Raw genomic sequence first — 132,603 nt, 5'->3', positions numbered from 1 at the left:
CCATGTTCAAGGTAGTATAAAATTTGTGCCTGGTCCTAACAAGTAAAGGAATTAGCATACATAGGGAAACTGAAGTTTCTTGTTTGTCTGCTTGTTTACAAGGAAATAGAGCAACAGAGCTGAAATTATTTTTTCTAACACCCAAATCTCATACTTATTCATCTAAACCAACATGTTTCAACACGCCACTGAAAAAGATAAGAGTTATTGTTAGCTATTTCATCTCTGGGTAAAAATAAAGTGGGAAAAATCGCAGTATCTTTTCTTAAATTGCCAAAAAAGGGAAAAAAGTTAAAAGCAAGCCTAGAAACCGGGCCAGCTGATGCTTTATTTAGTGGTTCTTTTTCCATTAGCTCACCCTGCTTTTGTAAACTTTGGAGAGGAATGCCATGTTACAACAGTAACATTTGCTTTGCTTTTACAGTTACAGATGTGGGTAATGAAAAACAACTGTACTTTGTGAGCTTGAAATATAATTAACCGATGTTCTAAAAGGTAAATGGTTTCTTCTAATTATGTCTAAAAACCAGTTATGAGCCAAGCAAAGTGATTTATATAGAGTAGCTGTAGCAAATGTCTGAGTAAATATATAGAGGCTATCCCACTGTTTCCTTCTGTTATTTTAAAAGTATTAATCAAGAAGATCCTTTGGAATATTTTCAATAAGATTCGTTTTTTGAAAAAATGTAGCATTTCATTGAAGCCAAAGGCTTTGCTCTGGGATCCTGGCTCAAGAGGAGGGAAAGGCAGGTTCAAGTTTTCACTGCATTAGCTTCATATCAAAATCTGTCATCTCACATCATTCCAGGCTAGATCTGTGAACCTAGTTTTCCACATTCCCATGCAGTCCTCCCCAGCCATTTACAAACTGACTGCAGGACAAACGGAAAAAGCATACAAAATTTCCAAATTTGGATATTTTCAATGAAATTCAATTATTAGCTTTTGGTTTTCAATCAAGATATTTTTGCACAGTGAACAAAGCTGATCTTTTCCTTGGCTTTTAAAAAAGATTTTGTCAAGTTATAGATCCAAATGCTTTGATATGAAAGTGCCCTGAGATGCTTCATACCTTCATTGCCTTCTCCAGGCTGGGTTTTCTAGCCAGACTAAATTTCACAAATTACACCAATTACTAAATTTAGTAAATTGTGCCTCAGCAGTTAAGCTGAGCCCTGAATAGAATTAGAATAGAATAGAATAGAATAGAATAGAATAGAATAGAATAGAATAGAATAGAATAGAATAGAATTAGAATAATTTCAGTTGGAAGGGACCTACAACAGGCATCCAGTCCAACTGCCTGACCACTTCAGGGCTGACCAAAAGTTAAAGCATGTTGTTAACAGTGTTGTCCAAATGCCTCATAAACACAGACAGTGTTGGGGCATCGACCACCTCTCTAGGAAGCATGTTCCAGTGTTTGACCATCCTATGGTGGGTCAACCCACCCAACCCAAAGAATCCCCACTTTGAGTTCCTCTGAGCATTCAGAATGGCATGTCCCCATCGAAATGTGCTTTGTTTGAGACACAGCTCACTGGGACAAAAGGGGCAGAGCATTCCACAGACAGAAGACATCCTTCCAGTAAAAATGAAAAGCTGTTCAGTTTTAAATTGAAGTTTTCCATAAACACAGTTTCAGTGGAAAATTTTTGGGCAAGTTCTAAACCACACCCAAAGTTTGCCAGGAAAAAGGGCAGAACAACGTTTTTTGTTGACCATATAAGCTCTTATCTTTGTTGAACTCTATACGGGTTGGGAACATCTACTGTAGACTCAACAAATGCAGAGTCTTAGGGTGGTGTTAGTTCAGCCGCTAGAATTGCATAATGTCATTTGCATAATCGCTCCTGTACCAGTAACTACTTGATACCTCTGCAGTTACGGTGGTAGTTTTGTTGAATGCATAAAAGAGGAATTACAGAATCTGCTTCTCCTCCCTTTTTGGTTCCCTGTCAATAGGGAAAGGGCCCATTATCTGGGGCAGGCACACAGGGATGTGCACTTCAACAAAGGGTTATGGTCTGTGTTCATTATATGCAAATTTGCTAGAGCATTAATCTGCTACGCATTAACATAATATCAATTGGTGCATCGCAGTAATTCTCATCTGATCCAAAACATTCCTCATGTAAGCAAAACAGTTTAGCTGCATCGAGAAATGATGAACTAATTCATTTTGGATCTAACAATATCAAAATCAGCAAATATGAACCAGAGTTGAATATGACCTGATTATATGTGCAAAAAACCACTGCCTTACAGGCAGTTTATTCATTTAAATAATCAAATTAAACAAGATAGTCCTAAATGCATCTTGCTTTACTTGATTACTTAAATAAGCAGCCATCTGGCATGAATGACACAGATGAAGCTCTTCCTTCAATTTTTCTTCTTTTCATTTTTCAACACCAGAACTGTTTTGCACCTTCTTATGTCATGTTACTTCTTTGCTAGAGTATCTTTACATAGATTGGGGGCAGCAGTTAATCAAAATTATAATACAAGTACAAGCTGAACTCACTATCTCTACAACTTGATACTAATCCTGAAGGGAGTACGTTAGCATCCTATTTATACAATTATTTTAGGCACAGGAGAATCCATTTGTTGCTAGAGGAATACAGCTGAAATCTGTCAGGATTAGAAGGCAAGGCAGACTATCAAAAAAAGGCTGAGTAAAAACCCTGGCAAGTTGAAATAATCCAGTTCTCTATTTGAGGTCAGAGTCCTAATTTCTGTAAAAGTATTTCTGTCTTTTTGAAACATTTTTTGCTGTTTTTTAGTAAACAGAAAATGCTTTTGGGGTTACAAAGCATTACTTAAGGTCTGATTCTGAAGGGTGGGGGGCATATGGAAGAGCTGCTTTGCACATAGGGACTGTCCTACTGACTTTGAAGGGATAAAAGGCTTGAGAAAACTTATGTATGCAGGAGAGCGCTTAAGAACTGGGACTGCTGATGGGCTCGTTGGTAAGTACCTGTGCATATCTTTGCTTAGAGCTTTAGATAATTATAGTTACAAGAATTGTACTACAGTAAAATTAGTAAAAGCAAATCATGTTTAATTGGGGTGGAATCTTTTTTACAATGACCTGATGTAGAGTCTCTCACTCAGAAATGCATCCTGTGCTCTGCAGTATCTTGAGAAGACCCTCAATTTTGATACTTATGTAATATATGTAGGAGTAGTATGACCAACAGTTGATTCCTCTCCCTTGAGGATGCAGGCCTGCGGAGCTTGACCTGGTTTTCAGCACACACATCAGTCCTGACAGTTGGGTCTCTAAAACATTCCCAGTGTTCACTTTCACCACATGCCTTCAGATCCTGCCCTTTTTGCTGTGTGACTCTGGAAAGCCCACGTGTGTGGGTGTTGTTGTGGTATTCACACTATGCATGTCCTGGTGTTGTCAGCTGGATAATGTGCTCATCTGCCATCTGTATTTTGCTGTGCACCATCTGACTATTGCCATTCCCCTCCCTGACTGCTCCCATTTTGCAGGTGGAGGACTGCCCACGTAGAAAAGTTGTGGGCAGTATTGGCAGTAATGGCTATATTTGCATTTACGCTACAGGCGTGTGATGAAGGAGGAGAGTTGTTAAAATAATACTTTTTCATTTGTATCAATGTACAACATATGGTGAATTTGTAAAGAAAGGCAGAATTCGTAAGATGCTTAGTGTGGGCAACTGTGTACACTGGCAAGATGACTCAATGAAGAGTTAAGATTCCTGGATTATAGTATTTGCCTCCTTCTACCCTAAGACCTTTAAATGTAATTTCATTTCTTTATGCTGCCGTTTTCCCTCCCACCTGTTACTTTGTCAGGTTAACCAGCAGGCTCCCTGAGGAGTTTCCACTGCGTTTCAATTGATGTTCATACAGTGACGTTCATCATGGGGATATGGCTACTATGGCATAAAAAAGGACTGTACATCAACTGAGCCATAGTCCCTGACTGCACAGCTACTCCTAACCTGTGAGACACATGAGGAAAATCTTTTTAACATAAACTTCAATGAAAAAGGTTCAAGTTAATGTAGCTGATTGGTTTTGGCACACCAAGAGCTTACCACATCACCCCTGGATCACCTCACAGGAGAAGCTGGGCAGGTCAAGATAACTGTGGTGCATCTGAGTCCTCCTGTCCAGCCAGGCTCTCTAGGTGCTGCTGTCATACAAGCAGGTAGAAAAATGTCCTGATCAAGGAGAGCTGAAAGAAAGGAACTAAAGTAGTATTGCTACACAAATGCAGTTTCCTTCTCCTAGGTCAAAGTACACTTAACATCACAGAGTTATGTAGGAGTGGTTAGCTAGAAGAATGTCTCGTTCCTGCTGGTTTATCAGCTTCAGAAGATTTCTGTCATGTTTTGAATATATTTTTCCTTCTGCAGCAAAGATTCCAATGTGGAAGGGAAATAAAATGGCAGGTTTATCTCATTCCAAAGTTATTCTGACTTTGTCAGTTTGACTTCAATGTAAATGTAAGAATGAGGTATCCTTTCCATTATTAAGTTAGAATAACCTTCCCTCCTCCCCACCCTGCACATAACACACACTCCCTAGTGCTGCTAGTTGTAGTAACGAGCTCATGTGCTAATAAGAGTTTCCAAGGAAAACACTGACAGGATTAATTAATGCGTGAATTTCACTTTAATAAATGTATAGGCAATTTTCTAAATGCAGATGGCACTGTCCATCCTGCTAGGGGCTCAGCCTAGAGCTACTTCATACAGTAAGTGTCTGGGGGAAGTGGTTAATTTGTGATATGCTTCATGATACTGTATTGGGTTTGCATGGCCAGGTTTTGATAGCATGGGGGCTACAGGGGTGGCTTCTGTGAGGACCTGCTAGAAGCTTCTCCTATGTCTGACAGCCAATGCCAGCCGGCTCGAAGACAGATGTGCTGCTGGCCAGGGCTGAGCCCATCAGTGATGGTGGTAGCACCTCTGTGATAACATATTTAAGAAAGGGGGAAAAAGACCTGTGCAATGGATACTGCAGCCAGAAGAGAGGAGTGGGAATATGTGAGAGCAACAACCATGCGGACACCAGGGTCAGTGAAGAAGGAGGGGGAGGAGGTGCTCCAGGTGCCGGAGCAGAGATTCCCCTGCAGCCCCTGGTGCAGCCCATGGTGAGGCAGCTGTGCCCCTGCAGCCCACGGAGGTTAATGGTGGGGCAGATCTCCCCCTGCAGCCTGTGGGGGACCCCACACCAGAGCAGATGGATGTGCCTGGAGGAGGCTGTGACCCTGTGGGCAGCCTGTGCTAGAGCAAGCCCCTGGCAGGACCTGTGGACCCATGGAGAGAGGAGCCCACGCTGGAGCAGGTTTGCTGGCAGGACTTGTGACCTTATAGGGGACCCACGCTGGAGCAGCCTGTTCCTGAGGGACTGCACCCTGTGGAAGGGACCCATGCTGGAGCAGTTTGTGAAGAGCTGCAACCTGTGAGAAGGACTCATGTTGGAGAAGTTCATGTAGAACTGTCACCCGTGGGAGGGACCCCACGCTGGAGCAGGGGTAGAGTGTGAGGAGTCCTCCCCCTGAGGGGGAAGGAGCAACAGAGACAGTGTGTGATGAACTGACTGCAACCACCTTTCCCTGTTGCCCTGCACAGCTTGGGGGGAAGGAGGTAGAAAAATCAGGAGTAAAGTGAAGCCTGGGAAGAGGGGTGGGGGGGAAAGGTGTTTTTAAGATTTGTTTTTATTTCTCATTATCCTACTCTGATTTGATTGGTAATAAATTTTCCTGGAGTCGAGTCTGTTTTGCCTGTGATGGTAACTGCTGAGTGATCTCTCCCTGTCCTTATCTCAACCCATGAGTCTTTCATTATATTTTCTCTCCCCTGTCCAGCTGAGGAGGGGAGTGACAGAGCAGCTTTGGTGGGCACCTGGCATCCAGCCAGGGTCAACCCACCACAGATACTGATTAGAAGAGAAATAATGCTTATGTTTGCTTCCCAATGCATTATTCATTTCTCTACAATTTGGAAATGTGATGTCCTTTCATATGTTCACCTTTTCCAGACCTGTCCATTAAATCATGAGAAAGAAATGAATGTGCAGTGTCATTAGAGCAGTCTCACATGTTTTTCCTGTCAGCCTGCGCCTCCATCAGTCACAAGGTTTATTTTGTATCATAAAAGGAAAAGATAGCAGCAGGACCCTCACTTTGGTTATAACACGGGCTAATGAGTGTGACATACATTAAAACATTTGATCGCAAGCACCAATCCTGCCCTTGCAGGTCCAAGGAAACCTGGGCCCTCCTGATGTTTGCTAGTTCTTATGGTCCAAGCTCTTCTGTAAACACGGTATTTATTAACTTAATGTTGTCATACAACATTCCCAAACTTAATATGAGGACAGAAAAACAATGTTCTTGCCTGTCAGATCCCAGATTTCAGGATTTTGCAATTTAGTTTCCTTCTGGCAGAGTAATCAGCAAAGTAAAGGGTGGATTACTTTTTTTATTGTGCCTTTCTTATTTATGCACAGATGCTGTTCTTTGAACAGAGCTGGTGGCATAGAAATGCACCTTCTCATTCTGAACGCTCAAGCCACCTGCCAGTGTCTCAGTGCCAGGTACCAGTTGTATGTGAAGAATCAACTGCAGAGACCCGAGGGTAGAGGACAGTGCTGGACACCTGTGACTGATCCCTAAAGGAAGGGAGGGACACATGAATGGGTCTTGGGAGAGACTGGCCCCTGACAGTGACTAGTGGTGGATGCTTACAGAAGGATGTAAGGCCAGAGTAAGTAGAGAATCTTCCTTGGTGTACCCTTCTGGTTTAGAAATAGCTGCATTTGTGTGCATGCATATACATGTTTATACATATATATCCATTACTGCTTATATACTTGTGGAAACATATATTTCCATTTTCTTGAGCTAGAGGTTGCGTTGCCATCTTTGTTTGTAATGGCACTTGATATTTTTCTTATACTGTTTGTGTCTAATCCCTTTTACAACTGACCTGTGCCTTTATGTATGTCATATCTTGTGACAGCAATTTCCAAAATTTAAGTAAAATAGTACTTTTGTTTCTTTTAAAACTTTATTCTTTGAGAAATAGCAAATAGCCATTCCCTTTTGTTTTCTCAATGTCATTCATAATTTAACATATCACCGTCTTCATTCTTTTTGTAAACTTCAGTGCCCTCATATTTGCAGTCACTTCCCATAAAAGTAATTCCATGCCTTTAGTATTCTTATCTCATTGTTTGTCAGTTCTAGCACATGCTTTTAAGTTAGGGAGACCAGAACTGTATACAGTATTCAAGGTCTGAGTACATCCATACTATGGCATAATGGTGTTTTCTATTTTGCTCTCTGTTCTTTTCCTAATAACTCCTGACATCATATTTACCTTCTTGACCACCACTGAGTAATGAGCTGGTATTTCAGAGAGCTATTCAAAGATCTCTTCCCTGGTGATAATAGCTAATTTAGAGCCAATCACTGAGCATACATAGTCAGGATTGTTTTCCCCCATGCACATTACTTAGCATTTATTAATGTTGGATTTCATCGTCCATTTTATCCTCAAAGTCACTCCACAGCATAAAATCCATCTGCTGCTCTTTGTAGCCAGTTGTCATTGTTACTCCCTGACGATTTTGCAACATCAGCAAACTTTGTCACCTTACTATTCACCCCTTGTCCAAATCACTTATGAAAATGTTGGCCAGCACAGCTCCCCAGTGGTTATCTCCTTCACTGTGAAAAACTGCCTCATCTTTTCCACCTTTTGTTTCACATCTTTTAACCACTTTAGATTAGTTATTAATCCTCATAGGAGGATTTTTCATGACAGCTCCATTTCTGTAAGAGCCTTCATGAGGGACCTGAGTGAGAGCTTTTTGGAAAAAAGAAGGAGGGGGAGGAAGGACCAAAAAAAGAGTAACAGCACAAAGTTTCTTGGGCACAGAGGAAAAAGTACTTACAAAGGTAGGTGAAGCAAAGCTCCTACTGACCTTATCATACCTGGAGGTAAGATGCAAGCAAGTGAGAAATGAAATATGAGTCAACTCTTTGGATGAAAAGATGCTCCATGGAGCCAGGGTGTTCCTCCAGGCAGCCAGGGAATCTCAGGCCTTGCAGCACTTCAGACCCTGACTGGAGAATGCCCTAAGGAACCTAAGGATCAGGTTTTAAATCATGCGTTCCAGTAGTCAGGGCAAAGTCCCAAACCTCCATCCACAACAGTTGCAACTCTGAATATTTTGTTTGCCAAGTTCTCCTGTAACTGTCCTGGCCAATGATAGTGTTGGTCTAACCTTCTGTGATGGTCCCCATGTGCAACCCAAATCATGTCTTTGAGCAGCACCTCTGTATGAAATCATTTCATGTCCCTCCTTTTAGATAACAAATTATCTTTCTCCCAGACAAATCTGATATTAATTGTCACTTATAATTAGAGATAGTTTGCTATTAAAGGGCTGTAAAAAAGGAAATCACTGTTTAATTCAAGCTGCCACTTTGTGATTTACTCATGACTTGCTTGTGTCCTTCAGGCCAACAGCAAAGGTGATGTATGAACTGCTCTGTCTGGAGAGTGCAGTGAGCTCCCCAGGTGGAACTGGGGCTCTGGGGTGCAGTTCATCACCCTGATACACCTGGTAATGGAGAAAGTGATTTATTTCTCAACTGAAAAGGGCACAGCAGTATGAGCAGACAGGCCCACTGAGGAAAGAGTGTCAGCTCTTCTCCGATTCTCTCACTACTCCCTGTGAACCCATCTTGGCAATAATTCCACTGCACTCAGTGCAAGATCCTGAGCCAAACTCGAGCAGCTGTACAGCGTTCACCCCCATCTTACTTCTCCCTGGGGGTCCACCACTTTCCTCCAAACTCAAAGCTTTGCTCAGACTTCAAAGATCTGTGGTCTCAGGGGTTAAAAATATCTATATAAGTATTCCTTATGTTCTTCAAATAACTAAAGTGATAATTTTCAGAATTTCATTTACAGCAGTTGTTTTATTATTTATTTATAATTTATTATTTATATTTTATTTATAATTTATTATTTATTTATTTATTTATTTATTTATTGGAGATAAAGGTCATGGACCACAACATCACAAAACAGTTTATATTCCATGTTTATCTCTTCAGTCTCCATCACACAGGGAAATGTGACAATGTACATTGCATACTTCCTTTGTCTTTATGTCTTACCAATCTTGAAAGAAACACAAACTCCTTTAATAGGTCTTACATCATTAGCAGTTCAACATCTAAGCTTAAAGGGGGATTGAAAAATGTTGTAGTTATTGTTGTGAAGTCTTTTGTGAACACACACACATCCCACTTTTGTCCTGACTTGTACTGCTCAATGGTGTTACCATATGAAGCAGTCTCAGCAGCTGCTGTAAACTGTATTTCTCTTGTTCCAGCCCATGCTATGTCATACCACCCATTGAACTGTGCAGGAACTACATCTGTGCTGTGAATCATGACTGTGAATCATGAATCATCACCATGTCCCTAAGAGCTATGTCAACCCAACTCTTAAACACCTCCAGGGATGGTGACTCCACCACCTCCCTGGGCAGCCCATTCCAACGCCTAACAACCCGTTCTGTAAAGAAATGCTTCCTAATATCTAGTCTAAACCTTCCCTGGTGCAACTTGAGGCCATTACCTCTTGTCCTATCACTTATTACTTGATTAAAGAGACTCATCCCCAGCTCTCTGCAACCTCCTTTCAGGTAGTTGTAGAGGGCGATGAGGTCTCCCCTCAGCCTCCTCTTCTCCAGACTAAACAACCCCAGTTCCCTCAGCCGCTCCTCGTACGACATGTGCTCCAGATCCTTCACCAGCTTTGTTGCCCTTCTCTGGACACGCTCGAGTCATTCAATGGCCTTTTTATAGTGAGGGGCCCAAAACTGAACACAGTAATCGAGGTGCGGCCTCACCAGTGCCGAGTACAGGGGTAAGATCACTTCCCTGTCCCTGCTGGCCACGCTATTTCTGATACAAGCCAGGATGCCATTGGCCTTCTTGGCCACCTGGGCACACTGCTGGCTCATGTTCAGCCGGCTGTCAATCAACACCCCCAGGTCCCTCTCTGACTGGCAGCTCTCCAGCCACCCCTCCCCAAGCTTGTAGCGCTGCTGGGGGATGTTGTGGCCGAATGTTGCACAAATGACTGTGCTGGCACAACTGGTGGGCAGACTAGAAGCAGAAGCAAATGCTGAAGATGGAGTTGGGAGGAAATATGGATTGACTGTCTTGTTAATGGCAATGTAGAAATGTACATAATACAAACATATTTGAAATGTATACAGCCCAAGAGCCAGACTCTATGCCTTCCATGTCTGCCGTGGTCCTACCACATATCCCACATGCAGACACCATGATCCCTCACGCAGCACTGCCTCACTGTCACTCTGATGGTGCCCATGCATGGGCAGGTATTCATGATCTGGTGGTAACACCCTCAGAGGTGGTGCTGACTTTAAAATGGTGGGATAGATGACACTGTCAAACTCCAGCAGTACCAAGAAATATGCCTTGGTACCATAGCAGTTCCACTGAGGTATTGCAGAAGTGTTTCAGGTAGCTGTGGGTGGGGGCAGAGAGCTTGCTTTATCTCCTGACTAACCTAGCACAGCACAAAGCAGAGCCTGTCTCCTGAGGAGAACACAGGTGGCCTGGGTAGGTGTTGCTGAGACTGCCATAGCCCAAGGGCCCAACTGTTTGGTATCATGGATGTTTGCACTCATGATAGTGCTAGGGTGTCTGTGTGCCCTCATCTACCCTGGAGCCCAAGGAAGAGCCCAAACACACCGGCAGCAGAGTCAGTGGCTGCTCCTGACATCTGAGACTCTCCACGTCCATGTACTTGGGTCCTTCATATAGACTCCATGGCTGTTTTGTGTTAAAATGCAGTTAAATACCACAGTGGCACACTGATGTGGTCGTTTTAACACCTTTCCCTCTGGTCTCCAGCTAAAAGCCATTTCCAGGATATGAGACACAAGACAAGTCAGTGTTGCTTAGCAGGTTTCCATGTCATCTCTCCATGTGTTTGCACCTTTCCTCTCCTCACTGTGGGCCAAACTAAGTCAATGTTCCCACCCTCCCCAGGAGCTCAGGGCTCACGTGACAGATAAGGTGTGGAAGTTGACAGCCTGTGACTGCCTCTGTCTTGGTGAGGACTGTCCCCTGTGGGGGGGGGCTCTGCAGGGGTAGGGACCAGCAGGTCCTTCCTGCACCCCTGGGGCAGGCAGTTTGTGTTCCCCTCTGGCATGACAGGAGCTGCTCCTCTCCCCACATGCAGGTAAATCAGAAATCTGGACTGTTAGACAACTTTTGCTCCAGTTCCTTTCCTTAACCTGCTGAAGTAAGTCATACCATCCCCACATCACTCAGCAGTGCCCCAAGACTCTCTTTGACCAAATAATTTCTCAGTTTCAAGTGGTTTGTTCCAAGCTGGCTGTAAATTGTGCAGGTTGAGTGTGTCCTCCCCCAGATATCTCTCAGGCCAAGAACACCCAGATGGACAAAGCATGATCGTTCAGAGAGCATCCCCCAGCCCTGAGGGCAGCAGAACCCCAGTGACATCTAACACGGGTGAAGTGCTGGGACATCCTGGGCATGGCTTGGCCATCAAGGGCACAGAAGCTCTACATCATAACAGGGCACTGGAGGGAGGCTCAGACAGCCCATCACTGCCTGTGCGCACAGGGCTGAAAGGAAAAGACAACCTGCTGTCATCCATCAGGCACAAAATAGCTCCATGGCAAAGCCTTTCCAAAGACACCTACTCACAGGGACAGCAAATGTGGATTGTAGCCTTCTCAGGAGGCTTCTCTGGAGAAGACTGCAGAGAGCAGGAAGCATTGCTGGGGTTAAAAAGGTCCACCAGTGCAGGGACAGTAATTACTGGCAGGCAATCTGTTCACATGAGGGGGGCAACTGTTATTTTTAGTTGCTGTGGAAGGGAAGACACTTTTGTCCATCTTCAGAAGGGAGTGGTGGTGGATTTCTCCTGGGGGAAGCAGAGATGCTTAGAGAGAATTAAGAAGGCTACGGCTCTTCCATTAGTACAACCTGGCACACCCTGTGCTGTGGATCTTTTTCCTGGGAAAGAGGCTGTGTCTCTGCATCCAGCCTGGAGAAAGATGTAATAAGCAGCTATTAGCATTGTGTCTGCAGGTTGCTGAGCGCTGCAGTGAGCTGGTTGTCAGCTCCGCACCAGGTTCCTGCCGTCTGCGCTCTTTGAGTGGAAAAGTCCTTGAAAATCCATCCGTTTCTTAAAATGGAGAGATTTGATTAAATTCATCTGACAATTACTATGTAATAGGATCAATTTGGTGTTGTTTGGTTTGCTAGTACACTAATGTATTGTCTCTGTGCTCACAAACTTCCATTTTCAGTGAGCTGCACATTGATCTCTTTGGATTTTGGTTTACTGCTGCTTAAATTACTGTGCTAGCCCATGCCTCAGAGTGGCTTGTGTCAGGCTTCTTGCAGACTTTTGAGACAGTCTCATTGCCCTGATCTTAGCATGCTTACATCAGGGCTTAACACTCTCTCTGTAAGCAGGGGGAAAGGAAAAATACTCATGGGGGTGGGAGGAGGGGATTTCTTCATCACTACCCAGGCTGTGCTTCTGGGATGTAGAGAAAAAACAAACTCAAACTCTGAAAAGTCCAGAACAAACTAAACGAGTGACCACTGGGTTTTCTGGGTTATTCAAGCCAGGATCTTTTGCAAAGCATCAGCCTGATCTACAGGAAATCTGATCACAATTTTCTGTGCTGTGTATCATGTCAGAGGGACCCACCAGGTGAACTGAGGCAGCAGAGGAAAGCCAGCCATGATGATGTTGCTGCCCTGCCTCTCCTGCTAAAGCATGAAAAAATGGGAAAAAGCTCTGTTCAATCTTTCTTTATACCCTCATCAGCATGCCTGCAGCTTTTCCACCGTCTGTGTGTGTGTGTGTGTGTGTGTCTGTCTCTTTCCTTAACACATGTACACAGATAAAAGCAGTTTTGGCAAGAGACAGGATGAAGGATCTAAAAAGCACATTCCTGTCCTTACTTGGGTGTCTTCTTGCAAAAATAGTGTTAATTTTTATTACTATTACATACAGTAAATGCTAAGCAGCATCCATTGGGGAAACACCAGGAGCCAGGCCGGTGGCAGAGCAGCTGAGGTGCTAGACACGGGGCTGGTCGCCTGGCGAGCGCTGACGTTTTCTGGCTGGCTCTGCTGTTCTGCACCAAGGGCAGGTGCAGTGTCCGTGCCTGCCAAAGCTGGAGCTGTCCTCAAGCTGTTATCAGAGACAAAGGGGAGTGTGGCTATCTGTGGGGTTTCATCTGTTTATAGTGGAACAAGAAGAGGTGTTATTTAGGATGTAACTGGCTCCCATGATAAATCTCCCTTCCTGCCTCCACCACACTCCTGTGCATGCAGAGGACCTCACAAAAAATCCTAGTTTCTCAGAAATTTCCCAGGGTATATTTTATTTACAGAGCCAAAAGTCTGGAAAAATCAGAAAATGTGCTACAGTTGTGCTATTTAAGCATTTTCTCCATCACAATCCTTTCTGGAGTGTATCTTAGGCTCATGCCCAGGTGAGCTCCCCGCTGACCTAGTTCTTCAGCCTGCAGATCCTTCTCATAAATTCGCAGTATTTAAGGGCAGAAGGGAACCTCAAACCACCTGGGCAGACTGCCTGTCTATCACAGGCTATTACATTTCATTTGCTTACCTCTGTCTGGAGACCAATTACTTGTGTGGGAATACAGGCATCTGGCCTTGAGCTGGTGATAGCTATTGCCTTTGGCACTGAGAGTTAATGGTTAAGCACCCTGGCTGGTGGAGGTCTGCACTCCACCTCCAAGCTGAATTTGTGTGGCTGCAGCTTCATTCCTTAGTTCTTGCTATGACTTTCTTCTCTATATCATACAGTCCCTTTGCAACCCCTGTTTTCTTTCTGAACAAGTTCATACAAATTGTTGCAAGGTCAGCTCTCAATATCCTTTATAAGCTCTTCAGGTTTTTCATAGCAGTGTTTTTTCCAAGTCTTGAAATGGGTTTTCTGTGGACACTTCTTAAACATTGAACACCTTCCAAAATCGCAGAGGCCAGAAGTAGATACAGTGCTAGGGTCATCAATGTGCACAGTTAAAATATCCCTTTCAGCCCTGGTTGGATATGCAGGGACCACAAGAGCCCTTTAGTTACCCAAGGGACATGTCTTCCCACTTTTCCCCTGAATTCCTCATCCCTCCTTGGACACAGCTCTGCTGTTCTGTTCTCTTCCCTACAGTTCCACATCTGGCTCAGGGATTCAAAAGCCTCTTCTTTGTAGGGCCTAGCAGACTGAGAAGTCCAGGTTACAGTACCCAACTGTCCTGTGCCTTCCACTGGTCTCTGGGCCACCTGGAAAGGTGCTGCTCTTCTGGCCACCAAGGAGACCGCCAGACCCTGCTGAGTCCTGGCGAAGGCACCCCATCCTGCATGCGCTCGCCGAGTGCTCCAGTGCTGCTGACAGCTGCTTGCTGAGGGGTTAACAGCCGGCTCGTCACTCCTTTCAGGTGTGAAATTTTAAAAATAGTATCTAAGAAATTCCTTTTAGCATCTTTTAGAGATGGAGCGATGCAAGAATCTGGCCAAATAATGGAAAATGAAGGACAAAACACAAGGGCCAAAGACAGAATGAGGCAGAAACCAAAGTGAAGGTCCCAAGGCCTCAGGCATAAATCTGAGTGACCGAGCTCACCGAGTCCCTGCTGTGTGCTATTTGCTGGGCTCCAGCTGCTCCTGGACAAGCTTTTAGGCAGTGGCAAGGTGAGGCAGTGGGCTTTGGCTGGGACAGAGGCCCAGCCCAGCCACAATGTCTCACCTTCCATGAACAGTGGGAGAAGAAGGTCAGAAAATTGCTGCAGCCCAGATGGGATGGTGTAATCTGGCTTGTCACACTCACATGGTTGGGTTATACATCTGTCTTGGGAGCCTTAATAATTGCCTCATCCAGCATTTCATACATCTGACCCCTGCTCTGAGTGACGAAGGAGGTAACTTAGGAGGTTACTGTAAAAACCCATTAAAAAGCATCTTGATGCTAGAGCTCATGGGACCTTTGCTCTTGTTTGTGCATCCCCACGCAGCCTGAGCATCTCCAGCCTTTGGAATCAGCTGTGAGCAGGGTGGACAGTTCAGCCTTCCCTAAATTGATGGATGCATAGTCCATCACAAAGACATTGAGCGAAATTTGCACTGGTGCAAATAAATGCAGCTCCTGTTAAATTCAGTGCAAAAACAAGCATATAAACCAAAGCTGAATTTCAGCTGGAGTCTCTTTATTCTGTAATAAATTCCTAAATGGATTGTCAGATTTGATATTCTCTCATAAATGTCTAATTAAGGAAAAAGCAAACCTCTGCTTCATAAAATCCCTGACTGATAGTACTAATAAAATGTCATAAATGCAATGAATGTTGTGATAATGCTTTTAGAGACTAATTGCCTTTCATTATCATTAGCACAGAACTGATCAGCACCCAGACTAAGATACTAATGTGCCACGGTGGCGTTGCCAGATGCAGGACAGGCACTGGCCAGGAGGAAGAAGAGAAAGGAGGGGTCTTTGTGTCAGCAGCTGGGTTTGGTACCTTCCTCATCTGTCCCTGGGCTGGAGGCCACCTTATGGCCCTGGGAGCAGGGAGCCCTATCCCCGGGCCCTTGGGAGTTCACCATCATGGGTTGTCACCATGCACAGTCTGCCCTCTGCCCTGCGGAGCATTAGCCTTCTGGCAGGGAGCTGAGCATAATGATTGTGGCTTCCACCACGGCAATTTGGGGACCCCCCAGCTCAACCCCTTAGCTGTGTTCCAGGCAAGGAGGAGGCTCCTGGATGGCAGGATGCAGGCAGAGCTTTGCTTTGCTGCTCCCCCGGCATCACAGCAGTGAGCTCTTCCTGCATCCCACACTCGTCCCCACACCGCAGCCGTACAGGGACTTTAAAGTTGGAGATGGCTGCGTGGAAATTATGTGCAAATATGCAAATTATTTCATTATGTCGCTGGCATGAAATGGCACACACAGCGGATAAAAGCTTGGCAGCTACAGAAATGGGGAAAGCAAAAAGGAGTTCAAAGAGGGATGCTAAGCTCCCTTGTCTTCCTCTTGTGTGAGCGAGATGCTGGGGGAAAAAAGCCTCCAGGCTGGCCTGGGAAAGTGTGACATCTCCACCTAGCTTTCTATGGCTACCTCCATCATGCTTGGTTAATGCAGCTGAACATCGACTCTTCGGCTGGAATTTATTCACTTATTGAGCCACATCCGTGCTGCGTTTGCAGTATGTGTGTATTCTTCCCAGCCGTGTCTAGTAAATCATGAGTGGTAGAGAGGAGAGACCAGGAGCTTCTGTTTTCTTTATCCTCCAAAGAAAAAAGTCAAGACTGGCAGTAAGAAAAGGGGGTTTTTTTGCATAATTTGTTGTCTAAAAACAGCAGTGCTGAGGGTCAGGAAGGAATGGGACAGTACATCTGAAACACCTGGAGTTACAATGCCAAGGAAGTTTTGAAAGAATATGCATAAATCTTTTCAGCACACGTATTTTCCCACCCCTGTCTGGTGTCACACTAGCTGTTGGTTAGATGGCTGCACTGATCGGAGGCCAGAGGCTGCCAGCACTGACCCGGCATTGCGCTTGCCCTGAGCACCGCAGCCGTCCCGGGAGCCCGCCTGCTCCAAAATCCTAACCCCGGCTGGCTTCTGTCGGCTTCTGTGTCCAGCCTCACGCTTGGTGCCTCAGCAATTAGATCATTTAATAAACCATCTCATTTCGGGCTGTTTTGTGTAAAGCATTTTACCTGGCTTTATTTCTCGCATTGCTTTGTATTCCTTCAAACTCCAACCCCGCAAATCGATGCGGTGCTGCTATTGTTGCCTCTAAAATGTTTACTCCTAGCTCTCTTTAGGACCTAAAAGGCTGAAAACTGCATCGTAATTGCCCAATTAGTCCTAATGCTGCGTAGTGTTGACTGTTTAGTTACCATATATTGTGTACAGAACTAATTGTGGTGAAAGTAAATGAATGTGAAGGAAACAAACAAGCTACTAGAAAATAATTACTTGGAGTGTTTCTTTTTAGTACCTGTACAGCAGATTTCATTATAGTCAACAGCTTCTAAAGCTGCTTGAAATAGCGGTATTTGTCATTTTCATAGAAACTTGATAATGACATTAATTTATCTTAATGGTCTGTTCTATTGTTATAAATAGTAAAATTAGCTTAAATTGTCTTGCTTTTGCTGGTTTTGGATGGCTCCAAAGGGCCCCACAACAGCAGATGAGTAGATAATTTGGTGTGCTTGACAGATTTCCAATAATTTGTTATGTGGAACATGAGGTAATGCTAGTACCATTAATGTTCATTTTCCTCTAAATTCATTACTGCCCTTTTCCCTTTTATCTTTTTTAATGTCTGGGCCATTTTTCTATATTTCAAGTGGAGCTACAAAGCCTATTCATATTCAGCTATAGTAGCTATTAACATTCTGCACATAGAGAACATCATGTAGAAAAACAACTCTTTATGAAATGATGAGGCTGGTGGCTATTTATGCTGGAAAGTAGGCAAAATGGGTTGTTTGCTGGTATTAGCGATTGGCTGTAATTAAGTCAAATGTAATTTTAAAGAAATTTAAATGTTTTCATTTTTATAGCCAAGGTAAAACACAATTCAGGGAAATTCTAAGAAGGTGTAAATGCATTAATAAAAACTATTTTCCCTGTTTTCTGCCACTCCTGTTTAAACTTCACCAAGGATTTTATGCATGACTAGTTATTTGCACAATATTTTCTGCCCAATTTAAACCTAATTAGTCTTGGGAAAGTATTAACACTAACGGTACTTTTATGTGGGTTTGCTGATATGCTAATGATCTGAACAAACAGGAGAGCTTTCCATCAGGGAAAAATTACTTTGCCACCTTCTCCTTTTCTTTCTTATTACTTTGTATCTAACCAACTTCAGCATCCTCTTCCCTTCCAGGTGCAGAGATGCAGAGCAATGGAAGGGGAGGAAGGGGATGAGGTTTCACTCTCTATATCTTGCCAGCATGTATGCAGCATATATGAAAACCAAAGCAGAAGCAGAAAGACACATGCCATGGGGTGACTATGGAGGGATGCCTGGCACCATGGCCATGTCCCTATCATGTGGCAGGGGAGCAGGGCAGGCCAGGAGGGGAGAAGGGCTTTGCTCTGGGAGAGGATGCCCTGGTGGTGCCTCGCTGGTGAACGGTGGGGGTGATGGTGGGGAGCCCATGTTCAACCAGATGGAAGAGGGATGACCCTGTGGGCACCCTCTTTCTGCTGGAAAGCACTCGGTGAGCTGTAGAACTTGGCAGGTCATCGTGAATGCTTCCACCAAAGCATGTTGTTTTGATGAAACCTCAAAGAGAAAGTGCTCCCGAGTGATGAAAGTATTTTTGAAAATTGACATTTCATAAAATCCCAGAGTCATCTTTCAGGAAAAGCTTCACTGAGAACATTCTTCATTTCTGTATTATTTTTACATTATTTTTAGATTTCACAGAATCACAGGGAAGGGACCTCTGAAGGCCATTTGGACCAACCCCCTGCACAAGCAGGGTCACCTCAAGCCGGTTGGCCAGGACCATGTCTAGACAGCTTTTAGATATCTCCGAGGTGGGAGCTGATATTTCTTCAGTTTAGGTGTATCAGGCAACAAACACCTCTGAGAGACCACAAATTAACATGATAGTTAAAACAATGCATTATTTTAAACTTGTCCTTAAAATCAACCACTGCTTATGCCTGACATAAAAGTCCACATCCCAGCACTGCTGGTGGGTTCTGATGGCACGAGATGGGACCCCCTCACCCAGGTTTAGCCACACAGTGGGGCCCTCAGCTAACCCCCGTGTCAGTCAGGGGACACAAAATCCTCCAAGGCTGGCCCAGCCCTTGCTTTGGCAAACATCTAAGTACGTGGAGGGATCACCTTCCCAGCATCCCTGCTGCTCATGGAGGCATGATTGGAGGAGATGCTCAGCCTCTGGGTGGGTGAAGTCGGCTGAGATGGGCCCTCCCCACAGCTGCCAATGAGCTGGATGGACATTTTTTCCCTCTGCGAGACTGGGAACCCCAAAGGTGTGTGTCCTAATACCAGCTGGCATCGCCGCCCGGCTTCCTGCAGCTGACAGCAGCAGCCAGCAAGGGCACAGGAGCTTGTGGGGGTGGCCCATTCCTGAATTACCAGATGTTACCTCTAAAGAGGTCACACTTCCCTGACAGCCCCCAGACCACAAGTTCTGAGCTGGGTTTTGTCTGAGATACATCATTTTCAACCCAGGACCACCTTACAGGAGGTGGCTTGAGGCAACAGCTTCCCCAGCATGGACCTTCCTGAGTACCCCGCCCCTTAGGAGTCCCTTGAGCGCCCCATTTTTATGTTTTACCATGGGTGCTTAATGTTGTCTGATGCCACCTGCATCCCAGGAAGGGAGCTGAAATCTTCTTAGTTGCCTAAATTTTCTTGACTGGTCTCAAAACCAGCCTCTCTCATGGGCTTTACTTCTGATTTATTTGGAAAACTCCTCCCCCTGTTTACAGTAGGATTCATCTCACCTGCCTTTAGACACTATTGTGTGAAAGTGGGTACCTCAGCTGCTCATCCTCTCTCCCTTTCAAGACAGGGGAAAAAAAAAAAAAGCTATGCCCACAGGGTGAGTCATCTGATTTATTTTAGACAACTACATTACAATGAGATGAACAGCACCTAAAAGTGCCCATTTCTCTCCATTAAGGAGAAAGGGAGCCCAAGCTCCCAGGTATAAACATTAGGTATCAACATGACAGATATCTGTGCCTGGGCAGAGCATCTCTATCCTCACGCCTCACATCCAGCCCATCGGTGGGAGAGACACCTGTCTGGTAAAGTTCTCCTCCATTGTGAAGGTCACGGGTAGCTCAAATGTTACACAGCTACAGCTGTGTTTTACTCCAAGGTATGAAAGCGCAACATAATTACACATTGCCAAGTCTTTCCAGACTTCCAAAGCTTGTGTTTCTTTCCAAGTTTGGGCTGAAGTCTCCCCAAAGGTCTATTTTGCTCTTCCTGTTTTGTAGATATGAGTTTTATATCTTTTTTTTTTTAAAAAAAAAAGATGTGCTTATTTTTAAATTCTGGGGATGTCACTGTGCATGCTGAATTTTAAGAAAATCCTTTTTGTCTGTCACTGCTCCTGTACTGAGAAATATATTGACTTGACTGAGCATTTATAATTAAAATATCTGATATTCAAAGCTTCCAAAGACTCACTGAGTGACAGTCAGACACACCTGGCTGAAGCTGGAAACAGCACGTTTTATTTGTTGTTCGCAAGTGTCTGTCACAACATGCCAGGTTTGCTCCTTGCTCCCTGGTTAGCTTTTTTCTGTTTGACAATGAAAAATCATGCTAAACGAAGGGGAAATTTGCATCGCAAAGAGGCATCTCTGTGTTCAGCCTTCCACCCTCGTGATAGTTGATAGGTTTTTCATTTCAGCATCGCAACCCATATGACTGGTAAAAAATTTGCTCTGAATTGGAGACAGTGGGAGAGCAACGCAGCATCTGAAGGCTACAGCTGATAAAATATTTACCCTAAACCAAGGAAGACGTCCATTGGGCTGTTCATTTGTAAAATAATAACCAAAGAATGAGCCACAACCGTCACATCTTATTCCCTCCGGTTGACTTTACCTGGAGTCCCTGAGAGGAAGCTGTGGCTAGTGTCCAGGAAGACCCTGCCTGCCCATGGCAGCTGATGGTCCCCGTGAGGCCACCGACATCAGGCAGTGGCGTGGTGGTGGGGCCAGCTGTCAGAGTGGCTCTGAGCCGGGGAACGGCAGCGTTGCCATTGAAACCTCCTCTTTCAGGGCTGTCAGACACGTGTAAAATGTTGATTTGCTCTGGGTCTCTGTTTAGAAGTTTGTTTAGAAAGCAAGTTTTTGGTTTAATTGTATTTCAAAGAACAGCTACTTGAATGCTCCAACCATGATTAACAGCAATAGCTGAGGAGCTGTGGCTTCTTGTGCTAACAGAACACAAATTAAGGCAAAGTCAAGCCATTACAGAGACCTCTTGTTGATAATCCATGTGCAGCATAGTCATGTAGCCCATGAGACTGTAACACACACAAAGACCTGGATGTAGCTGATCTATTTGCTAATAGAATTAACCAATTCTAGCAATAAATGAAGGATTTTCTAAAACCAGACAAACGCATTAGAGCTCATTAGACTGGGACAAGTTTTCCTCTGCCTCATGGAAGATGGGTGTGCAGCAGCAGTCATCTGCCAAAAGATGTTTCTGCAGTGCTTCTCGATTGACTTCACTCCTGATAAAAAATCCCTCCCCCTACTTTCCTTGCCAACAAAAATAATAAGACACAGAAATAAAATTATATAAGCGTAGACAGAAGCATAGCTGATGGATGCCGTCAAAGCCTGTCCAGGGGTTCAACTACCCATCCTGGCTGTCACTTGCAGCAGCAGTCCACGGTGGTGGCGTCAGTCCTTTCCAGGTCCTAGTACTTTAGGAAAGTTATACATTATATAAAAGGTCAGGGGAAGGTGAATTAGGACTGAAAGAAGTAAAGGAAAAATGAATGTTTTCTTTTTTAACCTGGCTAAAACTGATTTACAGCTGTGTAAGGAAGCAGAGCTGTGCCTCGAGGAGCTGTGAGTCTGGAAGGAGAACAAACAAGTGAAATTCAGTCTTGCCCACACTGGACCACCCAAAAGGCTGCAAACTTTTAGGTAAGTATCTATAATTTGTTACCTATAACGTATAGGTAGTTACAGTTAGTTATACGGGTAATACAAAATATATAGGTCATAAAAATATATTATCTATAAAATATGCTAGAAAATCACCTACAATTTCCCTGTCCTGAGATTTTGACTGATTACATACCCTCATTCTTGACCATATCCACTCTGGCTGAGAAGAAGGATCCTACCAAAACCCATCCTTGTGCAAGCGCTGCTGTTACAAGTGGCCCACGCCAGGGTTTTCAGAGCATGTTGTTGGAAACTGGTGCCAACCAGCCTCCAAGAGAGTACCCGGAGGAGGCCACGTACATTGCTGTTGCCTGAGGGAATATTTTCCTGTGAGTGTGTGAGTCCCAGGAGACTCGGCTGATGAAAAATATTTTTCTATGGTTGATGTCTCACTAGATTTCTGGCAGATGCTTTTGGAGAGCAAATAAAAGAGCAAGTGTTTCATTCAAGAAGCTCCTTGAGAAATACAGTTTCTTTAGATTGCAGTTCAGATTGCTCTGGACAGCTGAGAGATATGCCCTAAAAACACAACTATTTTTCGATGTCAGGGAAGGTACTAAAACTTCCACAGATGATGCTATCATCCAGGGGAAAGGCAGTAAAACTGGCACTGGCACATGAACAGCCCCTGGCATGAGACAGTGTGTGGGAGCAAGGACCAACCATGCACCCTACAGGGTACAGCGCGAGGACAGGACTTCTCAGGCAGGAGGGGGTGTGCTCAGGGCTCTTCTTACCTTGCTAAATGAAGCAGGACTGGGGAGCTGCTGGTGCCACTCAGCACCCACCCTGCGTTAGCTTCACAGTGCAAAGGTATTCACTGGATGGGAGATAAAAATGTGGACACTGAAATGGTGTCCATGGAGGAATAAGGCACAGGGTCACAGGTTTCCAAAAACACTGTGGTCAGTGCTGGAAAACAGCAGCTGCAGCACAAGCTAATGGGGATGATGCAGTTTGGCATCTGTCTGTGCAAAGGCCAGTGCCAAGAAAATCTTCCTGGTTATGGGAGACAACGTTGACCAAAAAATCTGAGCAGCTACTCACAGCTACTGTGAGAGTGGACTTGCTGACTGGGAGCCAAAGGTGTTGAAACTTTTCTTGGGTGACCTGTGGCACTGAAGGAGTGGGCAGGGCTGGTGGCATGTGCTTCATGGGAAAAATGGTCTGAACCTGCCCTGGCTTTCCAGTATCCCCAGTGTAGAGGAGCAGAAGGACTGGTTTCACCGTAGGAGGCGCAGAGTTGGATTATGGTCCATCCTCAGCCCAGTTGATATGCAAAAGGCACCAGGGAAAGAAAGACCACTCACTTTTCCACTCAGGAGAGTGATGCCCTACATGCACCTCCACGTAGTGGGCAAGGAGCTATGGAAGAAGGCAAGTGCAGCAGAAGACACGTGAGCTATTTCTGCCCCTGACTATGGGGCAGGTTAACTGGGATGTATGAGAGGGACTGGCTGCTCTCTCCCTGAGATCAGTTGCAACCCGCCAGCAGCACTCCAAAATTTGCTGATTATCACAGTCTGAGTTTAACTGAGGCGAGTTGGAGATGGGGTAACTGAAATTCAACAAGTCTTGGAATATTTGCTGTTCTGCCCCTGCATGAACTCACAGAAATCTATTTTTCAAGGTTTATGGTAAAACCCATTCTTGCAGCTCAGGCCAGGCTGTAGCTCTTTTCTGGATCATTAATTCCTTGGCTTGTTTTTCTTTTTCCAAAGTTCTTCCCCAAGTGCAGTGAGGGATGGAAGAGCACACTGAAATCATTATCAATAAACAGTTACATCTCGAAGCTACACGGAGCCATTATTTCACAAAGATGCAAACAAAATGGTTTTGCATCGTGTGAATTATTTTCCTATTTGAAACACAGAATCTCTCTCAAATAGCTTTAAAACCCATATTGTAGTGAATCATCCAGTTTGTTCCATTAACTACTCATGGAGTCAACTGGAGAACCACTGTTATTAATTTCAGTGGAAAGCTAAAATGCAGTTCATTTTCTGTAATTGCAGACCCATCACCTAAAGACCCAGGAAAAGCTTTTAATCCAAGGCATTTTTAGAAGGGTATGATTACATCGCATATCTTCATAAGGTGCATAATTACCAGGGCGTCAATCACAAAGAAACACAAAGAACAAACTTCCCGGGCTGTCAGAGAGTGGTCCCCTCCCACTGCCCTGGGGCTGAGGGTGTGTGGGGTGCTGGGGTGGGTGCTGGAGGTGGGGGACCTCTCCAGGACCTCTCCCGGATGCTTCCCCCATGGTGGGGAGCAGCAAACCCAGCAGCTGTCCCAGTGCCAGGTTGCACCCCCAGCGTCAACAGTGCCAGCAGCGAAGGAAAGCCCAAAATACCCCTGAGGCCTCCCCGTGCGGCAGACTGCACACTACCTGTCAGAGGATGATGCAGAGACACTCTGAGCCTGGAGGAAGCATTAACAGGCTGGAAGATGCCTTGGACAAAGCAGCACTTTAAGGGTCAGGAGAGCAGCTGAGCATCACAGCAACAGGACAGGGACCACACATAAAGATCAGAAAAACCAGCAGAAAACTTGTGAAGAAAGGGTAAATGCTATTTAGTTTAAGGATGAGAAAGACTCTGTGAGATGCAGAATATTCAGCAGAATAACATTTCACTCCAAGGGCACAGAAGAACCCACCACAGCCAGACAGCTGTCCTGGGACCCTTGGATGAGGGTGGCTCCTGGCCTGTGCCGACTGCCCTCATGGACATCACCCCACACTAAGCTGCCAGCCGCATTCACACCATGTGGTTTCAATTTAATGTCTTTGCTACCTTGACTGTATTCAATTTAAACGGCTTGTGTAGCATCTCCAGCCTGCCTGTGGGGAGAGGAAATTCCAGGCGGAGGGAAGAAGAAAGAACCCAAACCTTTGGTTCTGAGTTATTGCTTGGCCATTTCACATGGGGAAGGACAGCATGACTGCCTGCTGCGACTCAAGGCTGCTGCAGCCTGAAGGCATACTGCAGGACTTACAGCCACGGGCAGAGTTTCAGTGCAGGGCCACCATTTCCAAGCCAGGGGGTCCTTTGTACTCGCAAACTTGAATCACAGGGGAAACTGAAATTGGTGAGAACACATAGATGCCAGAAGATAGACCCACTTAAATCAGGCGTTTGACGTGCATTAAGAGCCCCTTTCTTTCAGCTCTTGGCTCCAGTCCTCTCCTGCTTTAAGCACCGATGGATGCTGAGCTGTGGCTGCAATGGCAGAGGTGTGACAGAGCTGAAGCTGTTTCTTTCCAGGGCTGCTTCACCAGTAAAGAAAAGCCACCTCTTGCCGCATCCCACAATGAGGGACCCTTTAATTGATTACAAAAAGAGCTAAGTGTACTTAGCACCTCAGTGGATGAGGACTAAGGTGGGTAATAGTGGTGGCAGAAGCAATTTAGTTAATAAAAAAGGAAGAAACAAAAAGGTCAAGCCTTGCCTCTGCTGTGCTGCATTTAATCTGCACATGTACACAGGACTTCAGGCTCCCAGGTTGTTTTTTTTTTAGCTGGCACATTTCCCCAAACACAATAACATTTTTTAACTTTAGTGGATGACATTCTGTAATATGTTTAAGGATCTGTAATATTTTATGCTAGTAGCTTTTTGCGATTGTTGTTCCAATATGGCACTGATGCCAGTATTAAAGTTTAATATGATTAGAAAGCTCAATTGTATAACCACGGGGTTATACTCTTTATCTATTCTAATCTGATTAAAATGCTTCTCTTCAGTAGCTTTCCGCAATTGCTTTATAGCAAAACCTGGGAGCAAAGCCACCAGCACTTTGGTTTGTCCCAGATCAAAGAAATACCAAATGGGTTCCTTAATTGAGTATTTCATTTGTTACTGTACAAAGATGGGTCCAAACTGCAAACCCAGCTCCATTTGGCTTTAATGGAGCTGCTCACTGAGAAAAGGCTTGTGGAACTGGTCCAATGCCTGAGCTCACCTGGTTAAGGTTCAGTACCTGCCTGCTTTAGGGGCAAAAAAGGCATTTTGGGTCTTGCTGCCTGGTGCTGAGGTTGCTAAGCAATGAAGTCACTACAAGTAACTAATGTCACTGCTACATGTAAAACCCATCATAGCATCAAATTCATCATTGTAATTAAATTCTCTCACTGCCTGTGATACCATCTCCCTTATGTGATGTACCTTGTCCAGCCTAGTAGTAAACTAGTTAATGCAAGAGAACACATCCACCTCTAATTTCCACTGCCAGTTAGTGCTCATACGCCACCGTTTATTATCAATCTGAAGGCACAGTAGAGAAAACATGCTGCAGAGAATGCAATTAGTCCATGAACTAGGCAAAAGTATCAAGAAAGAGCTGTTTCAGTAAAACTTGCCTCCTCTCCTTCAGCTGTTCCTCTAATGATTGCCAACACCGGTATGCCAGAAGAGACCAAACAGAGCTGCCGAAACAGTGGTGGTTTTACACCACCAGGTACTATGCTCTGGGGGTAAAGCAGAGCTGCTCGATGAAGCCCCTACACAGCAGAGGTTATTCTGTGTGTTATGGTTCCATTAGGCAAGCCTAACTCTGAGACCAGAGTTCAAGAGTGCTCCTGATGTGTTTACGTGAATCCTTGCAGCTGCATCTTAAAAGATGGGGATGGTTGTTCTGCAGCCCACCTCCCTGGAAGAAGCCCAAGATGGAGTCACCACTGAGACCATGACCGCTGGCTCCAGTGTAGCCGAAGCTGATACTTGCCACCACAGCAGGCTGCTGCAGGATGCAAAGCAGCCTCGATGTCACTGCCTCTTCTCTCTGAACCTGAGCCATGGTCTCCACAGCTGGTTGCTACAGCTAAGGCAGGGTAGGAAAGGTCCAGGAGGGGAGTTGAGGTGTTTAAGGTAGCTACTACTACTTGTGAAGGAGGGTGAAGAGGGGCAGCCCCTCCTAAATGTGATATTTGCCCCTAAGAGTCACAGAAAAGCCTCTCCCCTTCCATCTCTTGCCCAATTCCTCCCCCTCCTGCGATAGGAGCAGTTGACTCTTATTCCTCCTTTGGCAAAACAAACTTGGCTTTCCCTGCTGAGAAGCATGCTGTTTCTTCTTGGCTGTGCTTGCAACCCACAGATTCCTCCAGCCAGCCTTTACCAGCATAGTTCAACAACAAAAACAACCCCCAAACCCAAACACATTCCTTTTCCTTCTAAAACATCTTCAGGCACAGGGAATGCCGTGGCTGGTGCCGAGCAGGCTACGCACCTTTGACTGGACTCTGAGGCTTCTTTTGATTTCTGAGTTGTCTCAGAAATTGGGTCTGTTGCACTACTAATATTCAGGGGACCCATCCATGTGATATGGCAACAAACAGAAGGACATTTAGCTAGAATTAAGCTTTTTAATCCACATTATTTGAATTGTCCCAGAAGCATAAAGTCTAAGGCTTTCTCCATCCTCTGGGCAACAAGTAATCTAAGAATTGCCCTTCATTAGCTGGACAGATTTATGTCAGGTGTGATGAGGCCATTGCAAATCATTTTCTGTCTCTCCATTCTCGATGTGTCAGGGGAGACCCACTTTTTAGGTAAGTAAGCTTGCCTGAGGCAACAGGGATGAGGATGTTCACTGGCCTTTCTTGGTGTTACATCTTTTTGGGCCACACACGTGGCCTTAACTCCATCACTGCCACCACTGCTGCCCTGCCTGGCATACTCATTCTTTTAACTCATCAGGATCTCTCCTGCCTTAGTTCATTAACAAATTTTTATGATCCATTAAAATCACCTCAGAAGTAAACGGACAAGCTTCTTAATGAAAAGAAACTTGCTTCTGATACTATCTGGGTCACACCATATCTGAGAACCAGTCTTAGATTTTTGTTATACCCACCCCAGATCTATTACAGAATTTGCAAATAAAGTTAATTTTTAATTCTTTTGTGATGTTGAATTTTCCCCTCAGTTGTTCCTGACTCTAAAAAGTAAATTTAGAGTGGCAGATGAAATATCTTCAGATTTCGCTTCATTGGCACGCTGCGAAGTAGGGTTAGGGTTACATTATTCACTGGAGATCCCTAGGGTTGTTTGGGGAAGGTGATCCTCTCACGAAGGTCCAGCACACACAACTAGGTCCACCACCTCACACAACAGCTCTGTGCACCTTCAGCTGCAACAATTAATTTATTAGTCTGTCTGTAAAATCAAAACCCTGATGGTCTGGCTCTTACCTTACAAGCAGTACAAGAGCTAATAACCTACTGGCATACACAGCTGGTTTCTTCTGCATTTCTGTACATAGGCTTGGTTTTGTTTTAAAGGAACTCATCTATTCATAACCCACTAACTACTGCAAGGAATAAGAAACTTTACTGCAAATCATTAAGAAATTGCTTTTAGACGCATTCCAGCTTTGGAGATGTCTAAAGATAGAGCATACTTGCCTGCAGGAGACGGAGATGGGAACTGATTACCAGGAGGCTCAAGTTTCAGCCATAAAACTGGTGTTTCCAACAAGACTGTCTCCTTGCATCAAATCTATGCTGTGGAAACATCCTCCAGCTGATTGGTACCAGCTGGCATTGATGGGAAAAGAGGAAACGCTGCTTGCAGCAAAGTACCATAAGGCACAGATCTTACCTCTGCTTTAGAAACACTTCTCGGTGCTGACATTACTGGTTAAACAGCTGGTACATTACCCTGGCAGGATGAGCGTGCCCTCAGGACTTTTTTGGTACATTCACTAACTGTAATTTACAATAACTTACAGCAGAAAAAAAATGTTTAAACTGAGTCTGCATTGAGCAACCCGTATCTTTTGCAAAGAGTGAGACAATACTTTGAGTTATTACAATGAGTAGAATGAACTTTTATTTTCATTCATCCTTCATTAATACCATACAATTAGATAGCAATATCTGGAAAAAAAAATAATCTTGAAATAATTTAAAACAGAAGGCACAGAAAACCAAACCCAACTATGCACCTACAAGAGAAAGGGGAAAAATGATTCAGGAAGGGAATTAATTCAGAAAGGTTTTATCGCTACACATTCTGATCAAAAGCTACAGCACACAGAAACAAAACCGCACAGTTTAAGCTAACCCATGCTTTTGTTACATATACATATAAAAGAAAAAAAAAAATCTAAAAATCTGATTTTTGCAGGGTTTTGAATGAAGTGTAATTTCTAAAATAAAAAACATGAAATCTAGTACATATGTCAAAATCTTCCCTAAAGTCTACACTAAGATGTACTTTACAAAAAAATCTGTATTAAGAGCAAAGCATACAGTTAAACAGCATCTGGGGATGGGAGGAAACTTGTTCTCAAATCAGAGTATCAAATGAGTTTGGTGTTTGCTTCAGAAACAAAGATTCTCAGTACAGTAATATACTGTAGAGGACATTCTTTTGTATTTTAATACTATCAAATTAAACCAATAGCGTACATTACAGAGAGGAATAAAACCACTTCATTCATATGAGATTTCTACAATTTTTTTGCAAAAGAGTAACTTTATTTCTTTTGAAAACAAAGCTGCTGGAATTAATGACATGCGATAATATGCCCCAATATTATACCAGCTAAGTTTGAAAATAAAGTTCATGCTTCACAATTGAAATATGTTGTGATTCTCAAATACATTCTCTGGTAATTAATAATACAATACAGAGGTCATTCATAAAATCAGTTCATGTCAAGAACCTGGTTTATAAATGAAGCTCTTTTTCAAATATGCAGAACACTGACAACACACAGGGTTAGCTCCAGGTCAGCACATTTCTTTCTGCGTTCCACCCCTCTTTTCTTAAACAAATGGGTGCTTAGCCTGCAAATATCATGGAAAGGCAAAGTCTAGAAGTTACAGGTTGGTTTGTAAAAACACTAAATACAATCCAAGATAAGTAGTATTACTCTTACTGACAACTTAATAGCAGGTGCTCCCTAAAGGAAAAAAAAATAATATCCTGAAATGCAAGAGAGATCGTTTCAGCATTTGTTATCAAGGCATTTGTCAGGAGGTGACAGAGTAAGAGTGAACTTTGCAGCTTACTTTGCAGTTGGACTTGAATTCAAAGAGCCTTCCTTCTAGCCTGCCCACCTGTAAACCATAACATATGGTTTCTTAATAGCTTGCTTGTTTCCTGGAAATAATTTTCTCATTTAGAAAGTACAAGTCAAAGTATTGTTTCCACACATGAATAAAGAGAGCTGACAACTACAATAGAAACGGTAAAAATGATGTTTGTAAAAATGTTCATCAAAATTCTCTGACATAGCAAAACATTCATTTGTAAAGTTGAATACTGCAAGCCATTCACTCAAAGGCGACCTCGGGCACATGTACTCTTGCCAGCGTTGCAACAGTAATTACTTCCACATTTCTTGTCATTATAGGATACAAACTCTGTAATATATTAAAGTTTCCTAACAAAGAGTCCAATTATTGCACTTTATAAAAATTCCAGTAATATCAGGCTTTTGTCCTACTTTTCTATGAACACTGATGCCCTGCAAGAAAAATTTGGGGGACCAAGTAACTTCTGATGAGTAAGATGGATTACTTGAATCAGTCTGAAATATTGAATCGAAAATGGAAAGGCTCACAAAATGAAGAGACGTACCTTTGGAAACGGATTTTGATTCATAGCAGCAGGTAGATGTGCCACTGTGGTACTGACACACGTTCTCTTCGCAGGGAAGAATGGGCACATGGCTATTACATTTATATATCACATATAACTTGAGGACTGTGCAGAGAAACCCAAAGAACCACTAAGTTCTTCTGCTGACTCTACAAGCCTGACAGGGAAAGCTCAATGACAGCCATACCAGAGTAGGAGTTTCTCTGTGAGCTTGTGTATATTTGCATTTGCATCAGCAATGGATATAGCAAACAGAAATGGCTATTTCAGGATGGGAAGATATATAAAGTAAGTCTGAGAGGCCCGTAAAAAGAGAAAATACAGCAGTTTTGGCCCTGCTTATAACCAGCTGTATCAATAAGGAAAAAAAGATAGAGGAGATTTTTTGTGCCAGCTATCTAGAAAAAGATGCTGCTTGAACCGAAGTGATTTACAAATCTATATGAGGCTTCCAGGCCAGCAAATCACGGTTAAAGTTACTTTGTTCCTCTGTTCCTTCAGCATGGGAACGAGTGCAGAATGGCTCATTCCAACCGTGGACAGTCCATTTACAGCAACAATCATATCACCACACCTAAAAAACACAAGAAGAAAAACAAATTATGACTACTGCTCTGCAGTAACTAGTCCACACCAACAAACAGCACTTCATGGGGTGATAGGTTTGCATCAGGTTGGAAGTGTAGTTAAAAAGCCCAGAGGGGTTCGATTTTAAGTCTGTTTTACTACTGAAACTCATCTGGGAAATTCCCAAATCACTGGATTTCAATTCTAATACAAATATAGTTCTGCATTAAGAGCTGACCTGTAAGGAAATGTGAAAAGAGAGTTAGAAAGATCTAATGGAGTCACGAGATGATAATGAGATAGCATGTGCCTGACAGAAGCATTTCTGTTTGTTTGTGTGGATTGTAACACATTTACACCAAACATGCCTTTACCGTAGGAGGTGTAAGTAAAGATACTTATGGTTACCAACCACATTCCAACTGAGAACCTTGTTTTCAATGGCTTACGATTTTGTCAAATTCAACCATTTGGCTTGAAATCCCCCTCAGCAGATGGTTTAACTGAGAAGCTGTAGCATCTCTGTGTTTTTTTATGCAGTGAACAGAAATCTGGGAGGGTGCTGTTTGCCGGCCTTGAGAAAATTGACCTCAAAGGGTTAAGTTTCAATTTTTATGAGATCAAGAGAAACTTCAAAAAAGCATCTAAGTTCTTCCTATGTTGAGCATGCTTCACCTCCAGGCATCTCTTCTCTACGACTTGAGTGTGTTTTGGCACCCCCCAGAGCAGTTAAACATGACTATGGAGAAGGATTTTCCTGAACCTGATCCTCCCAACTATTGGAGGCACCAAAATGAATGGCAACGAGATGCTGTCCTGAACTCTCCCAGTGCCTTCCACCAAGGCAGAGCAGAGGAAGAAGAGGCAGTGTGACCAACACCAGCCAAATGTACATTCAAAAGCACTTCTCTGCCTGAACCAAGGTACCCCATCACCCAAACTACAATGTTACAGTTCACTGAGTGGGGTCTCGCTCACTCAGCCTTCCTGCTGAAGTCATTTCACCTTCTATAAAAATCACACCAGACAGATAACGTAGGCAGAAAACTGTCTTAACTATTGAACTGTGAAGTTACTTTCTTCCTTCCTCTCTAGCCAAACACAACATTTAGATAGTTTAAACAAAACAGAACAGCTTCAAAAAGCCCTGCCCCAGGATAACTCATGGTGCTCTCCCTTGTTGATGGCCCATTTTCAAGTCCATATACTCAGCAAGACAGTACATTTGAACAGAGGGTACTCTATCACAATACCACACATGGGCATCTTTTCTATTCCTTACAAGGGGGTAAGTGTGACTACAACCACTCTTCCCCTCTCCTTAGGAATGATGCTTGAATTTCCATTTGTGTGAAGACTTCTAGTTATTAATTCCCCAATCTGAAATTATTTACTTTGGGTTGAACTGAAATCTTTCATTTAATCCAAACTGTTTCATAGTTGGCCAAAAAAAAAAAAAAAAAAAAAATCTAATTTCATGTTCAGCCAAGCTATTTTTTCATTTATTTATTTAGTCATTGAACTGAAAAATCAATTACTGGCAAGGCTCTAGGCATAAGTACATTTTTACTTAAGCTACTTTGTAAGTAAATTTACACATAAAAATCATGCCATAAAACTTCAAGTTGCATATTCTTTACTGCCACCTTCACAAAAGATCAGTTTATGAACAAGAGAGCCTTTAATAGGAACTGTAAGTCCTAGTTCTGAACTAATTCTACACAAGGCTAAGATACATATACGTATATTAGACCTCAGGGTTGCATCCAAACATACCATGCAAGTAGAATCGTATAATCTTTAAGGTCAGAGGGGTCCTCAGGAGGTCTCTAGTCCCACCTCCTGCTCAAAGCAAGCCTGGCTGTGAGATCTGACCAGGTTGCTCAGGGCTTTATCTAGTTGGGTCTTGGAAACCTCCAAGGATTGAGACTGGGCAACCTATGCCACTGCCTGACCATCCTCATGGGGAAGCAGTTTCTCCTTATAACCAGTCTCCACCTCCTCTGTCAATTTGTGCCCATTGTCTCTCTTCCTTTTGCCCTGCACCGCTGTGAAAAGCCTGGGCTCCGTCTCCTCAACAATCTCTCTGTAGTACTGGAAGGGGCTGTTAGGTGTCCCTGAAGACACCTCTGCTCTAGGCTGAGCAAGCCCAGCTTCCCCAGCCTCTCCTTGTAGGACAAGTGCTCCAGCTCCCCCCATCTCAGGGGCCTCCAATGAACTTGTCTCATTTATTAGTGATTTTCCTGTCAACTAATGACTCTCAGGGCACTGACATAGGGACTTGGTTCCTTAACAATTTTTTCAGAGGTACTGACTTTTTCATCTACTTTATCGCCTTTCCATTAAAGCAGCAGCACCCATCTTCAGTACCAGAGTTTCCAGCAGTGACTTCAGAAGGCTATATGAAAGGATAAAGCAGTTTTCCCCACTTTACAGAAGTAAGGTCTAAGTTTTGAGCTGTTCTCTAGGAAGACAAAAATGTTATGAACTAGCCAGTTCTGCACATACACATTTTGCAATGTCTCTTGGCCTAAAGAAGCATTCAACAGGGAGATGGGAGACAGCAGGTGACATCAGCACTACAGCTGGGGAGGAGGACGGGAGATGACAGAGGTACCAGCAGAAACATCACCTCTGACAGACACCCTTTTCTCAGCAGAAACACCCTGTACTTCCCTGCATCACACTCATCAGGGAGGCAAAGCACTACTGGGCTGCATGATCCCCCCAGCACAAGGTGCTACAGTGTATTTCCTTAAGCAATTAGTTGCACCAGCATGTAAGTATTTAAAGTGTTATTATTATTATTACAACTATTATTTTAACTTACTTTAATCTTCCATCAAAGTACGCAGGAGTTCCAAGAACAATTGTTTTAATGAAGAAAGGCTGGTTCGTGTGGTTCTCCTCGTAGCCACCGACGATACTGAAACCCCAGCTCCCTAAATTACTCCGCCGCAGTACTACGTCATGGCAGCTATGTAGGCAGCTGTCGAATGGAAACACAGGATAGCAAGAGAAAAAGCGATGTATACCACATACAGATATTTTTATAGTAGGCACAACACCTGCTGTCTCATCATTACCACTGTGCTAAGCGTGGAAGAGAAGGGGAGGGATGGTGATTAGACTTCTGTTCCCAGAGTAATTTTGCAGTATTTGAACTGATTACTAAAAAAACCCACAATCTTGAGACAGAAAAGTGTTTCAAAAGAAATAATGCAGTGCTAGAATAATGAAATACAGTTAACTCTGTAAACTGACAGTAATGGAATGGCATTTTAGGGGTTTCACAGGTGGCAAGAACGTGGGTGGAAAATGGATACCTGATGCATTTAGTTTGCCAGTCAAAAATGCAGTGCGTTTTTCTTCCACCCCCAGGCAGTTTAGGCTTATTTTACTTTAAGTAAACATCTAAAAATCCATGCATCATCTTCACTACCTCTGAACTGATGCATCACCAGTAATGAAAATATAAATGACTAACCATTTTATTACACAGAATGTAAATAATTCAGATCATGCTTCACTACTGGTATATGTTATTTCTCCCAGTGAAAATTAATTCTTGCCAATGAAGTTGGCAATGACTGTAATTAAAAAAAACCCAAACAGAGAAATTAACTTTTGGGTAAAAAAGATGCTAAGTTCTTTACTGATGTACAACACTTATTTAATGAACAGCAGCACAATGCATAACATAACTTTAGGAGCCACGCATGAGCGTCTGTGGTATATAAGCAATAAACTGCTGCTGAAGCATGGAAAGGAAGTATATTTACCAAAACTGAGAGCTGTTTATTGAGATTCGGTAACTCATTAGTACTTGAATGGAAGAGAAATTAATTGATAGTAGAACTCTGAAAAAGTGTGAAAACTTTGGAGGGCCAGTGCATGGCTCTGTTATCTTCAACTGCAATTCTGTTACCAATACGCCTGGTATGTTACCAATATGTCTTGTTGTGGTTTTATGCTTAAACTACAGACCTGAGTCCAGTAACTCTTACCAGAGGGAGAGGAATTAACCTGTACACCCTGACTGAAGTTAACAACACTATTTGCTGTAGTGGGAACTGTTCTTGATAGCAAGCAATGCCGGAATAAGCTTATAGCTGTAGCCACAAGACAGTGAAAAACAGAACAGTAAAAATGAAACATGGTGATGTCCAGCAGACTGCAGATTATTCAAGGCGAGGGAGCTCGGTGCAGATCTTTAAGAGTTTTTGTGTTTGGCAGAGATGATAGTGAGTTCTTGAAAAATAAAAAACCCAAAACCAAGGGGGATTTGTAATTACAGCTTATACGTGTGCAAGAGACCTGTGTCAAGAGTCTGTCAGAATAGCAAGTCTGATCCAATATTCTAAAGTTATATATTTGGCATTGTAAACGTAGGTAGCAGGTTAGCAAAGGGTATTTGCTTTGTGTTTTCATTAACAATCTCTCTGGTTTTAGATATTCTACAGAAAGTTACAATATGGTTAAACAATAGAAAAGATGACTTGTGTTCAATGCCAAGAATTCACATGGGTAGTTACTACGGTGAAGGGATAAACCAAATTCATCTTTCAGTTCCCTAAGGAAACGTTGCTCCTGTTCACAGTCTGCTTCATAAGCACACTGCCAACCGAATATAGCCGAGATGGTCAGTCAGTCAGAAATAAGGGCAGATGTGCTGCAACTAATAAGGTCTCTGCTTCTGTATCTCTCTTGGACTTAGCTTAAAACAGATAACTAATTACTTTATCAATTAATTCCGTACCTTGGAAGTCCCAGCCACATGACCCATGACGGTGACCAGCTGGCATCGTATTCATTTTCACTGATGGTACTCAATTGTTCTTCATTAGTCTGGGGCTGTTCTTCTACGATCTGAACTTCCAGGGCTTTCAGGGCAACTACCGAAGAGGCAGCACTAGCTTTCAGCATGGCCACTGCCTCACTGTGACTTAAGTTAGTCAAATCGATGCCGTTGATGTTAAGCAGCACATCACCTGTTCAAAGGCGCAAGTGAGAACACATCAGTCTGTCAGAGTCATTCCTACCAACAGCACCTCCCGCACCAGGGTTTCATTTAATACTGTATTTTTTGGAGCTGAGACAGTCTGAACTAACAGCCTGGGAATGTGAACAGCTCTGAAACCTTATACTGTCAAGTTTGAAACATTAATGTATTGAACTATTAAGCTGGACTAGTATCATTTACTTCCACGTAACACATAAAATGCTGTGACTTCTATGGTATATGGCCCTGAAAATTTGAGACAGAAATTACCTAAGCACCTCATCATCTCAACTGCAACTGCTATAGCAGATGCCACTACATAATTGTTTCCAGTGGTGGATCTTAGGTCCACCCTAACTAAAAGGGAAGGATGAATGATGGAAGGAAACAATACAGGCACCACAAAGTAACCAGCTCTTGTAGATAAGTGAGGCTCCACAGAGTGTTTTAGGTCTTCCGCTTTTTCTAATTTGTTACTTGGGAAACCAAAATGGAATTAAAAAACAACTGGAAAGATTGGTACAAAAACCAGTCCATTAGAAGAAAGAAACAGCATCTCTACAAAGATAATCTAGAAAGAGTCAAAGCCACAAAAAAAAAAAATTGTCACAATTTTTATGTTATTTCAGAATATTTATAAAAAGTCTCAGGATGACAACAAGAATGTTATTTACTGCCCAAGCAGTGACACTGTCCTCTTTCACACAATGTCTCACTTACTGATGAAAGCCAGAAAAACCAAAGCAGAAGTGTGAACACCTGGGCCACATTTGGAACGACTCATTTTTGAAAAGCTTTTTCCTCCCAGGGAAAGCTAAAGTTGAGGTGCAGCTTAACTTGAAATAATTTTTGTTGCTGCTGTGGCTACTTTAAAAATGTCACACAATGAAAGAGCAATTGCAATTCTTCCATCAAGTGTGTTTTTCATAGTAGTACATAAAAAGAAAGCTTACCCGTTGGTATGTGGGTGTAAATCTCCCTCTCTCAGAAGCATATAAGGATGCTCCCACACTGTTCTTTTTAAATTTGCAATCTGTGAAGTTTTTTTCCTCTATTTCTTTCTGAAAACAATCTGTAATTCTGTGAACTCTGAATCGCAGAGATCCCACAGGCAGTCGTTGTTTCACATACAGCACAGTACGTTTTAATCACCAAATGCCTTGGTATCGATCTGCCTTCACCTACAACGAGTCTAACCTCCACCTCCTGGTTTTCTTCCACAAAGCTGAGGAACTCGGACGGGTGCTGTAGCACCCCTGAACACCAGCAAACCAAAGCTCTCCCAGAGGATAAGAAAGCATTCAGGAACCAGGGTCAACACTGACGTAGTTTTGGGGGTAAATTTAGCACAGGAGAGCTGTGGCCTGTCATCAGAGCATTTCTGCTGTTCAGGTATTACACTGAGTAGCAGAGATTCCCCCGACAGAGAAGGGGCACAGCCCACCAAATTAACCACAAAAACAGGATGCGTGCACTACAGTACAAAGAATCACACCAGACCCTCAGCTCAGGGGATTACCACCAGCTTTAAAGAATTTAACCAGACATTTCCTGGTCTTATCCGCTTCCCCTGCTATCATTCTCTAAACATCCCTTTCCCAGAAAAGGTGGAAATGCAATACTAAATACTCTGTTTCCATTATTGAAACATGAAGAAAAGCATCCATCAAGCTTTCCCTACATCTGTGAAAAGACTTTTTGACACCACCTGACTCCAGAGCATGTACTCATCAAACAGCAATCAGAAGCCACCCGTGCCACCAGGAAAGCCAAGCCCCACCTCGTTTAATCCGGCCATCTCTTGCCAAACATCCATGAGGCTGTACACTTGTCACGAAGATGGGCAGTTCGCCACTTTTGCTGCCTCTGCCTCCTGCCACTGTCATTCCCAGAGATTCATGTGGCTCTTTTTTCACAGTAATGTGCTTTTCTTGGCATGTAACGCACTGGGAGAGATCCTGTTTGACAAGAATAAATAATATTGTTAAAACTTAAAAAACCACAACAGAACAAAACACAACTAAATACACCCCAAAGCTATACTTTGGCACTTTAACAGAATGGTTTAAAAGGACTAAGTAGTCCAAATCAGCTTTGGCTGGATGTCCTCCAGGTCAGAAAAAAGAAAAAAAGAGCCACTCATGTAGATACTTATATATAGACAGAAAGTTTATAAAGGCCCATCTTGAAAATCTCACTCCAGTTTTTCTTAGCCTCCTCCACTGGAATAGGCTAAATTTTAGAACTGCACTACAGAACTATATGGTCAAAAAATGGGACACAAAACAGAAAAAAATCTTTTGATGTCTTGGTGAACATAAGCGTTACGTCATTTGTCAGTAGAATATGGCCCAGAACTACAAAGAAGCTCCAAAGAAATGAAAATACATGATGACAGAGAGAGACCACTTAAAGCCCTTAAATGTCATGTTTTCTTTCACAGCTGGTATGTAGAATCCCCTAGAGCACAAAGTAAGTAAGGCAAATTAATGCTATAGGCTGGTAATGGGTGCCTTGTGCAGTCTCCCTAATGATTACAACAAAGACCCTGACTTGAAGCAAGAAGAGATCCTGTATTTCATTCTCTAACAACTGAATTATAAAGTTTAGTCCAAGCAAAAGGATCTAAAGCTGAATCAAAGTATATTTTATTTGCTGAAGCTCTTCTTCTTCAGGATATTTAGTGATACATTCAAACCACAGCACATAACACCCAGAGCAGCATCTTAAATTAACAGAATACTTGCAAGGAATCCAAAACAGCAGAAGAAATAACCTGGGAGATTCTTCCAACTACAAATGCTTATTTATTACCCTGCCTTCTCTTGGAAAATGGCAATACCTCTTTCTTCGACTTCCAATGTCACATGCTCCTTCTGACTGACTCTGCTCCTCATATATACATGTTAATCACGTATGAAGCTATATGTATACATACCATAGCTTATAAAGACAGCTCCTTCTTTAGTCTTCAGGCTTTAGGACTAACCAGCTGATGCCATGAAATTATATAAACATATTTCAAGCCACAAGGCTTCTAACCCAATTGTAGGTTAATGAGAGGCAGGCAAAAATAAATGGTATGAAACATGGGAAATGTCCACTTGTGGTTACATGGGACTTCCCAGTTTGAAAGAGCCCACAGATAGCATTGATACATGAGGGAAATCAGCTCAGCCAACAGATCAGCTTTGGAACTGTGATATGAACACAACCAATGCTGGCAGACAGAAAGTGGGTTCAAGCTCTGATATAGATGAGCTGTAATCATTGTGCTGATGTGGCCTAATGTTGTGGCAAATACTAACAGCCACTAACCGTATTCAGGAACTTCACCTTTGTCCCTCAGGAGAAAAACAAGATTCCTAGGACCTCATTTGTTCTTTTCTGAAATTATGCAGACTTTTAAAAGAAAATACTATCAACACATGCAAATCCTCCCAACAGAAGCATGACATTAAACAATGATGCCAACAGAGTGGACAGGAGGAAAGGTGGCTTGGTTGACATAGTCAACATGACAATTATTTCACAAAATCAACTTCTCTACAGTGAGAAGTCATATTTTTCTAACTACAAGAACATCTCCAGCACAGGCTTTATTTTTGCAGGTCTTCCAGATAATTTGACGCTAGCTTCATGGAATTCTCTCCATACTCGACCCTGCAGAACTCAGCAGTCTTGCAGCCAGCACTGCTGGCTCATGGAGGAGATGACACATCCCTCCAACATGCTCTTTATATGACTGAGGTGTGTACCACACCTCCTGTCCTTGCTGGCTGCAGCCAGCACAGCAGCAACAAAAAAATAACGTTCTTGAATGACAGCTCTTCCATGCAGCAGTAACACATGAGCCACTGTCTTAGACAAGGTCTAACAACTACAGCTGTATGAGCTCAGAGAACTTGCTTCTTTCACTGCAGTCAGCAAATCAAAAAAAAATACTGAAAAGCTGTTGCATATCTTTTGTTTCCACTCCAGACATGATGCAGGACTTGAGTACTTGGAAGTTGTCATCTTTTTTTTTTTTTTTGTAAAGTAGGCAAAAAAGAAGATATAACCCTTTTTTCCAGTCTTGCCTTGCTACACACTTAGACCATCATGCGAGTAAAATGGTTATTTATACCTCTTAGAAGGAGAAACACCAACCTTATGTGAGTTGGGTCTGCTGTGAAACAGCTGCTGGGACTGGTGTTGGTGTGGGTTGCTGTTGTGAGTCCCAGTGTCTCGGATAATACTGACTGTCTGTGACTTCAGGGGTCTAGAGATGATCAAATTCACTCTCTCCCCACTAGCCTGTTGAAAATATAAAGCAAAGTAATGAAGTTGATAGGATATTAATTATTAGCAGAGAGGGAGGAAAACGTATGATGAAATATGAAACAAAACAACAACAGAACTAGTTTTCCAGTTTTCCAGTTCCTGGGGGTACCACAAACTGCTTAGACTGCACAGTCCCTTACTTGCTTCTTGCTGCAATTCCTCCCAAAACAGAGGGGATATTAACACTCCTCCTTTGCCTCTGATGTTACGTTTACATCAGCTGGAAATCTTTTGCCAAAAGGACCATGTCTCACTTTATGTTATGAAGCTTCAAACATGAAAATTCACCCAATTCCGTTTGCAGCCTCCGTGAACTTCTGCAACGTGTAGCAATAAACGAAAGAAATGCCCATGTGATGGCTCCAGGGTCTGCAGATTTTGGTCAACAGCTCTGAACACCTCTGGTACTTCCCAAAGAGACTTCCAAGAAGGATGTTATATATGTGCAGACCATCAAACTGTGGAGTTTGGGGAGTACTGGGAGACTTAGTAACCAGATGTTAAATAGAATATCAACTCTTTCTATTGCTGCAAAACCACACCTCAATAGATACAAGTTACAATGTAAAATTCTGACCACTTCACTGTATCCAAAAACTGGGAAACTGAAATTACAATTCCCAATATCATTGTTATTTTCCTTTAACTGCAGGGGAAGCTCTTGAAACAATTCCTGAAACAAATATTTACTACTTATTTGTATCGGACTTCTCTATGTGGTGCTGGGTTAAGCAGAGATGACTGTGCTAGACTGCAAGAACCTACTACTGGTCTATTCCAACTTTCCTAAAACCAGAACAATTTTCACCAACATCCCATCAGCAGGAAGCAGCAATGTGCTGCAGCTGTTTCCTTACAGACTGGGAGAAAGGCATGGAGTAAAGGTTTTCCTGTGGGAACAGGGAAGGGTCATATGTCACACTGCATCAGGCTTTAGGAATATTTGTGTCCAGAGCAGAGCCAGACATTGGGAATAGCCCTTTTTTTAACACTCAGAAAATGAGTTTTACTGCACAGGACTCAAGGAAGACCTATTTTTGTCCTCCCAGCTGCTACCTGTTGCCTCTACAAAGTCTGACAAACCACTTTCCTGTTTTAACCCCGATTCCACACATAGGCAAATCAATACAGAACAAAGCCCACTTTTACAGAGCTTACTCAGATATTAAAACTACAGTATGTACATAAATACAATATTTTTTTTTTTTTTTCTGCTAAGCAACAGGCTACATGGTACTCTCCTTGCTCACACGAGCACTCTTCTAATCTTCAGGCTATATGCCAAGAAAGACTAATGCACACTTTTCACTTCTGAGAAGGTGAAGTTGCATCTGCTACGTGCCAAAGCAGACCCTGCTTTGCACTATTATTTCCAGAACATAAGTCAGAGCAAATTGCATCACTGCAGGCTTTTAGGCGTTACACAAGCTATTCTGTCCGGGACAGACTCTATCCCAGGTTTTGCCCAAGAAATAAAGCTGAGCTAAGGACTCAGGTAGGGAATGCAAATTACCTGTATAACCTGAGCAGCAAGCTCAGGTGTCCCGTGCTTCAAGTCATGTCCGTTAATTGCAAGTACGCGGTCGTTGCTGCAGAGCCTGCCGTCTTGAGCAGCCAACCCCCCTTCCAAAAGGTCAAGAATAAAAACTCCTGGCTCATCTGTTCTGCGTACAAGTTTAATGCCAAGCTGCTCACTGGAGTCACGTTTATGAAGCGTCACTTGAAAGCTGTCTTCCCGCAAGGAGCTGGTGGTGTCCGCGTGGTTGTGTGTGCGGCTGCCGAACCGCCTCTCTCTCAGCACGGTGAGGTGCAGCACCGAGCAAGGCTGGGAAAGCACAGCTCGAGCGTGGTTGTGAGACACGTTGCTTATGTCGAAGCTATTGACCTGCAAAACAACAACAAAAAACGTGTTCAGAATGGTATTTTCATGTGTTCAATTGTTCCTGGTTATGGAAATAAAGTCCTTTCCAAACTAAATTCAGAGCTCACTGCAAAGCCAACCTTGGAGCAACCTCTGACCCTACCAGACTTCCTCTCTCGTCCTTCCATCCTCTCCTGCAAACCCACTTTGGCAGCTCAATCTACAAATCGATTTTTAGGTTGGAAAAGAACCTTAAGATCATTGAATCCAACTGTTAATCTAACACTGTCGAGTCCACCACTTAACCATGTCCCTAAGCACCACATCTACATGTCTTTTGAATACCTCCAGGACAGCGACTCAATCACTTCCCTGGGCAGCCTTTTCCAATGCTTGACAACCCTTTCAGTGAAGAAATTTTTCCTAATATCCAATCTCTCCTGGTGCAATTTGAGGCCTTTTCTCACAGAGATGACAACATCTCTCTCACAGTGAACACTCTCTGTCATCATAGTCCAGGGTTTTTGTTCTCCTGGTCTCCTACACTTGTCTTCCTTAGACCTTTACATTATTTGTTTTTCAGGACAAGAACTTTACATGTGCTTTCAGTGTCAAGCCCAGCATCACTTAAAACTATAAAACAATATCTATAAAAAGAATACATCCAAATCTCCGAAGAAAGCTTATGTCTAACAATATGCAGTACTTCCATGATGCGAAAAATTAGAAAAACCCTTGAAATCAAGAATAATGACATTTGTTCATTAAGACAGTAGAAAAAGATACTTGGACTAGTTCTCAAGCCTTAGCATGAACTTAATTTTCCACCATCTTCAACTAGGTCAGAGTTTCAGACTTATAACCTGTATCACTCAAAATTCAGTTGTAAATGAAACACAGATTAAACTTGCCCTCCCTATAAACAAGAATTCTGTTTGTTATGTGGCCCACCGATACAAAGATCAGTAATCTTTAGTCATTTCTTGCACTGTAAAGATATTACCAGTGCAATGAGATTTGGCAGAAAACACAAGCACCACAAAAAGCAGCACAAAAGCTGTATTTGCCTTATTCTGTAAGAAGGGGTTCAAAGTTAACACTAAAACTTCATCCTTAGCATATATTGTTATGCCCCGATGGAGGAATCCCTGCCCCATAATTTCAGCAGATAGAAACTAATGCCAAATGAACTACACTGACCTGCCTTACCTAAGCCTTTTAATGGTCCCCACTGCAACCTAAAATACAAACTTGCAGCTTCCCACCATCTAATAGCAATATTAACACTTTTAAAAAAAACAGGAAGAGAAATGACCCAGAAACCTATATGTGACAGCGCCACATTTACATCACACATCTGAGTTGAGGGGCTCCAAGAGTCAGTGTCAAACAATTTGGCCATGATGGTTTTGGCATGACAAAGGGGTAGCTGTACCCACTGGGACCCTACCCCTGTGAGAGAGAGAGGCTGCTGCTCCAGCAGCAAAGCAGGAGGTAGCCCTCCCTGAGCACCTGCATCCTCCAGCCCGATGCCCAGTACAAAACTGTCACTCCCAGCAGCACCACAAGCTCAGACACTGAACCACGGCTGTGTCCTGGTCTGCTACTGCCCTGAGACAGACTGTAACCTTGGGCAGAGGAAAAGGAGGCATAGCTAGGAGAAATAACATTTAGAGCTGCCACCAGCAAAATCCACTAGGGCTCATCCGTCAGAGCCCTTAAATTAAATTGTTTTATTTTTAGCTGTCACTAGCTAAAGTAAATACATAAAATATGGAAGCATTCAAAGGGCACAGAAGAATTTATGCAATAAAATGTAGTTGTTCTTTCTACAAGGCAGTTCACCACTTCAGAATAAAACAGCCTTAGCATTTCTTGGGGAAAGAGATTCTCATTAGGACATGTTTTACATGAATTACAGTCACAGTCCAGCACAAGAAAGGGACAACTTGTAGAGCACTTTGAAAATGTTAGGCACCTATCTATACCTTGCAGACAACATGCACTTTTATATAGCTGTTACTAAATGCTGTTCCCTCAGATCTTGAAAAGGTAATACTTCTTGTTTGACTGGGCAAGAAAATGCTGACTTTCACGTCGCAGCCCTTTCTGGCTTTCTTTTAGTCCTCTACCACTCATAAAAACCTCTGAAGACATTTTCAGGAATGTCCAACTGCAGTGTGCACACTGAGCTGCATCTAACTCAGCACTTAATTACAGCCGGCAGAGACCCAGCCTGGTCATTTTAATGCACCTGCGCAGGTAAATTCAAAGCAATAAAGATACCATATCTTCCAAAAAGTTTGGCTTTTACCTCCTGTACCTATCTCTCGGCATGACAGAAGGACTCTGATGGACACCTCCCTAACATCTGACAGCCCCAGTGCCAGCACATTGATAGGGAAGACTCACTGCAGCTTATAAATCCTATTTATAATTAATTTATTGCCACTTACATCTTTGGAAACTATAATTGACACCTGCCCAAACAGCAAGAATTTCCAGAGCTTCACTGGAGCTCAAGCTCCCTATTCTGGCAACCAAGGAGAGCCCTTGAGTATTGAAATAAATCAGGCAGCATTCAATCAGTGTTTGCAACTGCTTGTTAAAAAGGCAACATTTTGGAAACCTCTTGGGTTGCTTTCTTGGCCCACCACTACGCTAGCACAGAAAAAAGGCACGTTTCTCAAAAGAGACTTTATTTTCTGAAGTGCAAACTAATTTCATTCCAAGGGTAACTACAGTATCTAAGCTACTTCTGTTGGCTTGATTTCAAAAAAGTGAAATAAAAAAGGCTGATACTAATTTTGTACTGATCTTAGGCTATGAGATCAAATGCAAACATTGTTATTGAAGTAATTTTGAAGTTATGGTAATATATTTGTTTCAGGTGGAATGATTAAAAATAGAAAAAAGCAGGAGGACTCTCTGGTTTATGTAGAACTCAGTACCATTCTTAAGAGTCCTATAAAACAACTCCTTCCTCTAATATAAGATTAAAAGTCCAAAATAATAGAATTTGATCTTTTTACACTGTCTGTGGGTAATTACTTAAAACCATAACAAAAATACACACTTGATCATAACCAACTCAAATTTTAACTGTTTGTTTACTTTTTTTGAAAAATATTTAGAGTGCCCTTGCTTCAAACCATGCCAGTGAAGGGTATCAATGACTCTTTTACACATACTGAAAAATGCAGGTCAATTGTCTAGGCTATTGGAAGGTAACAGTGAAGCCAGATTAAAATAACAGTTTAGATGAAGTCAGCCTTACAATCCACAAATTGCTTTTTACACAGGACAAATTATGCCAACTTGTTAGCCAGAAGTAACCTTGGGTTCCTTTAGAAAGCACGCATAAAGCTGAAATAAAGACCAAGTCCCACAACATTTAAAAACAAGAAAAATAAACTCGTATTTTAAACATTGATAAGAGATGCTAAGGAGGAAAAGCAATTCCAGGGTCTGGCCCGACAAACAACATAAAACATCATAGCCAAAAGTGCTAGAACAACAGGCTCTGCTCTGAATATTAATTTGCCTTCCAACTGATAATTGGAAAGGCAACATTTACACAGCGTTGTCTGACAAGGAAAATCTCCCATCTCATTTAACAGGCAGTTCTGCAAGAAGTGAATGGAAAGCAAGCAGACAGAATATGTAATTAGGTTCCATACTTGCAGTATTTGGTCTCCAGCAAGAAGTCTTCCATCTCTGGCAATGATCCCATCTCGATAAACCTCTTGAATGACAATGTTGATCAAAGGCGTTTCATTGCCACCCACTATGCTAATTCCTAATTCAATATAAGGATTGGACCGATGAATTTCAATAGTAGTGATCTCTCCTTCAGGCAAGGTAGGTGGCTGTTGATTTGCTGCCAATTATTTTTAAAAAGAAAGATGATTAATATCCTTTAAACCTCATTCACTTCCAATAAAGCAAATCACCAAAGGACAATATAGACAGGCCACAAGACAGTGGTTTAACAAACTAAATGGATTAGTTCCACTACATCTTGGAACACCTAGCTCATTAGAAACAGCTAACAACTTAGTAGCATCCATGCTTCCTGAAACTGGGTCACTTGGATTGGAAAAGGATATTCTGAACCACTTGGATCTTGTCCTTTGTAATAAATTTCATACACTTCATTTCCAACTGGGTCACTTCACATTTGATGATGATGACAAAAATGTGTTTTAGGGGTTACCCCATGGCATATGACTTGGTCATGCCTCTTTGTCAGCTGGTCTCACAACTGGCACTAGGAGCTGCTACTGAGTTACTGGGTCAAGAGAAGGAGCTCATTTCTGAAGCAAACATGGAGACAACTAAAGAGGAAAAGGGGTATGCTAAAGGATTGCAAATACAGAGAAGGAAGGGGACAGGACCACCTTCCTCTGTGGTAAGGCTCAGTGCTTCCTCTCTAAAATTCCAGATGCTAGAGATGTTACTGCTCATTCGGTGCAGATGGATGCAGGAATTACTCAGCTGCCTTTTCGCTCAAGCAGGACAGCACTCCGTGTGTGGGAAGGCTGCTGATCCGGGCAGGGGGGAAGGGGGAAGAGGGGAAAAGAAATCTCATCTTAGAAAACAACTTTTGCAATTTTACAGAAAACATACTCCCTTCCAAATCGCTGCAAGGCCAGTGCTACCAGTAGATTACTACTGCACCGTCATATGACACATGATGATACAGCACCATGATATCTAGCACACAGCCTGAGATACTTCTTTCCTTCCTGTGACCTTATCCCAGTTGTATACTTGCACATAACTAAAACCCACTAATATTTCTCCAGGAATTGCAAGAGAAAAGAGCAGAAAATTAAGACATGCATTCACGGTTGGCAAGAGATAAGCTCTGACACCACAAATGTTTCCACATCTGATAAAACAGACTTGATAAGTGATGACATACTGTCTGCTACCGTGTTCTCCTCAAAAGGCGGATTGTCAATGCTGGGCTCGTCTGTCCACGTGGGAAGGGCGGGCAAGGTGAAGCTCTGCTCAGCTGGCACTATTCCCTGATCTGTGTCCGAAGATAAACTGCTAGGCTGCTCCATCCCACCAGGGCCACTCTCGCCCTCTGCTTCTGCTTGCAGCTTGCTTGTTTTCCTTCTCTCCAGAGCAACCCTTCGATGAGAAGCCCCAGGACACCTGTGAAGACATCATTTATACCATGCTTCAAGCCTGCATCAATGTTTGTAGCACAAAATGCACAAGTTCTCCATCAAATGAAATCAGTCTTCTTCAAAGCCACAGCTTTATACTAATCATAAAAAATATTAAACACATTTAAGGCCAAAATATGTTTTAGTGGACAGACCCCCCAAACAATACTGCCTTCTTCACAAAACTTCTACTACGTAGTTTTTTGGCAATGAACTGAATGTGCTGTAACACCTTCTGAACATGGACTTACTCTGTTATGTACATTCCAGTTTCTGGAAGATAACCTTGCTGAAAAGATTAAACAGGACTGGCATACAATTCTACAGAAGAGAAGACCTATTCAAAGACACCTTTGAAGACCCACTGAAGCAATTCCCTTTCACCTTAGTAAGCCAAGAGAAGAAAGCATCATATTTTCCTGGAGTCATTTTGGGGAGGAATCTAAGTGCAATCTAAGTGTTAAAATACTGGAAAAAAAATATGCTTGTCTAGGACTTTGCATGAAAAGTTTAGCAAAAGTAACAGCTCTGCTCATCATCTCCTCTTGAATCAGTAGAAGGTGTTTCATCCTCCTGTTTCCCCCTTTTTCTTCCTGACTTCACAGAGGAGCTGCAATTTTTTGCTTTCCGTCATGTAACAATGTTCCATCAGCACCTGGTGCTTTTCACTCTAAACTAATTTTTGTGACTTCCCATTATTCTTAATGCAATAATTTTTTTTGCTTATATTTAAAATCCTACAATAGTTTATTGCAAAGAAGGGCTGCAATGTTGCAAATTCATGGAAAGCCTTCGTTTATCTAATGGTCTGACATTTACATGTAGATAATTGAATGTGGACATCAATCTTACATCTGCCTGTGTGACAGTTTTTCCAGTGTCTGATATGTTACTTCTTACAGTATTTGATGTCCTTCTTAAAGTTCCTGCTTCTGGAACTGCTGACCACCTCAACATGCTCATACTGTAGCAGTGTCAGAAAAAAGGAACCTTGTTCTTGAAAGGACTCCCTGTTCAGGAACTTGACAGATTGTTACAACAAAAGAAGAAATGATTTATTTTTGCAACAGGAGAAGAAATGTGTTAGCAGAGTAAAAGACAGCAGAAGTCTAACGATGTCTTAACTTGTTAAACCAGAATGTTTTGAGAATCACAATTCTGTTCTGACATTCTGTGAAGTGGATCTGATAATTACACGGTTAGACTGTTTTGGCACGAGGAACTTTGAAGAAAAATGTTAAACAAAGTTATTCAGCTCTGAAGAATGTTGTTAAAGACACCTGTATAGCTTTTGTGATCCCCAGCAGTATCATACGTACATAAAGTGATTTTTTTATATATATATATATATAAAATGATCTATAAATGTCATGATGTATATGTTTAGGAGAATAGCATAAGGTAACTCAAATTGGCTGTGAAATATGCATAAATACATAAATTAGAGACAGTTCACATTGTGAAACGACACATTTAAAAAATTATTTCCTGGGGCTTTCCCCAAAGTGACTGCTGGTCATCTTGTTCTTCAAAGTTAAAAAAGTACAAGCACAAAAGATGAAAATTACTTGAACGTTGCTTCGTGAAAAAGTTTCTCTGATTTTATGATGGAACACAACCATACTTCTTGGTTTTGCCCAGGTAATATTTACTACATAAATCATGGGCATAGTGGGACTGATCAGCTAAGAAATCTGGCCAGTCTCTATTCTGGTGGTCAGAGACACACAGTTACAGGTGAAACTCAGCAGGAAGTTTTTATCATCAACCATTTCACAATGCAAACCTCAAAACAAGAACCCCAAAAAGCCAAGAAAATGAGAGATGCGATCCCTTTCTTCAAAATTCCTAAAATACTTTAACTTGATGGGTTAGCCTCACGCTCCTCCAAATTTTAGCACTAGCAACAGGAAAAAAAAGGACCAATCTCCAACATCACTCACTTCTGCAGCAACACGGCAAGGGGTAAACGCTCTTGCAGAGGAAACCTCTTGTCTACTGCGAACTCTGACAGATGTGCTCTCCCACACTGATCTGCAAGAGTTTAGGACAAAGACACCCCAAACTGCATGTTCTTGCTGTCCCTGAACTGCTCTCCCATAGGAGTGGTGATTTTTCAGCAAAGAGGTGAATGAATAGGTCAAAACTAACATTGTCAGAGGACCACGCTTCAATCCCACTGAGTTTGGACAGCAGAGTCCAGACTTACTGGACTACTTCTGTGAACCAGACACTTCCTTAGGTATCTTCTACCAAAACACTGTGCTGTTGACTCTTATTCAGCCAGCTCACAAGGCCTGTGGATCCCAAACGACCTGGTGTAGATGGGAAAGTACACCTTGGCAACTTTTTTTTTTTTTTTAACTGTATCAAACGAGGACAGAACAAAAAAATCACCCCTGGAAGTGTCCTATTTCTGTCAAAGCCTTCCAAACCACAGCCAGGTCCTCCACCACCCTCCTTCACAGAGCACATTCCCCCATCATTACCTAGCAGCTGATGAAACTTGTCACACAAAACATAAATAGATTTGAGGGGGGTTTTTTGCCAATGATATTTAATTATCATTTCAAAGGCTAATATCAAGAAATGTAAACAGCCTCCTGAACACCTACTCCGCTCAGCAGAAGCCCTTTTGTACAGCAATCTACAAGGCACAAAAGGAAGAAAATCCAGATTCTTCCCCAACTTAACCAGTAATTGTAACAGACTACAACTTTCAGCCTGGTATAGTGGAACTGCATTGCCAGGAAAGTAGTTGTGTGGTGGAGACATTAATTCATGGGATGCCAGTTCCTAGGTCTTTAAACACAAGATGCCACCTACCAAGCAGCAAAGCACAGTATTAGTATTCACATTTATAAGGAGATTTTTCATTTCCACTTGCAACATAAGATTTTTATTGGCAGTAGGAATTTATTATTCACAAACAGCAAAACCATACAGCAGTTGTGACAGTTAACAAGCATCAATAAATCTCTAAAGGTGCACACCTTCACTAATATTGTTTTTGCCAAATATCTGGGATAAAGAGCATTTTAGACTAACCTTGTAACAAGTTATGTAGATAGATGGGCATCTCAGGATCAAAATGAGCATTGAAGATTGTTTTTTACAGCTACAGGAATCCATTCTCATACAACAACTTGCATCAAGAAAGGCTGAAATGTGTCTTACAGGAACAACATTTCGTATCTACCTACAAAGCCAGAATATCTTGGCTAGGAGCAAGAAGAAAGGCAGCAATGTTTTTTATCATTTCCAGATATTATTTCTTTCATGAATCAAGATGTTCAAGAGTAGAGATGCTGAAACTACCAGCTAAAGCAACTTGAGCGATGTTATTTATCGAAAAACTCGAAGGGCAGTTGTTCTTGGGATGTAAAACGAGCTTCTCCTTATATTCGACTCCTTCCTCTCCTCCCTTCAGTACCAGCTTTTGCTCAGTTCTGGATGGTGACAAAGCATAGCTTTTGCCTTCAACTTCTCTTAATCCATATCAGACGGAGAATAAAAGGGGTTTTTTTTGTTTTTTTTTATTTATTTTTACAGCAAAGTCTGCTGGGTTTCTTGTTTAAAAGCTGACTTCTTGGAACACTAGCAGCAATCCCTCTCCACAGATAAAAAGAGCTTTCATAGAAAATTAAGATGTAGTTTACAGTGTATGCCGTGGAATAACAGTAGGGGCTGGAAAAACACATTTGCTCACTGACTGCTGAAAAGAAAGATTTCATTGTAACTTACGCCATCAGCTTCTGCCCAGTCTAGTGGTTCGATAAAAGCAAACACACCAAAGAGCCTCAAACTAGTTGCTATAAATCGTTTTCCAAGCAGGAGCTGAATTTAAGCAAAGACTGCAGAGAAGCAACCCAAATGCCTTTACTATTGCTCATAAAACTTTGCCAGCAAAGTGACCTTAAGCAGTAATTCTGGCAAGATTTACAGCTGCAATTCAGAGTAAAACACGGTGCTTGCTGCTGTGGAAAGTTAAGTGTTTGGGTCTTGGTTTTTCTTTTGCTAGGAAAAAAAAAAAAAAACAAAAAGAGAGGCAGTAGGAGTTATCTAGTTTGGGAATCAAAGAAGACTCAGAAAAAGAAAAAGAAGAAAGAGTGTTGCTGTTGCACATTTCTCTCTCACATCCAATGATCTAAGGAGCCTACAAGAAGCCAGGTATCTTCAGAACAGAGAAGAACCACTGAAAGATCCCTCAACCTTTCCAGCAATGGAAAGAGTCTGTAAGGCATGGAGGAACTCTGAATCTGTTGCCTACCTACTTATGCAGGTGTAAGAAACGACCTGCCAAGAGAGGGTTAAATCCTACAGATCCTCTGCATTTCTCCTGGTGCTACAAAGAGCAGGGTAGGGACAGTCCTTGCAGCTAACATGGGACTGGGTGGGAAGAACAGGACTCAGCAGCACTATCATAAACACCAAAATAACCAGGATTGCCAAGATTTTGAATGATAAAATTCTGTATCTATACAACAAATTTTCCCATGGATCTTGTTAATCTAAATCCATATATTAAGTGTGCTGACTGGCACACAGCTCAATAATTTCTTAAATTCCAGAAAATACAATTGTATATAAAGTTCAAACTTAATTTGACATAAAATTGACTTGAATGCTGGTCTCAACACTAAATCATTTGGAAAAATGTCTCCATGCAAAATGATAGATCCTCTACCATAGGAGAATATAGGAGGGGAAAACTGAAGCCCAGCTCAAAGGCAATACATAAACACAATACCTAAACCTCTCATTAAAACGTTGGACAAATTTCAGAGCATGTTTTTGTACAATGGAGTTTCTTCAGGTCTGAATAATCCATAAGAATTAACTGAATTAATATCATACACAGAAAAGCTCAATTTTTTTTTTGTCAGATTTCCTTTTGATAAATTTATATTTGATAGTTAGAAGTGGAATTGGCACCTACTTTACTAAACATTAACAAATTTTCTATACCAAGTGACTGGGAAAAACAGTACAACTCAGCATTACTCATATATTTTTCTCCTTTAAATCAGATTATATGTATTAACTTTGAAAACCACAGTTTCCAACTGGATGTGATGAAACTGAAAGACTGATAAATCAAGAATATTTTCTTTATGAAGTGAGGAATCATGGAGTACAATTAGTGACCATGAAGTAATCGTGCCTCTCATCTCCTCGCTGGAGCAGCCTGCAGTAACCTTACACTCCAAGGTACGTGGTAGATACAACGACATTTTCTTCCAGCTTTTATGCTCAAATGGAGCCGATTAAAACAACACTGGAAAACCTGACTGTGAATGTTTTTAGACAGTGAAAACTAACCAACCATACTGTATTTCTTAGAAATACAAACTAGCTCATGTAAGGGCTTGCTGAGACTGGTTTATATTAAACTATGCTGAAAATTATAATAATACTGAATTTTATACTTCTTTCCTACATTTAATGATCAGTAGTAGAATTTTACTGGATTCACTAATCCATATAAAATCAAATTCAAACTATGCAGTTGCTGTTATCATTTATGTCAGCAATGATAATTTACAGGTGTTCAGATGTTTGCACATAAACTTAATTGAAAACTGTAAATCAAAATACTCAAAATGCATATCAGCATCCCAGGACAACAGACGGAATTGAAAATGAGCAGCCTTCTGCAACTGAAAGCTTTTTTCCAGCCGACAAACAGGAAAAGCTAGTGACTCAGCTCACTTGGATTTCAAAATAAGCTTGTGTATTAAGCAAATTAGTATTTTATAGATACCTAAAGAGAGCATACATAGTGTTCCACATACAAGTAAATTATGTGGCCCTGTTGTAAAACAAGGCCAAGGAAAATGGACTGAAGAGGTGAGGGATACGACAGTGGGAAACCAGAAGATGAATCAAATGTGTAGCAGGAGTCTTGCTAGCATTTTGCTTTTTATTAAAATCAAATTAATTTAATGTTAGGATTATAAATGGAACAAACAGTTAGGCTTCCTCACCACCCCCAAGTCATCATATAGATCAGAAATTACTTGCCTGGAGGAAACAAGCAAGAGCCTAAGCTAACACAGAAACCATCTGGAGAAATAAAAAAAAAGGAAAAAAAATAGAGAGAAAGGCTCCTCATCAGTCCCCATACCTCCCTGACACTGCCACCACACGTGTATATTCATGGTGGGGGTACAACAATAAATAAAACCCAGGCAATTCCAGGCTCACCATGGTCTGTAGTGTTGCTGCACGTCCTGCACGCCCAAGGTCCTCCCAGGCTATGAATCCCCAGAAGCCTTCAGGACGCGGGGAAGAAGAAAGAGGGCATGCTGGAAATATGCACATGAACAAACTGTTTCCAAGGCAGGTAGTGGCTGCTCTCTTCCCCTTCTCTGTGGAGCACTTGCCTGCACACATATCCACACCACACCTGACTCCTAAGCAATCTCCTCCACAATATCACCCTCCACCTAAAGATGATCTCCAAGAGTCTCCAAACCGACAAAGACCAAGACTTGGAAAGAAGTTCATGAGGTAGACTCATGCACCTCTATAATGAACTTTTCCATCCAGGGGGCCACCAGTGTCACTGGATCAGACTGAGGGCTGGTGGAAGAGTCACACAGCTAATACTGCCCCCCTTTTGGGGAGGGTGACAGGAAAAGAAACATCTCCCCATCCCACTGCAATCACTACTGTCCTTCTCTCTGGGCCCAAGGTTTTCGATCCCGACGTGGAGGGCTCTGCCCAAAGAGCTGGCACAGGTAAGACTACCAAACCATGAAACACCCTCATGAAATGGGCAAGGGCTGAAATTTATGCAGGCTGCTTTAAAAAATAAATAAATAGCTTTTAAAAAGAGTATCAAATTGAAAGATAGCAAAGCAGGTAAGAACAAAGCACATGATGAAGTCATGGAAATGAAAAGATCTCATCTCAGTTGATGACTGAGGAGACCAGAAGAGTTAGGACTCGTATCATTCATTTTTGCAGAGTCACCAGACAATATACTTGTTTTTATGAAAGCTGCTGACAAAAGCTCACATACTGAATTGTATTTCCCTAGTGCCTTTTATATACAACGGATATGTGCAATGCTTATTCTTCCGGGTTTATGTTTTTTTGCAGGGACAGTTATGTACTTTTCTGAAACCTCTCTCTGCAAAATCAACATAGGTTTTCAAACAGCGTTGAGTTGTACACAAGGAGTATTTCCTGGTAGTAGACACAATTCACCCAAACTGGATCCTTTGAAGTCAGATGCATTTCCTTTGAATACATAATTTCCTTCTCTACGTAATTCTTCACTGTACCTCTCTTGAAATTTCATAAATCTCGAAATGTTTAAAGTTAGTTGGTATAGATACGCATAATAATTTTTTAGCCCTGATTCATTAATTCCACCATATTTTAGCTTGAACATAAATGGTATATCCAAGTTTTTGTTCATGACTCATGTAATGAAACAGCTAATGATTAAAGAAAATATATCTCTTTATTTACTGAAAATATTCTCCAACCTATAGAGGATACAAAAGAAGTCAAACATACTCCTGAAAACAAGTTTAACATTTTTCCATTAGAAAAATGGCATTCCCTTACAGAGAAGAAACACCTTCACGTAGGCAGGTTACCACACACATGGTATGGAGGCAATTTCTTTGCTGGAAGAACAAAGTACACTAATCTGCACAATATGAAGTATCATTCTATCTGAATTTGATAATCATAGAATGGTAGAATACCAGGTTGGAAGGGACCGCAAGGATCATGTGGTCCGACCTTAGATTAATCTTATTTCCTTATTCTATCATGACCTCCTTTCCATATTTAAATATTTAGGGTAGGATGGCATAAAGCAGAAGAACTATAAAATTATTAACAGTTCAAAATAAGATCCTAAACAGGTAATATTGGAATGTATCTCTCTGACTCAAAATTACTTCTGAAAGCTGCACCAAAACATCCCACTGGTGTGAAGTGATGAGTTTCTACCAAATTAACAGGGTGTTGAAAGTGTTCTATAAGCAGTCAAAACAAACAAACAAACATCCCTAGAAATTACATCATGCTCGCATGACATAGCATCAAACTGTTCAGTAAACTGTTTTTTTTAAAAACAGAGAAAAATAGGTCTTGCAGAAGTCTTGAGAGATACCCTGCCCATGTGCCTAACAAAGTAGAATCAATTCTGCCGTAACTGTTCCTGATAAAGATTGGCTAAACATGGTCACAAACACTTCTGAAAGCAGGGAATACACAACCACCACCCAATCAATCTATGCCAGTGCCAGACAACTATAAACGCTTTTTTCCTAAAATCTGAACTAAATCTCCATTGTTACTATTGTACTATTTCCTTCCTCTTTGCAGACAGAGTTTGCACATCTCTCATTTTTTTCCCCTACCATGAACAACCCCCACTTTCTTTAACTTCTTCTGCTAAATCACGTTTTTGAGACCTCTAATGAATCATGTAATTCCCCCCATGACTCTTTCCAAGTGTTCTTCACTATTTCTGGTGCGATGTCCAAACAGGATCCAGTACTCTAGTTGTGCACAGTTACAGACTGACCATTTCCTACGGTCTTCTACCGTGAATTTAAAAACCACCACCAGCCCTCTCCCTTCTCCTGCCCCCAATTTCTACTGCTACTCAAACTGGCCTACCAAGCATGTAAGGAACATGCAATGCAAACATCTGCACTGCTCACCTGTTCTTGAGATGTGCTGCCAGGTCACATCGCTGCATGACTTCCTGACACACAGAAGAGAAGGGACACAAAACAAATAGCTTGTCTAACAGTTTATGAACAAGAATGCTGGATTTTTTGCAGAGTTTAAAATGGAGTCTTTTTCGGTCCAGCGGGCAGAAATCCTTCTCCTGCAGAAAGTTCCTTAGGCACTTGTAGCAGAAAGTGTGTCCACAGGGAGTGTCCAATGGCTGCAACAAGGGCTGAAGGCAAATGTGGCAGACTAAGTCATCATCCACTTCGTTCTGGTAGTTGTAGAGGTGGTTCTCCCTTGTCCAGTGCTGCTGGCCACACTCAAAGCACAGAGGGTTCAAGGAGGCATTCTGCTCCACCGAAGCCATGTCATCACCTGTAGTCCCCATTGTACAGCTAAGAAGGCTGACAGATCCTACTCCTCCTCCTCATAGAATGGGGTGGCTCATGTAAAGCTCAGAGGGAAGCAACTTCTTCCAGGGTGACTTACACTCTTCAGTCAAGTGTCATTTTCTGCAACAAATGAAGAAAAACTATTCATTTTGCATGAACTATGAAAGTTCTTGTCAGAACTTTTGACTACTTCTGGGTTTACTAAAACAAAACAGCTAGATAGATTAAGAGAATATTCCTGTTTTCTGTAAATTTGTCATAGAAGAGAGCAACAGCAAATAAAAAAATCTTTAAGTACTATTCCTTTTACAACATGAACGTTTTACGGCTTCGTAACAGCTGCTGCACTGCACAGTTTTCACCTGCAAGATGACCAGTTTGTGACAGCAAGGACACCGCATTATGCAATGTCACACTAGAAGCGTGCAATTAGCATCTAGCACAAAAATACCCTATTGTGAAATAATGGTTATATGATCAAGTAATTGAATGTGTTCTTTAATATGAGATTATGATTTTAATCTGGTCCTACTCTCTTTTTTGGATTTTGACTACTAATGTAGAATATTACACATTAAAGGTCTAAATACATTGCATAAAAATAACCACAACAAACCGCTTACCCTGTTCTTTTCCATTAGTAATATTGCATATATGTCACCACTTACCTTCAGGTTTTCTCTGTGGGTTGCTACAAAGTAAGAAGGACTGGTTCTATCCAGTACATCACATTTGATTTAGTACACAGGCCAGTAATAAAAATATAAAATAAACTAATCATATGAAGCTATTGGTTCCAAACAACTAACCTGTTCTGCTTTTTATCTAAGAAAATTACAGCATACTTACTGTGACAATAATCACATCAGTCAAAGTACTGTAGGTCTGTCACTGTTGGATTTATTTTCTAAACTTTGTAAATTATTAAAATTTGCCCCTCTTAAAATAGCTGCCTGGTCAGAAAACTGTGCAGCCATTAGTCTGCAGTTTCAAACACTAAATCACCCTCCCAACCTTATTTACCCTTCTCTGCCTTACAAAAATCACATTGCTTGACACTCTGAATGGGATGATTTAGAAAATAAAACAAATTTTATCACATTCTTAAGAGACCTCCTCATTCATTAGTTTTGGTAAATGTTCGGGGGGGTGGGGGGATATCAAACTTGAGCAATGCTTACTTTGTGCCTAAATTCTTTATTGCAATTCAGCAAGCAAGACTTATGACAGACACTCACTTTATTCTAGCATAGTAGCAAGCAAACCAAGAAATGAAAACTGCTAGTCTAGGTACCATCCCATCAGCTTTATTTTTAGCTGCTGAAATGTAGTCATAAATATGTTCTGAAATTCATGCGGAACTCATGCATTTCACCGTGTCTTATTTAAGAGAATCCCTGTTTTGGTTTTTGCCCCTTAACCTCACACAGCCAAGCACAAGACTTAGAGCACATTTTACAAGGATTATTATATCCTTTGACGCAAAAAGGATTAAATAGTAATTTGTAATCCAGGCATCTATTCTGCCGTGGAAATTGCCCTGCCTCGTAGTAGATAATGCGCACCTTCTGGAAAGGATTTCACGAGGGAAGAGTACAGCAGTTCTTTGTTACTAGAGACTAAGAATGCAAAATGAGACCCCAAAAGAGATTACTCAAAAAATAGTCTTAAACATATTATGTAAGAGTTCAAGGATTGGAAAGCAGATAAGGAGAGCAGCGCATGGGGCCCTTGTGCTCAAACTGCAGCTCTCTCACTCTGTGTTCATGCTACAGGATTAACACAGAAGGGATGAGACACATCTAATGGCTCTTCTTTATGTAATGCAAAATAAATCAGATAAATGTTCTAGAAAAACATGGTATTGATTTGTGACTTTACCAAATTATTTTGCATCTTCAGGCACCAGGAGAGGAACACATGGCATGTATTGTACTTGGGGGTACCTGCAACACCAACAGGCAGGACAGAAGAAAGGGACATGCAGAATGGGCAGAGAAAGCCATTTTAAGAGTGTGTTGCCCAAATGCTAGACCTACTCCTACTACTGACTATGACCAGGACTATTCCTCCTTCTCCAAGTAACCAAGGCTCCAAGAAAGGAGCAAGTCCTACATCAGCAAGGCTACGGAAGAAGCCAGGGACCATTCTGTGCACTGCAGTTACAGAGCTCTGGTTATGGACCCCTGACAGCGAGCATCCTGAATTCACCTTCTTGAAGGCTTCTAGTATTTCTATCCTTTGGAGTCTAAGTGACTCACATGGCAGTCTGCTACAGAGCACCAGGCAGTGTCATACAGTAAATATACCCATGAGATACTTGCTATGGTCAAAGATACCTGCACTCCTCTTTTAGAAGGTAAATCTTTCTGTGTGTTAAAAACTTTTTAAAATAGCTTACTATAAACTTTGAACAAAAAGTAAAATAAGAACAGTTATAGAGTGATCAGGCTTTCACCGCCATGTTTTGTCATGATAATTCAAGCCTTCTTTCTTAGGAAAGGTATATCCAGAGACAAGTTCTATTTACTGAAATCGCAAGAGTTTGTCCTCAGTGAAACACGGGCAGTCACTCTCTATTGCCCACCACTGAAGGGGGTGAGCAGACAGACCCATTCCTACGACTGCCTCGTCCCAGTGTCCTAACACTGCTGGTGCAGGGACAAGCGCCCTTGGCTGTGCCTGCTGCCAAGGTGCCACTTCAGGCCGGCGGCAGGCTGCTTCTGCTGGCGGCTGACATTGCCTCTAGCTGCTTCCCAGCACTGACAGTGCCCTGTTAGCTTAAACCATCAATAAATACCCCACCATCTTTTCTGCAGCTGATGTGACCACCTTTCCATCACCTTTCTTCTGACAGAGCTGCAGGAGAAATAGTGGATTAAAACATGAAGATTCAAAAAAAAAAAACCAAACCCACTACTACCACCCAAAAAAACCTCACAAACCACCAAACTCCAACCAAAAAAAAACTCCATCGAGATTTCTTCACTTTTGCACTGCTGTCTACGCCCTTCACTGCTGTGCAGCATGAGGGGCAAGCTTGTTCCATGACTGAGGAATCAGTCACCAGGATTTGTATTGATTGTATACCACAGCTGCCTAATTATAAATTCCGAGACTTTTTACAGGCTATTCCCAGTGCATAATTTCAACTGATTTACATAGTCCACAAACACAACGTCTGTGGTCCGAGCAACAATTGGGATGGCAGGCAGGGTCTGAATTTCATTGATGTAAACCACTATATCCCTGAAATCCACAATACCAGAGCACTGCCATTTACATTACCCTACTTCAACCTCCTTTATGCATCCCTTATATTATGTGCCATATCTCATATCACTGCAGATCACCAGCTCCACAGGACAATATCAGCTCAGGAAAGCTGCAAACAGGAAAAATAGTCAGAATTATAAAAATCATAAAGAAGGTAAAAGAGCCAGCCAGGCCTGTTATTCAAGTCATGTAATTCCCTAGAAAATAATTCTCCTGGGACTTCATTATAACATCCAAACAGTGCAGGTGGTGCCCTGCTTTCAGTTTTAAATCACAATCCACTTGGGAACTGGACAAGACTGGACATCCAACTGTGCAAATTTTTATTTTATTTAACGGGACTGTGCATGAGAGCGATTTTAGGCTAAAAAAGACAGCCTTATCCTTAGGCCTCCTCTAGTTCTGACTTAACTGATTCAACTAACATTCTTTGGAGAAGCTCGACACATTTTTACAAAAGCACAAGATGTCAGACTTTATACCTACATCAGATTTCATTATGTTTATTCCTTCTGTCTGAATGGGCACTATAACCCCAAAACCACAAGCAAACCAGAATTGCAGCAGTACCTTAGCCTTTTTACTATGGTTGTCTTTTTTTACATGTCACAAATAATTAACACTAGTTTCAGTTTGAAGTTAATGGAAATATGTATTTTGCAATGAATGCTCTCAGATTTCTAAATAAATTTCTAATTAATTTCTAATCTATTTCTAAATTCTCTTATTAAAATCCTGAAGATTTAGAGCCCATTAACTGACTGTTCAAAATTTTACAAAAATATCTGACTATACCCCAGAAGCAAACAACTAAGGAAAATACCCATCTTATGAACTAATCTCTCTAAAAATTATCTTTAATATACCACAATTTCCTGTTTTGTTTACTACCCTATGCCATTTCCTCAATCAAAAGCAAAGGTCAAAATAACACCCTTTGGTGAATGACACCCCTGCTCCTCTGCTGGACTCTGGTGTCCCTGTATCCCAAAACAGCTGGGACACAGATCTCTCAGTTCTGTGGCTAACAACTCTCTAAGCCAGACTGGACATCTCACCATGATGTATCTAACCACTGAATCAATGTTTAATTTATGCTGTGTAGCTTAAACCAACTGCAGGTGAGAAAATGTCCACCTGTGTTTCCTCTCAATTCGAGGCCACCAGACACTGGCTGCTGCTTCTCATCCCAGAGGGCTCAAAATTTTGCTGCCTGCTGGCAGCACAGGAATGCCTCAGCATATCCCTTTCTTATCCTCCCTGCAGTAGGGAAAGGGAGGGTATGGAGAGAAGCTCTAACAGCCACAGTGAAGGTTTCATATGACCCTAAAGTCAGACAGTCCTTTCACAGTCAGTCAGATTTGTACTTGCAAGGCAACACGTAACATGTATCAATTAATAACTCTGAATAACAGTATGGTCATCACCCTGGATTTCAGGACAGGTTGGATTAATTTTAAAATGTCACAGGATTTTTGAAGTCAACTGTTCTCCATGGCCACAGCACCTGAGCACCCAAGCTAGTGAGGAAGGATCTCTTCCCCTGCTTTGTTCAAACACCAGGGCTGTGAACGGGATCTCCTGGCAGTCAGGAGTGGATTAACACAAGCCCCAGGAGGGGGAAACTAGACAGTGGTTACATCCATTGCTTAAAACCACATCATAACCAATTAAACATTAGTTCTTAGTTCCTAGTCCAGTGTCCTTCAGAGGAATTACGGCATCAGACCGATGATTCACAACTGTTTTCAAAGCAGACACTAGCTCGAGTGGAATAATAAAAGATAGCAGAAACTGTAATAAAAAACATGATGAGAATAAATAGCTGACACACAGTACTAGAGGGGAAAAGTGTTATTTCACATCTTCCAATAAGCGTGACCTAGCTCATTAGATACAATCTCTGCTTTAATATTAAAGCCATACAGCAAATAAGTGAAGCAGAACTAGCAACTTGTATTGACTTTACAATATCCCTGTTAATTACACCGATATCTACTGAGGGCTGCACTGTCTTCAAACACCAAACCCCATTTCGATTCTACTCCAAGTTTATGAGACAGCAATCCTGTTAGACTCTTCCTCTTTTGAAAATGCAAACAGCCGAAAGTGTTGTTAAAGAAATGGCACCTGGCAACTCAAAGTCAGGAAAAAACCTAAGAGAGATGAGCAGAGCACAGCAATTAGACTGGGACAGAGTTCTGCTAATGCTGCAGACACACTGTCACCGCATGCCAATTATCAATACACCTATTTTTTGTGCCAACAAACAACATTTTTCCGTGTTTAAGTCGTTCAGCAGAATGATGGGAATTTTTATATTCAAACTAAATAAAATTGTGCCTGAACAGTGAATTTGTTTCATTGAACCACAAACAGGCAATGCTGGGCTTGCAGTAAAACCGTCTCTTCACAGATTCTTTTTTTGCCTCTGCACTTGTCTTTTTGCTCCATCAAAGCAATGCCCACACAGCCACTGTGTCAGCCCTACACCAGATGCTGATGTAGCATCATTGCTGCAAAGGCAACAGGTTGTAGGCAATGGTTTTCCTTCCCCACCTCAGGGGTGCAATATCCTAAAAAACACGTGCACGCGGGCTCCCCTTGCTGGGTATTTATGAATTTTTCCAGGCTGCAAAATGAAACCCTGCTTAAATCCAGAGAATAAGGAGTGTTTGGAAAAATTAACAGGACTGTAAGTTGTATTCGGTATTTGTGGAGTGCTGCGTTTCCATGGCAACGGGGGGCTATGGGCTTTAATTACCGCTGAGACGTTAAGGGCCCCCACTGTACAGTGGCGTGTAAGAGACACGCTGCAGGTAGGGGGGGAACTGCCAGGAGGAATGTCTGCCCTCTCTGCCCCATGGCTGCTTACGGAGGCTTAGGGGTCCAAGCAACCATCACACCAGGGAATGAAGAGATGTAAAGAAAGGGGAAATTGAGGGAAAATGCGAGGCCATCCATCCTCAGGAGAGAAGGTGGATGATGCCAATTTCCCAAAACTAGCACCTCAAACCCAGGGATGCTCGACACCAGGAGATGATGGGAGGAAAGAGAAGGACACAGTGCCTGGAGATAAAACAAGTGGCCAGAAGGTTTTGCTCAAACACGCAAAGATCATCCTGCAGCCATTTTCTACAGCACAAATGGAATGGCTTCTATTTTGGGACCAGGAGATTAAAATAGCTTTACTTTAGTCAAATCAGTCTCGAACAAGACAAGGAAGAGAGGATTGTGAGCCTACAGAGGTCTCTGCAACGAAATACCCATTCTTTATAGCAAATACAGAGCTACATCCAATAAATCATATCAGAATAGAAGGAGAAAGAGTATGAATCTTTAATGAAGATACATCTATGCATCTACAGATTAAACTTTGCATACTCCTACTGAACAAGAGGAGTGCTGAAAAAGGAAGAAGCAAGACACACGAGCCAAGCTAGAGGAGAGCCGCCCAGGTTCGGATGGCTGGGCTGCTCTCCTGGCCTGCAGGAAGCCTGAACCCCCTGGAGGAGAAAGAACTTGAACTTGCACCTTCTCTGCAGGCATGGCAGCCGCTGCTGCCCACCTTACCTGAAGCCTCTCTCACAAGCATTTACTTTTCTCCGCCAGCCTGTTTCACAAGAGAGGCAGTGGCCACCTTTACAATTTGGAAAATCCATTTTCTGTAGCTACATTCAATTTTCTGCTAAGTGGAAAGAGAGGGGCCTGTTTCTGGGGGCTAACCCTGCTTGGTGTCAGAAGCCACCCCACTGCAGAAACCACAAAATGAGGGACAAGTGCCTGGGGGCTTGAGAGGCTCCCACGTCTCCCAACAACCAAGCAGGTTTGCAACTTTTAGACCTGGGCATATGAAAAATTCTGCATGAAACCTCCTTCACAGAATCACAGAATCATCTAGGTTGGAAGGGACCTTGAAGATCATCTAGTCCAACCGTTAACCTACCACTGACAGATCCCAACTACACCATATCCCTAAGTGCTATGTCAACCCACCTCTTGAACACCTCCAGGGATGGGGACTCCACCACCTCCCTGGGCAGCCCATTCCAACGCCTGACTACCTGTTCTGTAAAAAAATACTTCCTAATATCTAGTCTAAACCTTCCCTAGCACAATTTGAGGCCATTACCTCTTGTCCTATTACTTATTACTTGGTTAAAGAGACTCATCCCCAGCTCTCTGCAACCTCCTTTCAGGTAGTTGTAGAGGGCGATGAGGTCTCCCCTCAGCCTCCTCTTCTCCAGACTAAACAACCCTAGTTCCCTCAGCCACTCCTCGTACGACAAGCTCCTAAATCCCTTCTGGGATTTTGCAGCAGTGAAAAAAAAAAAAAAAAAAAAAAGGAGCAAAGTGAAATGAAAGTGAAAATAACCCACACTTACCTGCTGGTAGAGCCACAGAGAAATTTCCTTCCAAAGAACATAACGAAAGCAGTATCTCATTACCTGTGTTGTAATGCGTTGGATTTTATATCCAGTGGGAGCAAAAAAAGTACCCCAACAGTCAAAAATCCATCGCAAGGAGACAATTAGCAAGGCTTTCTTCTCACTGATGGAGCAGAGGAGAAAGGCAAGAAAGAGTAAAACATTTGCTTATCCACCATGGTTATTTTCTGCAGTGCAATCTGTCCACCAGCTCCTGCCATATGTGACACCCTTTCTGTTTGGAGAGATGAAGGCAGCAGAAAGCTGTCCATCAAGATGCTAAACCTTCTGGAAAGCCCTCCCCCACGCACTTTGCCCTGAAACAGGGACTTTCGTGGATGAGCAGAAAACACTTAACTAGATTAAATGTAGCTGCTTCCTGCATATGCACAGAGAGAATTTGATGTGATTAATTCAAATTTTAAGAAGCTGAAGTGATTCAAAGAAAATAAGGAAGCTCTTTTTCTGCTCTTCTGTATAACCAGCCCCCATCCCTACAGGTGTGCATGGAGAAAATTCAGGGAAACAACACTTGGATTAATCACACAATGGCTTTGATGACAGAGAGAACCTGGGGGTGGAGGGGTGGAAAGAAGGATAAAAGAACTTTATGGGTAGTTAAATTGCAGGACTAACCATTTTCAGGGAGAAACACCAGTTCCATCTCTTCCTTTGGGCGTATGCCACCTTGCATAACATGTTACAGCTGGTTTCCCCTGTCAACCACAACCTGAGTGATGGTGGAAAGCTATTTTGAAAGGTAAGCTATGCTGTTACTAAGCAGTTCTTTAGCTCAGCCACATCATGAAAAATATGAAGCTATCTCCTACTAAGCTAACAAAAAAGAACAATCTCTCTTGAAATAAGGATTTCTAATATCTATGTGAGACAGAGCCAAGAGGACACGCTTTAAAGACAGCTCAGATAAATGATAAGCCACACACTGTCCCTGCTCTGCAGGAAAGTGGGCAGAGTCCTCCGTGGGAGCGAGTGCTCATCAGCTGCAGGGAACCCATGACAACCCACGGCCAGAGGAAGACACATCAAAGTACAAGAGAAAGAGTGCAGAGGATGGTCTAGACAGAAGGTTTGCAGCTTCAGCCTCCAGCCTCAACCTGCCAAACAGCATCCTGGCAGCTCAGGAGCACCACTTGAAGACCTAAGGCAATCCCCTAAACAGGTCTGCCCTGCCTAGAGACTGCTTATTTTCCTCCTAATGAAAGAAAACAAGTATCACCACATCAAGACTCTCCAAAAAGAAGAAAATAAAAGCTTTCTTAAGCCCACAGTCAAAAGAGCATTTAACTCAGGCTACCTACAAGCAGGCCAAATTAGCCAGGAGACATGACTGGCTCGTGAGCAGGGGTACCGCATGCAGAGTGACTGGTTCACCTGCAAAACCACCCCACTTGTTCCGCAGCCGAACATGACCGGGGAGCAGGGAAAGCTGTGCTGGCTCCAGCCACCCCTTAGCAAAAAGGTGACTTGTCCTGAAAGCACTGTCATGCCTGAGCAGGCCCCACCTGTGCCTGGGAATGATGTTAGGATGTCATCCGCTAGCTGTCACTTGAATTAACTCCACAGTAAAGGCAAGTTCTTTGATTCTTAATGCTTTAGGGCGATGGCCGTGCCTTTCCCTATTAACTCTGCTGAAGACATTTTGCTTTGCTGCTGTACATAACTTAATTTCCACCTAATTTCCAGGGAGAACTTTCCTTCTGATCTGTGTAAGAAGGTTATTTACAGAGACAGCTGCCCGACCCAGCTTTGAGCACCCAGGAAAGGGAGAGCACGACCTGTCCTCGTGCTCTTTTATATTTATACAAAATACCCCCATATTATTTTGTAGGACACTTGTCAGAAAATAAAAACCTTACACTGAGACCTTCTCTATATGTACATGTACCATACCTCAGATAGATGTACTCTGTACACAGATACTGAAAATAAACAGCTCCATGCATCATCAGAATTTACATAACAAGAACATGTTAGATCTAGAAGCTGTAGTCTTAAATATACAAATATCTTAAATAAAAAACATTTAAATATTTTGTATGTAAACAGGTCTTTACATATATAGTAGACTAGTACTTGATTCGGGGCCTCCAGACAGGATTCAGAGAGGGAAGTGGACATTGAGTTGACTATGTAAAGTCAAGTCTGGTTATACAGATTTAACAAAGAATATGGAAGCAAAGACAGCACTGCATATGTTTTTAGTCCAACTGTAGGAATCATATATTCTCCAATTCAGCCCTTGTAATTCCAGAGCCACCAAGAAAGAGTGGAGGCAACATTTGTTGAATGACAAAAAAACCAACAAGAAACCCCAAACATTTTTCCTAAAACATTTCTCTATCCCCTAACCATGTTTGCTAGTTGTTTATTTCAATGACTTTCCCTATTAGCTTGGCTGACTGCATGTTAAGTATATATATAAATATATTTAAAAAACCAGAATTTCAGCACCTATTGTATAGGGAGGCTTTTATAGTGCAGTTATTTATCTGCCTGAGGTGCAAAGTTTGGCTTGCTGCAGTGTGTCCTGTGAATCCTGTTAGTGCTCTCAGAAAGAAACTACTTCAGTAGCAGCACTGTTGAAAAACAGTCCTTCAAGATTCAAGTGAAAATGTTAGTAAAGATGCATAGCAACACACAGTAGGCCAACAGGTCCTGCTCAAATGAGTGACAGGGTCTAAATACTGCGGCAATCTTCTACTTCCCCCTTGCAGAATGAATAATATGGAGGAGTGAGTGCTGAACTGCTGTTACAGCATTTCTGGCCACCTTCCTTGGTAGTCTTGTTCTCTTTGTCTAAAAAAGTAAGATTCCTAAACAAAGGCAGACAAATGAAAATCATTACCTTCTAAGTGAGTAGTACAAATTAAAATAAAATCAAAGAAAAAAAAAAAAGACATGTGAGTGGTAGCACCTATGTAAAATACCACACCGGTAGCCATACGCAGAAATTATATGTAACAGATATATTAATATATATAACTATAAATAAACTAGAATAAAACTGTCCAATAAAAGTAGAAGAAGGTTAAGTGCTCAGAGAAGACTACTTGTCCCAAAGGAAACAGGGGTCAGGAGAAGTTTGCTGGGGTGGGAAAGCATCAGGGCTCTGACCAATATGCTCGTCTAGCAAAAAAAAAGCTGAGTTGTTAAAAAAACAAAGTCCTAAAATTATGAAAGAAAAATGTATTTCAGATCTCAGATACTTAAGTCATGAATTTGCAAAACATATAGAAGACATTTACTCACATCAGTAGGGAATTCTGGATCACTACTTTTTGGAAAGAGGGTGGAAAAGGAGCGATGTGCTGAAGAGCCCCAGCAGGTAGGACGTTCAGATTCCTAACTTCAGGCACCACTTTTCTGTATTCATGGTCAAAAGGGTTCCAGCAATAAAGGCTGACAGAAGCATGCTACATTGGGAAGTAGCCAACCTTCTCCTCCTCCTCCTCCCTGTCCAATCTCTTCTCAGCACGGTGAAACTTTGCATTTGAGATTCTGTGGGGGATGATACAATTTTCACTTCCTCATTTATTCTATGTATTCAACCCTAAAGAGCTAGCTCTTAAAATACCAGTCTTGCTTTGAAGAATATTACTTCATTAGCATTGCTTTTGGAAAAAGGTCTTTAAGAGGCAGAAGATTCAGCCTCCCGAGTACCCATCATCTTTGCATTCCCTAACCACAACGCTCATTTTCCCAAACCAAGCACTTCTCAACAAGTTACGTTAGGTTCACAGACATAAAAAAATTCTAACTCTCATTTATTTCCATACTATTTTTTTTTACTCCTAACCCATGCCAAACACTTTCGCATATTTTATGCCAAATACTTAGGTGAAACATTTTTTAAACTTTATAAACCTTTTTTTTTAATTGCTATATTGTCGAGGAGCCAGAAACCATCACAGACAATGTTTCTACTGTACTGGGAGCTGTGCAAATGAATCCAAAAGATTATGCTGTCTCTGCGATGAAGACTCACATTCCCATGGAATATATCTCTTTTTCACGAAAAGGGAGCAGTGCTGTGCACAAAGATGATGAGACCTCAAAAATGCTGCAGAAGGTCCTGGGCTGCTGTAGATACCTGCCTACCCTTCGTACAGAAGAAGCAGCAGTGTTGGTAAGGCCAGGTTAGTTTAATGCAAAGGCACTAGCATGCAATGGACTATTTGGAAATAACATATTTCCAAGCTTCTCCGCTCCTAACAGCAAGAACAGGGATTCAAGGAATTACTCAGAAGTTCACCTGCAAACTGCCAGTTCATAAAATCCAGATCTTGTAAGAAATGACTCAAACTTACTACCAAGTTCAGAGCAGTCCAGCGGCTCATAGGAACAGGGTCTAGTGGGTCAAAGAGACTATGCCACAAGTCATCTTCACCTGGCAGAGTTGCTAAAAAGCTAAGGAATACTCAGAAAATGAGGTATCCCTTCTGCATCAAGCATGTAGTATAGAGGAGTATGAGGGAACCCACAGAAGAAAAAAAAAAAAAAGCCTGTTCTGCAGTTATTAGTTTCCAGCTAGACACAGACATTTGGGTCAAAAAAAACTACTTTTCACATTTCTGTAAAGAACTGTTAAATACAAGAAACAGCCTTGATTTTCACTGCTTTTGAGTTAAAAAGCTAATAAATCCAATTTAATGAACCAAGAGCTAGGCAAACAGGGTAATTAAAAGCCTTCATCCTACCCTTTCTGAGTGCAATCTGGAAACCAGAAAGGGCAGTCAAGAACATGATGAGATTTTCATTCAAAGGAGACATCTTATTTTAAAAGCAGTATACTCAACTACAAGCAATACTGTCTCTTATTACCACTCATATGGGATGATAACACAGAAACAATAAATAAAATCCCAGGCAACCAGTCTGCCTCCATATATTGAGCGAACGTAAAGAAAACATATAGGAAAAGGGAAGGAGTCCTGAGAAGGCCATCCTAGCTGAACAATTTTTAAGATGGAAAAGGTAAAACCTTTCACAGAACTGAGAAGTTACACTAGAAAGTTACCACAATAATAGAGAATACTTTGTCTAAAAGGGGTAATTTGCATACATTTCCCTTTATAAACTTCAGAACTGGAAATATATGAACTCGGATTTACTGCTTGTCCATACAGACCGGTTTAACTGAACATGAAGTTTCAGTAAGGTTAAATTCTGAACTGATACTTATTTTGTTGTTAAAGCATGTTGTGTTGCTTTAGCTTCAGCCAATCCCTACTACTAAATGGAAGTAAATATAAAGCTAAAAGGGTTTACAAAAAATCTTGGTTTTTTTCACTAAGTAAATGAAAATAAATCACTGCACCTTCCCCATATGCAATAAAAGACGGATTTTTTTTGGATGCTGGATTTGGAGAACAGCGCATCTGCTGGGACTCTGGCTGGCTGGAGACCCACGTTCTCCATTGTCCTCCTGACTGTTTTCAGACTTATGAATGTAACCGAGGGGATGCTTTGGTTCAGAGATTCCTATTTAGCTGCAAACTGGGGGTCAAAGCATGCAATGAACTAGCTATAAAACCTTGTCCCAAATCATTACTGTAAACAGTGGTACACAGTATGCTTAGGGTAAGAAAATATTCAAACAAAACCACTGAACCTCATCAACAATTTCAAATCTTTAATTAAAAAACCCTCCTAACAGCCAGACCTGATGCCTCACTTGCTCTCCCATTTTTTCTCTTTCCCTCCTTCCCCTTCTCAAATCCTGGTAAAACAGTGAAACAGGAATTAATTCTTCTGGGACAAACATTTCCACTTGAAAACATTAAATACAGTTATTTCAAAATACCTACACACTAGAGCTCTTAATTTTTATTTTGTCTAACAAGAAGTCCTGAAAACAGATTTAGTAAAAAGAAACAAATGCATGAATGATCTTCTGTTTCTCGTTCTGTTTTTCAGAAGTATATCCTCCCTTTTTGGCTTTAAAAAAGTCTTAACCAGAGAACTTGTGTTACTTAAAGTTTGCACGCACTGCACAATGAAATGTGAAGCCTTTTTTGCAAGGTGGTTATAAAGGCTACCTGGAAGTTTACTAGTTTTTGCCTATTGGAAAACCTTATGGATAACTGTACAACTATTACTACACACGTATCCTAGGAGACCAAAGAGCTTTCGCATTTAAGAGCTTACTTCCCAGCCACCCTCTCGATACACATCTCATGCATTTATAAATAATACAAATAGCCATGAGAAAGGAGGATGCTGGTTTAATTTCAGCCAGAATGTACACTGACCTCTGCTTATATCAGTGTAAATGTTTCCTTTCATTTGACTTCTCCTTTCTCACCTTCTGACTACAAAGATGTCAGAAATCTCACGTCATTCATGAAATGTGTTTTTTAAACTTGAATTTTACAACTGAGCAAAGCTAAAATTTCTTTATCTTTAAAAATTCATATACCTACATGCAAATCACCAGAAAGAGCCTTTGTATTCATGCAAGTGAAATTTAGATTCCTGACCACAACGTTTTGCAAAGCATCAACCTGTTAAATACAACATATCAGAGAACCATATAATTTAGGAAAAACCCTCAGAAAGAGAAATGCAAAAAAAAAGAAAACAAAAGCACAAACCAGCTAATTCAAGAGAGATTCACTTTACACTTTGGGTTAGAATAGTCTATGCATTTGAAACAAGCTGAATTGAAAGCATTCCCTTCGTTTCTTGTTTGTAATTCTCATCACAGGGTCTAACCTGCAATTAAGCACTCGGCGCCCAGCCTCTGAAGAAGAGCATCTTTAAAATGCCGAGCGGAGCCCCAGAAACACCCAGGTACAATTCCCCAGCAGCCAGCACTGAGGATATGTTATAAAACCCACAACACAGAGCATGACAGCCCCTTCCCTTCATCACCTTTTTAGCCTACATTTCTTACCCTTCCATCCCAGCGGAGGCGAGGAGGGAGCACAGCATACCTGCCCAACATAAAGGAAAAGAAGAAAATACTGTTGTTCTCCTGGAGGAGGGGATATCACATGACAACAGGGAACTTCAAGGAAAAAGGTTGTTGGCATGCTGGTATACACAAATTAATTCACCGGTGGGTAATTAAAAACAGGACCAGCCCCTCCTATAACCACTAAGCAGCTCTCAGGGTTTGATTTACTTAAAGCAGTAAATTCATCTAATCACCTAACCTCACACAAATACAAGTGAAGCCCTAATAACTGTGGCTCAGTAAATACTAACCGAAGCAGAAGCCAGCATAAAAGATCTGCAGGCGCTTACTGACACTGTGTCCTTTTCAAATCCTAAACCTAACATTAACAGCAGGCTAAAATGTCCCAAGCAATTTCTCATGAATGCATAATGAAACAGTACTACTACATCTAGCGCATCACAGTTTTGTAAGCACACCCGGCAAGCATGTGTGGGTTTCAAACACACAGGAATACTTAAATAACTCCATGTATATAGTGGCTTTGCAACACATACAGGACATTTCAAGTCTCTGTCATGCTCTCCACATGCTATGAATATTATGTAAAGCAAGAAAAACAACAAATTGGATTATACAACATTATTTTTCTTTCCTCCTCTCTTCTATTGAAGAAAATTCTGCTTTTAAAAAAAGAAAATTAAAATGAAATGTTGAAACTGTTCTCGAAACTGCATATACTTTCTGAAAAAGTCTCAAATTCTGTATAGTTTTATAATTCAGGAGCTCAATACTAGAGGGGTATTCAGTGCAGAAAGTCAGTTTTATATCCTGAAATTACTCTGCTTTTGTCAATTGAAAAAGAAGAAGAAGGAAAAAAAAAAAAAGGTATTCTGTTTTTCTTTGAAATTAACTAACTTCCTGGCTTTTTGAATACTCGATATACTGCATATATGCAGACTCACAAACTACAAACCACAGCAGCTTTTATAAAGTCCAGTATATTGGACTGCAATAATTCCACTTTCAAATTGAATACTTAGTTATTACTTTTCCATTATACTGGACATAACACAAATGACATGCAGGAAAGTCTACAGCCGGCTAAATGTGATAACCACTATATCCCTCAAGACACTGTCCTCTCCCTTCATTTAGTTCCATAAAGTGGATGAAAAACAAAACCCTAAACCTACAAACACCACTATAAATCAGCAGTAGACAAGTATGTTGCAGCAGCAAAGGGTTCAGTTTGAGGTCTCAGTGGATGCTTCAGAAGACTTCAGGGTGGTCTTTATACCATCCTCCACTTGAGAAAACATGATTGCAAAGTAAGTTACCCATCTGAAAAAGTACCCAAACTGTTTTTCTTGACTCTTCTCGGCTTGACATGGTCTTAAACAAACAGGCTTGGATAAACAGCATAATGAAGAGGACTGATGTTCTTCTGGTTCATAGGAGAGCTGCACAGCCTAGACAAGACATCACCCCTCTTGAGGTCACCAGACCAGTTTACTAAATTGTCTGATCAGAAGCAAGGCCCATTCTGCTCTCTTCTGTGAGATAAAGCCTGCAATGATATTTCAAAGACCTAGAGAGCACTATGGAAACTTTTGACCTCTGCTAGAGACATTTCCAGCAGCACTAAAATGATGATGCCAATGATATTTATGCTAGGCTGGAGGCGTTGTCTTTGGATTTGAGCATTTGCCTGTAATACACCATTTCATTTGGAGAACAAATATAAGCCAATCCTGACTACAGAGTTCCTCTGCCAACACACCAGTACTACACCTACGTGGGCTTCCTCTAGCACACAAGTGTCATTAATTACAATAAAAAGAAAGTCATGTCTGGAAATGGCATTTTCTAAGATATCAAGATTTTTAACATGGGGATCTTAGCTGTACTGTGAAATGGTGTGGTGAAATGCCATACAGTAAAGGAAGGGGGTAAAAGCAGAGCCCTCGTGCCACACGGAAGTTGCTGCCCAGCCCAGCTCTGCAGCCACAAGGTTCCCTCCGAAGCCCCAAACACCAGCACTGCTCTCACTACAGATGAAGGTGGAGGACGACAGTCAGGATCTGTCTGCTCAGTCAATGGGCTGAATCAAAATTCTGGGTCTGAGCCCCAAAACTGCCTTCAGGAGCCACGTCTTCAAAAGTCCCAAATGGCTGAAGGAAGCACATTCTCCTGAGCGATAACCTATTCCCTCCATCAACATGGGGTTTAGCACACAGGCTCCGCAGTTTTAGCAGTGCTTTACAGCAGGAAAATTATGATTTTAAGATTTGATTTCAACTAAACATACCACATGATTGCAATGAGAAGCTGAATAATGAGATTTTACTGGAAATAAAGAAAACCCACCACAAAGCCCCATATTATACTAACCTCAAGAAAAAAAAAAAAAAACTATTTCCAAAGGAAGAGGTAAACAACTTTTACTCACATTAAAACATTGAGCAATGTGCATACCACCACTAAAATACAATTAATACACAGCCTTCTGAAGAGTCCAAAGGAGCAATTTAATTAACCACCCACTGATGTCATAAATGACAAGAACACACAAAGGTAATGGCACCTTATAATTGAAAATGTCCTGTTTATTTAGCTGAGCAATTGTGCTGTTCTATGTTGTGCATAAATATGAGGAAACATGTTCTGAACTCATGACATTTTTAACTTTGTAAGGTGTGACAGAACAACGTACTGCCCATGATATAGTCACTCTATATTCCACTTATTTAATGCCTTTATTTAAGAACCTCAAAGTCACTGACAACCATAAAGGTCTTAACCTTTATGAACCCTTTTGATGGGGTTTTTCCATGCTCTCTTCAAAAACGCAGAAGAGCTGGGAGGAAAAAAGCAATTTTATTGGTATGCCACTTCAAACAAACTATCGTCTCATGTAGGGACTTAGTTTATATCTTTAGTTCTCCCACTTCCATACAAAAGGATCCTCTGTAAGCCCCCATGAAATATTTCTGTTGATGATCCTGTAAACTCATTTGGCAGTTTCTCACCCTTTTCCTTCATGTGGGAAAGCTTCGCTCCAGTTACTAAATACTTTATTAAAGCTGAAGAGAAGCAATTTTTATCAAGGTAGGAAAACAATGTAGCGAAACACATGAAAGGCTCCTACTCATTTTTTTCATGGGACTTTTCATGGATAAAGCTGAACTGAATTGATATTCCTTGTTGCATTCACAAAACTCAAAATGCCTTTGTGTTGCTGCATTACAGCCACCAAAGTCTATTTGACTGAGCATGAAACAGAGCACCATCTGAATTTATGAGCTGTCTAATGGACACACTAGGAGCATTCATTTATACCTGCTTTGGGGCATACATTTAAAATAACAGACTGAAGAGACTTTCTTCAAGCATAGCAGTCTCCACTGGAAAGCTGCTTGACAGACTAAAAGACTTTCCTTACAGGACTCAACAACATCCCATAAAATGAACCTCTGCGGTCCGACACCACAGCAGCAGTGGCATGTAAGGATGGATGCGGCTGCCTCGTACATCAGTCTCAGGGTCTCTGGTCCCACATGTCCCCTCTATCAGCAGCCCTGGGATGACATCAGTGACTTTACATAGCATTGGCTCCCTGCCCACCTACTACAGGAAAAGCATACCTTAATAGAAATTGTACCATTAAGCATTGATCCCAGCAGCATCGCTGTACGATGTATCTAGCTGAAGCTATTAGTTTGCGTGTACGCATTAAATACACATTTATGCAATTTTGCACCCAACAGTGAAATCTTTACTTATTGGTATTAGCTAGTCATGTTTACTGTTCCTGAGGGTTTCCCATTATTAAGTGTTTATTATATTTACTCAGTCTGTAGCAAACCATTACCAGGCCTACCTAGCCGTATTAGCTGCCTGTCAGCAATGCCACCAGATATGTAAACATCTCTTTAAAATGATGAAACCTCCCATTATTTTTATGCATTACGGTTTATTTACCAATTAGATGTTCTTGAATAAATACCATAAAGCAGCCTTTAATAATTTTTGTAACTCTTTTTTTTTAAAAAAAAAAAAAAGTCTTTCCAGCTTTCACGTGTTAACTCTTCAAGAGCATTCACATCAGAAACCGGCAGGTCCCAGGTACCACCTGTGCCCCATACCCCAGCAACAGCACATTGTTAACACTCCCTTACATACCCCTTCCTCAAAGGACTCTTACTGCAGGATGGAACACAGAGCTGCCTTCCAATGGTTAATCATGACGACTGCTGCACGTTTCCAGGATGCATTCCCTCTGTGAAAATGGTTTAGATTTTCTGCTTCCAAATGTTATAGAAATATACTGCTTAAACTGTAATCTATCATTCAACTGCCTGCAGCTTCCAAAACAATCTGGACTGCTCAATACTGCTGACTTGTTTCTAACGTTTACTATTGCAATAAACTTTATCAGAAACACTTGCCTTTTTCCATGCCATTAACATATTTTGAAAGAAAACAATGCTCCACAACTCTTTGAAAGAACTACATTTACCCATCATATTCCTCCCTAACACCTGCACTAGAGGTTTCTCAAGTGATCTTACCTGCCGCAAGAGCACATTCATAGTACACAGACTTCATATGCTACGTTAACTAGGTAGCAAGCATTAGAAAGGAGACTGACCACAGCTACAGAAAGGCTTAATCATACAAATATTTGTTACAAGTGTCATGTCCCACTGGGGAAAGCTCTCAAAGATAAACCGTGTTTGTGTAACTCAAAGTCACTTGCGATGCGGGACAGGGGAAAAGGAACAGGGAGGCCTCCGTAGCACAGGAGAGCTCTGAATTTTACACTTCAGTGAAAATTCAACTCTGAATTTTTCACAAAATATCAGAACTTGCCACCGAAGAGAGCAGAAATATCAGATCTTGAAGATGACCATCCTCAAAACCTGCTTGTAGGAATCCCTACGGGTTAAATATTGCCTGTTTTCCCCTACTGATAGGCAGATTTTTTTTTTTCCTTTATAACACCATTCTCCCAAGTTTTCTGCTACACAAGTTTGAAAAGCCAGAGCTGTGGTGGTCTGAGGCTCGTTTATGAAACTGGCCCTTACTATTTCCCCAGGCAGCCTGGAGGGGCAGGCAGCAGCCAGACCGCGTCCCTCCTGCCTCCTGGTGATCCCTGAGCCCACTTCTATGGAGACTCGGGATGAATGAGAGGAGATAAGTTATTAAGTGATCAAAATACACACAGAAAAATAAATCATTTTAAATACTACACGGGGAATGTAAGTAGTTTATTAATTGCATCTTCTAGATTAATTTCTGCTTTCATTAGGTCATGGCACAGTGAAGTAATTTAAATCAAGGGATTTAACAGCACTTTGAATTAGTTAAATAATGCTAATGCTTACTGTATATATTCAAGTATTTAACTCACAAGAGCTGCTTTTCTTCACTATTTTATAAAATTAGTTTAAAAATCAAATGTATTTCATCACCATTCCTGGTAAAGAACCTTATTTAGATTTTACAAGAATAATAAACAATAACATTTCATGTTTAAATACAACTTTTAAGTATTCACCTAAACAAATCATACTACTTATCACTACAAAATTAGATTCGTTCAGTGAAGAAATATTGCTTTTCTGCCTTCCTGCCCTCCCTGACACCAAAGGCGGCTTATGTTTGATTTCTACCACTGAACAGCCCTTCCATTTGCCCATTTTTCACCACAGAACATAATTTTGGAAGTGGCAGTCCTGCCTTAAGCTTGAATTATTGCCGCCAAAAATCTCATCGTTACAAAATTTCCTTTGTATTCTCAAAATTAGGATGACTAGAAAATAAAATACCATTTTTCAGGTTCCTATGCACATCAGCACCTCGACTTACCTCAACACCAACGCCTCTGCACAGGACCTGGCAAACAACCTTACAATTCCTTAAGGACACCAAATGTCCTTAAACTCAATTGTCTGAATTGAGAGGAATTCATTCTACTGCTATATTTCCCAAGTAATTTCTTATAGAAGAATTACATTAGGAGTTGAGGACAAATTTAGTTCTTTCCACGCCAAAGCCTGCATTCACTTTGTGGCTTTATAAACTCCAGAATTGCTAAATACATGTAAACCTCTTAAATAAATAAATAAATAAAGCACTGAGAAAATTTTTCTTCCAGAATTACTTTGCAGCGTAACTACAATGGTACTTCTCCTTTGCTGCAATATTATGTTGTGGTACTAACTCAGAAGTTCAAACCGTTTTCATTTCTTTATTACCAGTAGCAATCTAGGAAATGCTGCCATCAATAGTAAATCTACATGAAGTCACACTCCTCTGGTACATTTTGTGCATAGCAATCAGTTCATAACACAATCTTGTGTTGTTTAAAATTCAGTTTATTCTTCAATTACTCTGCTAGCCCAACTCTAATTTATTATATTTTCTGGTACATTTGATTTTGAATATTATGACATCGTGGCTCATGCCATTAGAGAAGAAACATCAAATGGTGAGGATGTCTAGGGACAGCTCAGAGTAAGATAGCAACAGCCTGGAAAATTAACAATATCAGTGTCTCTGTGCTCAGCTAGACCTCTCCTGCATTAGCGCTAAAAAAAATTGGCAGTATTTCTCCAATATAGACTTGACATCCAGGAAGAGCCTCAGAGTCACCATAAAACCTCAGCTAGTGCAGTGGGCAGCGCAGTGGGCAGCTTGGGTGGTTGGGAAGGCAGATGGCAGCCTCTGAGCCCACCGGGGCAGCTGAGCTGCAGAAGAAATGAAACACTGGCCCTGCTGCTGCTTAGAGCCCACCAAAGAAAACAACATGGTTCTAAATGCCATCGATACTATATATATTGATTTTTTTTTTTTTTTTAGCCTTGCATTGTCTCATTCCTAGCTATCATTTCATTCTCCCAGCACCCAAGGTGAAATGAGAGGCAGCAGCCAGAAGCCTTCTCAGAGCATCTTTCTTGAGAACCCTGGCAGAAGGGAGGACTTCGCCTCCCCCTCCGGCTTGGCTACCGACTGCATTAACCTTCAGGGCACACTGCCAGCCCCACCTGCTTACTCAGGCTTTTGCCAGTAAGGGAAGTTCTCACCGCACTGATTCGTCCTTTGAAGATGCATCCTCTTTTGCTTACTTCTTACTTCTTCCTACCACATTTGGAGTTTTAACTCCTGCATCCGGAGGATGGAGGGGCAGTCCTGATGGGGAAACATGAGGCTCCTGTATTCTCATCTGACCTTTTTCTCTATGAAAGGTTCTGACAACTTCAAACATGAAAAATCCTCATGTGCCTGCACAGCTTGCTCTGTCCCAAGAAATTCCACACTGGGTTTTGAAAAAAATTTATATTTCCCTTCTTTTGTCTGTTCTTCAGAAAGCCTGAAGGCAGCTTGCCAAAACAATCCCCAAGAGCAAATGCTTTGCAGGGAAACCCAGGCAGCTGGACCCGCCAGAGGCTGCCAGCATTGGAAAGAACTTGCAGTGGAGGAAACCTGGCTGGACCCAAATCCTCACTGATCGTTTTGTCCTCTGAAAAAAAGCAGGCAGACTACTTTTCCTCTATACGATAATAAGTTTTCTGTCTCTGAGCTGTCTTGTAGCTCAGGCAGTATTGCCAGCTCCCTCTAAACCTCACAAACAGTAAGGACTTTACTAATTATGTAGTTGCTGCAACTGTTGCAGTCATTTAAAAAATGTCAAAAATTACACTAGCAATGTTAAAACATGATGATTCATGTTGCAAGGTAATTTACAAAATTAAGAAATGCCACTTTTCATCTTAGCCACTGCCTTTCAGTTTTCCCCACCCCTCCTAGACTTGTGTCGTAACCCAGTTGCTGGTTTCTGTTCAGATGTTTTTCTCCCCAGCAGCCCAGTCCCGTGCAAAGGACGGACACAAAAGGGAGTAGCAGGAAGGGTGCACAAGCAAATTTCCAATGTTACATTGCTTGATTTCACATTTAAAAAACCCCACTGAAAGGAAGTTTTTGGTGCACGAGAAATATGGAGTACAATTTTAGCTTGTGAAGTGTGATGGAGTCAGAGCAAATCAGATCAGGCCGCACTTAGGTGGGATGGAGAATTGGGATGGAAGGACTCTTCCCTCCTGTTAAGTGCTATCCCATGCCCCTGTGTAATGAAACATCACCACCATGATGAGAGAAAATAGCTCCTCTCATTTTGGTATATGGGTGCCAGGAAAACATATTGACTAAGTTCTTTAAAAGCACATGACGACTTCAGCTCCAACCATCTTCTCTTCTCAATCCCACATAAATTTAACTAATTTGTCTATACTTATGCTGCAAATCAATGCACATGCTCCGGTGCCTCCCTGCACCTGCTCTTATTACCCTATGTTTGAAACAAACCATGAATTGAGACCAGAGACTCGATTTCACTTCCCAGTGTGCAGAGACTAATCATAAATAATTGATGTCAGCTTCATTTGGGGCACCGCCTCCGGCATGCAATGGAGACTTACGGTATGCACCAAGAAAAGAAGGATTTGTATATAAAATGATTTGGTAATCTGAAAAAATCCCTCAGTAAACAAAGGAAGTTTATAGATAATCGTATTAAAGATTAGAGTTGTTTTAAAACAATGCAGAATGTATATGAGAACATCTGGGAAGAAAGATGGTAGTTTTAAAAACAAAACCTTGGGGGAAAATATTTTCCCCCTCAAACAGAAAACAGTAATGCACTTTATTAAATCCTAATCCTCTTCAATTCATGCTAAGGCAGAGCATTTTTTCCAATAGAGAGCTTTATCAATCTATTTAAACGCAATTTTATAAATAAATATATTTAAATACAGTTGTAGTCTCTGATTAAAGTATTGGTTATTCTACCTTTTTTTGATTGCTTCCATTTTATTTCAAATTTGAGAAGCAGGTTAATTACAGAAAACTGAGTAAATTTATTAAATAAGGACAGAACTTAACCTCTGGACTACAGAAAAATACATCATGATAGCAAAAGCAATCTGATGTCTGTCTTTTTATATGCACCTACTCATCAGCTGGAAAATTAAGACAATAACTCCTTCTATCTTATGAATGTTATTATTTTTCCATCACTCATTTACTGTTTTCCGAACTTTTTTTGTGGCAATTTATGAGGCGTTTAAGACATTTTCTATAATCAATGTTGATAATCATTAATATTTATACAGAACTTCACATTATACATTATTGAAGCTCCTCACTGTAACTGCTGACAGCACCAGAAGAATAAAGTTACTCCACAACTAAGAAGTAAAAGCAAAAACTACAGACTTGACCAATAATTAAGTTGGTAAAAACATACTGGATCAGACTTCTATAATGTCTTTACCTATGAGCTAAATGTGGAAGGATCTCTAACTTAAGATCTGAAAAGAAAGAAAGGAGAGCAAAAAAATTGTTGAAAGAAAAGAATAAGTACAGGGTTTGTTTTCCTCCTTTTTATACCTTTTCATTTATTCACAGATAGAATTTAATTTCATATATACACACATATATGTAAAGTAAGTTCAATGACAAGTAGAGTGTTAACCAGATTTGTACCAGCAGCAATTGAGCCCTAGCAAAGAAGGGATGCTTTGCTATAACCATCATCACAGCTGTGGTGAATTCAGTGACTTCCTTGGGAGCAGAAGCCTGCAGAAGGACTCTCACACCCACAAAGGACTCCATGGAGTCACCACTGCAGATCCAATTGTACAGTCAAGCTGTAAGGATGGCTAAATAGGACTCACCATGTGATACATCATCTGAAAAATAGCATATACGGCATAGCAACTGCTCTTAACGTGTGGGTGCATTGTAGTGAAACCCCTTCTTTCCTGCATTTCAACTTAACCTGCTCAGCAGGTTTTCAGGTACACACAGCCTCACCTATATCAATGCTTTAGAACAAACTATCTTCTTTATCCTCAAAGTCACTATCGCAGCTAAAGCAGAAATCTTTCCTCTTTGACCCTTTGAGGCAAAAAAAACCCAAAACAAACCAACATTGCAGCACAATGTTGACATTACTGTGTGAAATAAGTTGCCTTCACTAAACTTGAGACTTAAAGACAAACGATACCTCTTGTGAAATCCATATGGTTCTGATCATTTGCAGGAGGCAACATGTCAAGCTGTACCCAGAAGTTCTTCATCAAATATCTTCCAATTCATAACAGCATGACACTTAATTATGAACATTTCCTGGCTTCACAGCTTTGCAAACTTTTCAAAATATGACTTAGGAAAACATTACAGTTCTACAGCATTTCTCTAGTCAGTGGCACACATCCCTTACTGCAGAAGAAGGAACTGTAACAGTTTCATTTCACACTCCAGTAACCCAAAATTCTGCATTACCGCTCACTTTAGTGTTAATTTTCCCATAGATTCTCTTTTTCTGCTTACATGGCAAGACAGCTCAGGTCAAGTGCACAGACAAGCTGTGCTGCTGATTCTCCTTTTTACCACCACTGAATCACCTTCATTTTTGCTTCACCAGAAAGTTATTTTCCCTGCAGAAAGCAGGAGAGCCACAGTCAATAGATAAGTCTGCAGCTATCAGTCAAAATGGATTTCGAAGTGGGAAAAAAAACTCCCTACAACTAAAACTGCAAGTATTATTTACGCAGGATCACGCCCACACTGTATAAATACACCACAACAGGTATATTTGCTGCTGTGCATGCAGTGAAGCCTAGTTCAGCTCATGTCACTTCCACATATCATAACAACACGTATGGTATCAGACAGACACGTCTCGGAAGCTATAGAATATAAAGGTATCAGCGCTGAACAAACATGCTGAGCCATCCCTCAGATAAGAGGAATGAAAAGCAGCTATTTTGCCAGACAAAGTAGAAAGATACCTTTTTTTACCGGTGATTCAAAAAAGAAACACATTTGGCGGTTGTTGCTGAATTCTTATGAAGTTTTGTAATGCACATGTAAAGATCTAACTTACATACCTTTTTAAGACATTCAGATGAAATGCACAACAGATCCACAAGTACACAAACATATCTGTATATTTACCCTAATATAACCCGTGTGACATTAGCTTTACCTTTGGCATTTAAAAGGAATTAAAACAGTTAAGAAGTGAACCTAAATTCTGAAGGCTGAACAAACAGCATTTTATACTGGTTTAGTATAAGGTAGGAAACCCTGTGATTTTTAAAGCTTCAATCTTCATTAGAAGCAGCAATGACAGCTTAGTAATGGACTACTTGTAAAAACAGTCCAGGAATTGACTTGAACTCATTTTTAATTAACATAAATGCAAGATCTAGCATGGACATGGAACTATTTCACTAATTCACTGGGTGAGCCTTCATTAGCCTCTGTCAGTAACAATAAACGGCTGAGAAAACCCCTCTAGAGCAAACAAGACATAAAAACAGGAAAAAGAGGCCGGACAGAAGGAAATCCTCATCAACCTGCTCCAGAAGGGGCTTGACTGAAGAAGTTTTTTAAAAGTTTAAAAACCAAGTTACTTCAATTAACAGTCAGGGCAGCCCCAGGGAGGGGCAGGGGTTTGGATGATAGCTATGGCGCATACATACTGCACCAAAGGTAGTTACAGCTCCATGATCAGAACAGGGTTTATAGCAAACTCTTTGAACATGACCAGAAAGTTTATACAGCACATTAAGCTCTATGTGGTCTTGTGATGTATCACTTACAGTTATTTCAGTCTGGTTACAAACAAGTTTGATAAAAAAAATATAGAAGACAATTATATGGGGCAGGGGAACAGATCTAATAAAAAGAGACAAGAACCCACAAGGAAGGGTGGGCTGTTGGTAAATAAATGCATGAACCTGGAAGTAACAATAAGGCGTCTTACTCTGCATGAAGTGGCAACAGTTGTTAACTGATTTTTTTTTCCTATAACTTAACCACCAAACATGTAGAAGCAACTTAATATGGCCCATATATAAGTATTTAATCTATTGCAGATATTCAGTGCAGTATCCATTAGGCACATAAAGATATTAACATCTCCAGTGTCCTCCTTGAAATGTGACTTGCTCTAGATGTAGGCTACCCAGTCATAAGATGGACTTTGAATGTACTGTTCTGCAGACTGAGGGCAGTGGAAGAACCAACTGTGCTGAAGTCAAAAAGTGACAAGAGCCTTGTGGGAGTGGTGGATTTTCTTGTCATTGTTGTTTTGCTTTTGCTGGTGTAGCAGGTAGCGATGTCAATTAGGAGAATGATTTGGATGACATCACTATGCCCGCAGAAAGCCCCAGTATAGGCTCTATTCTACTGCCGTAAGAGTACGTTGCTGATACAGCTCATTTCATCTGGGGAATAATACAAGGTAGGCAGACAAAAGCACATTCACATTATGACAAAGTAAAATGCATCAACAAAGGCAGCTCACTGATACCAGCCAAGACTTTTTTTAAATAAAGATTTTGTTCAGGAATGCCAACCAAAACTTGATAGCCAGAAAAATCACAACACGCCTAGATTCTGAAATGTTGCTTTTTGTCAGAAAAAAACCCCATGGGTTGGTCCTTTCAAAGCAAACACAACATTCCTGTGGCTGAACACGACAGCTTATCCGAGCACAATATAGCAACCACTGAAAACAGCTTTCCGCAAACTGGTTTCAGTACACAAGGCAGCGACATTTTACCTTCGTTAGCTTTGCTTGAATTTCCATTTGCCTCCGTTGCGCCAAAAACCTCTGCTGCACAAGCTTTCTTTTTCCTATGTATGAACTCAGAAACAAGGATTAGCACCAATCTGAAGAACAAAGTCACAGGAAGGGTAAGAGCTTAAATCCTCCATCACTAGTATTCTTTGACCTTTCAGGGCCAAAATTTTGAAAATGACACTGCATTTATAGAGGGTTGTCTGTGGAGGAGAGCTAGAATTCAAGCAAAAATTGCATGCAAAGGGGAAAAAAAAAATATCTATACGATGAGTACAACTGCAGGAGTCAATAAAAGTGTCAACATATAGGAACACTGACTTGAACCCAATAATAAACTGTGCTTATTCCCAATTGTTTTCTAATCAGCCAGCCCCCGGGAATGCACAAGGCAGCATCCTGACACCTCCCACCGGGTTTGTGCAAACTCTTTGGAGAAAGTCATGGGAACACGCAGTGGCAGGGCTATCTTGGGGGTTGGGTGGGGAGCACAACCTATGGCACACTTCAGAATCACTCCCACTGCACAGAACATACCAATGGAGAAGTAGGTAGCTTGTTGCTCATTTTTCCCCACAGTGCTGAATAAAATCTGACAGCAGTACATCACTCCAGGCAACCTGATCCAAAAGCCCCGCTTTGCCTTTCTGCAACTATTGGGTTCCTCCCTTTGCCCAGACACACACGGGTTGTCCTTCAATGCACACCACTTCCTGTTGTGCTCTATTGCTAGAAAAAAGATTAGTAAGTCATAGCTCCTTCTTTGTCATTATCTAGAACTACTTATTACTACCATTTACAACATTTTAAAACTGGATCAGTTCATATATTGGATATACTCCTTGATCAAATTGCATTTTGCTCTACAAACAAGGGTTCTTCGTAAAAATTCTGTACACCCATCAAACAGTGGTTAAGCATGACAAATCTCTGCAATGAAATATAAAAACACATTCTTCTCTGTGGAATGAAGGAAAAACAGCCAGGCAAAATGCAACATCTATCACTCCAACCCAAAGTAAACCAACTCTGCCTGGGCAAAAATTTACTTCTATATAATATTGAGTTGACACATTTATAGCCTCACAATTCCTTTCTTACCCAATTCAGTCTGTTTTGCTGTGATGACAGCAAGAAAATTCTAGACATTCTTCACAAAATACCACAACCCTCGAGCAACATCAGAACTTGCTCACTTAAAACAAAAATGAGGCTGCAAATACTGAGCTATGTTACCCCAAGGTCCCATTTTTTCAATAAAAATCGTTCCTACTAATTGGGTGGGAAAAATCACAGAAATGTGAAACAATTTAAAATCTTGCATGTTCACAAGTTACCTTTATATCAAACAACTGCATATTTAAGCTTTTCTTTTCCCTATCTAGCTCACAGCTCAGTGTGAGAGACTCAGCAAGAGATTCCAGCCCCCAAAGTACTTGTAAAGCTAACGTCAATTGAAATAAGCATCTATGGGAATGCAAAGGATTGACATCTATGCAAATCTGTATCACTAAAAATACTTTAGAAATAAAAGAGACACCTGTAGTATCGCAAAGCACATTGCAAGGATGAATGAAGTCAGCTCAGGTACAGCACTGCTACCCTCTGTAACGTAGCAGCAAGGCTGGAAGTGTCTCCATACGTGTCAGCAAACAAACCAGGCCCCAGTTCCAAAGCAGAAGTCAGCTACCTACATTACCTCATGCAGAATACAGAACAGTCAGAATGAAAACACATGACAGGTTTATCCATTGAACTTTGCAAACATAAATCCTGACCCTGAAAACATTTACATGCAGGCTTAACATTAAGCCTAAGAACAGACCCACTAATTCCAAAAGAAATACTTTGGTGTTTAAACATATGTAAGCACAAACATGTACAGAACCGGGGCCAAAAAAACCCCAAAAAGCACACACCACAAATTTTTTTTTTTTATTGCTCCGTAGACATCATGACCCAACATTTACATAATTTAATACTCATATTTAAAAGAATTTTAATCTTTGAAAGGCACTACAGTTTCTAAACAACAAACTCCTCCAGCCTGATAAAGCAGTTAAGCAGCATGCAATTCAATAGTGTCACGTTAAAATTACTTCTGCAAACCAAATCAACAAAGAATTTTCAAATATCAGGGACAAGCCACTGCTACATCACATAGGCAACCAGTTTCCTCTGGTGCCTTTTACACCAGGGAGCATTTTAACACTGAATGAATGCTGTTTTCTTATTAGTTACAGCTCTTAATGTGTAATAGCTCTTTAAACAAGCAGCTAATCTGCTTGCTGATCTGAGACAATCATTTATATTAATCCAATGTCTAGTAGACATCACATCTTTACTCATTTCACTTTGATATTGTTGGTATCACTTCTTCACGGTTGCTTACAACTCTATTAAGACTTTTTTAAGAGTACAGAAAAATTGAATTAAAAGAGTGGGATATTTAAATATTTTTAAGTAGACAGATTTAACTAGTAGCTAACCACCCTCTGCTGTTTCTTAGTGATGCAGGCCCATAAATACATACCAAAATTGACAGGCTGTTCAGTGCAGGTAAAGCCTTACAAAACAACAAAGCTTCACCAAGGTCATCAGTGCTTCCACGAGAGCAGACTCCAAACAAATGCCAAATCTTGCAGTGTCAAAGCCAACATTTTTGTAATTATGCATGACAGGCTTTAGTAAGCTTATTTTTTAACCTAACCTGTCTCAAGAGAACAGTACTTTTCCACTCAATCACCAGTTTACGCTTCTCTTGCAAAGTTTCATTCCTAAATTGTAGCTTAATTTTAATTATTTTTTTTAATAGAAGATTCGAGTCCTGTGTTAGGAAATCATGCTGTGTTTGCAAATCTCAGACCTGAGTCCAAGGCCCTGGGCTCCCTCTTGCTGAAGTCACCAGGCAGAGTTAAGGGTCTGTAGAGTCAGAAACTCAGTACCGAAAACTCTCATTATAAAATTATGCCTTTTTTTTTTTTAATATCCAGGGATTTTAGAAGTGTAATAATACAAGCACTTTAAAACATAACATTACACACCATTTTTAATTAAAAAAAAAAAATCTAATTTGGCACAATGGTGTTCTTCGCAGCCTGCTGAATTTGGATATAATCATTTTATATTGCATTGTGCTCAGGAATGAGGATTCCTCCCCTGGTGAGCTGACTGCTGGGGAAAAAAAAAAAGTAAATGATAAAGGATCCTATTAAGTCTTATGGTTCTAGCAAGCACACCGACATACCTTGTTTCCATTTTGAGGAAATTTGTTTTAATAAAGTCAGGGCAGCATATGGTATTAACATGTTTATTTTCCAAGTGGTAGGGACACTAACTGAAACCATCTGATGTTTCTTCCTAAGCCTCCTTGATCTGCTGCTGGATTGCAGCTTAGAATAAAGCACCATGAAGCCAAAAGGAATTGGGTAGAAGAATAAAAAAAATCAGTGTTTCAAAGTGTTAATGAGAGCCAAGCTCAGAACAGTTTCTTTTGAACAGAAGCTCAAAAGCATTTATGATTCAAAATTTATTTCCAGGGACTATCAAACGTACCCCAAAGCTAATCCCTAACAGACATTTTTTACTTTGCAGAGACAAAAACAAACCCGCAGTATCATGTAATTAAAAAAGGAATTAAACGAAGCTCAGAAGTACTTAATAGTGGATTTCTACAGAAGTAAACAATCAGCGCTATGCACTAGGAACACGGCAAGAAAAGTCACAAGGGACTGTCAGATTTGTCACTACCACAGTTCCAGCAATTGTTTTCTCAATTAGTTGACCGAATAGTAATATTCTGCCAAGAGCAATGATAATTTTAAAGTATGCCTTGTTAAAGTTAAAATCTCCTGTTAAAGACAGGAGGTTTTAGGTTTTTAAACCACATTTTCAGTGGTAAGAGCTAACAAACGGGGGAAATGAAGGGAGAGCCTGGGTCGGAGCACCGAGGACTAGAGTTAACGTTTGGAAAGAGCTGCCAACGGCACAAGCTTCAGAGGCATTTTACATACAGCTCTGAGTTCCTCTGGCGCAGCTGTAAAACACATAACCTGAAACTAGCTCCTGCAGCAGGGGTTCGCTCGCAGCTGTTCTTCTGCCTCCCCCGCACGCAGTAATTTGACTCCTTTTCAGGCAGCAGCTTCTTTACTAGAGCTACACAGGAGCAGCATAGGTGCCCCGAGGGACCCCGAACACGGGCGCCTGCGGAGCGGCTCCCCACCCCCCCCCCGCTCAGCCCAGGGACGCGCTGCGGGTCCCGGCGCAGCCCCCGCTCACCTCCGCCGGGCAGAGACCCGCCGCGGGCTGCCCACCCCGCAGCAGCACCCGCTCTCCCGCGGAGGCCGGCAGGACGCCCCGCTCCTCCGGGGCGAGGGCCGGGCCGCGCCGCGCCGCTCCCACCAGGGTTCCCGCTCCCTCTCCCGCACTTGTTGCCCCCGCAGGGCGGCCCAGCCCGGCGTCCGCAGCAGGCCCGGCCCCGCGGAGAGCCCCCCGGCGTCGCGGCCGAGAGGGGGGGGGGCGGGGAGGTGCGGCCGCCGCCCTGCCCGGCGGCCCTCCCGCCGCCGCCGGCTGAGGGGAGGCTGAGCCGCCCGGCGCCGCGGCGGGGCAGGGAAGTTACTCACCGCCGCCGGCTCCGCGCCGCGCTCTCCTCAGCCGCCGCCGCGCCCCTCAGCCAAGCCGGCTGCGCCCGCCCGCTCCGCCCGGCGGGAGGCAAACTCCGGGCAGCACTTGGCGGAGCGCGTCTCCGCCGGGCCGGGCCGGGCCGGGCCGGTGCTCCCGCCTCCGCCCCCCGCCGCGGGCAGCGGCGCGGCCCAAGTGACAGCCGCGCTCCGCCACTCCGGCGGCAGCCCGGGGCGCGGGGCCGGGCGGCGGGGCGCGCCGCAGCCTATGGGAGCGGGGCCGGGGCGGGCCGTGGCAGAGCCCCGGGCCGGGGTGTCCCCGCCACTCGCCTGATCGCAGCTGGCCGCGCGGCACCGGGGGCGGTGGGGGGGCGCGGGCGGGGCCGGGGCGGAGGAGGGGCCGGCCAGGGAGCTGCCCCGCGCGGCGCCCGGTCCTGCGACTTGTCCCCGCCCGCCCGGCCCTGCGGCCTTGCTAGGGGGCAAACCCCGGGGGGCTCTGCCGCTGACGGGAGGCGGCAGCCCCGCTCCCGCCCCCCTGATGCTGCCGCCGAACCCACTCCCGCCCGCCCCCACTCCGGCACGGGAGAGCGAGCGGTGACCGCCGACGCCCCCTTCCCCCGGCGCGGAGCCCGCAGCGCGCCCGCCGCTGGGGCGGAGGTTTATGGTGGGTCCCGCCGGCATGCAGCGGGGCCCACCGGGCCGGCTGTTGCCCCCGCTTTCCCCTCGGGGTGGGGGGGGGGGACCGGGCGCGGCTGCCGGTGGCCGCAGGTGCCCGGCGGGGTGTGGCGGCGGCCTGGCTCGCACCGCCCCGGCTCCTCCCCGCGGGGTCCTCGCCGTCCTCTGCGCCTGCCCCCCCCGCCGCTCCGCCCCGCCCCGCGCCGGGCCGTGAGCGGGACATGGCGCCGGCTTTCGCCTGAGGAGCCGGGCCGCAGGGGGGGAGAGCGGGTGCCGCCACCCGCCCTCGCTGCGCCGCCATGGAGGAGGACCCGGAGCTGGAGAGGTGAGGGGCGGGTGGCGGCGGCGGGTGCGCGGCTGAGCAGCCCCGGAGCTTACGGCCTCGGCGGGGCCTCTCTGCCGCACAGGGCCCGGCGCCGCTTTCTGCCCCGCCAGGCGCGGGCAGCCTTGGTCTGAGGCTGCCTGGGACGGGCCCCCGGGGTCTGCGGAGCGGGGGTCGGGCTGTGGGGCCCTGCCCGGGCGGCCGGGGCCCAGCGCTGCGCGTCGGTGTGCGCCGGAGCGGGCTGCGGCCGTGGGACGGCCCCTCCCGGGGCTGGGCCTCGGCGCTGGGGCGGGAGGCGGCGGGTGTTCCGCGGTGGAGAGGAGAGCCCCGAGCCCGGCCCGGCTGAGCCCGGCGCCGGCTGAGCCCGGCCTGGCCCGCTCTCCGCCCCTCCGGCTGCCGTGAGTGCGCGTCCCGAGGGTTGCGCAGCCCGCAGCTGGTTTGTGCGCGGTCCCTGGGACAAAACTTTGGAGCCCTCGCTGAGAGTGTTGTAATAGAAGATAAATATTCCGACATAATAGGAAAACCCAGTACTTAAAAAAAAAAAAAAAAAAAAAAATTGACTGTTCTTGTGATGCGTGTAGGTACCGTTTAGAAACAGGGTTGAAAAGTGTTGGGGGACCCATCTATCATCGGTTATAATTTGGTGATTAGGTGTACTTGGTAAACATAAAAAACCCTAAAACTTCGGTTCTTACAAATTTCAGTTTTCAGTGTTGGAGATGTGCTAGTTGACTAATTGTTAAAATTGCACAGTTCCTTGTGTGGAATAATACAAATGCTTGTCAGTTACTTTGTCACAAAATAAAATTGCTTTCTACTTCGGGTTTCGTTGGGATGAGAGGGTTCATCTCGCTGTGCATACAGAGTTGTAGTGTTCCCAAGCAAACATTGAGGATTAAAATGCAGGTTTCTATATCTGGATATTCAGTCATAGTAGGCCTCTTGCTTTAGGAATAGCCTTTAGGCATTTATATATAAACACTTCAGGTGTTTATATCACAAATTTTTGGGTCAATAATCCTATTTGTAGTTTCTGGATTTATTTTTTTTTTTTGCAATCTTCTTTGTGAGTAATTCACTTTTCTTATGGATGTTTAAAAAAACTGTTACAGTGAAGTGATGACCAGAAGCTTTCTGAACTGTTCTTGTGGTTCTCTCCCTTTATTTTTAAGAAACTGTGTCTGATAGCGCTTATAGAAAATACCTTGTTTATGTTTGTATCTGGCAAGTATTTTAAATGAAACAAAAGCAATAGCTGTGAGGTGGTAGAAAGGCTAGAGAGCATAATGCTTTCTAAGAGGCCTTTAATTCTTGCTAAGCTACTTCTGCTCTCAGATCATCAGTTTAATAATTAAAGCTTCTTTCTATGTATGAATGAATGTTATTTTTACTAGTGCTGTTCCAAACTTAAACCTTTTTCATTCATAGCAGGTTGAAACCATGTCACTGTTCTTCCGTACTGTCTTGTCTTCTGGGTGCCATTGCAGTGCTGGGGACTTGGGTCCTCCAGGCAGTTCAGGGCATAGTTGCTCACTCACCAGCTACCACTGACTGCTCCACAGTCTCCTTCTGATGGTCTCCTTCCCAGGAACCAGATTCAAAGTTGTATCCCGCCTCATAGCTTCAATCTGACTTGGGATTTGCTGTTCCTTTTCTGTGGCGGCATGGTGGGTGATGAGGATGAAGCTCAGTATAACTTACTGAGCAGTACACGGGAGGGTTTAGCTGTTCGGTGTCTTCAGTCCATGTTACTGTTCACCTCCGTATGTGTTTAATCAGTTCTGAACAAGTTATAAGCACAATATAGTGTACTTGCCGATTATCACTTTCTGGGTGTCCTGGATCGTTAGTTACTTTTTCATACCCTCAGCTTTCATAACAGCTCACTTTGCTAGTAGCACCGTGAATTCACTTCACACTAGATGCATTTAGATGTCATAGTTGGGTATTTCGTACTCTAAATATGCTTCCCTGTACAGTCTTCAAGAGTCTAATACAGACCTTTCTTTGTCCTTTGGTTTATAGACATTACTCAGTTTCATACTGAATGACCTGTTGATCATACTCTTCTGTGAGTAGTACAGTCATGGTAGTTAAGGTTTATAACTTTTAGGCTCTTTATAATACCACTTGAGCATAAAAATCATGGCATTTCTGTTCTGTAGCCACACTATTAACTATATTAGGTAGATTTTTAGTGTTTAAAAATGGGTTTATTTAGAATATTTTCAGTATTCTGTCTCTGAATTCAGGCTTGTCTTGCAACACACACGTCTTAAATAACAGCTTAAGGTTTTTATATGTATAGGTTTTATTTACCACGGGGGAAGAAGAAGTGTTAACTATTTTTGTGCATGTTTTTTCGGGTCTGAAGTGAATTTTGTGTCCCAGCATTCCAAACAGTGATCTGTTAAGATGAGTTAGTCGTCCTATTTTTTTTTTATTATCTAAGGAGATGTTTCTTCATCTTGCTTGTTCTATTTCGTCCTTACTGCCCCATTTTCCTGCTATTATTTTTCAGTTTTACTGTGTCTGACTCTTGCTTGACCTTGCAGTTGATGTTTTCCTCACTTTAATAGGAAGTGATAGTCGCTACCAAAGCTGAATACTAACTCACAAGTTACCATGTGACTGTTGTGTACTCTGAATTTTAAAACTCTAAAAGCTGTAAATATCACAGGTGTGTAAAATAGTAATATTTGCTACATTCTACTGAATTATTTTCTCTGCTCCATCTCACCCAGTAACCTTTGTTGGAAGTATGAACTGATTTTTTTTTTTTCCTGTGAACTTGCTGGTACATCACTGAAGACCCAGAGTCTTGAGTTACAGTGTGATTCTAAGAAAATTGTAGGCTAAATTCTGTTAATATATAATTAATGGTATTGTGAAGTTATGCCCCAAAAATGAGTCAAAAAAAAAAAAAAGGGTTACAAATCAGCTACTAGGAACTGTTTAGTTTGTTTCCCATGCAAGCAGGTGTATGTGTTTTTCCTGGTTTATTTCAACTAAATATCCTTTGGGATATTACAGAGGTCACCATTTTCATCACTACCTAAAAAAAAAAATCTTTCTTTCCCCTCTACTTCCTAAATTGTTGTCATGGTTCTGTGTGTTTGAGCACAGAAAATATGTCATTTCGCTGCAAATACAAAGGAAGTGGCTTTGTTATACTGTGTGTCCAAATCCTTCTGTCATCTGTTCTCTTTGAACAGCTGTAAGTATTTCACAACCTTGGATACCATACCTTATTCAAAGTGCCTACCAAGCTTGTTTGGAGCATCATTTACTTGGAATTACGTGTTTCCTAAGGAAACGCTGCTCTGAATCACAAGGAATGCTAGAACTCTGTAACAAGAGGTCTGGGGTTGAGTTGAGAGTCAGTATCTAGTATTTTTGCTGCACAGGCATCCCAAGTACACTTTTTAACAAGTAAGCTTTGTGCCGTGGAGAAATTAATTGATATTCTTCCTACTATTTTTAAGAGTTAAAATTGAAGTGTCAGGATTCAGTATGCCATTCTTTCGCATATTCATGGCAAAAAAAAAGTGGTCTGCAAGCTAAAAGTGATGTTTGAAATGTTGTGGTATGTTCACTACTCAAGCTGGTGACAATATTAGCACAGAAATGTTCTAAAAATAGCACTCATGGGACTGACATAGAATATTTAAATAAGTATAAAACCTGATTGACAAAGAGTGAGAGCATTCACATACCTGATGTGGAGTGTCTTTGCCTTTGAACAAACGTTAGGAAGTTTTGTACCTTTTTTTCATTCTTGCTCTTAATGTTGTGGCTTAGGTTTTATTCTTGACATTCCTTTTCATCAGTTTTCTTAGTAAGTGTGAGCAGATAGGACAAACCAGCTCACAGGAGTTAATTATAAATAACACTGGCCTTCATTACCATTCCTTTATTGTAGAAGGCAGTATCTTCAGCCCTTTACTTGACTGAAGGTCTTGATATTAATTATTCATATATAATCAGAATACCAACGTCCACCTCTGTTTCTAATCCCATGCATAGTTAAAAATAAGTTGTATAGTCAGCATAAACCTATGCTGAGAAAACTGATTAAAAAAACCTGCTATTTTTTTTCCTGGGCTTGCAGCTTGCTGTCAGGACCTACAGTGCCTCAGGAGCGTGATTTTGGGGATCACAGTAGCTGAGCAGCCTGGCCTTTGAGCTTGAATAGTAGAGGTACAGACTGCATGCAGTTATTAATGATGTGAAGGTCTTTTATGAAGATGTTTGATAAAGATACTCCTTTGCTGACTCTGGGAGATGTTGAGTATGAACGCTGCCCTCCTCCTCCAGGTCTGTGCACTTCTGTAGCCGACTGCATGCTGTGAAGCAACTCCAGTAGATATGTTTTCATTAGAGTTCTCATTGGGATCTTTAATGAGGTGATGGCATGAGTGGAGACGGCAGTTTGTTAGGTTATGAGCTGACAGCTCCCAGGCACACCCACAGAGGACTGAAGGGGGACCATGGTGGATGGGGGAACTCAAATAGTGCCCAGCCCTGGCTTCTCCCAAGCCCATCCCAGGAGCCACCAGCCCAGCGGAGGTTCATCTCCTTGAGCCCAGAGGAGCAGGGGTGCACAGTGGCAGGTGGGAGCCCACAGAGACTCAGAGGAATGACCATATTCTCTGGGCCCCTGCCGGGGCGGTCCCAGGAGGCAGCCTCTGCCTCCAGGTGTGACACCGGTCAAGATGAGTCAATGCTAGAGTGCCTGTGGGATGTAAGGGTGTTGCTGCCTGGGGGTATCGGATGCAGGGGACGAGACTTGAGGTTGTGTAAGGCTTATTATGGGATGAATAGGGGAGGAACCAAAGGCGGGGAAAGAAATAGGTTCAGGTGATCTGGGGAGAAGCAAGAGTGGGAAAATAGAGGAATAAGGGGATAAAAAGATCTGGTCGTGTGTGAGTAGGCTGCTGGTTGGTACACTTGTCTGACTGAACCCTGTGCCTGATCAGTGCAGTCTGTCCTGTCGTCCTGTTAAATTCTTTTCTAACTCTTTCTTGGGTGAGTGACTCTGAGGGGAGATGGTGTACATCTCAGGGCTAGCAACTAGAGTCAAACCGTGTGTTGGAGGGACCACGTGTCCATGGTGCCAGCAACTGGAACAAGTGCAGGTCTGGATGCCAGCAGTTGGGCTGGGATCTTGGATTGGAGGGCTGGGTGCCAGCAACTGGGAACGCTTCATGGAGTCAGTAAAACCGAGTGTCAGCCACTGGAGCGGGGTTGGGGACCTATTTATCTGTGCTGCAGTACTGGAGAAATTGTGTGGCTGCTAGTGAAGGTCAAGCTGGATCTGGTGGTGAGCGGGTAAATAAGGTGGGAGCTGGGAGGTGAGCATGTATCTCTTGAGAGCAAGACCTTGGGAGGAGCTAGCTGTTGGAGACACTGGGGAGTCCTGGCCAGCAGAGACTGTAGGGTCAGAGGGTCTCCACAGGCAAGACATATATGTGTGCCTGTATGTCTCTACAGGTAAGACTGCAGTGGGGTTGGGTACTGGGGGACTAAGGAGTCCCAGCCAGCTCTGTGTGACCGACAGTACCAGCAGTGCAGTTGGGCTGAAGCCTTGGGGGCTCCTACACCCAGCCAGAGAGAAGAGCAGGATGAAGCTGTTGGTGTGAGCGAGAAGAGCAGGATGAAGCTGTTGGTGTGAGCGAGAAGAGCAGGATGAAGCTGTTGGTGTGAGCGAGAAGAGCAGGATGAAGCTGTTGGTGTGAGCGAGAAGAGCAGGATGAAGCTGTTGGTGTGAGCGAGAAGAGCAGGATGAAGCTGTTGGTGTGAGCGAGAAGAGCAGGATGAAGCTGTTGGTGTGAGCGCTCTGTGTGTCTGTCTGTGATCGATGTGGCTAGTGGTGTATACTTTTGTGGTGTGTGCGTCTGCCTGCTGGGAGTAGTTTTTCAACCTTGCTACTGATTAGACCTGGGCATGGAGCTGTGGCTGCTTAGCCTCTCAGCTGTCGAATCCAGCACGATACGTCCTCTCCTAAGAGAGTGGTGTATAATTACAAACACTGGGTGGTCTCTGTAATGACATGGTGTTTTCATTGCCTGTAACTGTATCAGGCATACCTCTTTATTACCAATTATTCATTTTTTGTTCTGTTTGATCTTTTGGAAAAAATTACGAAGCTCTTTCCCTGAGTGAGGAATAGAAAATACTTCTGGTTTTGCCTGAATTCAGAGTCTTTAACGTTCTCCCACTTTTGGCACATGTGTTTGTGATGCAAGTTGTTAGGATTTATGCAACGGGAGCTTTGCCTGTAACCTTGGAATATTAGAAGAAAAAGTCTAATCCCTCAGAAGTGTAAATAGGTCTTGGACCATAGTCTTGAAGATAAAAACATCACTACTTATACCTTCACATTACTGTAATTCTGCAGCTAAGCTTGATTGCTCAAAAAGGATTACCACAGCAAGTTTTAAGTGGTGCTTGCTATAAAAGAAGCCAGAATGATGATGGTGTTCTTAAATGTACCCCTGTTCCTAATTTTCCCTCCTGTCAGTCCCCTGGTGTTTGGGTGGTTCTCATGTGAAAGTTGCATGCTGCATTCCCTTTGCTCATGCCGCTGCTCTTGGAGTTGAAGCTGTCAGCCACAGAACTGTTTGGATTGTAACTAAGATGTAAAAATGAAGAGAGTGAGGAATGCAGAATCCCAAGAGGCTCTAAAAGCAAATGTAAAAACCTTGTCTGCATAGCTTTTAAGCTTTTGGCTTACTTGTGTAGAGGATATAAGTTCAGTGAGTGGAAACACATTATTTCAAAGAGGATCTGAGCATTTTTTTCATTTGTTTGTGTGTCGTGGTTTGAGCTCAGAGGGCACTCAGAGCTCACTCCCCCGTTCCCCCTCAGGACTGGGAAGGAGAAAATAAAGTTAAAGGCTCAAGAATCATGATGAATACAGGGAGGGATGATCCACCTGTTACGGTCACAAGCAAAAGACAGACTAATTAGGGAAAAGAACATAAATTTAATTCAGACGCTAACAGCAGCATCTAACAGACAGAGTAGGACAGTGAGAAGCATTATCACATCTTAAAAACACCTTCCCCCCACCCCTCCCTTCTTCCTGGGCTCAGCTCTGCTCCTGATATCTCTACCTCCTCCCCACCAGCAGTGCAGGGCGCAGGGGATGAGGGGTGTGATCAGTCCTGTCGTTTCTTTCTTCTCGGGGAGGGGAGGAGTCCTCACATCTTCTCGTGCTCCAGTGTGGTTCCCCTCTCACAGGAGACAGTCCTTCATGAACTTTCTCCAACATGAGTCCTTCCCACGGGCTGCAGTGTTTCCCTAACTGCTCTGGTGTGGGTTGCTCCCGTCTGTTGTAATCCTCCCAATGATGAACTACAACAGCAGGGGCTTTTTCCTACAGAGTCCCGGCCTTCTTCAGGCACAGCCACCTGCTCCGCTGTGGAGTCCTCCACAGGTCGGAATCTGCTCCACCATGGACCTCCGGGGACGGGGAGGTGGGGCAGCCCTGCCATCTCACCACAGCATCCTTTCTTCTACTGACCTTGGTGTTCACAAAGGTGTCCTCACAACTCCTCCTCACAACTCCAACTCCTTCTCCCACATTCCCCTTCTTAAATACATTATCGCAGAGGCGCAGCCACTCTCACTAACTGGCTTGGCCGTGGTGCAAAGTCAGGTACGACTTGGAGTAGAGGGAGCTTCAAGAAGCTTCTCACAGGTGTCCACCACTGTAGCCCCCTCCCCTGCTACCCAAAACCCCACCACACAAACCCAGCACGTTGTGCAAGTCAAAAGAGCCTTGTAAAGGTGCAGCGAATAAGAGTTATGTTGAAAGACCAATACTAGGAAACAGTGTTTGGTAAGAAAGGAAGTTGTCAACTTATAAGGCTACTAAGATGGATGCCAGATCAGTCGGATCTTTGATGTAACCAGAGGGAAAAAAAAGTCTCAAATACTTAATGGCTTATAATTCCTACCTAAGTTAATAGAATTGATGTCACCATATTAATTTATTGTGATGTTTCCCCTAAAACTGAATTGTAGCTGTTTAATATGTGTATGTGTGTGTGTTTTATTAGTGCTTTGTAGCTCAGATACTTTGGTTTATTATCTTAATTATAAAATAATGACAGATTTTATAATAATAATGACAGGCTTTTAATCTACCTCTTGGTCAGGTTTCTCAAAACAAAATCACCAAGTTTGGTAACTGTGATAAGTAAAAGTCAGACACTTTTTCCCCTCTTCCCCTTTTTCTGACATTGCTGTTTGAAGGCTCAGGATGAGCTTTTATAAAAGCCACATGTCCTGTTGTCATCACTATAGACTAGCTCAGGCTGCTCAGACAGCAGATTTTGGGTCTGGAGAAAAAATAAATTTTGCATAATTTCATGGAGACTGTGTATGCAACATCTCCCACTTTCCAATGGTAGAACCTGTGTTTCTTACCCTTTTTTTTTGTTCTCGGCGAGGAGCCATCCCACATACCCCACTGCTCCTAGCTGGGAAGACAGCAGTAGCTGGCAAGGTTGCTGATGCTGTACTTTGCATCTAGGTGTAGGTAACTTGAACAGCTGGGCAGATACTCAGTTTCTATGAATGCCACTGATACGACTGGATATGCAATGTCCTCCCAGTCCAATGTATGCTTAAAAAAGGATTTGAAGTACCCCAAGCCCAGCTGCTACTGAGGTCATACTAATAACCTTATATGAGAGAGAGACTTCTGTGAGGAACCTTAAACCAATGTGCCATTAGTAAGACTAGTGCACAGAGAAGCAATAGTACAATTTTTGGTATATTTCTCTACTGTTGGTTTCTGTGGAAGTCTTGGATGCTTTCCTTTGCAAAGCCCTTCAGATGCAAACTCTCAGAGGAGAAAGTTACCACCTGTGAATATTTGCATGTCTGTCTGGCACAGCTTTTGCTGGATGGAATGGTTTCCCCATGGAACAAAGGAATATGTATGTAAGTTGATCGAGGATTATTTATATGTGGTTTGAGAACTTGTGACTGATTCTGGAGGCTTGTTTAGGAATTTTTAGCTAAAGTGTTGCTTGCTGGGAATTACTATAAAATGAGGAAGTAGTTCTGTGATAGCTTGTTATAAGTAAAATATGAAAACTGTGTTCAAGCAGAACTGCAGAGTAACTGCAGAAAGAGTAACTACACCTTGGTTTGCATTACACTTGTACTCATTTAGCACCAATTTGTTTTCTGTTGCCAGGGAAAACCAAAGTGTGCCTAAAAGCAATACAGACAGAAGAAAAAGTGTGTCTGTGTTTATAAAATGTCACCAGCCTATCCTAACAGATGAATGAATCCATGATCACAAAAGTGAAGGGAGCTGGTAAAGCCTATGTTAAGACCATAACAAACTGAAGAAGGTTAGATCTAGACTGACAGATGTAGGCTGCTGTGTAACTGCATAACGGTTTCTCATTAGCTGCTGAAGGAAATTCTGTACTGCTTATTTTCATTCCCTGTTGTGCACATGCAGTGTATGCATTTAAAGTAAGACCTCTTGTGTTTTCTATGTAGACTTTAATAACCTACATGGTAACAAACCACTCTGTTAGATGTTTAGAGCACAGCATTAACTTGTTAGATCTTCACATGGACCTGCCATATAAATTGCTTGCTTTTCTTCTCAGACCTGTTTCTGCTATTGGATGATGACTCTTCACTTCTCTAGTCTCAGTTTTAGCTTGACAACAAAATTGATACTCAGCCTTTTTTTTAATCTGTAGCAAAACAGCAAAATCTTGCTATGCTGTTAATACCATGACGATGTGGTGGGACATGGCTTCCTTGAAGTATGAGTTGAAGTCTTGTTGGCAGTTACCTTTTTTGCAGTCTACACACACGCTTGTACTATCAAGGTGATGATTGTGTTGCGTATGTAGTCCCAACACTAGCAGCCATTCTGGCACATCATAGCTGGGAGACCTAAACAATAAATACCCTCTTTATTACCTCCTACCTTCAGTTCCTCAAGCCTTCAGTCCTACCCACGTCAGTGCTGTTAATGCTTAGCTTCATGTACTGGGTGTTAGGGACAGGTGCATAGCTTTACTTTTCTGTCTTGCAGTTATCTTTGGTTGACATATATAGTTGCTTACAGTTAACTAACCAAATTGTTAGTTTATGCATTCCATTTATATAATAAATGGCTTACACTAGCTATTCATTGGTTTTACCATTAACTTCAACCAAGTTTTATTTGAGATTGAAATTAATTCATGAAGAGAACCGAAAGACTTGACATTGCAGAAATTATCTATAATTTGCATAATTTACACTGACTTTTTATGTGAGCATAGTTATTTAACTGCTTTAGTGTTAGTCTGGTCAGTTTGTTCTAGAAGATGCTGGTAATGTAAAGGCTGGTCATTTTGGATGGTGGTGGATCATAGTCACAAAGATGAGCTCTTCCACTGTTACATAAAGCTAGTGCAGTTTGACAGCTAGTAGTTGCAGTGATTTTACTGTCATCTGACTGCTTGCTATTGTACTGGTGGTGTTTGTGCTCAAAATAGGTCTGCTGTGGTTGAAAGACTTTAGGAAGAACCCAAGTGAAGTGACAGCAGGGAAAAGGCTACCCAAGGTGAAGTGATAGGGACTGTGCTTTTCAGTGTATTACACCAGTTTTGCACACTTTATTTCTGCTCTTCAGTTAGTATTGCAATTGTTGTATTTGCAACAGCTTTAATTGTTTTTAATATGTCAAAATGTTTCTTGTAATCTTGGTGCACAGGAATCTGAATTATCTTAATAAGAAACTCAAGGTGATTATGGTAGCCTTTTATTGCTTAATTCATTGCAGTGAAGAAGCTCTCCATTTATGTAAGTGCATAAAGTGGCAAGTTCTTGTGTTCTGCAAATCATAACTTTTTCCTTTTCCTCATATTTAGGAAGGCTGTGGAAGAGTTACTTAAAGAGGCAAAACGTGGGAGAACCAGAGCTGAAACGATGGGAGCTATGGGTTGGTAAGTTGTGCCAAGAGGAAATGAATGTTATGACCAATGCCAAAATAAATTTTACATTTAATGTGTGACAGAAGCCTCTGCCTTTTAATTTGTCTTCATCCAGGTATTAATTTGTCTGGGCAAAAATTTGACTCCAGATAAGAAAGAAGTTCAAGTAAATTCCACCTGCATGAAATTGCTTGGCTGAATGTGTTGAAGTTAAAGCAATTGGAAGACTGAGAATAGCTTCTGTAATAATATTTCCTTATGATAGATAGAATTGCAAAGTTTGGATTGAAACCTCATCAGTCTTTAAAATACTGGGTAGCTTCAGTGCACACATATTGACATACTGGCCACATATTACTGGGTTAGATTCTGTTTAAGTTGAAAGAATTCATAGCCTGACAAAAAACCCTAAACCCTTAAACAATAAAAATAATAAATGATCCCCTAGTAGAGAATCCATGTGTAAATTGCAGCCAAAAATGAAGTCAAAGTATAATCCAATTTTGGAAGGAGGCATTTTTTAATACTAAAAAAAACCCCAAAACCCCAGGGGCTAATTTGTATTGCAAGTGGGAAAAGAATCAAAGTATTTAAATCTTAAGTGAAATACAGTATTAATTCTTCAATGCAATATTTCAGTTTTTACAGCTAGATTATCATGGAATGTAATGCATGTAATTGTAATTAAAGGAGTAATAACATGCTGAGGAGAGTCATTCATCTTAAAATAATGTATATGACTTTGATAAGAAGCTATTGGATCAAGGGATGTTCGCACAAGTAGTGCATCAGTTGACTGCGTTAAACTCATTTGTAGATAAGGTTTGGCTTCCTCTACCAACAGTAGTAAAAGATAAGCCTGTGCTGTTAATGAAGTTCTCGGCTGATTTCTTGGCTATGTTTCTTTTAGTAGCTCTGAAGAGATTAAAATAGTGTCTTGCTGAAAAAAGTTAATCCTTGATGTTTTCTAAACAAGTTTGGGGGTTTTTGTATATTTTACCCAGTATTTCTTCAGGGATGCAGTTTATACCCTTTATGTTAAAATAGTTAAATTGGTTTAATCCCCTAGAGTGGTTATAGCTGTACTAATACAGCATGGTTTTGCCCTGTCAGCCTTGCCAAATGGCCAGGTAAACCAGTGCAGATAATTAGCACTGTGAAGTGGTGCATGCATCTATTTACTGTGAATTTGCAAGTTAATTGCAGGTATGGAGACTGAAGAGTTCTGTTGGGAGATAACCATGTGCCCCTGTGCAACTTTGTTGCCGCTTGTGCAGTCTGGAGTATCTGCCAAGAGTGTGTATGGGCTTCTACTCCTGGCTCTGGCTACTCCTTATTCCTTGTCTGCAAAAGAGTAGTGGTCCTGCTCAGCTGGCTATGATGATCAGCTCAGGGTAATGCAGTTTGCTAAAGCCTGATGCCCAAGACCTGCCAGAGGACGGGATAGCCAAGGGTGAACTGTTCTTCAGAACAGCTGCAGATTCCAGTAGAGTGAAATAGTGTCTGGCTAGGCCAGGGTTGTGTTAAAGGTGTAGGAGAGGATTGTCAAAAAGACTTCAGGCAGAGGAAGACTGTTGACATAGGGATTGGCGTGGTGACATCCTGAACTGAGACTGTTGAAGTAAGGATCCTTTCAACTGCGGAGGAACATGAGAATAGCTATACTGGGTCAAACAAAGGATCCATCTCTGCCGTGCCCTGTCTCCATCAGTGGCCGATACCCAGTGCCTAGGAAATGGAGGAAGAAAAGTAGCAGTACTTCCTCAAGGTACTGTCCCAGCTTCAGGCAGTCTGCAGCTCAGGATATCGTGCACTCAGAGATTATTTTTTTGTATATGATGCTTCTCCAGAGATTTTCCCCTCTCTGAATTTATCCTTAGAGAGACTGGTAGTAATCCCATTTATCACAAATCTGATGCTTAGAGTTTGGCATAGGCTAGCATACAGCTGGTGTTTGTGGCTGTAAGGAAGGTATAAAGGCCCCCATAGGCAGAATCCCAATAAGTCTTCAGTGTCTAGTTCTGCAAGCTCAAGAGACAGAACAGCAGCTGGAAGCTGCCACTGCTCTCTTCCCTTTAATGTTTTTCATGCCCCATTGTGCTGTTCTGGTCCTTCTGAACTGGCCCAACAACTAGGTATTGCATATCTGTGTAGGAGATGAGATAACCAGTAAGCTATTTGGAAGGAAAGTTAACTATGCTTAGTTGACTTATCACACTCCAGCAAAATGCCATCAGATGTAACTTATGTTACAGTAAATCCTGAAAGGCTTTTAGAGATTAGATCCAAGACTGACATGTAACCTTGCAACTGTAAACTACTGAGAGGAAGGCAAGTCCAACTTGTATAAAAGCACAGTCTTAACAGGTAAAACGCAAAACCTTCCTTCCTTGCCAAACTCAAAATGCTTACAGGTGTGTTTCATGAGGACTTCTGGGATTTCCTCAGCCCTTTGTCAGAGGAGTCCTGGAGAAGAGATGCACAAACCCTGGAGACATCCTAGTGTAAGGCCATCAATCCTGCATTGGCACTGGATAGTTGAAGCAACTCGGCCTATGAAGAAAAGATTTGTTCTGCCATCTGTCTTTGGGTAAGGAGAAGCAGAGGCTGCTACTTGCTCATATTTCGCTGATTCCAGTTTATGTTGCTCTCCAGCAGCTGTTAAATACTGGGAAATACATTTCTGGAGTCAGTGGCATTTGACAGGAATTGGTTAAAGGGAGGCATGTGGGGAGGTGGCATTCCTGGGGAACTATATTGTACATACCGTTACAGAGGAGTAGTGTCTCCTGGTGTGTGTTGATGGCAGCCAAACCTTAGCCAGCAAGGCTCTGAACGCTGTTTTGGGACTGCTTTCAGGTTCAAGCCACTGCTCCAGTACTGTCCAGAGTGATTAATTCTCCATAGCTCAAGTGCACTTTTTGAAGAAGTTCCCCAAGCACCCCTACTTTAACTTTTTGCTGTCTCCTCATGTGAGATGGATAGTCGGCTGCTCTTTGAACCTAAATTTCAAGCATCCAAGATAGCATAGCTGACAGGTACAGAAAAAAATGTACCAAGCAGTCATCCTTTAGCCCACAGTCTCTGGTACAAAGACTCAGCCTTGAAATATGGCACAGTGTTGCTAGTATTTCCGCCAGTTTGGGAATGTTTTGTCAGTGTCACATTGTCTTGCAAGTTTGCTGTGGATGACATGAGTAGGTGCTGCAACCTATAAGGGTTAGATGGTAGTAGAAGAAAGGCTTGTCCCAAACAGGGAGGTTGGTGGCGATAGCAGGCAAGAGCTTCTGTGGAAAGGGACTGAAGGGACTGAGACTGGACATGCAGCAACTGTCAGTATTGCCAATGGGCTGCATGAGCTCTTGGTTGGTTAAGACTCCTAGCTCACTGGCCTCCGTGCTCGCAGGACTCAGATTGGTAGTATCTAGGTCCATGGCAAATTAATCCAAGAAATACTGGTTATTCATATTTGTAGATCTCATTATTGGCTCTTGAATATTGACTTGTTCCTTGAATGTCCTCAAGATTATTGCTCTTGGCACTGCAGTATTTCTAGTTCCTGCAATGCTCCTTTTGTATGTACTGTATGGCCATAGTGATTCTTGTTGGGGGTCTCCTACATCCCTATACCACATGATGTAGGTCCTGATGATGATGCATCTAGTTCAAGCAGTAGAGCTAATCACAAGTAAGAAAATGTGTGAGACAAGGGGAAGGGAGGATCCTCTTCTGAAGGTATCTTAATCACGAAAATGTTGAGCAAAAAAGAGCAGAATCTGTGGATGAATCTCAGCAATGCTGCTGTGATGCTGGAACTTCTGAAATGAGAAAAGACATCAGAGCAGTTGTCTAGAAGCTAACATTTCAAGGGCCAGTTGGATCCAGGATGGGGAGTTGTGGACAAATAGTGTAAGAACACTTGAAATGGTTAGATAAATTTATCCTTGATTCACCAGAGAGAACTGGACACAGATGGAATAGGGATTTTCCATCATGTGTCTAGGTGAAAGCAAGCTAAAAGCTCAGCTTTCCTTAAGTGTTTTTGTCGGTCCGATGTACATAATTCATAAGCTTCCTTATAGCAGTGGAGTTGGGTCCCACTCTAAGCGGTTCTTCTGCTTTAGTTGAGAAAGGCAGTTAAAATGTCACAAAAGCTACTGTGTGGAAAAGTTCTAGAGGCTTTTTTTTTTTTCTCTAATGTATGGGTCTGGTCTTCAGAGATGCTGGTAGCAAGTGAGATAAGGGTGAACTGAATGTAATCTTCTTGGCTCACTTGAAAAGCTTACCTAAAATAAGATATGGAAAACAGGGTATTTTGGGATGGTTATTCAGCTATACATTATAACAGCAGATGAAATTGCAAAAAGAAGATACATTTTGGAAGCATTAAATTATTTTTAACCCTATTTCTTGTAAAGCAATCCTAAAATTGCTTTCATTCCTATAGATAGCTTTCTGCTCAATATCAAATCTGTTAGAAGTACTCCAGAATACAAAATAAGATGAGGCAGTGTTTGAGGGCACCAGAACTGTGAAATGCTGTATTGCATCTTGTCTCTGAATGGGTGTTTCATGACTGTGCAGAAACACTGCAATGTGATTCCCCTACGTCTTTCATTTGAACATGGAGAGGAGGAGAAACAGGGTACAGACAGAGATTGCAAAGTAAATATGTTAAGATCTTGTGATCAGAGCACAGGTTTCCATCCAAAGTCCCGCCAGCTGTATTTAGCTGCCAAGACCATACATAAAAGCTTGCGGTGTCCTCCCTGGCTTCCTCTTTTGTGAGATCCCCTGTGAAAGGATAACAGCCTAGATTAGTTGATTTGCTTTTTTTTTTTTTTTTTTTTGCCTTCAGTCACTCTTCTGTTAAGTACTGTATTTTCCATGGCACTTTGGAAGTGGTAGAAATGTACTTGTAAGTTCATCCATACTGAACTTTGTTTCCTGGAAAGATGTGATTTACTCTGTATGCTGAGGCTGACTGTGCCAAGCCTGTTTGATATATCCAGTTACTCAGCAGAGAAAAGACTATGGTGCATGGCACTATACTCTTGGGTCTTAAATGCTGTCAACATGTTTTACTGATAAGAAGTTGTATGGTGCACTTTTGTGCTGAACCACACTGCTACAATTGATGAGAGGTGTTGGCTGGAAATTCTGTGTTATTGCACAGAAGTTGGCTTAAAATGTCAAAAGTGAAGATTTGACCTGTGTTCACAACAACTGATTTAATCTTATTTTCTTGCTCAAAATGCAATGTTGACTCTTTTTCATGGCACAGTGGAGAGGTTTTGGGGTGTGCAGGACTTATCTGTGGAGGGAGACAAGGTTCTCTGGGTAAGAATAGCTTGGGTTTAGCTTTATTGGAGCATGCAGTGGAGTGAATACATTGCTGCAGAACTGGAGTCCGTTTTGTAGAGAAGACTGCTCTAGAATTGCAGGTTGTGTGCTTGCTTTGGTCACGCCTGCAGCCCTGCTTCAGGCACACTTCAGTTTGGAACTTTAATGTTCTTTTAACATGTCTTTGGTTTTTGTTTGTTTAGAAGCTTTTATTAAAAAAAAAAAACCCCAAAATCTGTTCTGTGGCACTGTTTACTAGTCAGCAGTATTGCGTTCCACCTTGCATAGGCTGAGCTTGCCTCCCAGCCCTTCAGAACTTACATTGAAGGTAAAGCTGTCATTGGATTGAGCGTTGCAGGATCAGACCTAGAGCAAGCTAAAGGCTTGTCTTCAGGGAGGTCAGTTTTCTCACCATTAGAAATGATCTCAAAGATATCAGTGCATTAATACAGTTCACTTTTAATCTTCACAGTTCCATCTATACCATGGATATATGTAAACATTATGGGCTTGTGTGTGTGTAATGTAGCACGTGCCATACATCTCATTTCCTTTAAGACTTAAAAGCAGAATTTGCTTTGAAGTCTGAGGTCAATAAAGCTAAGGACTAATGTTTCTCTTCAGTGCCATAACTTACTGCTGCTCTGTGAAAGCCCAGTGGCTCACTTTTATCACTCTCTGATAGTGAACTAATGGCATTTCTTAGCTGACTCTGAAGCCCTGAACATCTCATCAGTTTTCATTCTTAGTAGAGCTCAGGCAGCACTCACAGTGCCAAAAACAAATAAATACTTCAGCAAGGTGAATTTATTTAGGGCAGATTGTCTCATTCTGGTGCTGTATATGTATTAGTGCTTAATCAATGCGTTAGCTCTGAAGAAAAAGCAAAAGGGAGGAAAAAATTGTGAAATAGTTTTTGCCTGGATGCAGCCTAGAGAAAGCTGCCCTCCTTGGTGGGAAATGTTGAGGTACGACAGTTTGATGCTGGCATAAGACATACCAAGGACTTAAATGTTGGCTGTTTTGTGTTATGCCTTGAGTATAACCGGTGCCATGGCATGTTCAGCACCATGTTCGTAGCTGATGTAGCTTGAAGTAGAAACCCTGTTCTACTGACATATGTTAGCCTTGTATTTTTACTCAGTAATACAGTTAATGGATAAATTCTGTCTCCCTAGTTTACAAAACAACTATACTAGATACAAATCCAGACTTTTTAAATTTTTTTTTTTTTTTTAAACAGGATTTGAGCAAAACAGTGTAGATTTATATGCAGAAAGCTTAGAAAGCTCTAAAACTAGCTATGGTATAGAAATGTGTCAAGAAATACCTAGCAGAAAATAAAACAGTGTGACTGTTTAGTGTATACTTCTAACATTACTCTCATGAGTTTTTTGAGGATTTAGGACAAGAACAAGTATCAGTAATGCTTAGTAAGCAGAGCTGAAGCAAAACACCATGGTAAATGCCATGTCGAGTTAAAAGTCATGAAGTATGCTAAATAATCAGACATGATCTTCATTACAATTTTCTTGTTGTTCTCATACCTCTGATTATTCAGAGATGTCAAAGGTTTTTAAATGGTCAGGGTAGAGTTTCCACACTTAAACAAAATATTCAGGTAGAATATGATCTTAATTATTGATCTTAGAATCTGATCCTGCAATGATCTTAGTGTTGTGGTGTTAGGATTCGTTGACTCCATAGTTGATTCAGTAAGTGGCACTGTGATCTCCAACAGCTCTGCTTTTTTAGAGTAATCCCGTAACTTCTCCATTAGCATGCAGACTCAAAAATGTTGTGAAGACAAACACCATGGTGGCTCCCACTATAAACAAAGTCTTCAGAGTGATTTCTGTTTACTGCAGGAATATATTCAAACTTGGTTCTTCTCATTCCATTATTTAAGAGATGATAAATCAGGAATAAGTGGAGTACAGCTGATGCCAGCAAGATCAAGGAAATGTACAGTACTTGTTTACTAAAACTAGCTGATAAATTATGTGCAAAAGTGTTAAGTTGAAAGAGGAGAAAGAAACAACGGAAAAGAATTGGATAAGTATACTTTGTGTTTAAGAAAAAGAAATAAAACATTTTGTTTAGTGGTTGCCAGATACAAGTTAAAATTGATATCCCTCATGTACATGTTTATTGCTACAGCTGTTTGCATTCTTCATGCAAGTGTATCTTTTACTTTCTGAATATCTCAGTTCGTTAGATAATGCTGACTTTAGAAGATTATGATCTCATAAACCATTCTGATTTGACTTAGAATATGTTACTAAATATTTAATTCCTGAATACCTAAGTTAAGCACCATCAACCTTAAAATATATTCTCATCCTCTGCTTCCCCCTGCACGCATTACCTTGTGAAAATCATGTGGATTTTTACTGTGCTGAAGTAGAATAATTTTCATCCTATAAAGAGTAAGATAAAAGGAGAACAGAGACAACCTTGAGCATATCTTTCTGTACTGAGAGTTTACACTAGGTGGCATGCAAGGAGAGCCAAAAGCACAAACCTGTCTTAAAATTATTGATGTTAAGATCTCAGACTTGTTTCAGGATGATTTTATCTTGTCTTTTGATCACTTTTAAATGTCTTTACAGGTTGAAATGTCCTCTTGCTGGTACAAATAAAAGATTTCTTATTAATACCATCAAAAACACGTTACCATCTCAAAAAGAACAAGACCAAGAACGTGAGCAAAGAGAAGACGGTAAGGAGCCTGAGCCAAACAAAAGCAGGAAAGAAGAAAAACCAAAGAAATGCAGAATTCACCCATATACACCCAGCTTTCAGTCCAGAAGGAGAGTCAGCTACTCTCCTCCAAGGCACCGAAACAGGAACCAGCACACAAAGGATAAGCATGAAGAGCGATCAAGCAAACGATGAGAAGAGAGTGATGAATATGTGTTTTGTTACAAGCCAGGAGTGTCATTAAATGTCAGGCTGCAGGGATGTCTCAGTTTTTCAGGAAAAGATGCTGTTCAGAATTGAATTTTGAACCGAGTTGCTTGTGTGAGAAGTAGCCTTGAGATAGCTTTAGAAAACTTTTCTTTGGGACCTGTAAGAGAAAAGCAAAGTGCAGCATAAATCTTTCAGTCATTTTAGAACAGACATTCCTTTCCCTTTGCTCCATTCCTCTCTCCCCTTCTGACTAAGCTTAGGGTCTTGGTGATGGAGCGTGTCACTGTCTGATAGAACTCATTTAGTCATGTCACTCTTTTGGAAATAAATTTAAATTAAGCAGAAATTTATTTATTGTGTAAAGTTGGCAGAACTTCTTTGCTGCTAACCATTAAAGAAGTTTTGTGTGTTTGAGTTAGTTTAGTTTTACAGAATCTAGAAGAAGAGAAAGCTGGTCAGTCCCTGGCCAAGCACACGCAATTTGTATAGAATATAAGAGTTTGCTTTCTTTAGTATAAAAAGAACAAATTTAAAATGGGCACCACTGGGTTTGCTTTCCAGAAGGAACTACCAGGAAATACTGATTTTGCTTGTTATTGTATATTCACAAACCTGTCATAGATAATAATATAACATTACCCCTAAAAAGCCATAACTGCAATAATTGTCTCTGTTTAGACTTCCCTCTGTAAGGAAGTAGTTTGAACAGTCTGTTGTCATGGTGCTTTCAAAACAAACCTTGAAGAAAAAATTATCATGTTCTCTGTCCACTGCTAGGAAGTTTCCAAGTAAATGTGTAACATTAGAAATGCAAAGGTGATCCTTAAAAACAGTCAAATGCTCACTTTGCAAGCCTGTGTGACAATTCCGTAGTGGTACAGTTCTTAAACTTGTGACTTGGAGCACATATAATACACATCGGCATATTCTACGTCTCACTTCTGTTTGTGTTACAATAACAAACTTCTGTGTGAAGTATTTTGTATTTCAGTATTCTCAAAAATAATTGTTTTGAACATAGGTTTCCGTTTTTAAGTGTGTTGACAATAAAATCAAATATGTTCATTAAAAGTGTTTTGTGGAATTAATGCTTTTCATGGGTTTCTTAACTGACATCGGCCTCTCCTGTAACGGGAAGGAGGATGGGCACGGCAGGGTCCGTCTGTGCTGTGTCAGGGCAAGAGTGCCATCTATAGGCTTAGCTATACCTCGTCTTGCTATGCTTACGTGCCTCTCTCGGAAAGATCATCGTGTTAGTTGGGAGATGGGGAGACCAAAGTGGGGATCTACTGTGGCCGAATCTTGATGCATGAGCTGGGAATTACTCTTCTGAGTAATGGGCAGGTAGTGAAGCAGGTGTTGAGCGGCAGCTGCCAGGGTCAGCGTATCCAACAAAGTGGGATACTTTTACATTTCTGCTGAGGAGTTGTGAATAGTTTCTCTTTTTCCTTGCAGGAACCGTAGCACTAGAATAGAAGTCGCAGCCTTTCAGAAAATTTCTGATTATTCAAGTGGGATCAATTAAAAAGTAGTATCTTTGGAGAACGTAGGACCATCTTTGGTTTAAATAAGCAGATGTTGTTTGCAGTTCTTATTTTGCTGGACACTTGTTATGTTCTCCTTTATAATCCTTTTTGGAAGGACAGCACGTATAATATTGGCCGGGCTCTGCTGCAGTCACAGGGAGGGAGGGAGGGAGGGATGGATGGATGGATGGATGGATGGATGGATGGATGGATGGATGGATGGGGCTTTGCAGCAGAGAATTCATCTCACCGTTGGTCAGGATTGGGACTGGAGATGTTCCACAGAACAAAGCTCTGAATTGCTGGTTTGGCTTGCAGTGATAATATGGTGTCCTGAGAGCTTTCCACATTCAGGCCTTCAAAAACCTCTTTAGGATAACTGCTGTTGTTGATTCTGCATTAATTTAAGCCAGGCTTTCAGGTAGGAAAAGTGATTAGAGTATGCTTTCAAAATCAGTCTTGATTGCTGATAGAGAGCACTTCCCTACCAGAAATGCTCAACTAGAGGATCTGATATAACCTAAACCAGATAGCTGGAGAAAGCTTGTCTTCATCAGTGGTGGTAGGTACAGATCTAATTCCACTTTTTTCTGACTTACGGAACGTATGTGAATTATTAATCTTTCATTGGTTGAATATGTATTTTAGTACTGTCTTTTGTAAGAGTACATCATAAAAACAAAAAACTGCTGCTCATTAACTGTTCTTAAGGCAAATCTTCACCTGCTGATCACTTTTTTTTTAATACAAAATTGGGTACATAAAGCCAGGTTTGTATTGTCTGCAGTTGCTCATACTATGCAGCACCAGCATCACATTTATAGGGTATCTTAAATATAGGATTTAAATTCTGAAACTTAAAGCTTGAACATGACTTTTCAAAATATGTTATTAACTGCTGTAACTCAGAACACTTGTTACTCGTAAAAGTGCCTAGTCCTTAAAATAAATAAACACATGAATAAATAAATAGTGTGTTCTTGGTCTCCACTTCCCATAGTAGTGCGTTGCAGCCTAGTTACTGACGTGGGAGGGCGATGCACCTTAGGCAGTGGTACTTCAGAGGTGTTTCTTGTTTATCTATGAGCTACTAATAATGTCTTTGTTAAGTTTCAGTGCACATTGTATGGATAACAGAGTTTATTCAGGTGAGGCTATTCTCTTGCCATAGCCACAAGAACTTGTTAATAAGACTTTATTATTATGTTGGACAGAAATCCTCCAAAATGTTCATTTTCATCACCTGATCCTGAATGTAGATCACAAAGCAATGTGAGAGAGAAGGAGAAAGCATTTTATGATTGGGCTTTATGAAATACTTTTTATTAGTTTTGACTGTCAGGGACGTAGTAATGTGCAGTTTTTACATTCATTGTACAGCCTCTTCTCTTTTGTAAATCCAATTTGAATTATTTACAATGAATCATGAATGTCCAAGCCCAACAGATTTCACGTGTGACATGGCTTAAAGGCAAAAATAGACCCTGTTTTTCAGACTGATCCAATCTAAAACAGAAGTTTCTTGAGATGCAGTTGTAAGAGCGTTCCTTAGTGATTATGAAATTTCTACAGAAAGCTAGTTAACAAAGGAGATGTAAATGTTTGTAGATCAATGGAATAATGTAGCAGGAGGGGGTTGCTTTTCCTGCACAAACAGAACTGGTTTTTGTGTGGTGGCTGCAAGTTGATCACTGGGAAGCATGCTGCTTCTCCTGCCCTATCAGAGCTCTCATTAATAATTATGTGTTTTCAGTTAATTAAACTGGAACACCACAAAAATAGACTTGCTTGGATAAGTAGCAAGAAAACATATTTGGATTGTGTTTGGAGAAGGATTTTATTCACTTATCAGTGGAGTCACTGATCCACCAAATCTTTATTCATGTGAGTGATCTTTGCACTTGCAAATAATCCTGTTGTAGCTCACCATCTATGAATGAAACTCTAGTCTGCATTAATATACACTCTTTGTTTTAGTAACTGTCAATAGGAAATAATCAAGAGTAAATGTTGAAGAGGGCATAGCTCCAATTAAAAAAAAAAAGCCTTAAAATTTTTGCAAACTACATATACCCTCATTTCCAGATACAATAGTCTTAAGACAGAAAAATCAAATACTTTTATGCCAAATATTTAGCAGCCTCTCAAAGTCTCAAATGAACACTGGGTGTATCTTCCTTATTTTTTTTACATTGGTTGAGTATTGCTTAGACTCTAAATTTACCAAATATGATTTTAGTAACTCTCAGGCCGTTACCCCCCACCTTATAAAGTGCTTCTAGAAGGCTGTATTGATACTGAATCTCAAAACATTGAATCTCCATCTGTATGCAACAAAAATAAACATTTGTTTGTAAGGGAAAGCAAGAATATGCTGTTTTTACAAAAAAATTGCTCTCATACAGTATTCACTGCTACCCAAAATGATGAGCCTTGTGTTACGATGGAGTGTTGAGCCAAATAGTTTAGGCTAAGGAACAGTGCAAGTGCTGAGCAGTTCTCCCAAGAGCATCCAATGTCTTTTATATTGTGATCGCATAGGGCTAACGGCACATACATTGTGTGGGAAGTGGCGTGGTGCCCTGGAGAGGGGATATAGTCATCTGTAATGTTGGTGTAGGTTTCTGGAAAAGAGTTTGGTTCCCCCTCTACAGCTTCCTCTTAGGCAGACTTTCTTGTTGCTCTGGATATGTCTGTGCCATAAGGAATAGGTTTTGCATCGTCATAAGCACTGTAGGTTTGTTTCTCACCCGCTTTCTGTCATCTTGGCTGCTCTGCAGATGGCCGTCAGCTTCCCAGGGTGGCTGTGACTGATAAGGTCCTGGGGTCTTGTGCAACCCCCTGGCCTCCAGACCCAGTAGGCACCACTGCACAAGCCTTGACTGTGGGTGTGGACATGGCCACCACAGCTTTGGCAGTGAGCAGGGCAGAACTGGGCTTAGTTTCTTCTCTGTAAATGGAGATTTGAGACGTAGGAATACCCAGCATAGATACACAGGGATGCTTTGAGAAAATAACATCACAGCCTCATGTTGATAACCTCAGGCCCTCCTCTGTATCGCCTGTGAAGCACCGTTACAGTCTGGAGTATGGTATGACAAACAGACTCATGTTCTGCTGTCTCAGTGTCATCGCAGGCTGGAACATGGTCACAAAAAGCATTACAGGGATATGACACTACAGTCATAAAGGCAAAAATCAAAACTTTGTCAGAAGGTGAAGGCAATAGCGTGTTTAGTGGTATGGATGAGAAGAGGCTCTCTAGGCCACAGTAAAAAAACAGTGTAGCTGAGGATTTAATTGGACTCTAAATCTCAAAGTACAACCCCAGAGACCTGACAGAGACTCTGCTATTGAGCAGAAAGGAAATCATGCTCTTCTCTGCCACCCTCCCACCCGCACTGGTTCATCTTTGTGTGGGAGGAACCGTGGCTACCCCATCTCGCCCAGTTCATGTTCCCTTGGGTGGCACACGCAGCACAGGGAGAGTCTTCCCTGCTCTCTCGTCAGTCTTGACCCGTCTCAGGTCTGTGCTGAGGTGGCAAAGATCCTTAATGTTTGCCAGCTTTAAGGCTGAAGGCACAAGGCCTGGAACTTGGTAGAGTTGACTGATGCTTGTCACAAACATATAGTAATTAGAATAATAAAGAAAAACTAACACATACTGTAGCCACTTAGTCATTAATCCTTTTAAATTGTATGGTTAGCATTTTTAGTAAAGTTCACCTTGTGGAGATCCTTCCTTGGTTTGTGCCTGCAGGGTTGCAGCTCCAGCAGATTGGCCACAGCAGGGCTCCAGCTTGGGGGAGTTCGATTTTGTCATGGAGAATGTGAAAGAGGAGCATGAACATAGGACCATGGTATGAAAGGGAGACTGCAGGGATGTGGCTTGGTGTTTGCTTGGGCAATCGGCAGCTGCAGTAGCCTTAGCGTGGTCTCACTTCTCCCTCCTGCCAAGCAGGAGCACACACATTCACCTCCAGCCAGGCACGTCCCTGGTCCTCTGTTCACCATGAAACCCACAGCCCAGGCAGATCGTTTGTGCTTTCCTGGGGCACACGGATAGGAATGGGGAAAGGCTGCAGAAAGTGCAACAGGAGCAATGTTACATGCAGCTTAATATGAATTGTGTAAATACGACCAAAGTGTGGTTTTGGAAAACGTGGGTGGACATTCTGCTTGAGACTCTGTGTCTTCTGAATTCTGCAGCTTTTCCTGGAAAGGAACTGCCTGTGTCTTTTAAAACATCCCACGAGGGATGAAAGTTTGCCCAACGCTAGTCATTCAAAATGTCTCAGAGAGAGAAAAATGCCAGCAACCAGCTAATCCATCAGGAACAGCAATGACAGGCAGTTCCTGATAATGAGCCATTGTTTAAGTTCAATAATGAGAATATTAGGAAAGGAGTATAACATGTGAAGGAAACCAAGGTTCTACATGAGCTATTGCTTTGTCTTAATTCTGTATATTACATTCAAATACAGTTTTCTCTCTCTACCATAGTGGCAGACAGCAGAGTAATAGCAAAAGCCAAGGGGAAGGTGAGCAAAACAGTTGGCGTTGTCAATCTGGATGTCTAAACTTGGACAACTCTGCCCACAGCAGACCCCTAAATTAAAACATCGCTCTTCAGCGTAATCCACTGTGTTGCTGAAGCAGTGGAGAGGTGGTGTTGCTGGGATTTCGTGGCATTCCTGGTTCAGTTTTTAATGCTCTTCTGGCCAGTGTGGGGTGGTTAGTGACTCTCTGAACCCCTCCATGCAGAGAAGACACTTGTGAAGTCCTTGAAGGGCAGAATATGTTTTGTCTAGAAAAGTTTGGCTCTTGAGTGTTATGTCCTTCTTTCTCTCCTGGTCTTGATTTACTAAGCTGGGGGACGCCTCAAGGAGAGGCGAGTGAAGTTTCCCATGGTTTGTCTTGTGTCTCCCTCCCTGAGGACACCAGCAAGACGTTGTGTGGGGCATGGCTACTGCACGTCAAACTTCACAACAAACACCTGAGACTGTTCTGGTTAAATAAATCTCTGGGAGAAAGTGTAGGCTCCTAGGAAAGCGGATGGTACCATGTCAATGAGTAAATCCTCATCTGGTACAAATCAGTGAAGTTGTGCAGCCGTCAGCAGAGCTGAGCTGGTTTGCACCAGCTAAACACCTCACTCTGTCTCCATTGAGCCACTGACGTGTAGGTTAAAGGGGGAGGGAAGACAGAAGATCCATGTGGGATCACCATCAGCTCCTACCAGCCCCGTTTTAACCTGGGGCTCACAATTTGCGTACTGCCTTCCCCAGCCCTCACAACTGCCTGTCCAGCAGCAGGATTTCACATCATGTTTTTTTGTGGATGAAGACTGTGAGGCTCAAGGCAGGTTCTCCCTGAACTAAAAGGGAGAGGGGCTGCAAATGTATTTTCACTCCCTATCACCAGGCTTATATTTAGGGTGGTTGGTTACCTTACTGAAAATTTTCTGTCTGTAGTGTGCTTTGCAAATACATACAAGGAATCACCATCCTCCATGCTAACACCTGGCATTAGCAGGGTATTAGGCCAGAGCAGGGTGAAGCAGCTCAGGCTTAGTGCTGCACTAGCGCAGCTTTTGGTCTGCCCTGAGCTCATCCTGCCTGCAAGAAGCACTATAGACCTGTGGGTAGAGGTACAGCTCCTTGCATCCTCTGCCTGCAGAAAGGACTGAAAATCAGCCCCACCATGGGGAAATCCCTTCCTGAGGGTCGCTCTGGGTCTGCCTCACCAACAGGTCCCATTTAGACTTGGATCCCTGTGGGAATCTTCTTGCAACAAGGAAGGGACCGGGAAGGCACAGCTCTACTTTTCTATAGCAGGACCTATTGCATCCTGCCCAGTAGGCTCCCTGCTGTCTGAGAAATGAGTTAAACTAGCAAAAAAAGTCCACGGGAATGAATTTTACCTAAACTTCATTTTTCTTTGCCCGTTGAAAATCATTTCCCAGGCACCTCGCTCTCGGGAGGGAGCAGAGAGCCCCCACTGTGCTCTCATTACTTGAGATTCACCTCCAGCCACTGCTGCCAACTTTTTTTCCTTTCTTCTCCTTTCTAGGTTGAGGTCTTTAATAATTTCATGTCTCTTTCAGCCTAGACTCCAGCCTGGGAAAAACAAACCTGCTAGCCTGGCGAAAGCCAAACACACACGGCCCAATTACCAGCTTCCCCACTGTTCCTTTGGGCTGGCTGGTATTCTCCCTGCCTTTGTTTCGCTGCCTGCTCCCTGCCTCTGAGCAGCTTCCTTTGACTCTGCTCCATGCAGCCAGGCAGAACGAGATCCAGCAGGTAAACTGAGGAAGAGCTATTGTCCACTGTCCCTCACTTGTGGACCGCTGCAGTTTATTTGCTAGCAAAGCTTCATGCTGGCATATTGCTATAAAAAGCTGCTTTGCTTTTTAATTAGGGGAAAACGTGTTGTTCCTTTGTGCTTAAAATACTTGTGCAAGGGCAAGGCAGCACTGATGTGCCTTGGTAAGAGCAGACCGTGTGTCATGGTTTGGGTGCTGGGTGCAGGTCGCATCATTTCAGCTCTGACTGTGTGGTTGTTGTCTGTCCAGAAGCCAGTGCCTTGGCTGGCACTTGTCCTGGCAGCTTTGGGAAGAGCTGGGGAGGATGGATGAGGCCGCCTCCATGGCCGTGCACTCCCACAGCTCTCTGGGAAAGGGAAGGTGCACGGGAGCAGTGCTGTGAGGACGTGGCCTGGCTGTGGTGGGGAGAGGCTGGTGCCTGTCAGCACAGTTTGGGAGGTGGGAACTGGCAGGGATGGGCCACTACCAGACCTCAGGGTAGGTGCTCGCCACAGCAAGGTCTCCGCTCATGCTGCCACGAAGTTCTACCACCAGCTCTGCAGCTGCAGGGGCGTCCACCTCCCATTTTATAGGAGGACGAACTGTTCTCCAAACATGCTGCACCAACTGGGATCCCTATAGAAGAGCTCCTGGTAGTGAGGAGGAGGAGCAGCCAGTCCCACGACCCTTTCTCAGGCAGCACCAGCTTGTCCCTCTGCCCCAGCTACCCTGTCTTGCTGTGACCTGAGCACCCATGGAGCCCCAACCTGTCCAGGGGATGAGGGCTCATGCTGAGGACAAACTCTTCACAGTTACATCTGTACAGTCCTCCAGCTCCGGGGCTGCCAGCTCACATCTGCCTGGCTGTAGTCCCTTAAGCAGGGCAGCCCCAGGCAAGCTGCCTGCGCTGAGCCTGGGCGCCCTCTGGGGTGACGCTAGCTGGTGGGGCCAAAGCCATGCCAGGGCAGCAGTGCCAAAGAGAGAAAAATGGAGTTAGGTAGGTTTCTCCCGCTGACTCAGCAGTGTAGTGTAAGGGTGCAAGGTGTGGGGCACGCAGCTGACCCCTGGTACCTGTCCTTGAGAGCAGGATGCTTCAGGAGTTGTGGTGGATGCCCCAGGACAGAGTCCCTGGGATGTGCAGTGGCTGCACAGCTGCTCTTTGAGATAGCAACTAAAAATCAACTTTGAAGGGTGAGAACTGACCGGAAACAAAATATCTTCCCTGTCTTTCATTAGCACGGCTGCAGCTACAAATGCACTCACCCTTGCTCAAAGGATTTATAGTTCACGAAGGATTTGTGTGTGGGGAGGGAGCCAGCAAGGGGAGCGCTGGGGAGAAGCTTAAAAGTGAATTGTTAGAACATATCTCCATCTCAGCGCTCAGTTTATAAAACAAATTCTTTGGGCAGGTGCTTGAATTCACAGCCTCTTTAGAGGGAATTTATCAGCCCCAGGAATATACTGGTTAAGAAAAAAAAAAAAACTATCGCCATCAGCTGCTAGGAGGGAAAAGCTAATCATCTAAACTTTACTGCGGGAGAGGTGCAGCTGTCAAAGCAATAAGGTAAATGAGTCTGAGGCTGAAATGGTTTTTGCAGCAGAACTCTGCTCCCTGCTAAATAGGGGAGATTGAACTATAGCACCATTCCACTATTCCCTGGTAATGCACCATTTTGGGGCTGACTGGGTGGTCTTAAGTCCATTGCCACAGTGGCTATATCGCTGATACCAATCAAGGCCCCGCAGCTGAGACCCTGAGTGACCTGCTTCAGCAGCTTTTTTCAAACCCCAATTCACTCATTTGTGTGGGATGCTTTTCTGCTACTTTATTTATGGGATTACATAAATGAGCCATTAAAAATGTAAATCTTCAGAACAGTTGAATAATAAAGATTTAAACAATAAGCTCAGGGCGGTACAGTACAGAAACTTTCCTGAACCAGCAGTACTGCACCATCGTGGCTATGGCAACAATAGCGGGTTAAGGGAAAGAGAGAGCAAGGAGGAAAATAAAACGTCCCGGCATTGTTACAGTCACTGGCACCACAGAAAGATTAAGGATTTTTTTTTTTTTGCAGAGTATTAGAACAATAATGAAGATGTGCCATTATGCGCCACAAAGGAGACCATGCCATCCCTCACATAGTGCAGGTGTCAAAACAATCGGGCTGCCACAGAATTGAGTTTAAGTGAAGTTTGTCCCACCTCACCACAAAGTGTTTAACCCTTCCTGGGCCAGAGCTAGCTACAGACGTGCCATGGCTAGCGTAGGCTCCTTTCTCCTCTCTCCTGTGCCACTAGGCATCTGGTCTGAGCATCTTTCTTCAGCAGCAGCAGCAACAAAGCTGTACACTATGTACCTTACTGAGGAGGAGATGGCTGCAGGTTTTATTTGGCTTTCCTCGTGCTAATATCATGTTAAAGTACCTGGTGAAGCACAGTGAAGAATTATACTGAGACTTAGTTAAGTCCCACTGCAGCCTTCTCTCTGCAAAGGATAAAATGATAGAAGTAGCATCTAAGTTCAAAATTTGTGAGACGAAATAGTGGTCTGCTGATTTTCCCCATACAGGTGTGTATTTTAGGTGTCACATAATAGCCTTCACATGACAACTGTACTGAAGAAGATGGAGATTCCACCGGAGTTTTAGACATACACACCTTGAAGGCAAGCTCTGAGCCACAGCAGTGCTCTCTCTAGAAGCAGATTACAGTGTGTGGTGCACTATTTTAATACGTTTTTTCTATCATTCGGTTCTGGGAACTGTGTAGGTATTTAGTATAAGTAAATTTGGGAGTTTATTTGGGAGAGTAAATTTGGGAATTTATATAAAAAACATATTACCTCCCTATTTCAAAGGTCACCACTCTCTGGATTTTAATATTTCTGATCTAAAGGCAAATGTATACCCCTACCATCCTAATTCCTACACTGTAAGAAGGATGAGGCTGGGGCCCAGCATCCACTGCTGCCCAGTGAATCATGGCTCGCTTGCAGAAAAGATGATGATCCCAACAAACCTGAGCTGTATTTATAGGTCTGACCATGATGAAAACAACTGCATTCAGATACAACATTTTGAATTGCTTGGGCTTGTAAAATTTACAGATTAAAAAAAAAAAAGTTAAATTCTTCTTCAAATAGTGTAAGTAGGCAAGATGTGATATGCCTTGCAAGTGAAGTTTTCTACAACAACGGGTTTTCATGCATTGCTGTATTTGGGTGACCTTTAAAACATCTTCTTATTTCAGAGCTATGGGACTTGGACAGGATTTTCTTCTTACATCTGTGCAAATCCATAGACATCAGAAGAGTTACTGTGAATTCATGCTGGTGAAAATTAGAAGTGAAGCTGTTTCGTAGTCTCTCTTATCCTCAAAGTTCAACATCCTTTGTCGATTTTTGCTGTCTTTCCTTTCTGAAGACAGTTTACAGTAGTGTACCAATGTCATAGCAAGCTTTTAGCAATATTATAATGGCCAGCATTGAACTTAGCATCACAGAGTGGTTGAAGTTGGAAGGCACCTCTAGAGGTCATAAAATCATAGAATGGTTTGGGTTGGAAGGGACCTTCAAGATCATATGGTTCCAATCCCCCTGCCATGGGCAGGGACACCTTCCACTAGACCAGGTTGCTCAAAGCCCCGTCCAACCTGGCCTTGAACACTTCCAGGGAGGGGGCAGCCACAGCCTCTGGGCAACCTGTTCCAGTGCCTCCATCACCCTCACAGTGAAGAATGTCTTCCTTATATCTAATCTAAATCTATCCTCTTTCTCTTTAAAATTGTTACCCCTTGTCCTATCCCTACACTCCCTGATAGACTCCCTCCCCATCTTTCCTGTAGCCCCCCTTTAAGTACTGGAAGGCTGCTATAAGGTCTCCCCGGAGCTTCTCCAAGCTGAACAACCTCAACTCTCTCAGCCTGTCCTCATAAGGGAGGTGCTCCAGCCCCCTGATCATGCTCATAGCCTCCTCCAGACTCGCTCAAGCACGTCTGTGTCCTTTTTATATTGGGGCCCCCAGAGCTGGACACAGTACTTCAGATGGGGTCTTATGAGAGTGGAGTAGAGGAGGAGAATCTTGACCTGCTGGTCACACTTCTCTTGATGCAGCTGTACCGGGTCTGGCTGAGCCAGAATTGGTTTTCCCCTGGAGCAGCCCTCATGGTGCTGTGTTTTATGTTGGGAGCTGGCAGGGTGTTGATAGCACACTGGTGTTGTGGCTACTGCTGAGTAGTGCTTACACAGCACCAAGGCTCTTTCTGACTTTCCCCCCCCCCCCCACAGTGGGACGGGGTGGGCAAGATCTTGGGAGGGGACACAACCAGGACAGCTGACCCGAACTGACCAAAGGGATATTCCATACCATATGACATCTGCTCAGTATAAAGCTGGGAGAAAGGAGGAAGGGGGTGGGGGGTCACCCTTAGTCCTCCGAGGCAACCACTACGCGTATGAGAGCCCTGCTTCCTGAGAAGGCCCGACATCGCCTGTTAATGGGAAGTAGAGAATAAATCTGTTTTCTTTTTTTTGTTTCCGCGCGCGGGCCTTTGCTTCGCTTTGCTTATATTAAAACTGCTGTTGTTTTACCCACAAGGGTTGTTTTGTTTTCCTATCTTATTTTCTTTCCCCTCTTTGCCCTGTTGAGAAAAAAAGGGGAAAGGGGGGGAAGTGATAGAGAGACTTGGTGGGTACCTGGCATTTAGCCAAGGTCAAACCCCCACAGCAGCCCAGGATACGGTTGGCTTTCTGGGCTGCAAGCTCATGTTGCTGGCTCATAGTCAGTTTTCCATCCACCAGCACCCCCAAGTCCTTCTCCACAGGGCTGCTCTCAGACCATTCTTCACCCAGCCTCTATTTGTGCTTGGGATTGCCCCGACTCATGTGCAGGACCTTGCACTTGGTCTTATTGAGCTTCATGAGGTTTGCACAGGCCCACCTCTCCAGCCTGTCCAGGTCCCTCTGGATGGCACATCCCTTCCCTCCAGTGTATCAACCACATCACACAGCTTGGTGTCGTTGTCAAACTTGCTGAGGGTGCACTCAATCCCACTGTCCATGTCTCCAACAAAGATGTTAAATGTCACTGGTACCACTACCAACCCCTGAGGAATGTCACTCGTCACTGCTCTCCACTTGGACATCGAGCCATTGACCTCAACTCTCTGAGTGTGACCATCCAGCCAATTCCTTATACACTGAGTGGTCCATCAATCAAATCCATGTCTCTCCAGTTTAGAGACAAGGATGTCATGTGGGACAGTGTCAAATGCTTTGCACAAGTCCAGGTAGACAACATCACTTGCTCTTCCCTTATCCACCAACACTATAACCCCGTCATAGAAGGCCATCAAATTTGTCAGGTGCCATTTGCCCTTAGTGAAACCATGTTGGCTGTCACCAATCACCTCCTTGTTTTCTATGGCCCTAGCATAGTTTCCAGGAGGATCCACTACATGATCTTGCTGGGCATAGAGGTGAGACTGACAAGTCTGTAGTTCCCCGGGTCTTCTTCTTTTGCTTTTTAAAAATGAGGGTTATGTTACCCCTTTTCCAGTCAGTGAGAACTTCTCTGCACTGCCACAACTGCTATGTTGGATAGTGGCTTAGACACTTCATCCACCAGTTCCCTCAGGACCCATGGATGCATCTCATCAGGTCCCATGGACTTGTGCACCTTCAGGTTCTTAGATGGTCTCGAACCTGATCTTCTCCTACAGTGGGCAGTTCTTCATTCTCCCAGTCTCTGCCTTTGCCTTCTGCGACTTGGACAGTGTGGCTGGAGCATTTGCCAGTGAAGACTGACGCCAAAAAGTCATTCAGTACCTCAGCCTTCTCCATGTCCCTGGTAACCAGGTCTCCCATTTCCTTACAGAGAGAGCCCACATTTTCCCTAGTCTTCCTTTTATCACTGACATACCTGTAAAAGCTTTTTTTTTTTTCCCTTGACATCCCTGGCCAGATTTAATTCTGTCAGGGCTTTGGCCTTCCTAACCTGATCCCTGGCTACCTGGACAGTTTCTCTGTACTCCTCCCAGGCCATCTGTCCTTGCTTCCACCCTCTGTAGGCTTTCTTTTTGTGTTTGAGTTTGTCCAGGAGCTCCTTGTTCATCCAGGCAGGCCTCCTGATGTTTTTGCCTGACTTCCTCTTTGTTGGGATGCATCACTCCTGAGCTTGAAGGAGGGGATCCTTGAATATCAACCAGCTTTCTTGGGCCCCTCCAGGGCTTTATCCCATGGTACTCTGCCAAGCAGATCCCTGAAGAGATCAAAGTCTGCTCTCCTGAAGCCCAGGGTAGCGAGCTTGCTGTGCACCTTCCTCGCTGCCCTAAGGATCTTGAACTCCACCATTTCATGGTCACTGCAGCTAAGGCTGTCCTTGAGCTTCATACTCCCCACCAGTCCCTCCTTGCTGGTAAGAACAAGGTCCATCCTAGCACCTTTCCTTGATGGCTCCTCTATCACTTGAAGAAGCAAGTTATCATCAACACATTCCAGGAACCTCCTGGATTGTTTATGCCCTGCTCTGTTGTCCCTCCAACAGATACTGGGGTGGTTGAAATCCCCCATGAGGACCAGGGCTTGTGAATGTGAGGCTGCCCCTATCTATCTATAGAGGTCCTCAGGTCCAATATAGAGGTGATCACGTCCAACCTTCCTGCTCGAGTAGGACCACCTAGAGTTGATTGCCCAGGACCATGTTCAGACCACTTCTGAATATCTTCAAGGAGTTACAAGTAACTCCAAGCATCCTAGGGTTACATTATCATGTTGTGCAACTTCTGTTGGTAACAATAGAACTTATTTCCCTGTATATAGACAATGGACACCATAAAAGCATGCCAACGCCCTGAAGTTTTTACCTGCTGTAAGGGAAGAGGAAGAATTCCAGGTAGTGGAAAAAGGAAAATATTTAAAGAATACAGTGATGTCAACTATGATAGCATGATGAAGTTTATTTTCTAAATGGTGGTTCTCCCAGTAGGGTTGTATGTCTGGGGCAAGGGAAGGGAGAGGTGAAAAGGGAAAATGTATTTATTGGCAAAGTAGAGAGGTCACAGGAATGCAAGATGTAGACAGCTTTGCATTAATGAGGAAATATTTTCTTTGGGTTGTGTATGAGACTTTTTGAGATCACTGAATTTATCTCAGGGCAGAATTGGGATTTTGGGATAGATAGATCCTGCCCTCCGTCAGAGTGGTGAATTTGGTGATATTTCCAGATGCTCCTGCCTAATTGTGTGTGATGCTCTTAGGTACAAGTGGTTACAGCATTGGTTTGTGCAGCCATGGGGACTAAGAAGGGCAGGACACAGACTGCAGCCCCAACCAGTCCCAAAACAGAGTGACCAGCCATGCCTGCTCCAAACCAGCTGCCTGTGCATGGCAGAAGTGCTCTCGCATGGAGTAGGAGGATGTGATTCACATCTGAAGCATATTCTGTGTTGCATTTAGTTTCTACGTTCATTTGCCTGATTTGAGTCTCAAGCAAGCAAGCCCGTGCAATGGGCAAGGAATACAGGGGTTCTGCAATCCAGCCCAAATGCAACTTTGTGCAGTGCCACCCACCAGCTGGGTAGCACATACAGAAGAGGTGCACATGCTGGGCAACCCCTTCAGAAGTCCCAACATTAGCTTTTCCACCTCCGTGCACAAAGTGAGGGGGCACCACAGAGGAGAACTGGCCTTGATCTTCCATGGGTTAATGAGTCATGTTCTTGTTCAGACTTCCCCTAGATATTGTGGCCTGAGTGATCTGGATCCAGGTCCTTAAGCATATTTAAAGAAGTAGTCATGGACTACAATTCTGTTTGCTTCAGGGACATAGCTGAATATTAATTTTAACCTTTTCAATCTGAAAGCAGGTGCTTCATGAATAATAGAGACTTAAGAAGATCAGCCACTCCATCATCCTAATGTACATGATTTTCTTTTCTCTTCATTCTACATGAGCTTAATTCAGTTATTTCTGAGAGGGAAAAAAGACTGATCCTGCAGTAAATGCAACTGAAGAGATTTTTCCAGTATCTCATCTATGAACTCTGTAGCCAGTGATCCTAATCCCCATTCTGGTTCTTTAGTGGTGTGACTTATAAGTGCTTGTGAGGAGAAGGGCAGGGCCACGGGGTGAGCTGGTGACCTCCCCTGGCACAGGGTGGTGCCTTTCCTGGGGTTTCCAGATAAGTAACTGCGGAGGCGGTTGATGGGCAACACCAGTTCAGTCCAGGCATTTCTGTGGTCAAAGAGCTCAAATGGGTCATGGCTGTGGTTGCACTCCAGCCTGGTTAAAGCTGAATCCATGTGGCAGTATGGGACATGCCCACCAATCTCACAGCTGTGAATCTACTCTGGAATGGAAAAACAAAACAAACCAGATTCTAAATCAATTAACAACATACCACTTGCAGGAAAAATCCCTCTTTGAGCCACCAGATTTGGTTAGTGATGGTTTTGAGTATTATATCTTTGTTTCAGTCTCTATATGAAAGCAAATAATTTTATTTCGTTTCCAAAGTTGGTAGAAAGAAACCTGCAGTCTTCATTGGCTTTTCCTACATCTCACTGGCAAGCCAGGAGTTGGACCCTGAATATATTAAGACACAGGGTTGAGGAAGGTCTGGTTTACACAAATGGCAGGTTTACGGGCTTGAGTGCACAAGGAATTAAATGTTTCCCAGTAGTTCATGTGTCTAAGTCAGACTGTAGCCCCTCTGGTATCATCAAGTGTTTCTCCTCTTTGTTCCCTCAGTCACCAGCACTGAAGAAATCTTTCAGGTCCTATTTAACTTGAAACCTCTCTTATGATTTAGGAATGAAAAGTTTGGACCTCACCAGGAGGGAGTTTTTTTAATGATGTGATATTGTGTGAGGCAACTTCTCTCCTTCAGGCAAGATCTGATACCAAGCTCCAGGTCTTTGCTGTGCCAATGTCACCAGGAGCACTCTCCTTCCTCCTGCCCCAACTTGCTGCTTCTCCAGGCACTGCAGAAGATCACCTGCACCAAACTGCTTCATTCTGCTGGCTCAGGGAAGCTCATAAATATGATCTTCAGTGGGGGATCAGGATGACTGTCTCCTCTAGGAAATATTTCAGGGAAAAGAAAAGCCAAATTTCACCTCTGACTTTATAAAAGGGGAGCTTCCCTTAGCCTTCCCAATGTGCTGGATTTTAAATACTTTGACTGGTATTTAAAGGGAGCTGGAAGTCTTCAGCAAATGTGGAGTCCTAGGTTGGAGAGATGTGTCAAGATAGGCCTGGGAGTCTCTCGAACTGCAGGAGCAGGAAAATTGTGAGAGGAGCTGGTGGGAACGTGGGACTTGTGCTCATGTCTCAAGTTCCTCAGAGACTTCAGGACAGCCCTGGCCTCAGGACTGGCTATGTGAGGGCCAGGATGGGGAAGGAGGGCTAACATTCTCCCCTACTCAGAGCTATGGTAGCAAACTGCAGGCCTGGGCGTGATTTATGCTGTCCTTGCTCCTTTGCATTATCTCAGGCAGGAGTGCAATTGCTGCCTGACTGAAATGGGAATGTCCTGTGCTTACCTGACACCAGTGTGAAGACTCCCCAGGGCCAAAGACCATGGGACTTGCAGCTTCAGAGCTCCCCTGCATCCTCTGGGTGGAAAACTTTCTGCCAGGGTCAACACAGTCCTCTCTTTTTTACTTGTTTTGAGTTAAAAATGCAAACCAATACAACAAGCTCTTTTGGGGGGGATGAAGGAATGTGGGATGAAGGGTGTCTCTCAGCCTCTTCACTATTGGTCGGGTGAGTCAGTCCTTTCACTACAGCCCTGAGGTTAGCAGAAAACATGACCATGAAGTAGCAGAAAATTGAACTCCCTTTGAAATTGGTAGAGTGAAGGAGCCTCCCCATAAGCTGTTATTTCCCTCCTCATGCCTGCATCAGTGCATCTGTCTCCAGTCCTCTCCTGAGACCCATTGCAGAAGGTGGCCAGGAGCATTGGTCAGCAGAGGCATTGCCACTCAGTTAAGCCACAGTCAGGTGAAAACTGGGGTGCTTTGGAGTAGCAGCAACCATGGCTAAAGCATGGCCTGGGGTGGGTGTACACAAAGCACAGTATGCAGGAAGCAGTAGTGTCTGCTCTAGCCCGGGAAACTCTTGGAGCAACAAGTTCCTCTTCTGACCCAGAAAGGAGACAGAAACTTCTCAGCCGGCAGTCTGTGACTCCTGTTTCAGATCTGAAGAAAAACTCCTACACCTGAAAGTTTCTTTCTCCATCTCTAATTATTGGTCTAATAAAAGGCTTCCACTATACTGACGTAAGATGCTTTCTTTGCTTCTCTCTCCTTTCTTTTCTAACCTGTTTGCCCCCAAATGAATGTGATTAATTTGACACCCCAAATAAAGCTGGATTTTCCCCTGTCATAAAACGTGAATATAATTGCAGGAACAATGTTGACTAACACCACATGCTTTAAAAAAATTAAATCAAGCAAACAAAAATAACTAGTGTGAATTCAAAGCAAAAATGAATGGAGCCTGCCTCATTCATAAATGTTATATGAGACTTTGGTTAAAAAGGCAAGCCTGTCATCCCAAGGCCAGCAGCTGTTGTTATGTTGAACAAAATGGATACAAATGGGTATTATTTTAAAGCAAAATGCTTAATCCCAGGCCTAACAAGCACACTGTCCTCTCTGTAACCCTGTGTCATACAAGCCATGATCTCCAGTAGAGGGCTTGATTGCACAGGAAATAAAATTCCCTGGCTGTGCCCTACCAAACCGACAAACACCCTGGCAATGTTTGAGTTACTATGGCAATCACAAAATAGGAAGGCCTTTTCTTCTTTTCCCCATCTCTGCATGCAGCCGCAGGCTGCTCCTGAATAGCTCACATCTGCAAAAAGTTTTAACACGGTACTCAGATAAAGAAAAGGATCCCAAAAATGGGCATTGACCCGTCTCAAAAAATGTTGCAAATTTTATATACAAGAATTGGGGAGCTGTGCCACTTTGCGCAGGTTATGTCATAATGTGAACAAAAAGGGATAAAAGCTGATGAAGGCTTTTGCTGTCAAATATGGAGAGAGGGGAAAAAGCAGAAGTAAATGACAGCTTTAATGCAGATGTAAGAAGAAAAGTCAAAGATGGGTGACAGAAAGTTGCTGGTCAATGAATAAGGGAAAAATTTCGAACACAAAAACCAGACAAAAGAGTAAAATACAATAAAAATCTCACTATAGAGAATACTGAGAAAAGTCCCAAAAGCACAGTGAGCAAAATCTTGGAGCTATCAAACCATGTGAAACAGACATGTGGTTCTTTAGAGCGGCCCATTTCAGGCATTAATAGCTCCCATTATAAAGGAGGAACCTGATCTCTGGCCTGGAAAGCTTTCAAGAAGCAGACTTTTTACAACAAAATTGAAAAGCAAAACAAAACTGAACCTTTCTGCCTTGCACAAATTAACTAGGATTTTGGTCTTTCTAGACAAATTTGGTTCTGCATAATGAACTGTTACACATTTTACCAGTTTTCCTTGGACAAATGCTTTCTGGTAATGGAGAATAATTATGTATTTAAATGGAGATTTGCGTTCTGGCAGATCTTATGATCGTGCGCTTTCTGACAGTGTGCTTTCCACTATTAAAATATATTTATTGTTGATAATATAAATTTACCTTTACCAACAAGCTGATTTCAACCAACTAATTTAGATTACTGTGTAGAGTATGTGAATGTATGTTAAGCACCTGATGGTCTCACTGGGCTGTTTAATCCCAGTGAGAGGAAAGGTATGAATCCAGAATTTAGTATACAGGTCCGCTGCTCTGACCTAGTTTTGCCTCAGATGTCTGGATCTGTGGTGTGGGAGCTGGAAAGTGCCAACCACTACCTCCACGTATGGTAACTCCCTCTCACAAGTAGGTTCAGTAAGAGTAAATTTACTCTTAATTTGTTCTTAATCTTAGGTTCGATTGACACGTTATAGCTTCTGAAAGTATCATTGCACTTTAAAAGCTCTTACTGACAAGTCACATTAATCACTAGTGTCTGAGAAAGGCTTAATGTGGGGAAATGAATGAAAATGGCATAAACAGTTCACAAAAAAAGTCCAAAGGGCCAAAAGAAGCCCCAAATCCAGTAAAAGTGGGACTGCATTATACATTCATTGACTCTTGTTCTTTTGGGGGTGTTGTGGTATGAAAAGAAAGAGACAATAGAAGACAATAGCAGTACCTTATCAAAGTTCATTCAAGCAGCTATTTCAAATACTTTTAACGGCTTGTCACTGGGTCTTGCAAGTCTCCAAGAGTCTAAACACTCTGTCACATTTGTGTACTAACCACTTAAAGTGCTGCTAAAGCCTTTTGACCTGGACTGACTCTCCTTTATCTAGGTCAAAATGCAAGGCAAAGCCTTTGTGTTCCACGGCCTTCATTAAATTCATTGATTTGACCTGTATTTTAAAGACCAAAAGTCAAATGGAATGGGAAGTTAAAGTTCCCATACAAAATCTTCCACCCAGCACTTCACTGCCTCCTTGAACTATGTAACATTCAGAAAAGGCCATCTCACGGCCATTTGAAGCGTGGGCTATAGCTGGAGTGGCAGTTTTGTCCAGTTTTTTCAAGAGCATTGAAGGGATTCATCAGAGCTTTCCCTCTCTTAAATGAGGACAAAAAAGTTGAAGCTTGCAGACAGTTCCACTGACTGTTTTTTCTTACTCTGAGTCATCTGTTCAACAAGGCATTGCAAAGTTCAGGGGTAGATAAATATTATTTCAATCTCTTTAGCACACACACAGGCAGGGATGAGGTTTGTTGCTTTACATTAGATACTTGATGTGCTCATGGTCAACTGCACTATCGAGGAAAAAGAAGCCATCAGCTTTTATGTGTCAAGAAATAAACCATCTTCTGCATTTGGAGACCAAATCTCAGAACTAGTGTTTACTCTGACTGGGAACACAGTGTAAAACCCAAGGCCTTTAGAGAAAAAACATAGGTTTAAGTCTTAATTTATTTTTCAGCTAGGACTCAGACATCAAAAAGCTTGAAACCTGGGGGGTTTCATTCATCCCTAGTAAAGTCTTGAACCAAGAGATGTTTCTACATATGACTGATCCAGCTCATGTTGTTGGTCTGAGAAAGAAGAGACTGCTTGTCAACTGCCAGGAGCAGTCCAGGTTGACCAGGGAGGCAAGTCCTGCCCTGTGGGGAAGTGGACAAGAGCAGACACCAAGGGCCCTGGCTTGTGCAAGGCTGGGGTGGACTGGTCACCTTGTCTTGCCTGGCTGATGTTCATAGCATATTTACAACAGGAAGAGTGGAGTGAAAGAAAAATAAATTAAAAATATGAAAGTAAACTTTAGCCAAATGACAGACCACTCAGATCTTCAAGGACAACAACTATCCTTGAGATGATCTGCAAGTTTATAATTTCAATAAAAATTATCATGCACAATCCAAGTATTTGGTACAACTTTCCAGAAAGTGTTCTTTTCATGACTGGCATTAGGAGTGGGATTCAGCTGCCTAGAGGTGTTAGGTTATGTGACTGAAAGCTCATGTCTGTGAACACAAAGCACAGATGAACATGATTACAAGACAGCAACCCCCATAACCTAATTGGAGAAAACCAAGATAACATAATTGAGAAAACCTGCCCTTCCTAGGACTGTCACAGACAAGGCATCAGTCCCATGGTCTGGGGGTAACAGCCCCCAACCAAGAGAGTTGCAGACTGAGGAGGTTAGTGCCTATGGGGGTGTGGGACTCAGTATGGGAAAACAGGTAAGAACATGTTGGGATTGTACAAAACTTTCTGCAGGATCTGTAAGGGAAGGACTAAAGGTGAGGACAGAGAGGTGCTTTGGGGAAACAATTGTGGAAAAACAGAGGTAAAGAGAATAAAAAGAGTTGGTGTGTATAATGAAACTACTGGTCTGTCCGTGTGCCTGATCACTGCAGTCTGTCCCACTTTCTCATTAAACTCAATTTCTAGCTACTTTCTTGGGCATGGGGGCTCTGCGTGCCTGGGTGTGCATGGCAGTTGGAGCACCAGCAGCTGGAGCAGAGCTGTGAACTTCGCATGCCCATGTGCTAGCAACTGCGGCGGCCTCTCAGATAGTCCTAGACACCTGAGTCAGGCACCTGGATAAAGCATTTTAACTATCTGAGCATCGTGCCAAATGCTGAATGCAAATCTGCTTGCAGTCGAGTGGCTCACAGACATTTCCACTCCCAGGAGCTGGGGTGGCTCACACATCCAGCTTACCCATCACCCTGCACACAGTGTGACCTACAGGAAGGATGGGCATGGGATGAATGTGTTTCAGAAATGTGGGTGATCAGCTGGACCCTGAGGTGGGTGGCTCTTGGAGTATGTCTCCACAGGATCTGAACAAGCAAATTTTCTTTTCCAGAGACCTGACCATTCATTTTTCACATCTCACCCACTTGAATCTTGAGAGCTGTTTACAGGCATGAACAACTATGAAGTTAAGAAATGTTAAGGCAGTGTGGAGTCCAGAGACATGGTGGTGGGAAGACAGCAGAAGGAATGAGTGGAGGGGAGAGGTGTGGGCCAGTGCTGTGTTTGGATTCCTGCTTAGCAAAAGTTCAGCCATCCCACCCTTTCTCCTCTTCCTCCCCAAACACAGCTATCTTCTCTTGGCCCCCTTGGAGCATCAATGATCTCAGGAGCCTTGAAGTGGTTAAAATGCTTTCTCAGGCGCTTCCAGCAGACTGCATCCAGCTCTGAGCTGATGCAGAGCCAGGAAAAACTGAGTGCTTTAATCCATAAAACAAATGAACTCGGTAAACACGGCAGGTCACATGGGGATCACTGATGAGTTTAAATGTTCAAAAGAAAGTCCAGGAACAGGTAAAATCCTCTTCATCTAGCAGCAGGTCTCTAAAAGAGTAGGTTCTACTTCCATTTCTAGGTTCATATAACTATGATTTTACAGATCTCACCAACTAAAAATTGTAAATGAAAGGAAGCAGCAGAAACAATACATGGAAAGCCTTTGGTGCTGGGTGGCAGGATATCACCTTACAGAAAGGCTGGCTGGAAAAAAAGAAGGAATAAATGTTTCCTTAGCTTTTGGATGAATTCTGTAGTTTCCAGAAAGGTCAATCTGACATATTCCAATGGCATAGTGTTCTTTCAAAAGAAACAATTGCAAACTTAAGGGAAAAACCCAACCCAGATCTACAACAGCCCTTTGAGCCATTATTTTCTGATTCCGATTTTGTACAAAATCAAGATTCTAAAAGCTACAACTCCTAACCAAGGCTAGTTTATCTGACATTTTCTTGCTTGCAAAATTAGCTGTAAAATGATTTTGTCTTATTTATTATTCACCTGTAGCAATTTGCTAAGCAGTTGGGCAGTCTCTGGATTGTCTGCAGACTCCTTGTCTATTGCTTTGTGCATTCCTAAGATGCTTTATTTTTATGTTTTGTGACTGGCCTATAATTGGTAACTTAGAAACACTTTTTTTTCTGATGTCCAGTTGGGCAATTCCTGGAGCTTTGAAGATTTACCAGATGAGCCTTTCCTACTGTGACTCTTCATGGAGGAACATGTTTGCCAGAGGCTTTACGTCCATGAACATCTTAGCAAACCATATTCCTCCCACATCTCTGGAAAGGAATGAGATGAAGAAGGAGTTGAATGCCACCAAAGCAGACTGATTATTTTGTGTTTGGGAAAACATTTACAAAAATCTGTTTGGAGCTGGCTGTAAACAGAGTCACTCTAAAACAGTGTGTCATTAAAGGGGTATTGTTCCGGGCCACCAAAGCAGACTAAAAGTAACTCCAGGACCACATTCAGAGATGTGGGAACCATCTAGCCCATGGCACACCCCCCCTTCCTGCCAGCCCACGGTGGTCCCTTCGCAGTGAGAGTTTTCTTTGGGCTCTGGGGAGAGCAAGAAGCTGCTGAGGGAGAAACTGCAGAAGGTGAGCTTGAGAAACACCCTGCTGGGTCAGAGCAGTGGTCCCCTACCCCCCTACTCCATCTCCATCAGCAGCAGTTGGGAGCTGCTCTGAGGGAGAACAGATGAGTTTTACCACTTGCTGTGGTCCCTTCGCACTACTGGAAGGTACCTGCATAGGCTCCTGAGTGCCACCTCATAAGCCTGCTGTCCACAGATGTGTCTAATCTGCTCGTGAAGCTGCTGATACCGTTCATCTTTGTGGCCTTCCATGGAT

General features: G+C 42.6%; 2 protein-coding genes across 9 annotated transcripts; one reads left to right on the top strand and one right to left on the bottom strand.

The window, feature by feature from the left end:
• Positions 1–28,624: 28,624 nt before the first annotated feature.
• On the bottom strand, positions 28,625–88,562 carry LNX2 (ligand of numb-protein X 2). Of its 8 annotated transcripts, none has more exons than XM_074815928.1 (13): positions 88,369–88,562; positions 85,287–85,436; positions 84,284–84,475; positions 83,729–83,838; positions 56,062–56,586; positions 47,116–47,354; positions 45,869–46,068; positions 41,841–42,212; positions 40,154–40,300; positions 37,785–37,962; positions 35,762–35,993; positions 33,833–33,991; positions 28,625–31,009 (listed from the first exon to the last, which is right to left on the bottom strand). In XM_074815928.1, exons 5-13 carry the CDS (start codon positions 56,460–56,462, stop codon positions 30,874–30,876), a joined length of 2,064 nt encoding a protein of 687 aa, XP_074672029.1. In that variant the 5' UTR covers positions 56,463–56,586; positions 83,729–83,838; positions 84,284–84,475; positions 85,287–85,436; positions 88,369–88,562; the 3' UTR covers positions 28,625–30,873. The 8 variants fall into 8 exon arrangements, with proteins under 8 accessions (XP_074672029.1, XP_074672030.1, XP_074672028.1 ...); XM_074815929.1 differs by lacking the exon at positions 88,369–88,562 and adding an exon at positions 67,440–67,688 and having other exon boundaries at positions 83,729–83,802; positions 85,287–88,008; XM_074815927.1 differs by lacking the exon at positions 88,369–88,562 and having other exon boundaries at positions 85,287–88,008.
• Positions 88,563–89,208: 646 nt separating this feature from the next.
• Positions 89,209–109,653, top strand: POLR1D (RNA polymerase I and III subunit D). The gene is made up of 3 exons (XM_074815926.1): positions 89,209–89,365; positions 100,264–100,338; positions 108,282–109,653. Exons 1-3 carry the CDS (start codon positions 89,340–89,342, stop codon positions 108,565–108,567), a joined length of 387 nt encoding a protein of 128 aa, XP_074672027.1. The 5' UTR covers positions 89,209–89,339; the 3' UTR covers positions 108,568–109,653.
• The last annotated feature ends 22,950 nt before the right edge of the window (positions 109,654–132,603 follow it).

This window comes from Strix aluco, chromosome 2 (genome assembly GCF_031877795.1).
Source record: "Strix aluco isolate bStrAlu1 chromosome 2, bStrAlu1.hap1, whole genome shotgun sequence".
Taxonomy (NCBI): domain Eukaryota; kingdom Metazoa; phylum Chordata; class Aves; order Strigiformes; family Strigidae; genus Strix; species Strix aluco.
Note: the sequence above shows the minus strand (reverse complement) of the source record. Positions and strands in the feature narration are given on the sequence as shown.

What these genes read in the sequence shown, in the direction of transcription:
- LNX2 (XM_074815928.1), bottom strand. Translation starts at nt 56,462, where the DNA reads ATGGGGACTACAGGTGATGACATGGCTTCGGTGGAGCAGAATGCCTCC. An exon ending in TTGCTGCTCAGGTTATACAG is followed by an intron (nt 40,301 to 41,840) that starts GTAATTTGCATT and finishes TATTTTCAACAG; the next exon opens with GCTAGTGGGGAGAGAGTGAA. An exon ending in ATGTGGCTGGGACTTCCAAG is followed by an intron (nt 33,992 to 35,761) that starts GTACGGAATTAA and finishes TCCATTCGACAG; the next exon opens with CTGCCTACATAGCTGCCATG.
- POLR1D (XM_074815926.1), top strand. Translation starts at nt 89,340, where the DNA reads ATGGAGGAGGACCCGGAGCTGGAGAG. An exon ending in GAGGACCCGGAGCTGGAGAG is followed by an intron (nt 89,366 to 100,263) that starts GTGAGGGGCGGG and finishes CCTCATATTTAG; the next exon opens with GAAGGCTGTGGAAGAGTTAC. An exon ending in ACGATGGGAGCTATGGGTTG is followed by an intron (nt 100,339 to 108,281) that starts GTAAGTTGTGCC and finishes ATGTCTTTACAG; the next exon opens with GTTGAAATGTCCTCTTGCTG.